General features: G+C 37.8%; 1 long non-coding RNA gene across 1 annotated transcript; it reads left to right on the forward strand.

Moving 5' to 3' along the window:
* The first annotated feature begins 139,780 nt into the window (after positions 1–139,780).
* On the forward strand, positions 139,781–141,798 carry LOC136297449 (uncharacterized). Its single transcript, XR_010723168.1, has 2 exons — positions 139,781–139,913; positions 140,668–141,798. It is a non-coding gene; the product is annotated as an uncharacterized lncRNA (long non-coding RNA).
* The last annotated feature ends 2,381 nt before the right edge of the window (positions 141,799–144,179 follow it).

The following is a 144,179-nucleotide window of genomic DNA, read 5'->3' on the forward strand; positions in this document are numbered from 1 at the left end:
GGATTCCCAAGGCGAGTTCTTAGCTTGTCTCATTTCCAAATTCAGCTTTCTCTGAATATGGTTTTTTAGTGGTTTAATTTTAACAGAAGGCCTCAGATCCAATCTCAGTCATATTCCACAAAGTAAATTTACTGTCAAGGCTGGAATGTAAAGAAGGAATGAGAAGTAAAATGAACTTTACATGAAATATAAATACAGCTGGACTAATCACTGCACTGATTGTAAGATTGTTGCAGGTGCAGGGCTTAAATACATAAAATACAAATGTAACAACATGTGAAATGCTGATAATGAAGCCTTTTCTGATTCAGCTGCTGAGGTCTTGCTTAGACATCTCCTATGAATTCCTTCCTTTGTTGAGGAAATGAAATGTTTCCTCCAATTAAACCCCTTATTGTTTAGAAGTCTATTTGTTTTCTGAGTCAAAGCCCAGTTTATTATTTCTTTAATGCTTATTCTGGAGATTGCACAGGTGTGTTTCTTATAAAGTTTTTGGGTTTGTTTTTTTTTTTTCATTTCTTCTTTTCATATTGGGTTACAAATAGATTGAGTTGTGTGGAATTAAAGATGTGCTTGTTCTGTTGCACCAGCTCCAGTTTGACTCTGAGGTACACACATTTTAACTTCCCTTCTGCATATATCTCAGTATATCCATATAAATAAACTGTTCTGTAGGAGACTGACTTAGCCTGAATTCTGGGAATCCACAGAAGAACCTGAAACGACATTTTCAGTGTTTTTATTCTCCGTGGGCATCAACTGCTCAAGTAGAAATATGTCCCTTTCATATATTCTAGGGGCATGGACTAAAGGATTTCTGTGAAGTACCACAAGAGGACATCTGTTTCATCTCTTTGACCTGCAGCTTTGCTGGTGATAGTCCTTTTTTGAAATTTTCCCCACAAGGAAAATCAGAACTATATGGGAATATGAAGTTCACAGTGTTGAATAAGAAAGTACAAAGTCTGAAAGAGGACGACAGATCTTGGTGTGCTTTTTCAGATCCATTTAGACTCTCTTGTTGATACAGTAAATCTGTGAGCTTGTGACCATTGAATAACATTTCACTTGAGTGGTTTTTAGTTTTCCAGAATTTTCAGGGAGAGGATGGAGATGTATATATATGAAGGATATGAGTTTATACACATATACACTCCTACATAAATATACAACCATGTTAAGAAAGCCAGTATAATCAGTACTATGCTGCTTTCAGACACAATGCTGAAGTTTTCACATAAGTCATGTAAGTGAAAAACTAAAACAGTTTAACATCATATTGTAATTTAGTTTTCAATTATATATTCATAAGTAATTTCACTTTGCAAGTAGTCCATTGAAAGCTGGCTTATGGAGTTATTTCAATTAGCTGTCTTCTTAAGTAATTGTAAAATGAAGTCATATATTTTAACAGTCATAAAAGTGCAGTTTTGCTCGTTGAAGGGTTTTGTTGTTCTATTAGATTTTCCCTTCATGAATTCAATTTTAGTTATGCCAGAAAACAGTCAAGCTGCTTCTAGTAGTTTGTCTTGGCTGTGCTGAGGTGGTAATTGCCATAAAGAAACAAGCTTTGTTTTACTCTTTGGAGGGAGCAAGGCAGAGGGAGACTATTAACTATCACTAGAAACTTGAGATGAAATCAATTAAATTATATGATCTGGATGTATTCTCATTATAATCTGGTCATGATTCACTTTCTTGGCAAGAGAAAAAAAACATCAGCAAAACCAAGTCCCTTTGTGGTCCTGGAGCTCCCACCCATTTAAGCCAGGCTGTCAGAATGAAGTGATCAGTGCTGTGGCCACTAATTTTGATAAGACTGGTTAATGATATGTGACTTTCTGTACAAGCTGGGTACAAACTCTTTGGCTGCATTAAAACTGTTCTAACAGCTTTTTTTAAAAAAAAATTTTTAATGACAGCTCCAACAAAAGAATGTGAGTTAATTATCCAGGGAGGGGTGGAGGGAAGAGGGGGAGATGACACACACATGCCAAGAAAATAACTTTCTGAAATGAGAGGAATTATATTAGGGTGGATGTGTCTTGTTCAGTTTCTTTTCACAGTTTTAGATATTTTGAAAAACTACTATAACTGTTGCTTAATTAAAATGTAGAGCAATTTTAAGCAACACTATTTAATCTGCTTTGACTCTTTCCTTGATTTCTCTGGAAGCTTGTATGATAATGAGTGATGCTTTGAAATATGTGAGAGTTGAATGATCTCTGGTAAAAGCAAGGATTAAAAAATAGGTGCAAACTCAACCAATTGTTTTTAGTGATATCAATCAGGGCATTTTTCCTTTGCTCCTGCATATATGGTGCTGTCTTTGTTCGTGAGCATTTTTGTAGGCATGCCAAGTGATTTATAGCATTGCTTTGCATATATTATGCATTTATATATTATGCATTTATATATTATGCATTTTATAGCATACCTTTGAGTTCAGCTTTGAAATGCCACTTGTACACAATTTGGATATGTCAGATGATGTTACTGTCTTCCAGAAGTACTTGGAAAAACGTGGTTGGGTTCCAGGTGATTTGTCTGAGGATGTCCTGATTACCAAAACCTCTCCTGGAAATCTGCCTGTACAAGTCCTTGAGATCAGAAGTGCAGCTGACCACGTACCTGGTGTTCAGTGAGGTAGACACTGTTGTTTCCCTCTTTTCTGGCATACCCCTGTGTATTGTGAGACAAAGCATACAGCTGTTTCATATACAAACACTGAGTCATGGTAGGGAAAAAAAAAAACCACCTCTGATTAGGAAACTACAATATCTGTTTGTTAAAAGAACTTGGCCACAGATATGCAGCTGTCAGTTGCAATTGATGCACTGGTTTTTGACCATGGATATGCAAAATGGCTTCAGATGCCAAACACTTCCTTGTGGAAATCTGTGCACCTCCCCAGGTTCCATGCAGAGTTCATCAGGAATGTTGACAGGATCTTTAATTTTGCATTGTTATTTCCCACATGAGTAAAACTGAGTTTATGTTTAAGTAATGAGATGCTGTCAAGAGTACAGGGAGCTTCTCTTTCCGTTTTGATTAGGGCAGCAGACGGGTGATGTAGCCTGGGGACAGCTTCCAAGGAGAAACCCTGACCATGAGGTCTCCAACTGTGCTTGATCAGGTCTTAATTCGGCCCCCTCTGCTTGCTGGCCTCTCAGCCCCATTTATATTCTTACTGTTCTCCTGGTAACTTTCCACTGCTCTTGGCTCACTGTACATGTTCTACTTTACTACTTTGTCTCAAATTTAGCCAGGCAGGAGTGTTCCTGTTCCAGGTCAGCAGGCTGGGTCACAGCAGATCCTGAGGTTCCCAGTGGGACATCCCAACAGGGGTTCCTGGTGCAGTGCAGGATGGGCAGGCTCAGGAGAAGCTGGGGAAACAGATAAGGGAAGATCCTTCTTATACCCCTGTGTGTTGGCTGAGGTTTAATGTGTAATTGACAATTGTGTGGAAGACATTTGGTTGGGAGAACATGGTTCATTTAAAACCTTTGTATGAATAAATTAATTCAACTTGGGAATTCTGTGTGCCTGCACTACGATTCTGATTTTTTTTTTCCCATATAGGTTTTTAAATTCAGTTTAGAAGTTACAGGTCATATGTCACAGTACAGCTAGTCTGTAGGAGGACAAGATAAATCAGGCCATAACAAATCCAATTCAGCTGACCTGGCTTGTTCTAGATAAGAGGTAGATCAGGTTCCTGGTGAACAATGATAGGACAGATATGAACTCAAACAGGGACACTCAGCCAATGCTGTTCAAGCCTAGATGCTGAAACACCACTGCCAGAGATCTGGGCAGAGAGAGATCCCAAGCAATCAGCTGTCTAGACCTGGGAAATTCAAACACACTATAAAAAGGGCACCCATAAAATCTCATTGCTGTTTGTGAGGGTGACCAGTGTGTTTGTGTCTCTCTGCCTCTGACCAATGACCCCACATAACAGTCACAGGGTTGCTTGGAAGACAAATGCTGTGTACTCTGAAGAACTTGAATTCTTGAATCCTGTTACTCTCTGAGTGGAGCTGTGGTGTTGTCATGTTTAGCCCTATAGCCCAGGAGGGTATTACAGCAACAGAGTCACTGACATGGAGGTTATGAACGTGGCACTGTTCAGTTCCTGAGCAGGAGCTTTTTGGCACCTGGCAGAGTCCCAGCAACCAGATGCTGACCAGGTGTGATCAGGGAAGTCCACTGCAGGGGCACTGGGAATAAAAGTCTGCAGTCATGGTGTCCCTGAGGAGTCTGGGCATGTTGGAGAAAAGGAGGAACTGGAACAATCTGTGTGTCTTTGTGGTGGCTGCGGGGCACAAACTAAAGGAGGGGAGGGAACATGGATTTTGGAGATTGGGGCAATAGCTTCACACAGGTCCTTTTGAGTCCTTATCTTAATGGGGACAAACATCCTCTTGCACGTCTTTAACTTCTTAGATGTCACTGGCATAAAAATAATGCATATTGGAGCAGTGTGATGCCTAAATAATGCGGACAAGAGAAAGGGGGAGCTGCTGATCCTGTCTACTGAAAACATGCTTAAAGGATATAGATCTTTGAGATTCCACAAAGAAATGTGTTGCGTTGTTATCACAAATGAAGTAGTGATCATAATGCAAAGGAACCAAACCATAACCTCACCAGCTGTTTTAGCATGACCTCCTGGAACCCAGCACACTGTTTCAATTTAACATCCTACTTTCATTATGTTAATCAACAGCCATTAAGTGCTGGTGATAATATCTGTCCTGATGTAGCAGCAAGACATTAGGCCATTTGGCCAAATACGGTATTTTATTTAACTGCATAATTACACAGTTGCACTATTATTCATATTGATATGTTGTAGACAGTTGGCATTGAGAGAAATGAAAGACATTGTGTAATCTATATAAATCAGGTTTTATGATCTGGAAAAAAGAAAAATAACCTTTACATACACATGAACTGTTATTTGCTAGTAGAAAGTACGTAGCATGTTGAATTAACTTACAATTATTTTTCTTAGCAAGTCAATAAACTAAGCCATTGTTCTTCAGTGCAGTAGCAAAACTAAATTGCTTCCCTATGATTCACTGCACTGAATATCAGGTATATGACTAGCCCCATCTTTTTTCCTACCTACTTGCAAATGCATTCACAATTGTGAAAAGATCACCTATTCAAGTGTTTTTATCCTGTTATGCCACAAATTGCTGTGTTTTCATCCCATTGCGAAAGTTGGGGTTTTTTTCTGCAACTTAGAATAGAATTTGCTTTGCTGCTTTTTTTTTTTTAAATTTTTCTTTTGTATCAGAAGTCTTGAATCCTAGCAACAAAGTCTGTCATCTACTGAAATTGCTAAAAAGTGATACATGTCAGCTTCTTACAGTGCACTGTTTCAGCTTGAAATGAGAATTTTATCAATCAATGGCTTTAAGTACTATTTGCCTTGCTCATAAGACTCTTAAAAATGAACAGTATTTCCAAGCATTTTTGCAGAACTTTATATCTATGGATTTTCAGCTGTGAATGGCAAAGGTGAGCCCTGCAGAGGTGTCTCAGGAGTCATTGGTAGTCAGTGACACAGGCAGATGAACCCACAGAGCATGTTTGTTTGTCTTTCGTAAATTAAAACTGACAGTAGCTTAAAAATCTGCAGCCAACACATAAAAGCAATAAATCTGTATTTACATAGAATGAAAGGAGATGGTGTTTGTTCGTAAATTCATAATCCGTGTAGGCTGTGTGCCTGATAGCCTGGAACTGGCTGAGTGCCTAAATAAATGAGTGGGAAGGACAATTTACCTTCCTGTGGAATATTCCACAGAAGTGAAAACCTGTCATTTTTGCAGTGTAAGACCAAAGGCACCAGATGGTTTTGATTTTTTTTTTGTTTCTTTCGTTGAGGAAACGACAGATCGCTGTGGTGTTGAATTTTTTTAAAAGCAGTATTTTTTTGTGACGTTCCTTATTTAAATTTTTTTTTTTTAATTGAGATAATCTGCAAGGTGAAGGGTAAAATATAGTGGGGTAATCTGTATGTTTTTCTCAAGCTGTAATAGATTTGACATCCATTAAAACTTATGACTGCTCTCAGCATGGGGAGTTTCAATGTACCCCTTCCTCCAGTCACTGCAGTGTGCCTGACAGTGCTGGGGAATACGGGGGCAGTTGCTCAGAAATGGTTACTGCACACTTTGTCTCACAAAGCTTCCCCATTGCCCATGATGAGGGGTCATTCGGTTTTGTCTCAAATTGCCCTGGGACAGCATCTCTGTATGCAGTAAACAAGATGAATTTCGGGGGAAGAGTCACATCCACTTCAACAGCTGGATAGGGACAAATAAAAAAGATGTGTTGCAGTGGCTGAACTTGGATGTTTTGCTTGGCTTTTTGCTCCCAAGTGCATTCCCTGGCTGCAGCCAGGATCTTGTATTAGAAACATCAAGACAGCTGTGACAGTCTGGAGGATCCTCTAGGATAAGGAAAATCACCTTTGGAAAGGCTGCTCATGTGTGTGTGCCAGCAGAAACAAAGCAGGCCTGATCATTGGGGTTTTGTTTTTCTTTTTTGGCTATGTGTGAAGACACATTGATTTGGCCAAACTGAAGAGATTTCCTGGAGCCTCTGCTCATCTAAAATTGGTTGTTGCCCCAGCAAACTACTGTTGAGGTCAATAAGGTTATGTCACCTTACTGAGAATTGATTTTTTGGGGGATAAAATTGTATCCTGTGTTAATGAATATGCTCAAATCATTTCCACTGGCACAAAGGTGTGCCTGTATGTGCCAAGTGAAATATCCTGAGTAAGTGTAAGCTGCTCAGAGCAAAATGATTCATCCTAAATTAGATAAAAACTGGCATACATCAGTAGTAAATTTAGTCTGCCAGATCAATGCAAAGATGCTCAGGTCATTGGGTCTGCTCTGGCCCCCAGGATCAGACACATTTCCCTGCTCACTGCTGGCTTGGCTGTGTGGGACAGAGCACTGAACATCTGCCTCACAAGATGCTGTCTATGAGGTGATGTTCACAATGACATTCTCTTTATTAGTTGTTGTATCTTTGGAGCCCGTTTCAGTTGACCTGGTGAAGTAAGTCACTGAGTCATTGGGAGGTCAGCTTTGAAATCTGAAATTATTATAATGATACTTCCCTCCTGGAACTAACATTCGAGTGATGGGGGAATGGAGGAAATAGGAATTAGTTAAGGTACAAGAGCAACCTTCCAGAAAGAAATAAGGTCCTTTCTTCTGCTTGCCACTTCGCAGTTTGTAGGAGTTGAGAAAGATATTGTATCTGTCAATGAAGCTGTTCTTAAGCATAGTACAGTTTAGAGATGGTATTTATAAAAACATTTGTGTGAACTCATAATGTAAGAAACAAAACATTGGTATGAAAAACAACTTCTGGTTGTTTGTTTGTTTGTTTTGTTGTTTTTTTTAATAGCATGTACTTAATTTCTGACAAGTTAGAAAAACAAATGATGTCAAAATAAGATATCCAGAAGATAAGAATGTACCTATATATATTGAAAGGAATGTGACCAAAACATGTTGCAAAACACACCTTCTCAATGGAGAGTACATCAGTTTTTGCATTATTGCAGGGACAGAAAATTGAATGTTTTATTTTGCATAATAAACTGTTATTTATCTGAAATTCCATATGTTCCCACAAGCCCCAAGACATCATGTACCCTTCACACCCTCTGTACCTGTGATGGATCAGCACATCACTGCTCACCCTGCACCTCACTCAAGGATTTATCCGTGGCTTTCAGGGCTGACAATAAGCACTCTCTCCTCTGGCAGGAAGAGGAGTTTTACATGGGGAGTTATTATACTGACGCGAAAATTCAGTTGTAATATTAAATATACAGGAGGAACATGCAGTGCAGAATTACCAGTCCCTGGTTTCTTGGTTTTCTAACTGATGGTTTTTGCTCTCGATCAAACTGAGAAGGAAGTTTTGTCATCTTTTTGTCAATGGCATCACCTCATTTCACTCATGCTGTACTCTTTTCCTAACTACTAGAAAAAGTAATCATTCAGCAGCTTCTGATAATGGTGATCAATCAAATAATTTATATTTTTGTCACTGCAGTTGAAGTGGTGCTTTTCACTTCATAAGAATGAACAAAAAACCCAAGCAAGGTTATACCATGGTCTTTTTATATTCCTAAAAAGCTGTTTGCCTATATTATTCATCTTGTTACATTATTTGCTGTTCAGTCCAGTCTCTCATACAAGTTGAAACTTAAAAAAAATAAATAAAAGAAAAAGAAAGAAAGACAATTTCCCTTCCAGTTCTGTGAGATACTTAGAAGATGTCTGGACAGTCAGATCTCACTGGACCTGGTTTGAGGAGGGAGGGAGTAAATGCTGCTGGAAAGAATGAAACATCTTGTCCATGATACAGTATAACGGGCTGTTTAATGTAAAAATATGTATTCCTTATGTTTCTTTACAAAGAGAAACTGCAGTTATTTTTCCTTATAGTGGCAACTTCCTCCTGTGGTGAGCAGAAGCTTCATGACAACTTTAGCTGGAATTTCTTTTCAAGGACTTTTAAATCCTCAGAGTTTGAAAATAATAGATCAGGCCAATTATTACTATAATTCAGTAAATAATAATGAGTGACTAATGAGGTGAAGTTTTTGTGTCTGAATACAGAAACATATGCATACGTGTATGGCAGTGTGTGCATGGGCTGTGTGCACATTATGTGCGTATATTTACATTTCTGGAGTAATACCTTCTAATTGAAAAAGCCAGTGCAAGAGCAGTCAATGGACTATTGTGTGGAAGTAGACAGGATTTACCTACCAAAATGTAATCAGTTTTTGTATTACTTCAGCATTTCCAAGGTGCAAGATGTGTAATAATCACTTCAGATGCTATGCATAATTAAATTATTCAAATGCATTCCATTTTCCAGGTTTCAAGGTCACAGTGATACATTAGATATTCTGTTTCTTTTGTTATCATGTAGGTAGTGTGGACCACTTATAGGAGAAAACTTCTATTAGAACAAATGAATATGTAACCAGGTGAACTTAAGAAATAGTAATTTTAAATAATTACAAAGTGAAGCAGAGCCTAATGTGAACAAGCCTTTTCCCTTGTTTGCTTTTTACAGGATGGTTAAAGGTGTTTTAAATGCATCATTTGTGCTGTATCCTTATGACATGGTAATAGTGAAATTAGCTTTGTAAACCTCATTTTAAAAAAGTGGTGCATTTTAAAAAAAGAATAATATTCAAGTGAAACAAAATGTCACCTTGACTAAGGCTGCTTAATGCAGCATATAGGTGAAGTGCTCATCTTATTCTCATTCTGACTAGAAACTTTTCTTTTTTTTCCCTTGGAAAGGGGACAAAACTCACACTGTCTCATGACTGCAATGCTGAAAAGAGCAAATTCACAAAACTCTGCAGGCTCCTTCATTTTCTTAGCTGTAGTTATGTTTATTGAGGTCATTTATTTCTGGGTAGATCTGTATTGCACTTTGACAAACAAGTTTGATATAATCTCTTCTAAAAATCCAATCACCCTTGTAAATGAAGAAGTCTGTCCTTACTGCTGTGCTAATATCTCTTCAAATTTGCTAATTTTGATCGTTAGTAAAATCTCTTACAATATGTGGTATTTTGAGACCGATATTGATAGACATTAGAAATTAGTAATGATGTTTGTGGCTGGAGATAAACAGTTATGCATTAATCAGGCAGCATTGCTTATGTACTACCAAGATCTGACTGATGCACTGGTGCTGCTTTACAGGAGGTTTGGGAAGTCTGTGCTTTGATTATTGACAATCACAGGTGTGTGTTTCTGTATTGGTTCCCAAGACACTGAGGATGTGAATCACAGACTATCAGAAGATGCCTCACAGGAGAGGACTGGCAGTGTGGTGTTAAGAGGGAAATAACTGAACATCAGCCACTCTGGGTAGTGCTGGTTACAGATAGCCCAAAGGAAGGCTGCACAATTTCATCTCCTTGTTCATTTTTTCTGGCTTTATTAAATAATGGGCTGCACCCTCTCCATCCAAGAACCATGAAAATGCAGGTTTCTCTGTCGGAGAACAAAAATCTCCAAGCAAAATTCTCCTTATTAATTCTGTTTTAAAATGTGAAACTTTTTAAATTGATGGCACTTCCAAGAGTAGAGTATAAAGCAAACTTTCACTTTTAAATGATAGTTACTACCCACTGTGGAAAACCAATCGCTTGTGAGAGTGAGTTCACTCGTTCACTCCACCTCGCGCTGTGTGGCTCTAAGTCTGTAGTGTAGACTCAGGTGTGGGACAGGTGTGATATTAATTCTGTGGTATTGAAAGTTAATTCTGGGAGTCAAAATAGTGAAATGTTCTCCTTTTTCCTGCATGCCTGCGGACACAATCTCTGTAGTGTTGGAGAGCTTTTAAAACATGAATTCTTTATATACTCAGCTCTTGGGTTGGGTATATTGTTGTAACAACTCCTTTTCCTTCACATCTCTATTTATTGAGGAGCTGAACATGTCAATGTAATTCATGTCCTCTGTAAGAGTTCAGACATCTGAGGGGTCTGGCAGTAGCAGCTGAGATGTGATCACTATCTTATTCAAAACACTCAGCTTCTTTGTAAAACACTCAATTTCTTTGTAATATTTATATTGATCTGTATCAATATATTAGTGCCCTGTTGTCATAAGGACAGTGTATCAAAATATTAATGGCAGATTAATTGATGGCCATGATGCTGGGCACCCAGGGGCAGTTCTCAGCCAGACTTTCTCCTTGAGGTCCAGACAGTTTTCACTCTTGATTTTCATGGCTCTTTCCCTGTCAGTCTCCAGAGGAGCAGTGCAGCCCGTTTCTTTTTCTCACTTTAAATATCTTCTTTTTCTGGGGTGATTAACTAAAATCTTTCCTGTACTAGATTCAAAGGAAATGTACTTGAATGTCAGGGACACTATTTAACACTTCTGAATTGAAGGAAGAAATGGTGTGAAAAGTAATAGTTTCCAAGAATTGTAAAAGAGCAAGTGGCTGTTCTGATAGATGTTCAAGCTTGCCAAAACGAAAGATGTTCAACCTGAGAATTAATATTTCACACTACAAGATAAGAAATAGTGTGTTTACATAAAGCTATTTATTTTATCTTTAAGCTTACCTTGTGTCTGGCATCTTCTCAGATATAATAATGAATATTTCTCTGACGGAAGAAAAAGGGCATGCTGCCTAATAAAATTGTTGCTGCTCATTTATGTTTTGATTAACGACTGCTTCAAAACGCGATTTTTAGTATTTGGTGTCGAGTAGAGTTAGAAGAAGGTTTCTGATGAGGAAAATCTTACGACCTGACCTCTATGGGTGTGTGAAGGGAAGGAAACATGAGCATAGGGAGGGCAGTTCAAGGTGAAAGGAAAAGACAACAAATGGCTATAAATTATCTGGGAATCCGTCTGGATTGGAGGTTAAAGATTAATGAGAGGTGAAAAGTTAAGCAGCAGCCCTCAGTAATTTATCTCATTATCTCAGATGATGCTGAAGAGTAATACTAAAACTTTTGAGAAGTTGTATAGCCCTTATATTTATTATTTTTAATGTTGTTTTTTTTCAATGTCTCATATGTAAGATGGCACGACTGGGTTCTTTCTAGCACAAAACTGGTTGTATTCTTTTGCTTCCCAGTGAAAGCTCACCTCACTAAACATCTCACACACTGCATCGATGGAAGTTCAGCAAGAGTTGGCTCAAGTTTCTATGCAGAACTGACACTTGCTTTAATCTGTTTAACTTGACATTGTGCATAGAAACATGCTGAATGTTGTCTCTTCTTAGTCAGGGCAGACAAGGTCTAGAAAGTCGATTGTTTCTTGCCATATTCTTCATACCAAAACACAATTCTTCACTACCTGTGATGTGAACGTATAATCTAAAAATTCAATTCTCTTTTCTAGAATAAATAGTCTGCAAATCCTTAAGCCATGTCCTATAGTGTTGAATTAACATTTTCCTGACACTTAAGTATAATCTTTTTCACTCCTTCCCAGTTCATAATTTAGTAAAATGTAAATAAAGTGGCTTGGTGGAAAAAGATATCACTGAGCTCTCTTAAACTTGACTGTTCAGCTGCTCAGAGATATCAAACACGCTACGTGAGCAGCTTCTTCAGTGGATCACAGGACTGTACAAAAATTCTTTGCCACTCTATAATAAAGCTATGTATTTAGATGAAATGAAGAATATTTTTCATTGAAGTTTCTCTCAAGTAATTGTGCTTTAATGCTAGGGTGTTGCTTCATGTAATTTTTCCATGAGTTTATTTAGTAGGATCATAAAATCACTTCCTTCATTTTAATGAGCACTACAGCTGAGAAGTTGAAACAGTTTAATATGAAATATTAGTTCAGGTTCTGCAAAGAAATGGTAGGGTATGTTTTGGAACAGGCTTTGTGATTTATTTCTTTTAATGCTAATAGTCTTGTTCAATAAATATTTATGTATCACTAGGAAGAAAAAGGAAATTGAAATAGTCTTGATAATAATAACAAATTGGGGCAAGAAAACAATAATAATCCAGAGGAAATTGTCATTAAGGAGAGTCACATGGAGAAGTTTTCTCACAAGAGCAAATTTAGCTGCAGGGACAATACTTCTGAACTGTTGTTCTGTAATATTGGATATTGTAGGACTGAGCAGAATCAAGCAAATAAAGCTCTTCACAGGTGATTAACTACTGGACATAAATTTGTGCAGCTGCCTCTCTGAACTCTAGCAAGTGTTTATTAAAGTTTCTGACTTTGGTGCACGATCAGACACTTTCTCAGTGTCAGTGAGAGGTGGTGGCAGCTGCAGGAGGAAGGGAGCAGGGCTGCAGAAATCCCAAGATTCTGACAAAGTGTAAACTATTTACAAAAACAACTTAGAAAGTGTGCAAAGAAGTGCAGAAAGAAATACTGAATCTGCCAATAAATATTTCAAAGGCAAATCTTTCATTTCTCTCTTGAGGCTTTCACATAGTCTTTGTATCCTTGTGCTTATGATTCCTCCCTGCCTTCTATTCTGTGTGTTTTCTGAGGATGGACCTTATTTATGGGGTCTGATTTCAGTTTTTGAAGAGCAAGTACAGTACTATGTTCTCTCTCTTTCTGAAGAACTCCAGAGGAAGAAGCTTCTGCCCACACAAGAAGGGAATGCTGAATCATATTCCTATTAGACACATCTTCGTGAGCATTTTTCAAACTGTTCATTTAGTCCAGAGCCTGGAGCAATGAGAGTTTATGAATTAAACTCCCAGGACCAGGATCTCCCCTGCCATATGTCACTGCTTCCCTGAAGAGAGATGGAGATTGATACATGAAAAGCTGTTTTTAAAAGAAACTAATTCTTGGTGTGTTGTGGTTTCGGCCCAGCCATAGTGTAGGCTGAGTAACTATTTTTCCGTTTAGGTAGGGCCTTAAAAATAAATCTGTATAAAAATGTATACATACAGATACACAGATATGTGAGGGCTATCAATAACTAACTTAAATGCAACAGGAAATTTATCTAGAAAGTAGCTTGACAGGAATTTCTGAAGTAAAGAAAAATTTTCAAGAGATTAACTATAGTCAGGGCTTATCCATTTTATTACCTCTCCATATTTTTCTATTCATGATTAACTAATTTTATTTTTTAATCTCTAAAAAGACTTTTATATTGCTAAAAGTAGTTGATTGTCATGGTGACTTTTGAAATGTTACTTGGTAAAAGATTTGAATGGATTTATTTTCTGATTTTACAAATGACAGCCATTAAACCATGCTGAGTACTCCAGATTAGAAGTGAGATGAAAATTCCTGGTCAGAACCTACAAATGAGAAGATCTTTCAAGTATTTCTAAGGGATTTGGTACGTAACACAGTTTTTGTATTAGAACGCAGAAATTCAATTAGTAATATTACTTATTTGGATAAATTATCATGAAGAGGCTTTGTATGAGATGCATGTATTCACACACACCCTGCCCTTTCATGTTGCAAGTCATACTGGGGAAGAAAGTGAACAAATAGAAAGGATAGATCCAGAGGCAATGGTGTCGAAATCTCCCATTTTCTGTTTCAATATGCTATTTCTTATCTCTTTTCCTGTGAATTCCTGAATTTCATCTTGGTAAGCAGAAGAGCTTCTCCTACTTATCCAGCTAAGAATCTAAATCTGTGCTTCTGGAAGAGTTCTGCAGCAGTAATGAATTATAATGAAATCCAGTGATATTGTGCTAATGAGTTGAGCCCTTGAAACCTGAGGTAAAATGTGCAAGGACCCATTTATGTTTTGAATAAAATTATTTTCAGGTCTTTCTGACTAACACATAATCAAACCATGTTTTGACTGTCTAATCTACCAAGTATTGCTGCAGCATGAAAGAAAGTATGTTACATTTTCAATTCACAAGGTAACAGAGGAATATTTGGTTTGGTTTGGATTTATCTCCTTCCTTAGTAGCAGTTTGAGGATAGTTCTCAAGTATTTGCATTATTTTTCTCCTAGGCAAGCAGTGACTTGCAACAGAGCTGTATTTGAATTAGCTTTTTCTAGCTCTGAGAGATGGAGATTAACTTGAAAATGGATTGTATTGAGATATTTGTCTTGCATATTGTTGCTATTACAGTAATGGACAGCCCAGCTTCAATTTATGCACTAACAGCAGCTCTTCTGAACAAGAAACACACACAAGGCTAAAACAGGCATGACAAGAATGCAAATGGCTGGGCACAAAGCACCATAATCAGTGATGAACAATCTGTGAAGCTGGTAGGGGCTGTGTTTTGGGTTTGTGCTGCAAACAGTGTTGCTGAGGCAGGATGGTGCTGAGCAGGGCTCACATACAGCCAGGGCCTTTTCTGCTCCTGGGGTTAAACCATGACACAGGTGAGGTGACAATTAATGCATTTTGGGAGATCTGCCTGCATTCTGAGGCTATTTCCATGACAGCTGTAATATGCAGAGCAAATATAGGGAAAGGATTTAAGGAAATAAATTAATTTTGAAGTGTAAATTCAGAGTCCTTTCAATAAACTTCCAAAGATTCAGAAAAATGTGAAGACTAAATCAAGCTGAATTCTGTGTATTTGGTTTATTTAAAAACAAGTAAAGATGTCTTTGTGTCTTTCAAAATCTGTCCGCTCAGGAAGCCTATAGAGAAGACTTGCCAAAAAAGGGAAGTTTTAAAAGCAAGCTTGTGCTGTGCAAAGTTGTGTTTAATTCCTGGTTGACTTGAAAGACACCAAATGTCAATCTGCACTGGGAAAGCCTCCATAAATAATTAGAGGCTCAGATTGGCTGCAAGGAGTCAGTGGTGTCATTTATTGCCAAAGAGAGTAATTTAATTACTGTCCATATACCCTGTTGGGTCTGACTGAAGCCTTGTGCTACTGGAATAAATCTGATTAGAGAAGTATTTCTATGAAACCATCATCACCTTCCTCAGCCACTCTTGGATGGGGCCTTATTCTCCTCTGCTTTTCATTTTCACAGTTGTATACCACAATGAGGCTTCTGAATAGTTTTGTTGAGGCAGTAATGACACAATAAATCAAAACTTACTTTTAATGATTGATTTTGTATCACAGTGAGCTTTTTCAAAGCTTTTTTTTGTTTTAGCTATTAAAAGTTTCTCATGTAACTTAAGTCTCATAAAATATTTCTGTCTGCCTGTATTGATTGATAGAGATTTTCAGCCGACATTTAGATGTTTCTCTTCTCAAACTGTTGACTGTGTTGTTATTCTTGTTCTACAGGTAAGGAATTGAGGCTCAAGAAAACTCCACAATTTGTGTGAGGTCACAGAAAAGGCTGAAGGGAGGGCTCTGACAGATGATCACAAACCTGTCCATCTCGTGTTTCAAGAGTCATTGCACACTCTGTGGAAGCATTAGCTTCTTGAGGCTGTAATTTTTATTTCTTAATCCTCAGTTCAGGTTTCTTCACTGTTCACAGTCCCTGCGTAGCAGCTTTCCCTGAGAAGTCTGGTGATGCTGTAGGGATGGTGTGAGGTGGGCAAAGGTGAGAGATTCTGTAGCTCCAGAACCAGCCCTTCTAATGTGCGTAACTTAAAAAAGTACAACTGGAAATGAATTATGACTGTTAGTGTTTACCTGTTGATCATTTATCTTAATATTTAAGTTTATACTTTTGCTCTGGAATACAATCTGTGGAGCTGTCCCTCCCCTAGAAAACTCAAGTCTTAGAGCATCTTTATTTCACAAGCAAAGAGTTACCTAAGAGCAGAAGTTATGTGAGACTCCAGTGAAGTTCTAATGTCCCACTCCATTCAATCTGGATGTTTTATCTTTGCTCTTATTCCTTGCAGACTAATAATGGGTCTCATACTATTCATTTAATTTAAATAATTTAATTTTTACATACTTTAAAATTCATCTATTTTAAAAAGAAATGTAAACAAAAATCTTGTTTTTATACTTTCTAGAGCGTAACATTTGGAACTCTCTTTGGGAATCTTGTGAACAGATCTTTCAAGCACTATTAACTGTGCAGAAAATAGAAATTTTGGCAGGCAGAGAACATAAAAAAAAAGCTGTAACAGATCCAGTGGCATTTTCAAAGTGATCTTTGATGAAGAGGTTAATAGAATTTATGAACTGTACTGCTTTAAATTCTTGTAACAATTCCCATCATAATTACAACAAATGTATCACAAAAGGTTCAGGGATTAATTTAGTTTGTGTGAGTATCCAAAAGTTTACAAGCTTATTCAGGGCATACACACATTTTGAAATGGCAGGCTTGGATTTCAAATCTTAGAAATGTTTCTCTTGAGGATTCTGGCAGTCTAGTTTGGGTCAATATTTCTGTCATACCACAACTGTACCCCTCCTGCTCCTGCCCGGAGTACAAAGAAGGGTATGTGTAGATTAAAAAAAAAGTAAAATAGAAAACCAAAACCCAGCAAAAGAAAACCATTTGAAATGCCTGAAAAAAAAATCTTCAGAATCTTAAATAAAAGTAATTTACTTTTGTCTGGAAGAGAAACTTCATAATGCACAAACAGCTCTCCTTTACTCTCCGGGTAATACAGCGTTTGTGCATGGGTATATATAAAATACACTGCAGCTGAGTTCTACAGCTTTCCATGTCCAGTGCTTGACACTGGGGTGGTTGATATTCCTGTGATTTATCTCCCATGTAGCCCTAGCTCCAAGTGCATGTAAGATGTAGTTCCAGGGAAATCATTTCTAGTCTGGCTTCCTAATGGAATTGTGCAAAAGCTGGGTGACAGCTTGTCATGCAGGAGTCCTCCTCCCTGCTCTGAAGCACTTCATAAAATGCAAACAGATGAAGCAGACACTGAGAATTGATTGGCTCTGCTGTGCTTCAGGGAGGTAGGGGAGGATTGCTTACTGAAGTGGAAAAAGTTAACTTTTATTCAGAGAAGATCCCAGGTATTGATCATGGCTTGTTATACTGTCAGAGAAGTGAGTGGTTTGAACTGGGAACAGCAGGTCAGGGCAGTCAGCCAGGGCTCTAATAAATAGCTTTCATAAATGCTGCTAGAAAAAATGACTTTGAGTTTCTATAAATGACTCCTTTCATGTCCAGACTAGCAGGAAATTATTATACTTTTACATTCTCACATGTGTTTTAAAGGCATAAAAGCTAATGGCATCGAGAAATGAAGAAGAAAACTTTATGCTTCTCTAGGCCGTGATGTGTGCACTTGCTAAGAAAAAAGTGATTGTGTTCATGTGCTTCTTCTGCTGTTATGGAATATCAGGTGACAGAATGGCTTGGGTGGGTTGGAAGGGCCTTTAAAGGTCATCTAATTAACCCCCTGCCATGGGCAGTGACACCTTCCACCAGCCCAGGTTTCTCCAAGCCCCACCCAACCTGGCCTTGGACACCTCTAGAGAGTGTTTTCTCCATGAGCTGCTCGCAATATGGACAGTTCAGCGCTCAGAACTTTAATTCTCTCTGTAAGGAGATACTTCAGAAATGCAGTACATCGACAGCTTCAGTGTATTGATCACATTTTGGGATATTGTACTTCCAACAGGGGTAGTTGTTTTTGTTGTGGATATTTTAGGATGTTCAAAGGTGAGAATGATTTCATTTCAGGACGTCGGAAGAAGATGGTGCCTGTGGGAATAAGGGAGAATGGTGCTGCTCAGGAGATGCCTCAAAGATGGTGTCAGAGCTCAGGAAAGGGACATGCAGAATAAAGGTAAAATACCTCTCTGTTCTGAAACTTTAAGGTGAACTTCAAATTCTGAAGTCTGTGTAGAAATTAGCTGGAAATTAACACCAAAGAAGCAAACCTTTATTGTTGAGTTTTCAGTGCAAACTGCTAAAGGATGATCATCCATCTCCGAAGTGAATATCTCTTCTGCAACAATTGCTTTCTCTAACATTTATATCTTGCTCAAGGCTAATCAGGGGAGGCTTATAAATTGCTGAAATCACTTTATAGCACATTTAGAGCTCATTTCACAGCAGTTTAAGGGGTTGCAATGAAGCTAATAGCCTTCTCCATTTCTTAACTGTTTGTGATTTAAAAAATGATATAACATTTATAGCACTTTAGGATTATTTCCAAAAGTAACATGGTAAATCTAATCATTATATAATCAGTACAGGATAAAAATCCCAGTGCTGTGAAGGCCTATTTTCAAGTATCTTTCATCATGCTGTCCAATGTTTCATACATTTGGCAGGGCGATTCTTGCAAAATAAAGAACATGACAAATACAACAGACCACAATGTTTATCAGGCCTAAAATCCTGATCAGGGGAAAAAGAACTTTACAGGTTTGTGACCATAGCCTTTTTTTTTTTTTTTCTGTTGTTGGTGGTGGTGTTTTGTTTGTTTGTTTGTTTGTTTGTTTGTTTGTGAGGTTGATAAATTGGAAGAGGTATAGATGATTCTGTCTTGCAGGAGCAATTAACCTGAAGAGACTGCTCCTTGCTCTGTAGCCATGTTTAATAGAACTTTCTATAGCTTTCTGTATTGAATGATCAGAACCAGTTAGAAATGAGAAGTTCTGGACACTACAAGTAATCAATTCACTAATAAAACAGTCACACAGTGGGTGGAGATGGAAATGTACTGGGCTTAGTTCCTTCTTCATATAATTTATTTTCAAATTCCCATTGGTAAAACTGAGAGGAAAATCTCATTTACTGATGTAAAACATTTTTATTGAAGAAGCAGAAGTTGAATGCGTGATATTATTTATGTACTGTCAGGTATTAACCGTTTATCCACTTGTCAAGGACATGATCACTGTGTGTCATGACTTCAATAACAGGAATGCTGTTATTGAAGAATAATACAGAGAACTGAGAACCACTCCTCTCATCTCTTTGTGTTGTGCAGGAGAAAACCAAGTCCAGGAGCCTGTAGGTTCAGTGATGCTACAGAAAATTCCTTTGGGCTTTTATGGATTGGGCTAATCTGTTTTAATCTTGATTGACCTATAAGTGCTCAAAAACCATTGCTAATTCAGATTTACTGAGATCTGGCTGATTGCCACAACTTCCCAATTCAAAACCTCAGATCCTGAAGTTCTTGATAACAAAACTGTGTCTCTGACATTTCCTTTAATTACCAAGTCAGTCACTGCAGTTATGTCTTTTAGTTAACCACAAGGTGCTGTGAGGATTCAAAGCATATAAACAGGGAGACCCTTTTAATAAGATCCAACAGCATAATGGCATCCAGATTGTCTTCTGTGCCTCTTCAGTCACCTTGAAAATTTAAGGGCTGCTGATTTCTGGATCCTGATTGGTGTTGCTTCACTTTTTCTTGTCATGTATTTGTGTATGCTGCTTTTGTCTTGAGGACAGGAAATAGCAGTTGTTTGTGAAATATTTATAATTCTTCCTTACAATATTTTAGGTTTTTATCTATCAAAGGCTATGAGTTTTCTTCATTTTCAGTGCTGCTTCTGTAGTCACCCTTGAGAACTACTTTGAACCTACACAGCAGGAACCTTTAGCATATCAAGGATATAAATCAAAACTGGTAGTTACTGGCCACTGAGTCAATGGTATTTAACATAAATATTGGCCTGATAATCTTGTGTATAAACCTGGACTTAAATCTGTACCTGCGTTTCTTATTTTTAACATTTTAATTGATGTAAGAATTGGAATTTGTATATGGTCTCAATGATTTTTTTATAATCATAAATGGCAATGGGCCTAATAGGTAGTGCTATGTTTTATTGAATAAATAGACTGAATAATATTGGGATAGTAAATACTACAGTTCTCCATGTCTGCAGTTTTTCCATTCTGCTATAGAGCCTATTAAGTTTTCTAATTAGATGCATTTCATAAACTATGCATGGGAATGGTGCATCCTAAGAAAACCATTGAGATTGAGAGTATTTAAAACTCTTTTTTGTCTTCATCAGCGTTAGTTCCCATTTCAGTAGCTCCACTGTAGTTACCCATATCAAACTGTTACTAAATGTGCATGAATTATTCCATGTACAGGCAGACATCTGTTAGTTCACTGCTTGCAGTTTATTAGACTAATATGTGTAAACTGCTTTCAGCTATAAATTACAAGATTAGGGCTTTTAATGTTTAGGGATATCATTAGGCATTGTATGCTGGAGGTAGATTTGACAAATGCTCTTTGCTAATGCAGTATATTTAAAGGAAAATCTGCATGAATTAATTTTAATTACTGTCATATTAAAGGGTATAAAACTAACTAATGTCAAAGGTGTACCAGTGCTGTTGATTCAGAGTATTATCACGTGTGTATAATTAGAGAACCCTGTTTGCATAAATATTTCTTCAAATAAACACACAGACTTTCCTTTGAAATTCCAACCATGTCGTGGCCTAAATTTTTCAGACATATCTTTTGAGCTAAAGTTCATTACAGAAGTATTTAAACTTTAAGAAGAAGCAACTAGTAGTGATCACTGAAGCTGCTGGATGATAAATAGAGGGAGAACTCACAGGCGAAGGTCTGACAAATCCATGTGTTACCTGTGTTTGGGAAAGGAAAATGTTTTGTCTGGTGTTTAGTTTTTAAAAAGTTAAGTTTTAGCATGGCACAAGCAGCCGTGTCTCAGGATCTCTCAGCCAGGTATAATACTGTTCTTGATTTTGTTTTTAGTTAATCCCCAAGGTGTCCATGGTTAGTAAGACCTAGAGAAGGAAATGGGTGAGCTTCAGACAGCCCTTCTTGCAGGATTCCATGAGCACTGTTAGATGCTAGCTTTGCAAATATGGAAGGAAAATAATAGCAGTGGAATAGTACAAGTAAGTTTGGACTTGGTGCAACCCAAAGAAGTTCTGATGAGCTATTACATAACAAACAGAACAACTTTCTGGCAACAACTTGCCTTTCCAAAAGATGAGCAGGAAGGAAAATTGTGGTTCATGCAAGTCTTTAATAGATTGCTATTCATAGTGGGAACTCTAATCTCTGTCTTGAGAAGCCGAATACAGGAACAATTTCTTTTACCAGTAAATACAGTTTGCTGTACAAATAAGTGGTTTTATTCATTGTATCTGCCAACTTCCTCTTTTAAAAGTTTCTGCTAAGGAACCTTGGTTAAGCTGTGTGCTGTAGTTAGTTTCTCTCTCTGAAGTTAGAGAAAAGAAAAGGAAAAAAAGAGAGGGTTCCCTTTATCTTACAGAACAGCAGGCTATCCATGGCTTAATGATCCAGCAGAACAGAGAGGTTTAGTAAGGGGCATGGCAGCCCGTGGCTCAGGAGAAATCTGTGAGTGACAGCTCAGCCAAAGCACACTCTGAGGCAGAATAACATGTGGGTGCTGCTCTACTCCTTTCCTCCGTCCCTTGTGGGCCGTGACTGCTCCTGCCCCACTGCTGCTGCTCTGGCAGGGTCTGCAATAGGTGGCAGCATAGAACTGACTTTTTTCTTCTTCTGTCGTTTTGCTTTGCTTAAGTTTTTGATTTGCCGCCCTCTGTGTTTTGAAGGTGCCTTGACTGCTGTGGGGAATGCATAATGGGATTGTGTCTGTGCTTACGAGTTTCAGTGCGTGAATGATGAGCTGTGTAGAGATGTTTTAAAGTGGATTTTACCCTACCTTTTTTTTTTTTTTTTTTTTTTTTTTTTTTTTTTTTTTTTGGGGGGGGGGGTGTTGTTTATTTGTTTGGTTTTAGTTTTGTTTCAGATATCTAACGTATTTCTTTCTAAACTCCATTTTCTGTCTGCTCTGTCTCCCTGAAGCTGGAAAATGTCTGGAATCAGATGCATACCAATGGGCATTAGCAAATGTCTGGCTCTGAAAGCTGCAGCATCTACCGAGGCAGGAGAAGCTCCAGCTCTGCTGTATTAACTGTTATACATGAATAGTTCCATCATAGGATGTCTGGGAGTAGTGACATATACACAAAAACTATTATTGCCCATCATTCATTTTCCGGTAGAATAATTCATAAACATTCATAAAAATTTAGCTATGCCAAGTGGCAAATGTCCCATCCTACAGCCCTGAAAAGCCTAAGATTTTTCATTTTCCATTGTAAACATTTTATTATGACATTTTCTGATTAGAATCACATAAATCTCTCAGCAGTGAATTCATTGCATATATTTCTTGCTGAGATTGTAGCTACAAGTAAGCATCCTCTGGTATTCTTTATATGTAATTTACTTAGAGAAGGTAGCAGAATAACAATAACACCTCAGAAGTATTGGATCAAAAATTATACAGAGAAGAGTATTTTCAAGGGGAAAGAGAACATAACACAAAAGGAGCAAATAAACTCTTATTTGCTGTGTGTTGTTTGCAAAATGTTTTGAACATTTTATTGAATATATCTTCCTTGTGAATTATGCATGTTCTCCAGTGCCTTGGGAAGATGTAAAACTTTATATATTACGAATGGAATACATGACCTCCTGATGTTTCCCAGATATTGCTTTAAGTCGAAAGCTGAACAATTTCATATCTACCAAGGGTTATTTTATTCCCTTTCAAGACAGTTAAGCAAGAATATTGTGGTGAAGGGAAGATTTCTGAATGTGTTCTCTCACTGGAGCCTGCTGCATGTCATTGCAGGAAGATTCTGTATATTGGTGCATTCTGTCTATTGGTGCACTAAAATGGAGGTTCTGTAGGCTAGAAATCCATCTTTACAGTAAGTTGCAACTGAAAATAGTGTGTTCTAATTCCTTTAATAATTCCAGTGAGGTCTCATAACTCTTTTAGTCTTTGCATGTTCAGGGTTGAAGCTGCAGATCCTTCTGGTGGGTGAGTTAGACTTGTCCTTTTGAGACAAGCCCGTGCCTTGCTGTAGGAGTGAGTAGCCAAGGCTGGTGTGGAGGTGGCTTTTCAAACGTGGTGGTTTCACTCCTGTGCTCAGTGCATTTTCCCTCACACCCTCTTACAGATTTTCAGCATTGGGTCTCAGTCTGAAACCTAGGTATCAACAGCACCTATTTTACTCTTGCTTTCAAGAAAATGCTTCCGTTTCTAGATGTATTCTCAGCTAAAGTTTCTTAGTAAGATATTCATCCACTCAGTGAACCTTTAAAAGATACTTCAAAGTATCAAATATTCTCTTTTGGAGTTTCTTTTAAGAAAAAACTGTGATGTAAGCACATAGTTTGCTTTGTTATTTATGTGAATTCTAAAAATTGAAATGTTTGAGCAAAATGGCATCAATGAATCACTGCAAATTAAATGAGTTCTGTGGAATGGAAATTAAGAGTACAATGAGAAGTGGCATCAACTAAAGTACATTGAGATACGGAATTCAGGATATGAGCAATTGGAATTCCATCTCTCACTGCTGGCTTCAGAACATGAAACTGAAGCAGTATGTATTATAAATCAGTTTTATGTATAAATGTCCTGAGTCTTTCTGTTTACAGTATGGTTCTGTCACATGATTCACCTTACCAAGAAAAAAATCCATACTGTTTAGTAGGGATTTCATTAATTACATTCTAGCCCTAGACTTTTCCAGAGATGATAATTAATCTGTTTTATAGAAAAGCTCTCTTTTTTGGGAGATAAAGTTCAACTCTTGAACCTGAGCCATGTTATAACATGGTTAAAAGTAGAACAAAAGGATAAGGGGAAACACCCCCCTCCCAAAAAAAAAGCCCAAAACAAACCCCAAAATCCCCAACAACAAAAAAAATCCAACGCAAAAAAGTGCACCACCACTACCACCACCAAAACAAGCAAAACCCCCCAAAAATCCAAAAAATCCAAAACCACCAAAACCTCCCCCCAAACCAAAAAACAAAGCAAACAAAACTAACCAAACATAAAACCCTGCTGAGCTGGGCCTCTGAAGGACTCCCTTGCACTGCAGTGGATTGGGTACCTGCCAGCACAGCTGGCAGAGGAAGCACAAAAAGTAAAAATGACCTGTGGTTTGATTCGGCCCATGGCAGAAAACCTGGTGTGATCAATGTTGCTATTTTTGTCCTGGGACAGGGAGAATGAGATTGCTGGGTAAAATTTTCTGTGTGTGAAGCAAAGCTGAGTCAAAACAGTCAAAATGGAGGAGCGAGGAGGTCAAAGCTGGCACAAGCCACCCCTTGTTGTTGGGACTGAAAATGGGGATGTAATTGTGATGGAAGGAGAGAGGTATGGATATGGATACAAGGATAGGGGTAACTATTTCTCAGGGGAGTGTAAAATGTGAAAAAAGGGAGAAAATACCTGGAACTCTGCTTACAAATTGCCTCTATTTTGCTGGCTAGAGCAGTTTCCTGAAACTTGTGTCCTGATTGTTCAAGGGGCAACACAGAGTAAGGAGGTAAATGTAGAGACAACAGCAAAACGCTGAACTCATTTTTCTGAGGCTGTTCTGTTGTGATTGTTCCTGTGCAGGTGCACTACCCAAAAAAATCCAAAGCAATTCTTGCTTCCTTACCATCTGAAGACACACAGCCTGATTTTTATGCTGGTCATGTTCATGATCTTGCATTCTTGAGTAAACAGCTTTCAGAGGGTGCTCTGTTTTCCCTCTTCTCCTGGCCTTTTGTTAGGGCAAAGGCTCTCTTCTATAATTCTTTGAAAAGTCTTGCTCTTCTGGGGCTTTAGCCTACATGAGGATCTACAAAACCAAATTATTAATAATAATAATGTCAGATCTTGAAAGATTTACAGGGTCTGTTTCTTAGATACTCATTTGACAGGTCTGTATATTAAAGAAAGTTATAGAAGATGATACATCTGTTCTTTAGAAAGTGACTGCATAGTAAAAAGTGAAAAGAAATGTTTGGATGGTAAATATAAAACACAACCTGAATTATTTTGCAAGTGGAAAATACTGGTTTTGTCATTCATCTCTCTTGAGTAGCCTGTTCAACTTAATTGAGAAGATGGACAGGCCTCTGAGATGCATTATATGATGAGTCAGCCAGAGACTTAGAGAAGTAGTCTAAAGGAAAAAAAAAAAATCCTGCAGGATCCAGATCAGAAAATGGGGTTGTTATTATTATGCAGTAGTTGGAAAAGGTAAGCAAAAATGAGTGTTCCTGCTGTCTGTACACTGCATAAAATATATCTAGTTCAAAATGTTCAGCATCACCACAAAAATAGTGTTTCATGTCCTGAACTCAGTTTTCTCTTAAACTTTTGAAAGGTCAAATAAGTACCAGACTAACTAAATAATCATTTTTCCTCCAGAAAGAGTAACAATAATAAAATAATCAGCTATGAAACCGGACAAGTTCTTGTGTTCAGACACCACTTGGGTAAGGGGGTTATGAATCATGTGTTGTTTGTGGCTTGTGCCTGGTAATGAAGGAAAGTTTGAAGGCAGCCCTTGCAGGTAATCAAAAATCATTTTGGCATATTATTGAGCCAGATCTTTCAGCCTTTATCATGGAGTTTATAATATAAAGAAAATATTGAAAAAAAAAAAAAGCCCCAGCTAAATGTGTCTTACCCACCATAAAGGCATGTGTGTGTATTTTGCACGTAGCACGCAGTATTTTCTTTTGTAAACTGTTCTGCCTTGTTTTCTATTTCCCAAAAATGACCTTGTCCTTCCTGGCTTATTAAACTCGTCCAATCCAGTGCTGTCGAATGTTATTGAATAATTTTGCATTGAAAGTGGCGAATAAAGTGGGTGTTATATCCATGTTACCCCTTTTTGTTTTTTTTCTAGGAATACTCGAGATCTAGAAGCAGCATTCTGACATTGATACCTAGAAACAAAGTTTACATCATGTGGCCTTTGGAAAATACCTATGTATAAACAGGTCTGAATTCGGTTCTTACGTGCTTTTGTTATTATTTTATTTACACATTACTCTTAGGTACCCATGTTTAATGTGGCTGCTTGGGTATTTGACTTTCAGATGAACAAAGAAATCACTGATTATGTCAGAGTCATACAACAGCCATGGCTGCTAAGTGCTGTGAAAGTTGTTTAAACAGTAGGCTAATAATAAATGAGTATTTGCTTTGCAGCATTTGTCACAAGCACAGATAAACTTCCTTCTATGATGATTATTCTGGTGACTGTGGATCTCTGAAGGAACTCACTCAACTGCAGGACTCCAGAAGAAACTGATGTACAGATCCTGAAAGCTGAACCCAAGTGCCAGCTTTTGCCTTATTGTTATGTTGTTCTTTCCACTTCAGCAGTGGAGTCAAAACAGATTTTGTATTTGGATTGATTTGGGTTGGATTTTCACTTTCATCTATACTTGCATTAAATGGTTCAGTATTTGCATTTTGGCAGAGAGCTTTGCTGGTGCTAAACAGTGTTAATATTCTTTTGTCCATGTACTAAACTCATTATCTTGAATTCTTATGCTGAATCCAGTTCCTTACAGTTATCTGTAATAATAGGAAATGTTAGTTAACACTCTGGCTGTGTTTTAAATAAAAATAGTCAATCCTGTCTAATCCTCATTTTCTCTCCTGTACAGGCTTGTAATTTCCTCTCTTCTTCTCATCCCCCCCCCCCATTAAATCCTACCTTGTATTTAATAAGATATTTTATTAATTTTATGCTTTCTCCTTTGTTTATAGGTAGAATTTTTAATGTTTCAACATAATTTTTAATGTTCAAACAGGAAATGTCCTTGTTTAAGGGCAATCTGCTTGGGGTGATTACTGAGATGATGTCTTGGCTGTATTGAAGTCTGTCTGCCCGTGGTGAGTATGGGATTTTTGCCCTAATTGAATGGACACTTTGGATATGAACTACGATGTATTTTCATTGACGTTATCTCTGTTATTGTTCTCCCAATGTAATATTCTATCAATAGGGCTATTAAATATGGTTTTGATTCAATGCTTTCAAAATGAAAAGCTTTACTCATCTTTTCAGGGGGTTTTCAACTGATTCATCTTCCTCATTCTGCTCACTTTTATTCTCTGTCTCTTTTCATTCCTTTGTGACCTTTTAAAGTTGATCTGAACTAAAGAGGAAATGCAAACCCAAAACATTCTATTGCTCTCTATTTTGTTTTTTTCAACACCTTGAAAACCAAATAAATCTGTGAGTTCACATATAAATATTATTTGCGTTCATCTCATTCTAAATTAGGAATTCTGGAAATGTAGGTTTAAAGCATGGCACTTTGGAAGCTGGGCTGGTATACCTTAACAAGTGGAACCCTTTTTAAGGTAGCTTTAATTCCATTTTACAAGAGTCAGCCCTAACTGCTTCTCTTTAAATAGCCCATTAGAGTCCCCTAATAGGAAAATTTATAGCTCTCAGCTGCTTCTGCATATGCATAATGCATACAGAAATCAGATATATCATGTGCCCTGTGGCTCAGAGACGCTTGCATTCAATTAATAAGCAGTGAAGTAGATGACAAGATTATTAAACAAGTTTATAATAGATGGAAGATTTTATAGACTTATGACGTGGACTACTGACAGAGCTAAAGATTTTTCTGAAATAATGTATCTTCGTTATTTATTGAGAGGTAGAAAGGATATTTTCTGTTGCAGCCAGAACTCCCACAGTCATACTCTTGCAGGTTTGCATATACATGTGCAGATTTAAGAAATTGTGGATACTTTGCTTTTTCTTTTAATCAGAATCTGTTCATTGGCACTCTGACTTCAGGTCTCCACCGTCAGTAGTGTGGCACAGTGCTCACTCAGTTTTGACTTGGAACTTGTTATTTTGGGCTGTCTGGTGGAGTTACTAATCCGTGGGAGGTAGACAGCAAGTAAAGGCTTCCTGAGTGCTGTTCTCATGTGACCAAAATAGGAGTCAGATGTTTAGTCACATTTAAATAGTGTCTCTCCAACGCAGTGATTGAAACTGTGATCTCTTTTAAATGAAATAGAAATTTAGAAAGTCTTACACATGATGATGCAGACAAGGCCCATTTTTTGTTTAACGTGTAAACTCAGGTTTTCAAGATTTTGAGTGCAGTTAGTGTTTTTTAGTGAGAGGTTAACTAATAAGGCAAGCATAAGGTCTCAACATCCACCTCTTCTAAAATTCTGTAATGGTGACTGGACTGAGAAGAATGGCAAGAAAACAGGAAATAGGTGGAGAGCCTAGAGCTGATATAAATGCCAAGGAAGCATGTGAAATGAACTGGAGAGCAGGAAGAGTTCTCTTACTGCTTTAGGACATGCAGCTCTAACTTCTCTGAGCTTAGTACAACTCTGTCTGAGAATCTGTGATACTGGGTGGACTTTTTAGAAAATATCTGTTTACTGGAAGTGTTCTTCCAGTAAACAGCATCTAATATGTGCTGCTTGACTGAAAATTTCTAATTGATGATCTTGCAAAAAAGTTGTCAGCAGGATTAATTTCTGTCATCCAGTGAAATAAAAAGCAATCAATAACAAAAAGCAAAATAAATTACTATAATAGGTGTATCTGATTGTTTAAATGAAGCATACCACATGCATTATTATGCCTAACGGCATGTGAAATACACTTCAGATATGACATTGGTGCTAGTTTACTAAATTACAAAGCATAGCAGAGTGAACAAGGTAACATTAGTGGACAACATTATTTAATCTAGAAATCTTTTTTTTTTAAAAAAAAAAAGCAAAATTACATTTGTTGCTTCCTGGTAATTGGGACTGCAGATTTCATAGTTTTTAAATTATCTTTTTCCCATCAGAGAACTTGTTGAGCTGCTGCTGACTAAAGTTGTGTTCACAGCACAGTGACAAAGCCAGGACTATTGATCTCTGTGCTTTGAGCCTGAGGGTGCTATCCTGAATTTAGTTTCGAAGTTACAAGAATATCCAGTTCCTGTTGACTCTTATCCAGGAAATAGTATTTACAAGACAGTAACTGATCTTTAATTGTCTTCTCCTTAATCTTTCCTGCCTGACAATTGGGTTTATTGGTTTCCCATGCCTGTCTGTATTGCCCACTGTTATTACACATTTTAAGGAGGAAATTATATCCCGCTAAAAGCTAATAACATGGCAATATAAAGAGAAATGAGAACCTGCCTAGATAATTCTCTTCAAACAAGGACTAGAGATTAAAACAGGTGTAAAAGGATTAAGTCAAGTGATCAATCAGAAACAAAAATGACTCATGGTGTGAGAATCCCAGCTGGATCCTACAAAGGGATTCCAACGCCTGGAAAAACTGGCACTTCTAACCTAGTCTAGAATTTTTTCTCAGTTCAGCACCCTTATTGAAGTCCTGCCAAACTCAGATTGGAGGAAGAGAATTCTCTTCTCATGAAGAGAATGTCCCTTGTCAGCTATTCTTGTGACAAATAGAGATGAACTTCTTTTAGTGTTCGTCTGATGTCTCTTGCTCTGCTCACATTTACCTTGTGATCCTTCTTTGCTCCAGTCCTCACTCTGGACCTACAGGTGGCCAAGTTTCCACAGAGAACATTGCTGCCACAGCTACAGAGAGCTTTGCTTCAGACTACATGGAACTTCTGTACCAAGAAATCGGTTGATTTAAATCATTACCTCTCTTGGAAACCTTAATGCAGTTGTGTAAGGAAGGACAGGATTTGAGAGTTGCCCTCTTCTCAGAAACACTTCACCTCCACTGGTCTTGCAGAGCATGTGGTTGTCAAAAAAACTTATCTTTTAAAAGAAAAGAAGTTGCCAGAAGCAGCATGAAAAAGAATGTTAGCAATGTTCTCCTCTGCTAGAATAAACCACACAAAATCATTTTCACTCTTGGGGAATCTAACTTTGAACACAAATGTGGGATAGTTCTAAAGCCTTTTTGTTACATTTCATAAAATATAATTTCATGGGCTGTTAAGATTCTAGTTCTGTGTCTTATGGTTGAGAACCTTCCATATTCTCAACCAGGAAGAAATTTGGGGTTCTTTTCCTTTTTTTTCCATTTTTTGGCTGTATATTTTGGTTGGTGTAGTGTTTTGTCAATACATTAAAAACAAACAAAAGTCAGTACCTATTTGAGTGCTGCTTGCATTTCAGCAGAATTGGCCAAATCATCCAGAATGAAAAGTGAAACTGAAACTTAAAGTGCTTTAAAGAGTCAGGAAAGATTAAGGAGAAGACAAAGATCAGTTACTGTCTTGTAAATACTATTTCCTGGATAAGAGTCAACAGGAATTGGATATTCTTGTGACTTCCAAGCTAAATTCAGGGTAGAACCCTCAGTTCCTTCTCTTTTTGTTCTTCAACATGGTCATAAATATTTATCTTCCCACATCAGTAAAATATTCTTAAGATACCCAAAGAGATTTGACCTCAGCCATGACTTTATTATTACTAATGTAAATTATTTGCATATGAACAGTACCCATAAGCTATAGGCATGGCCTATATTTTATACAGAATTAGAACTAGAAAAGGAGACATTTCATATAGCCTTTAGGTTGAAAAAGACGAGGAGAGTCAGCAGGTGGACAAAGGAAGATGGAGATATGGGAGACTGGTATAATTTTTATCAGTATGGTAAATGGTATTTTCAGCACACCACCTGCTCAGCCTGGTGTGTGTATTGTTTGTGGGGAGGCTAGAATAAAAAAGTAAAATCAGGGTGTCAGGTATTTGCAGGCAACTCCTTCAAACATAAAATGCAGGAAAAGACCATTCCATCCAAAATTAGTTCTTCTGGAAATTTAATAAATAGGAGATGGGGGTTGATGCCATTGGCTGCTCTGAGTCAGCATCTTGGCAGTGAGTCAGTTCATTAACCTCATCCAGCTGAGGGCAAAGGTCTTTCTGCCTTTCATGTAGAAATGAGTCTTTGTCACATTGGCATAGGTCTTGGTCACAGTAGTTTTACATTTTACCACCTTGAATTCCTCAACATTAGTTGAGAACAGGATGAGAAGAAAATCCGGTTGTTTGACACTAAAGTGACTTTATTATTAAGTCCTGACGCACACAAATAAATTCTTCTAACTTTATTTGAAGACCATATGGTTTTATACAATGTAAATTTGTGAGCATCATGCTATTTGCAGATTTGGAAGACAACGTAAGCCTCAATATCCTCAGTGCTTTAATTACCTAAGTAAGCATCATGCTTAGTGGCATTTCTGGTTAAAGTCCTAATTAATCTTCTCTATCTAATGAGAATGTGAAGATTTGGCTTGTGGCTTATTATCCTACTCATTATTATGAATGATAGGGCAACTGTATAAAGCCTCCAGTTTTACACTGCGACATAATTATTTATGAAAAGGCCTTGCCCCAGAAATGGAAATAATGATAATTACGTTTAATCTTTTCATGGTTTATTCAATTTTTTTGCAGTGAAACAGATTCCTATAGGACATTAGTTACTGAGAGAGGAAATGCAAGAAACTACCAGACTTATTGGAAATACACGAAACTGAGGTTACATTTTCCAATATCCTTGGTATTGTTACTTTTATTGTTCATATGTGTACTTTTCATGTGCTTGGCTTCATGTCACATGCATATTTTATAAGCTAATAATTCTATTTACTGCTCTGTTTTAGCAGCTTACAAAGATGGACAGGAGGACTACAAAAAGCTGTTGGTTTAAGCACCTCTAAGTGTGGCTGCTGTTGCTGTTTGTGCACTGACAAGGGCACAGAGAGTGCTCGATGCCAGGTGCCTCAGAAGGCTGAGTTTAGGGCTTGCACCGAGGGACATGGTGGGTTCACACCAGTTAGAGCCATTCTCAGTACTCTGACACATCCCATGCACTACCTGAGAATGTCCCCACTGGGTGCCTGGCTCTGCTTTCCTCGTGTTCTGCCAGCATGGTGTCCTTAGTGGGCATCAAAATGGGAATTTTCTTTTGCATTTTCATCGTCGGCTGATGTATCTATTGTTGAAATGGACTTGAAAAAGTATAACAATTTAGTGGAAAAATACTTTTTCCCTTTGGAAAAAAAGTATGTTTGTGTACAACTTCCTGATTTTTTAAAGTTCAAATAAAGCCTTAACAAACATGATACACATTATTTTTGTGTAAGAGTGGTGAAATGGCCTTGTTTTAGGCTAAGCTGGAGAGCTGACTGGTTTTACAGCATTTCTGTGTTCACTGTTTAAGAGTGGAGGGTTTTTGCAGCATTCTTAAATCTGAGTCACTGCTGATGGCTTCTTTCTATGCATGGGCAGTGACCCTGTGCTAAGGGAGGCTTGGCAGTGGGGCACAGGGCAGAGCCAAGAAGCAGCCACTAGTCTGTGAGTGAAGTCAGTGTTTCTGTCCTGTTCCCAGTGAGGCAGGGGGCTTGGCCCATCAATGTCTCCTGGATTTGTGGTGAAGAAAGAATTGTAGAATTGTAGAAGTATTTGAATGATGGCTGGGTACATGCCTTTGGAAATCGATGAATAATGCAGCATGGGTAGGATTTCATGGTTTCTCTTGTCAGCTGCCATCCTGTAGTTTAATATTTTGATAAGTGATTTTTATTTTGATTTCTGTATACATCTTTATGTCTGCCTAACTGCACTGCTGGCAAGACGAGGTAACAAAGAAATGGATGAGGAACTGTTCTGATTTAATCTTAGGTAACTCTTAGTGTCACTTCACCATTTTAGAACAGTGCTGATGAATCACTCTACGCTGGGAGTATGTAGATAATAAAATAGAGAGCAAGAGACCAAGAGAAGAGAACAAAAATATGCAGATTAAAATGTTGTTACCATATGCCACTATTTTTGTTGTTGGCACTTAGCTTTTCTAAGGAAATAGAGCAGAACTTAATGAAGGGAATCATTCTCCCAGTTGCTCTGGTTCCTCAAAAAGGGACCTTGGCAGCACCAGGCAAAATTGTCTCCCTGAGACTTTGAGCTGCTCTTATGTGAAATGCATTTGAAAGTATTAAATCAGATCTAGTGTATATTGTAGCATGGAAATGTAATTTTAGCACAGATGTCACAAGGAATTACACTGTCCCTGAACAGCGATGTTTTGATCACTCCCTTAAGGATAACATCTTGTACCTTATTACTGCTGCCCGCTGTCCTGATGCTCAGATAACCACAGATCTCTTGTTTTCAGGCAGTTACCCCAAGTGATGCACGCAGCAAGCTTCTGCTTCCTTTTTGCCACAGCACTCTACAGTATTCAAAATCTTGTACAATGTCTGTCTGCAGCTGCTGAATGCAGCACAATGTCACTTTGGTCACTAGAGCTACTCTTTTCATTTCCAACGGTGTTTAAAAATTTGATACAGAGAGGAGTTAATGAAAGGGATTATTAGACTTTTTATTCCTCAATAAACCCAAGTCACAGTAAAAGGAATGCTTTGGATATAACATTTTTATCCTTATCCATTAACAGTGTCACTAGTAGTGTTTTAACTCCTGGTTTTTATGAGTGGAGTATTATGAAGGAGAATGACTTCTTAAGTAAAGAAATCTACTTCATTATTTATGATCTTTCCCCTCACATTTCTCATTTGTGGTTTTCTTTCTTCAATTGGCTTTTTTATGTGTTCTGAATGTACTAGCTTAGTTCAGCAATTCTCTGTAGCAAGACAGGATACTGGGGAAGATGCTGAATGTGGGTACATTTGTCATGTAAAAAAGCCCACTCATGTCAAAGTGGAGTTGTGCTGACTGGTCTGGAAAGCTTAAATAGGTAACAGTAAATATGGATACCACTTCTTCAGTGTTCTGACAAAAATAGAAACTTCTCATGCCTCACAGTTTGTTTTTATTTTTTTGCTACTAATTGACATTTTTGGTTTTGTTAGTATTAGCGTAATAGAAGAAATTTTCTTAGTGGAAAGAAAATGAGGGCTCTGGGATTTTTTTTTTTTTTTTGAGCCTTAGCTTAGTTTGAAATAGCTGATAATTCCTGGCTTTCTATCTGAAGGTGCATAAGGTTGAATCAAATGTTTATTAGAGTGCTCACAGCCCAAGTTTGATCCTCAGCTGTTCAGAGCTACCTTAATGAGGAAAAAAAGGGGATATGATCTGAATGGTGTTACAACTGTGCAGAATTCAACCTGGAATTTTCCTTCTTGGATAATGTTTCTAAGTGGTTACAGTGGGTCATTTTTCTGCTGAAACATGTCACTGAACCTATATGCTGTGGAATAGTCCATTAAAGCACTATGTGAACTTGTGGGAACTTCATTGAACATAGCTTTGTAGTTTTCTACCGCTGACTATGCGAACTGAATAAAAATAGAATTCTTTTGTACTCTCCCAACCCTATGTGAGTTGTTGAAGGTGGTAATATACATTTTATTTGCAAGATAGTTAAATTAGTTTTTTAAAACTAGGTATAGTCTTTGTATTAATGTGTTAGATATTACAAATTGAAAGCAAGAACAACACAGCTCAGGAGGCATTGTTTTTACTTTAGGATTAATTCAGATCTGTATGGCATAATCTATTTGTATGGTTGCAGTCAAAATTCTGATGAAATCACTGGAAATAGATGTATATGGGATGGCTAAAGGAGATAAAAATATACAGTCAGAGTCTATATCATTAGGTAAGTATTAAGATGTAGGTTGTAATTGATTCTTACACTGAAAGATGCATAGATGTGCAAAACTGCTGTTAAGGCAGTTATGGTTTTCCAGAAAATTAGCCATCTTTCTGTGTTATTTATTTGTATGGAAAACTTGCCTGTTTATTACCTCTTCATTTCTGATCCATTTCTGTGGCCCTTGTTTGAGTTTGCATGAATGTACAAATACACATACAAAATTTCAACTCTTTCCCCATTTACTACTGGTAAACTTTTTAAGATTTCAAAAACTCCTTTATGGTGTTTCTGTGTGCTCGGCTGAAAATACATCTCTTTTTATTGTGCTTCAGTTCCCAATTACCTGTGGTTAAACTTCTTCCAAATATGTTGCTGTATAAAATCACATAATCTCCTAGAGAAACAGAAAGATATGATGCTAAATTGTTCTACCGTCATCACCATCTGGATAGAAAGATTATTATTTTTCTCATTTCTCTGAAAAACAAAGAACAAATGCATCCTTTGAAGAAACGTGAAATAAGGGACATCTATAGCTAGCACGCTCAGTAATGAGAGCACAGATGTCGTTTTCTGTGCTCTCCCTGTTAACTTAGCTCTGTTCTGTAGAAGATAATAAGATAGGAGATTTCATGGGAATTAAGACAGTTCAGGCACGATAATGTGTGTAGGACTGGACAAACAAAGCCAAGGAAAAAGGATAATTAATAGTCTCAGCTCACCCAGATCTGAAGAGCAGGGACACACATAAAAGATATAATGTTTATCCTGTGTGGTCCAGCCCCAGTTTTACTGGGTCCAGTACCATGTCTGTGCCAGTGACCAAACCCAAATATCTGTGGTGTAGGAAGGGAATGGAGCACTCTGTGGCTCCGAGGAAGGTGGGGGGACTGTACAGTTTGAAGTTTGATGTGTTTGCCTTCATTAAATCACTCTGTCCCCTCCTGGGCCTGTGTGAACTCTTGGAGTGCTGTGGCAGGACGTTTCACACATTGAGTGCCTGTGCATCAAGCACCCAGCACACTTCTGTTCTGTGCCCCTGCCTTGTGCTGGCCTCACTCCCTGCCAGCCAGTGGCACAGCAGAATATTCCTATTCAGGGTAATCATGGCTTACACATCTCCCCGTGGTTCTCCCTATTTGTTTGAGCTGACTGTCCTTTGCCCTTTTCCATGTCACACCCTGGAGTTATGTAATGGCATAAGATGTCTTGTTTCTGTATTCCTTCCTAATCTTCCCCTGCCCACTGTGATTTTTGGGCAGTCAGCTAATGCTTTTATCAGCTGATGTCTTTGTGATCAAAATTTCAAAACTCTTGTTCAGGCAAGAGTATGGACAGTCTGGATCATTAGGCATGAGAAATTTGAGGTTTTATATATTTTTAATCTCTTTAAATTGCCAATGAATTAAATCAGTATTCCCCAAATTGAATGTTTTTCTGGCAGTTGTTAAGTGACCCCCCGTCCACAAGTTTTTCATTCTTGCTCCCTCTGTCCCATTGAGGAGGGGCAGTGACGAGTGGCCAGGGTCAGCTGGCCAGAGTCATCACCTATTTGCTGATGGGCAGAACAGTGTGGTAATAATTTTAATTGTGAAACTTCACTGTTGACTTCTTTGTACTGCAAAAACTGTTTACTTCTGTTTCCAATCTGTGTATACATATCCCAGGGTAAATACCTTGTGTCTTACCTCAGGGCTACTTAATATCCTGCAGAGCCGTGGTGCAGAAACTTGCATCTCCCTTCTTTATTCATTCCTGTTTGTTGATTTTTTTTGAAGAACACTGAGTTTTGTGAGATAAGGTTTCCCCTTGTCATTACATAAAGGCATATGGCTGTCTCTCCAGTGTACTCTTGGTCTGTGTATCTGTGCCTCCTGAATGGTTATCTGGATTGTGTCAAACTGTGCAGCTGATGAGTTTTCCCAGCCTTCCTTCCTTCAGAGCATTAGTTTTGCTTTCTCCTGTATTCCTGGCAATTGATTATCAGAGGAAACAAATTTTCTTTGGTGTTTTTGGGCTCTATCAAATGCCAATGAATTCTAAAATTATTGAAGAGATAGGAAAGTGGAAAGGGAATAATAAAGGCCTCTTTTTTTTTTTTTTTGAAAAATGAACAAGAACAAGAGCATTGTGATGTATCATTGATTTTTTTCTCCCTTCCTTAGGTAAGCTTTTCCTATAATGAATACAGCCTGGAAATAGACAGTTCTGTGGGTTTTGTATAAAGCCAGTGCAGTAAACAGCTCTGATGTAGCACTGTGCAAAAGATGATGACCACTTCTGTTTATCCAGTTTGGTGACAATTATGTCTTTCTTCAGAGAAAAAAAAAAATTATAATAGGAAGTATCTATGACCTATTAATTATGTAAGATGGAACAAAAAAGGGCCACAAACAGAATAATGGTACCTATATTAAAAAAGTCAAGAAAAAAATCCCGCCCAGAATGTATGAAAAGAGCAGTCTTAAGGAGAGATGACTGCTGTTAACTGACAGTTACATGTGTGAGTATGTGATGTTTTCGCATATTTTGCCTGGTGAACTTGACTACTCATTTGTCCAAACAAATGAGTTAAAGGCAGTTAAAAATCACTGCAGTTAATCTTCCTAAAAAATGGCAACTGATCCATAGATTTCCTTAAGTGGGGGAGAAACAGGAAGAAAATCTATAGGTGGGTGAGAATTTTTTTTGTGATTTGTTTTTCCACATACAAAAACCAGATTGCAGACACTTATTTAAAAAACCCAAGCAAAACCAAGACAAGTAACAATCAAACAACTAAAAAGAAGTTGAAAATTCTTCCATAAGGATCAATGACTGGTTGCCTACAGTTTCATGTCTTGCAACCTCCCTTAAAATCTGTCTGGTCTCTCACTAATCCCCTAAATGCTTTTCTTTGTGCTTTTGGCTGTCAGCAAGCAGCACATGCCGTGGTAGCTTTGGAACTACTCATGGTTGACTGATCATCTGATTATTGCCCTTTAGCTGATGAGTGAAATGAGCAGGGCAGCTAGAATTTGAATTCTCCCTGCTCTCCTCTGTCAGGGCCCTAATTGGATGCAGTTCTCTAGTCAGTCATTAGAGTTCACAAAGTTGAAAGTTAAATTTGCGAAACCTCAACCTCATCAAATTTGGTTGAAATGGTCCAGTGAATTGAAAAGTGATTGCAGGGAGACTGAAGGACTGACAAATGAAGATGGAAAAACAGGGAGTGTGATATATTCTGTTTGCTTTTTTAGGAAAATGAGAAAAAGCAAGGATAAAACATAGGCACTTTCTAATCTGTTACGTCATCTCTGAAATAGCTTAACTGTAATGGAAATAATTACCTTAAAATTGGATGTTGGTTTGAAATATTCAAATGCTTGTATCTTTAACTACACAGTTACCTTTTGCTCCTTTGGGTCACTTTTTGAGTTTCATTACATTTAATTTAGAAGTGTTTTTGACCAGCACAGTCTTGAAACAGTTAAAGTTTATCTTACTGCTGTATTTCTGTGCCTTAAACAACAATATTTGTTTTGGGAATACAATCTGTCTGCATCTCTCCTGCTGAGTACATTGAAGCTGCATGGAAGTTGCTTGGAAAACACTGCAGATCTTCAACTCTTGCATGTTTGATCCAAATACAATATTGTAGTTAAGGTAGAGTGAGGATGAAGGGGATGGCTCTCTCTGGGTTGGTCATAGGGGGGCAAATTCCCAGTACGATAACTGCAGGACAAGAACTGAGTAACTGGTCATGTTTGGGTTGGGGTTGGAACTAGCTCAGCAGGGGTAAAGAACAAATCTGTCTACACAAGTAATACAAGAGAGCACAACTCACAGAAACCCTGGGATATACAAAGTTAACATTTAGAAGTGTCAACTGCAAAAGTGCTGCAACACTGATGGTCCTCTCACCTGAGCACAGCCTGTTGTGGAGGGCAGCATCACCATGGGCAGCCCAGATGTGCCAGGCAAAACCCTGCTGGAGCCCTGTGCAGGGAGTGTGGATTGCATGGGCCAACAGAGGAGCCAAAACCTTGGTGAGCTGGGAGAATCAGGGGTTCAGGGGCATTTGTCATGATTATAATGCTTTGTCAGTCACTGGCATTATACCTGTCTACTGTTGAGTTTATCTTAGTCATGCAGAACTGAGGTTAGGCAAACACAGCTGACAGATCTGAGTGCTCCTGCTTGGTGTGAGCAACCCCAAATACCTGGTGTAGGGTGTATGGAAGCTTTGCTACATGAGGCAGCCACAGCCTCTGTCCTTACCGGGTAATGCTGCTCACATCTTTGCTTTCCCACTAATAGCACAGAAAGTGATTAGGAGGAATTCAGGAGAAGCAATTGAAAAAATAACTGACTTGTGAAAGATTTAATGTACTGAATTTATTTGCATAGCCAAGTGAAAATGAATTTTAGTTAAGGATAACACATACAAGGGGAATAATATTCTAGTAGTTGATGGCTTTTCAATCTAGTTGAAAAAAGGATCATAAAATGTTCTGGCAATCAACGTGACAACAGACATACCGGGAATGAAATCCAGGAACACATTCATAGCTCTGTCCACAGTTTACTTAGCCATGGGAACAACCTGCTTAAGGATGTGGTGAGTAACCTGCAATTATCCAAAATCAGGGGAAAAAAATCTATTTAATCCTGCATTTTTAAAATGGATCCTTAAAAATATTGGGGTCAAGGCCATGCAGAAAGTGAATTATAAAAACCATTTCAAAGTAAAATGTAGTTGTGATACACATGGGTTACTGCTTGTCTCTGAAGTACAGTAGCATTGCATGTTTTTTGTTTTCCCCTGGAGTCAGCTCAGTTAATAATTATTGTTGCTAAATCTGACATGTATTCTACATTGCTAGGGAAAATTTAAAGATCTTGTAGAATTGTGATGAATACTGCACTTGTCAGATTTTTCTATTTCTTCTGGTAAGTGGTAGGTGTTTATATTTCATCATATCTGTTTTTGGGGCTACACTTACTAGATTGCTCCTCAGTTCAAGAAAAGAGGGTCCTGTCCACCATTTTATAATGCCACCAGATAATGTAGACAAGACAGAACAAGTCTGATGAGATGAGATGAGATGAGATGAGATGAGATGAGATGAGATGAGATACTGTTTTGCGCTTTCCAAAAAGGACTGTGCTTGCTTCTAATTTTATCTTTGTCTAGACTGTGCTTCCAATGGCAACAGCTCAGCACTGAGCACTGTGCAGCAGGTGCTGGGCTGAAATTACTTTCAGGAATGGAGTTACCAAACACAGAGCATTATTATGGTCCACAAATGGAGGAAAAGACTGGCAGGTGTTTTCTTGGGATCCTCACTGAAACTGACAGTTTCAAGTTTACTGTCTAAGAAGGACAAAAATGTCTTAGATTGTAAAAATTCAGGCTTTTGAAGTGCCCTTCTTTCGCCCAGCAGTTCACCTTGACTTGTTTTGGAATTTGCACCTTTGATAGGTGAAAATAAAAATTTTGGAGGCACTTGTGCAAAATATTGCTAAAGAAAGGCTTAGTTGCTTCCCTGTTTCCCTTTTGATTTTTCTTTTGGCTATGGAGCTCAGGAAAAACTCTTGTTTCATAGGACAAGCCCAATTTCTTGTGTCATCCACATCGCCAGTTTTTATGAATAAAGAACAATAGATAATCTGTTAAAGTGAAGATGGCACAAAGCCAGTAACCAGTACAACTGGTGAGAGAGATCACCAGAGATGCTGGCGATGGGATCTTCTGCTTGAGCAATGGGAATATCTGAACAGAGCAGGTGTTTCCAGTACCTCCCTCTGCATTAGAGATGTCAGGCAGAACAACTGATGCTGCGTTCCAACTATATCTAAAGAGCAGATCGCTAACTTCTTGACAGAAACTTGTAAAATTCTAAAACACAGAAGGAAGGAAATGCCAGCCATAATGAAGTCTGGACCACAGAACCTACGACCAGTGTTTTCTCTATAGGTTTTCAAGAACCATCTTTTTACAAGACTGCATGTGACCTTCCCTTTTTCTTACTTTCAGAAGTATAAACTTGTATTTCTGCTGATGTCAAATAGATTATTAGTTTGTATGTACAACCTGGGCAGAGGAGCACTTCAATGACTACAAAAGGCTTCCAGAGAAGTAGGACAAATTAAATTTCACTCCCATTACATAAACTCAGGTGATGTTGCTAAAATTAAACATGCTTTTGGGCAGGTTTGACCCACCGATGCAGGAAGACTAAACCTGGATATCCAGCATGAAAGTGTGTGTGCCCTTTGCATGCTGTAAAAATGTTTCTCCCCTCATTTCGCTACTACATTAATGAAGCAGAAGCAGTAAAAGGAAAGTTCTACATCTGGGATATGAGTCTATAAGTTTTCCCATATCTTCATACACACTTTAGATCATGTGTATGGATTGTGTATGCTATTGTAGGATGCCTCCTTTTTTAAGGGATTTTATTTTTTTTTAATAGAAGTTTTTTTAGCTAATCCTTCTTTATCAAAAGAAAACAACCTTTGATCACAACTCATTTAAGCTTTCATCTCTCAAGATGTTCTGAAATACACAAAATCAATATGTAATATGTGGAAGATTTGACTGTGGTGAAAGGTCAAGAAAAAGAATTTTTCTCCTCACGATTGACATAAACACCTGGAGGTGAAATATTTTTCAAGGTATTTTGTGTCACACTTGAAGTCACATTGTGTGATATAACAATCAATAAAGACCACGATGATAATAATAATTTCATTCTGTCTGTATCAATGTTTATGAACAGTTTATGAACTGATAAATCTCCCTTTGGCTGCTGCAGGGTTGGTTAGCCATCGTTATGAAACAGAATGATTTATTCTGCAAGCATTTTCTTTTTCAATCTAAAATTATAATGATGAAAGCACTTCTTAATTTAAAGTAAAAAGAGAAAGATATAATGCATTTGTTCCAACTGATAAGACTCAGTGCAGAAATACGTAAATTGCAAAGTTTGCTCTGAGCAAAAATAATCTCACAGGTATTTTTTTTTCACCTGTGAGAGAGCGAATGTCAAGTATTCACAGTGCTTGAGAAACTTTGCTTCTCTGAAGTATGTGATGAGATCAGAAATACATGCTAATTGTGGAATAAATCTTAAAAAGGGTTACTGAAGTGAAGAGAACTCCAAAGAGCTTTGAAAAGGAGTGAGGGTTTTAGAAGTGCTGGTGGGTGAATGTACTGGCAAAGTATTCACATTTGTGGAGACACTGAGGGAGTCTGCAAAAAGCTTTGCTGAGTTCAGCAGAAAAGGATCTCAAAAAATACCCCCCAATGTTATGGTGTGATGACTTCATTCTGAGACTTGCATGCTTTTTACGTACTGGAAATCAAATTAACTAAACTGGTATGAATTTTTATCTATTTCTTAAAAACTGCAGGGAACTGTGCAGTGCTCTACACTGCAAGGGTTACTATGACGCTGTTAGTCTGACATTGCCTCTTAAAGCCATAAAAATCTGGTTGTTCTCCTTTGAGTACAGCGAGGTGCATGCATTAGGGATTGACTTGATGTTGTTTCCTTATTGAAAATCATGTAATGAAAAATTACTGATGAAGAGTCCACTGAGAAAGCCTGTATTTTTTCTTCATAATATCTTGAGCTTTCTAATATAATTGAATTTAATCTTTTACTTTAGGATGTCATTTCTGTAGAGCAATTTATCTTTGCAAATCATTCAAGGCAGTTGTCATAGAATCTTGCAATAATTTGGGTTTGAAGGGACCTTTGAAAGTCTCTAAACTGGAAAAGAAAAAGCAAAGATATAAATCAAGTGGAAAATTATGTTTGAAATGTACAATTTTAATGCAAAAAGAATTATAGATGTATTACTCATGTATTTTGATATCTGCATGATAGGAAATGCGGTTATTTATTGTGCTTTATTTTGTAGATATTTCTGAAAAACAAGCTGAGAACTAAGCTCATGGTGCTGCCTGCAGCCATTTTGCTAAGGATTGAAAAGACCTCTGGAAACCCACTTGGAATGTCTTGGCTAGTCAAGGTAGAGAACTGAAGTTTGTTTTTTTTTAATCCTTTTTATATGTTTAGCTGATGCCAAAGAATAAAAGCATGATGGGATAAAGGCCATAGACACTCCACAGGAGAAGGGTGGTGCAGTCTCACTCAGTGGTGATTTACAGAGGGTGAATGGGTATAACAAAAATTTGGTCTTTGTTGCCCCAGCAGCAGTTCACACTTGTAAATGTAGATAGGTCTGGAAAGCCAGGAAATGGCCCAGCTCCAACACAGGGATTTTGTTTGTGCTTATGACTTAAGCTGAGAGGAAAATCTCTGTTTTATTTAAGGCTGAAATGGGACTTGAACCTCCATCAGTGCACTCTTACAGAAGGCAGCATGGATTCACTGGAATAGCAAGCTTTCTTTTTAGACTTTTATGCAGTTCTGTATAAAATCATTGTGCCTACCTGAAGCCCATTAAGTAACCAAACCATTAAAATATTCCTACCTTTACCAGATGAAACTTCTCATGACAAATTTATTGTAACAGTTAGTGAATGACCACATGGGAGGTATTCTAAAACATCTAGGTTTTTTTTGGAATATAGAATGCGATTTTGTGAGAAAATGGCCTGCAGGCAACTGGAAGAGATCATTTTATGAAAAAGAAAGCATAAGGTAACTTTTCAATAAATCTGGAGTTTTTTACTGTGTTTCCATAACAGCATCAGAAGTATCTATTTGAAACTAGAAATTATTGTTATAATGACATCAATTCATTAAAAATGAAAGAAATACCATATTATGTCACATCAGATTGCTGTAAACCTGTTGCATTTTTACCCTTATATTTTCTATCTCCATTGCAAAATGCACTTTAGAAATAGGTATTTAATGGTAGCAAAAATCAATCATTGTGATGTATGAAGTCAGACATAGTTTCAGCCCTCCACATTTTCTTCTTGTAGACTTTATTTACATAATAAAAGATCTATGTTTTTACATGGACCTGTGAATAGAGATGTTGGAAAAAAAGACAGCTATGCAATAAGAATTTTATGAAGATCTCAAACAATATCACGGGAGAAAAATTTTTCCTTTCAGTTAAATACACAACTTGGGGAGTTGTCTGTAAATGCATGTACCAAATCAGGGCCATGAAATATATATATATGTAGAAATAGGAAAGAAAAATTAAAATGTCGGAAAGGCTCTAATACAGAATCTCAGCAACTTGTACTCCCCAAGAGCAGAGAGTCAGTTCTGATATAAACTGAACCACTGTCCCTTTTGCTGGGCTTGGAGGTTGCTCCCATTACGTTTCAGCAGTGCAGACCTGAAAGTTCAGATGTACGTAGAAGCACAAAGATGAAACTCCCAAGGTCTGCAGAAGGCACAGCTCAGCACAGAACATAGGAGGCTGCACTTCAAATCCTCCAGCCCCTCAGAGCAGTGGAATAACAGGTCAGCATTCAGTCCTGAAGACTGCTGGGAGCTTGAGTGCAAGGAGAAAATTGCTTCTTATCTACAGGCTGAGATTCAATCTCCTCCATCTTCTGCCATACAGATATCTGTATCTTAGCTAGGTTTCTTTTGAACATGATGAAGAGAAAGGGACTCTTCTAGAGGGTGATTCATCCATTTTGTGGGTTTTTTAAGGAAAAGATTGGGTAACTTTTGTAACATTCTGAGCTGGGTGAAATGACAGATTTTGCTCCCTAGGAAGTACAGATATTTCATGCTGTTTCCTGTGGGAATTGTTTGATGAACAAGTTGAGTTAAAGCAACCTGCTGCTCTCTTGTTGTTTGAACTAGAACTTCCCAAGTGGGCTGACTGTTGGAACATGTGGTGGCATCTTTAATGAATAACTCATATTGGAGTATTTTGTGGTCAAAATTTATGAGCATGAAATACCATGATACTGTTTTTATTTCTATGGATCCATTGGAACAATCCAAGGTAATATCTTTGGGTGTTTCCTCTTCGTATTTGGAAACAACTTCAGTATTAGTTCTGAATTATTCACTTCAGTAAATTTTGTATGAGCTTAAGGAGTAAAAAGTTATCAAGAACAATGTATCAGTTTCAGTTTAGTGTATTGCTAACTATTTGTTTAAGATAATAGGACTGGACAAAAAGTAGTGGCATGAATATATCCACAATATCCCTAAAGAAATACCTGGAAACATTTCGTGAACTTCAAAACACATTGGCATATGAAACACAAAGTCACATGAACGAAGAAAGATGGTTCTGTATTGTGCTGCTCTGGCAGTGGTAACCCATGCACACTCATGCAGCACTCCAGCTTCCCTCCAGGTTCAGAGGTCTGTGTGCCAGGTGCACGGACCAAAGTGAAGCTGCTGCAAGAAGGAACATCAGGGGATGCCTGAGTGACCTTCGTCAGACACAGCATCCCCTGCTCTGGGTCCAAGCCTGGGAAGAGGGAGCACTGCTCAGTGCAGCTGCACAGCTCTGCTACTCCTGCTAAGTCTGTATCCCTTCCTGCAGTGGAGAAGCCATTGAAATTTTATGAAAGGTAGCCTTAACTCCTCCAGTCGGCTCTTGCAATATCAGCTCTCGTTTTTGTTCACTCTGAGCTTTTTCCCACACCTTTGTTTAAATGTTATCTCATTATTCATATTTGTCTATTTTGGCCATGGCTCAAGGCCAGGATTGAGGCTTACTTTTGCCTCTCTGCAGTATGTTGTGTGGTATATAAACATCAACTGGGATAACACTGCGATCTCCTTAGAACTTTTTTTTTCCCAGCTGAATATATTAGGAAAGAATTCCTAAATGTTCCTGTATCAGACTAATTTCTGATTCTTTTTTGTGGCATGAGAGCTAGAAAGTTATTTCTTGGTGAGCAGACCACCAAATACAGAGTAGAGAGGAGTTTAATTAACTAGTGTGGAGAAACTGCAGGAGGAGAAAATATATCTTGTGGTAGATAGAAAGTGAGCAAGATCGATTTGTTTGTACTGGCAGTATCACCCTCAGAGCATCTCTGCTAACAGGGAAAAGGGCCTCACTCACAGATCCATAAGAGAGGCCAGAAGACATGGATAGCACAAAGAGCAATGTTCACTTCGGACTGAGATGTTTCTGTGACCTTTAACAAAATCTCAAACCATTCTGAAATTTTTATATCCCATGTGATTGTTCTAGGATGGTTAAAAAAAAAAATAGTAGGAGCCAAAAAAAAGCCCTCGGAATAGAATGTCTTGTTCATATGAAAATTTAGAAAATCAGTAAAAAAGAGAGTGCTGGGAAGTCTGAATAATAATAAAAAAAGAACAATAATGCACTAAATAAATTCAGGAAAAAAGGTAATGGTTATCATTTCACAAAGTGATGCTGTGCTGCAAAATTCAGCTGCTTAAGTAATTTTTTGATAGGAGACTTAGTTCTGTTTATCAGTATTCTCATAAAATGTGCACGGGAGATCTTCATCCAGTGCAAAATTGCATTGTTTCTGGGGTTTTTTTTCCCAGTTTCTGGTAGTTCTGGAGCAGAGTACCTCTTTACTCACTAGCATTAATATTAAAGATCTGAAACGTATTAGGCTGTCTGTGTAGTGTTTTTAACTCGGTAGGTAATTGCTTAAAGTCTGACCAGAGAAGGCTTTTATTTGGGGAACTTACTGAGCTGTCCTCCATTCCCTGTTCAATAGCTAAGCTCTATGACTAGTAATAAGAGCCACAGTTTAAGTATTTTGAGGAAGGGAAGAAAAATCCAAAACGTTTTTAGCTTTTTCAGCCAGTTCCTAGCAGCCAGTAGATGTCATTCTATGTCTATTTTAATGCCCGTTTCTACTGTTCTCATTATATTTTTCTAAATAACAAATTGCAGACAGGATGGGGGGGGGGAACATTTATGTTTAACTTTTTTTCTGATTAATGCAAAAGTCTGTATCTTTCTCTTAGTAATGTAAGGTGTCAGAGTGTGAAATTGGCACTTGATGCAACTGAGGCTGATAAGCTGTTGTAGTTCCGTCACTCATCCATTAGTACTATTTAATTTATTTATGTGTTTGTACAAGGGATTAGTCAGCTTTGCACTGTGCATGGTTCTTCTTTCTTTTCTTTCTTTTCTTCTTTACAAATTCCTCTTCCTTTCTGAGCAGGTTTGCTTGATGCTGCTCCTGTAGCTTTTCTCCTCTCACTTCTCAAGATGTCAAGGCCAAGCACAAGAAGAGTTTTGTAACCATTGGGTCACAAAACACAGACTGCTGCCCAGAGTCACACAGAAGAAAGGTCTGAAACCAAATGGGAAGAGAGGTTTGGCATTTCTTTTCTGAATAACCTTATTGTTAGTTAAAACCCAAATTCAGAGCCCTGCCGGCAATCGTAGCAAATAAATAGACTTCTGTCTTCAGTAAGGATTTTGCAGTCTTGCTAAGATAAGCAATTTGTAATTAGTCATTTCATTTCTGTCCAAAGATACATAGTGACTGTCTTGAGAATAGTGTGGGCAGAGGGCCAGAACCCTGAGACTGCGAGGAGACTGCATTGCATGTGCTGCCTTTGTTCTGCTCACACCAGCCTCTGCCAGTGAGAGCAGGAGGAAACTGGACGGCCATTCATTCTGTGGCTGGAGTAGCTCAGGTGCTCAGGTGCCAAGATGACAGTTTTTAAAATACTGAATTCTTATTTTTGCTTTTTGGCAGTCATTGTTTCACCTGGTCCTGCTCTGTCACATAGGGACCTCATGTGTTTTGTTAGCCACTGAGCTGAGGCAGATGCTCTCCAAGGTACATTTACTCTGCTCCAGCACAGAATTTGCAATCCATGGTCCTAGAGAAGCCCTTGCTGTGCCAGAGCAAAAATATCCCATTTTCTGCAGAATAATTACAAACATAGGAACACAGGAAAGACAGACCTAACATGAATTTTAAGATGGGAGAACCTTACCTGGCTTTACAAAAGTAAGGTTTTAAATGAGACTGGAAGAATAAAAAAAGGATTACAAAAATGACATTCTATAAAGCCTTTCTGTGATACCTCTTCTTAAAAGGTTTACAGTATACATTCCCTTTGAACCCACAAGGGTTAGGCGGAATGGCAAACGTGGTATCTTGGTTTGGGTCTCACCAATGCCGCTGCAGTTTCTCTCCATGCGGTCACTGAAGTGTAATCAGGTGGGCAATGGTGGCACAAACTGGTCTTCAGATGCTCCAAAGGAACGTAATCCTCTGTGTGTGCTGGGTAACACATGCAGGGAATTAGTTACAAACTGCTGATCAGGGTCAGGCTGGTCCTGCTGTTCCTGTTGCATTTGGGGCTGTGGGACAACTCAAGCTAGTTTCCCATATAACCGCACTAATATCACACCAGTGCCACACTGTTACTGGAAAGAATTTGACATGGGAGCATTGCATTTCCTCTGGATCTTGGAGCTGTGATCTTAGATTGTTTTTTTACCATAGAGAGCTACCATCTCAAGCAAATCAGGAATTAAAGCTAATAGGAATAGTTACACAAAGTGTTCATGGTACCCTGGGTCTTACTAGCATATCAATATTCATGCCAAAAAATCACAGTAATGAGCTACTGCAGTCGCAAAAGGAAAAAGAGTAACAAATCTGTCAGCAAGTGATACAAAAACAAGGAGAAGAGAGACTGAAAGTGTCTTTATAGACACTGACTGGCAAAATGTCTGTCTGCTGAAGGATTTCACAATCTTGGTACTGTTTGCATAGCTGAGGAAATCAGTTATATAAGCAAGCAAAATAACCACTACTGCCTGTGTAAAGAGGAAAAAACAAATAAAGGAAATAAGTGTGATGGGGAGCTAAAGGAACTGAAGAATATAATGACACTATGAATAGAGGGGATCAAGTGCCAGTCAGTTTAAATGTCTTGTACCGCTTCAAAGAAGAGCATGGAAACAAATCACTCTCAACTGGACAAGGAAATAAGAAAAAGGCTTGGGAAATGAGTTGTGGCAGAGGGACTAAAAGACCAAAGATGTTAAAGCTCAGTTGGTTGGACAGAGGACAAACAAAGCTTTTGTTGACTTGCAGTGTGCATCTGAATACCTTTTGCTGAATCCTGCGCATTTTTACTCACATCACCAAAAATAATGAAATTGCATTGTACCTTTTAAGCTGTGAGTCACTTTGCTGAAGGGTCATTGCCCAGACAGTCTGAATGTGCCCGGCAGACAGAGAATACCAAAAGGGAGTTGAAATTTACATCATGTCTGTGTCGTGACAAAGGAAAATGTAAAGATAGCAACTTCTCAGGGGGTTGTTATTAGGCTCCTTTCAATCTGTGCCAAAAGAACATTATTCAGAATTCATACTGGGATGTGACTTGTGACTGACAAAATCTTTAGTCCTGAGTGTGTCTACTCATCATCTGGAAGAAGCTGTATCCCATTACTGCATGCCTTAATAAAAAGGCTGAAAGAGGAAAAAGTTGAGAAGAGCATGGAAAGGTCTGCGAAGTGCAAAGGAGAGATGGGAAGCCTCTAATAATTTCCACACTTCTTCCTATTTTCACCCACATGAATCATGCCACGCAACGCTGAGTTTGTGTGCACTCGGGGGAAGGGAAGGGAGGACATGCAGGAATTTCTGCTTTAATCTGTCACCTAGCCCCATTAAAAAGGCAGGATAAATTGCCTTCAGAAATTGGCACAGTCTGACTAGGATGGCATCAGAGCAATGAAAAATAGGTGCTTGGAGAGAGGTGAAAAATAGGTGCTTTGACTGTTCAGCTGTTTTTTCATGAAATTGTGAGCTTGGCACACAATCCTTCTCACATTCCACCTCTTGCATTCCCCTGTTCTTGAAAGGACCATCAGGATATCAGCATTAAAGGTGTGTTGCTCCAAATACCCGTGGGTCAGCACAGTGACAAACTGGAAAGAGAAAAAGCCCTGCAGTAGGTTTCCTCAGAAAGCTGTTTCCCTGCAGGATCTGATGTACAAGGAGTTGTTTTGCTTCTTAGGACAGGCCATAGCTGTGGAAGGAGGCTGATAGAGGGGCTGCTGCTCCTCTTACCCCTTTCTTTGCATTTTGTTTGAGCTTACACTGAAATGGACCTCACAGGATTTCAGATATGCCCAATTTGTTCTCTTCTGTACCTGTGGGCGAGTATGCAATATATTATCATCCAGAGACGATAACAACCTATTAATGTATCCCACTATGTACTTCAGTAATTGTATCCAGTGATTCTGCTGAAGGAAGAAATTGAGTTAGTGCCTTCATTTGTGCTGTGAATATGATCCATCTTTTCTCCTGTGTCCAGGGCTCTAACTGCAATAATTAGTTGGCACAGGCAATTTGCAAATTTGAAATGACTATATTATGTGATTCTTTCTTTGCTTTATCTTTCTGCCTATTTAGACAGGAAACATATGTCATCAGCTGTGGATGCAGCTTTTACAAATAGATGACCCTGTCTTTCTGTGCACTGTGGTGCAGAGATATCCCAGTTACAGATGCTTTGAGGCTTGCAGGGCCTACTCTTCCAAAACTGGTGCTTTCTAAAAGCAGATAATTAACCTTTGCTTATCACTATTCTCTTTCTGACTGTGGTTTTTATATATAAATGCCTTGACATAGAAATTTAATAATTTTATGTACATCTGGAAGTCAAAGCAAGCCTTCCATTCACATCACCTTCCTCCTTTCCACTTCTCTCTTTTTTTGTGATACAACTGATGTGATCAGGTTAATGTTACAGAAACATTAAAGTGATCTTTTTCTTTTTAAGTGTTTGTTTTCTGTTCTAGATAGAAGTGATATGCTGTACTTCTTCATGTGAAAATTTCTTGTTCACATCAATAAGCCTGAATCCCTGTTGTATGTCTCCAGTGGTACATTGGTGTTAATTACTCCTGGATTGGACTGTTTCTTTCTTTCTTTTGCTTTTCAAAAGTGATGTTTTTGGAATGAGTATCTGCCCAATGCCAGCTGGTCTGATGCAGCTCTTTACCAAACACACATAATAAAAAAAAAAAAAAAGGATCAACTAATATTTTAATATTTTACTATTTGCATTATTATTCATTCATTCAGTAATCAAGGAAATTATTTATGTTTTTCTTTGGTTTTTTTTTTTTTACCTTTTTATGATGCACTAGAACTACAGTTTAAATAGGCAGAAATTATATTCTTTTAGGGGTAAATAGCTTACCATTATCCTAGGTAGAGTTTAAAAGATTTGAAATAAGTAATTTTGAAATACTTCTAAAATTGTACCCCATTTATTAAGGATATATGAAGAATAAGCATTTGAGACTCTGATTTTGTTTGTTTCCTAAATTTCAAAGCTAAATGGCTGTCTACTAGTTCTACTGTACAGAATTTATACCTAAAATGTCAACTGTAATAATTAGGCTTTGTTTTCCCCCATTTCTTTTATGGGGAGAAATACAGTAGCCTTCTGAGGTTCTTGAATGTTTCTTTCTACTTCATATAGGTAACCTGAAGAAATAATACTCTTTACCTGCTCAGTTAAAAAAAAAAATACAAAGAAAAGACCTTTAAATTTAGCTGTCTTCTAGCTTTGGTCACAGGCTAGTTGTAGATATAAGAATATTCTATATATAATGAAATACCTGGAAAGTACCAGCAGCTATTCAAAATGACACTGTCTGAAATAAGCAACATAAAGGTCACACTTAAGATAATAAATATTCATGTAATTAGGTTATATGTAGCTACACAGAATACAATAGCACCAATCATCACAAGTGATTGAAATATTTTCATCAAATTCAGTGATGATTGAGAGAGGAAGAACACTGCCAAGTGGAACAGGTTCTTGGAATACTCCATGGTAGTTAAGAGTTCAACTGTTCGAACCGTTGGGATCATTTCAATGTCTTTGCCAAACCCCTGCTTTTTTTCTCTTTTGTATGGTGCAGTGTTCCTTGGCAAAGTGTTGGTCAAGTTCCCATTCAGCAGCTTTTTGCATCCTTTTCGTGTCAGAAAAATTATCTGTACATGACACAATGAAATGTAGAACTATTCTGCTCTTACAGTTTTCATTAGAGAAACAATACATAAATTAGTCACAACTTTCCTTATACACAGTGACACTACCCGTGTTCCTCCCTTTCCCTGTTTTTAAAAGTTAAGGCATTAGTGTGAGTATCTTTTCTAAGTTCTGTTTAAAATTATTACTTCCTGCTTCAGAATTCCTTCTGAAATTTGAGCAGGATTCTGCACTCATCACCTCTAGTCTTAAACCATTTTATCCTGTGTAACAGTGTGTACAGCAACATCTGTCCAAAAGATCTCTGGTCGGTAGCAGTGCTCGTTTCTAACCCGTAAGTTACAAAACACAACATTATTATTCCCCACATGTATTCATTTATCCTGCACTGCACTACAGCAGTGGGAGCTGCAGGAGAAGCTCTGCACAAGGAACCACGCAGGGAGACGGACAGTCCCATGGGTTTCTCCCTGCATTTGCATGGAGGCAGAGCCTGATGATCAGCACTTGGAGTAACAGAAGGTTTGCCTAACCCAGATAATTTGCTTATCAGCTTGCAGTGCAAAATGGCAAGTATTTTATGGAAGGACAAATTGTAAGCGAGAAGGAATAGGGCTCTCGGCAGTGTGTGTTCCCCTTCCCTCTGGAAGTGGCCTCACCCAGGCAGTTGAAGGCTGTTTCCAGTGCTCAAGAAGATAAAAAAATCCTCAAGGGTCTGAGTGGCACAAAGGAAGTTTATATATAAATTTTCAGACATGTTACAACTGAAATATGGCACTTTTTCCACGAAGCACAGAGGGCTGAGGGCTGACATGATGCAAGTAGCAGGGTGAAGGAATTGGTGAGAGATGCAGTGGTTCAGCTCCTGTCCCTGCTCAGGCAGAGCTGCCATCATAGCAGGGAGTAGGGGGATCAAAGGGAACCTTGGAAATACTCAAAGAGAGAAGATCTGTGACTGGTTGTGATGGTCCTAACATATGGCATTAATTTAAAAAATTTTGTTATATAGGACATTAATAAGCTTAATTGAATAGGTTTCTTATCAGAGACAATGAAAACCATTAACTGAGAGAGAAAATTTTCATATTTACCCTCCTAGAGGCTGTAATGTCTTTCAATTTCATGTTGTTCAACAGTGTTGAAATGTGAAAAAATTCTAGGTGAGAGACTTCCAAGATGAGAGACTGTTGACTTGGATGAAATGGTGAGCTACTCTTACAGAGAAATGTCCATCTGTAACTGTGTTGGATTGCATTTAAAATCAGTTTATAGTTAATTTCATCATTTTCTGCTATCAGAAGTGTGATCCAGTGATTATTTCTTCTTGTCTAGTCCTTGTTTATTTTCTTAAAAGCAAAACAAAATAAGAAACCATCCAGTACATCAATGTGTATATTTAATTCAAAGACTGCTCCTGCTCGGCCAAAGCTACTAGAGCACAAAATATACTAAGAAAAGAGGTATTTCTGTATTGTTCTCATGTTGAATCTTCATTAAGATTTCATCAGAAATCCATTAGAATTTTCCCTGCTAGAAACTGCCCAGAAAGTCCCAGGTTCTTGAGGAGCTCAGATTCAATCTACTAAGAAAAAGCTGATCTGTGTTTACTCTCCTTTTTCTTTTTTTTCCAATTTTTCTTAAATGACCTGACAAGCTACTTCTGTTACATTTTAGCTTGTACTTTGTTTGCAATATATATGTGCAATTATTTTTTTAGGCTCTCTTGGAAATGAGGAAACTGAGGTCTCAGGCAAGGAGTTTGATTTTGTGATGGAAACCTAACTATCAGTTTTTACTTGATGATATTTCATAATTATGGAATGCAGTTCACAGAGAAAAGCAGGAGGTTGAGTGTTTGGAAATATTTCTTATATATGGTAACCTTTACAGTAGTAAATGGAGTTAGTAAAACCCAGCAAGACATGCGGAGTAAGCACCATAAAATTTAGTTAGATAATGAATAAAACACAAATAATTAAGGTGAATATATTGGGCATTTTCATCTCCATGGCAGGTATGAAACAAATGTCTTTCCAAAGCCAGAAAATAGTAGATATATTTGAGAACTGAAATATGGTATGGTTGAGATCTCAGGTTCTTCATCCTGTCTGTGTTGTGGTATCCCAACGTTCTGGTCTCTAACTGGAGGTCTGAGAATAAGAAGTTTGGGCCTTTAATGCAGCAGCTAAAAATCCTGGCTGCTTTTGAGAGCTATTAGTAATCCTCTGGGCTATTTTGAAGCTATATTCTTTATGCCAGTTTGAAAATTGTTCATCTGTATCTAACTTATCTCACTTATCTGCCAGGCTGTCATGATGTCTTAATATAGACCAATAATTTAAAATGCACATAGGTGAATGACAGCAGTGTGTAAACAAGCAAGAGCTTAGGTTGTTAAGAAAGGACAGTGTCGTTGGAAACAATATAATGATGTCAAATGGAATGAAGAGGTGGTTTGTCCGTGAATAGAGAAATCTTTCAGCACTGTTTCCGACTAGATATGCACATCTCTTTCAAAAGGAATTAAATCATGATAATCTACTGTTTTAATGCACTGTTTGTTTTCTAAAGAAAACATCGAGAAGGCAAACATTTGCAGAAACCAAAAAATATTTTACCTCTACTACAAGGAAGAAGTGTTTGTGATCTGAAAAGGGGTGTTTAGTTCAGACAGAAGGCACCATCTAATATCACAAATAATTAAAGAAGGTGTAGGTGTTCAGTTAACCGGTCTACGGAAGTCCTTTTAAGTAAATCTCTGCTTTGTTGAAAACTTTGAGAGCTTTTGGTTTTGATGGTGGTGGTGTGCTAATGAGAGCGAGCTGTAGGGAAGTGTTCTGAGGGAAGGAAGGGTATTGTGGAACACACAGTTTATACTGTGTGCAGCAATTAAAACTGCTTTAGTCCACAGGTTAACAAGAAGGAAAAATCCCCCAAAACCTTCAACTTGCCATCATATTTCAAGGGGTCCAAGAGAAAAAAAAAAAGGCTCCTCCTATTTCACATGCAGGTTCTAAATCCTGTCCTTTGAGGTTTGTACAGTCTGAGCTGTTATGAAGTCAAAACCCAATGCTTTTACTGCAGAAGAGGTAAACAATATTGGGACAGATATTAATATCCTGTGACTCGAGTGCTAAATGACTTCTGGTTTTGGCATGTTTAGATACGGCAGACACATTTAACAAATAAGCACTGCCAAGGTCTAATTATTGCAAACTAATTACAGCTGTTGAAGTTGAAGCTCAGGAAGTGTGAAGTGCCTTCAAGAATTGCAATTCCCTGGAGATGTGATTAGCTCACAATCGCCACCCTGCTAGTTCTGTTTGGAGCTTTCTTGTGTAAGAAAAGCAGACAGAATTGACAGATAAACCTTGGTTTTATCCGAGTTTCAAATTTTCACAGGCTGATTCACCTGAGTAGAAAACTGATGAACCAGTACAAGAATAGGGTCTTGTGTAGAAAGTTGTAGAGAAATTTTCGGTCTTTACCTGGAAAGTGGGATACAGTATTCTGCAGTGCTGTGTACAGAAATGTACATCAGTGATTGTGTTCACTCCTTGGCTGATAGAACACAAGGGCAGTAGCCTCTTGGTGCAAGCCTGTGCTTCTACCTGTGTGAACTAAGTATTGACCCATCTCTTTGTGCATAACACTCTTGTGTATATTCTCATCATGCCTGTGGATTGGTGCAAGCACTTTCCCTGGGGTTTTATATTTGTGTGTGGGTTTTTGGTCTGGTTTTTAAGTGGCAGTCTTTTGGCACACAGTAAAAGAACCTTCAGGGTGAGGACAGAATAGAGCTATGCTTTTTAACCTGTCAAACTTACTCTTCAAACAGTTACAGAGACAGGAAGCTTCTGAGCTGAAGGCCTCCTCACATGGGGCACTGATTGCCTGTTTGAATTACTGATGATAAAGCCTCTGCATACTGATAAGAATTCACCCCAGCACAGTTACTAAGCATGTGCAGACTCTTTAGAAGAAGGAGATATTTGCAATGAAACAAATTACTAGTATTCCATGTAGAAGGAATAAAAATGAAGCATGAGAGGGAGCTAGGGGATTTCAGAGATGATAGGAGACTGGAATTTCACTTTGAGTCATTGCACCAGGAGCTCATTGAATTTTTTTCTCCTTGTTGCCAGCCTTGCAAGTAGGTGGGTTTTAACATGAGCTTAGAAAAGCTTGAGAACAATTCTTTTACCGTAGGGGAAAGGAATATAGGTGACCTCACCGCTTATAGGTAACAGCCCCCTTAATTACCCAATGTAGCCTTGCTCCTGGTGAGTCACAGCTATAGCCAGTAAAGATTAGTGTGACAAAAGGGAGTGGGTTAGTGGGTAAGGGGAAATCATGAAGGAGGAGGAACCTTGAGGAAGAGGGCATGAGAGGATCATTAAGAAGAAGGATCCTGAGGAGAGGGAATCACTGCTGTGAGCTCAGTCTGGGTCTGCAGTCAGAGCCTGTTGTTGGAACCTGCAGCCACAGTCTGTCTGGGTAAAAGCTGCAGTCAGAGTCTGCAAACTGATCCCTGCAGTCAGAGGCTGCAAGGGAGACCTCCAGCAGGAGCTTGCTGCAGCCAGAGGCAGTGAATGGTTGGAGTCAGGATGGCTGAGCTGTAAAGAGGAATAAACCGGGGCCTTTTTCATGCTGTGATAAATAAGAAGTCTGTGTCTCAGCCCATTTCTACCCTCTATCAAGAGGGCTGCTGCAACATTTTACTCTCCTGGAATGTAGACTATTTGGTGGCTGATTTGGATGACACAGTGTGGGAACAGATTGGGTCTGTGGTTAGAGGAAAATAAAGAAGACTGTGGCAGGGATAAAGATAACTATCTCCCTTATCTGGCTTTGCATTTTTTCAAGATGCTTTCTATTGGTTATGCAAGACAATCTATCAGACTTCAAAGCTTATTAGAAAAATCCTTCAGGGCTTTTTGCTTGCTGCATCGTGCTAATGTGTTTTAGAGCTGTTAACTATCTTGGTCTTGAGTTATACTGGGGCTCCTGTAGTAGCCTGCATTCCATATGTGCAAGAAGGTAAATAAATCCTTGTGCAAATCAAGAGTTTATAGATAAGGTGACTCAGGATTAGGTTCTACCCTAAGCTTTCTGTTCTGGGTCAAAGTTAGTGCTAAGCACACCATGAAGCTGGTAGTAAGGGACATATCTGGCCATTTAGCTGAATACAAAAATGAAAACACAGAAGGATTGTGTTAATACCAAGAGCTGAATCAAGGTTTGACTGCTCTTTTAACTATGTCTGAGGATAAGAATAAGACCAATTGCTGGATATACTAGTTTGCTAACACAGGCTCAGCCCTTTTTGAGTCTACAGAAACACCATCTTAGTCTGAGTACAGAAAATAATTATATCTATAACTTTCTATAAGTAGTATCTAAAATCTAGCCTAGTCTAAAAAGGCCGTTTTCAGCTTGCTGAGCTCAATAAAATATATGAAACAAAATATTGACTGTAATATGAATATGATAGGGAAAACTGGACTATCAATTTTTTTTTTTGTTTGTTTGTTTTGTTTTGTTTTGTTTTTGTTTAGGTGATAGAGGTCTGAACCCAGAAGCTGCAGCAATGTTTGATTTGTATTGGCAGTGTTATTTCCACATGAAAGAGGTGGCTGTTTTCTCTAGGGACTGAAATTCTGTGTTTGTGATGCAACAGATACATGCGAGGTATTAAGCCTCCTAGCTCTGTATCTGTCCTTCTGGAAAAAGCATATTAGGAAACAAGGACTGAAAAAAGCTTTGTGGATCAAAAAATCATGCTGGTATTGCTGTTTTATAAACTTCAAATTAAACTTTAAATTAGTTAGGATTTTTGTCTAAGCTGCTGTTCTTGAAAAACTACTCAGGAATGTAATTATTCTGAAGGCTAGAAACCTACTTTCCAGTCTGAGAGAATTCAGTGTATATGCATTTCTTCATCTACCTACTTTAACCTTTAGCTTAAATTATTCTTTTAAATACCTGATCTTTACCCTGAAGTGCATTTATAGAGAGCAGTCATATCCTCTGATGAGCTGTTCTTTCTTCTCATGTAATAGTCTCTTAATTCTTCTGCCAGTATCTTTTTTCTTTTGCATGTTTCAGTCTCACTTAACTTTTAAAAGTGTGAATAACATAATAATGACAAAGATTAATGTTTTTCAGTCCCTCTTGGAAATGCCTGTTTTGATTCTCTTTAGCTGCTCATTTACTTTATTTTACACTTTTATCCCATTGGTGGCTCATCCTGTGACTGGTGACTAATATGCCCGGGTTTCTTTGTGACATCTGCAATTGATGAGCTTACAGCTTCTAGCAAAATTCCCTGTTATTAGTCCTCTGGTGAGCTGAAAGATATTGAGAGCTGAATGTATAAGAGTTGGCCCTGTCATAATGTTCCTAATTTTGCTCGCAGCAACTTCACAGGACTTCTCAGTCACTTTATTTGTAAATCTGGGGGGAAGAGAAGGATCACAGTTGTCTGTTAGAGAACTGCATTGTAAAGAAGTAAATCACAAAGTCAGGACCTCCAGAGCTGCAGCATCTTTAAAGTGAATTACTGCAGAAGTGTCACACCTCCATATGCCTGATGATTTGTATGAGGTGTGTGGCTCAAAAGAACCTTAGAGGTGCTACAAAGGAGGAATTGAAGGCATCTGAGGCCTCCTGCTGGGGTGGCCGCTTTGACTCTCCTTTACAACCAAGTCTGAGCATCTTCTAAGCTTCAAGGAAATTCAAAGGGTTTAATTACCACAGTTTAGGAAGGTTTGTGACCGAAGAAGAAGTATTATTCCTTTTGTGTCTATCTCTCAATGAAACATGAAGATAGAGATATTAGCTTCTGGGTATAGCCCTCAGTTTCAGTACCCTTTGAACTTGGGAAGAACAGGAGAAAATGTGAACTGATAAATACTAATGAGTTTGGCCTATGTTCCTCTTGAATACTGGAAGGCACTGGAATTGGAGTAGGAAAAAAGAGGCTGCTTGGGCAAGAAAAATTATAAAGATGTTGAAAAAATGAGTTCTGTGAAAAAGTCCCTGTATGTTTAAATTAGTTTTTCAGTGATGCATTAGCAGGCCCTTACCTATATAACCTTCAGCTGGGGCAGCAGTGCAAATTCAGTCATGTTTCCACAAACATCACCTAAGGCCTTTGTGAATTTTTATAAGCTGAGAATTCCCTGTGCTGTGCTGCACTAATGGCTGTATCTGCCCTACAACTTAGGAACACGAGGGACAACAATGACTGAACACTGTTTGTTTAACTTATTATTGGTAGCTACCTAAATTCCCCAGAATATTACATCCCACTGCTTAGCAGGCATTTGTACACTGCTGCGTATTTAACAGACCTTCAGGTTATAATTTCAACAATAAGATGCACAGCTGGGCGGCAGAGGGAAGTGATTGCCAACCAGAGTATGAGTCAAGTGTTTGTTGGTTTGGTTTTTAATAAAATATTCAAGGTAAGAACCATTTTATTTTTTAAAAGAGTAGCAGAGTATATAAGGACACCAGGTTCTGTAGGGACAAAGATGTAGAACATGAAGATCAGGCATTTCTAAAGACTGAAGCTGGTGAAATTAACCATTTCTTGTGCTAATGCCATCTGTTTCAGTTTAGAGACAAGTTTAGGAGAAGCACACTCTGGAATAAGTGTTTCCTCTACCAAAAAAAAAAAAAAAAAAAAAAAAAAGAGTTCCAGCAATCCCTTTCTGCCAATGAGGAAATGAATACTAGTGGATGAAAGTGAAAAAAAATCCAGCTGTTTATTGACAAAGCACCCACATGGCACAGGAAAAAAAAATGAATAAATGCTAGGTATTGAATTGTCTGAACCTCATCCCACCACCAGAAAAATAAAACAAACCCAAAAAACAGAAACAATAACAAAACCCCCCCCAAAAAAAAAAAAAAAAAAAAAGAAAGAAAAAAAAAAACAAAACAAAAGAAACCAACGATAAACCCACAAAAAACCCAAAACAAACAAACAAACAAAAAAACAAGATGCCAGGGGAAGGAAAAAAAAAAAAACAACGGCTGACAATGTGGTGGGGAGGAGGGGAAAAAAGAGAAATGGTGAGGGTTTTTGTCTCAGGGAATTAAAAAGCAAAGGTTCACCTAGCAGCTTGGGAAAAAGCCAGATGGGAACCTCGTGAATCTCTGATGTAGATCTCCTCTTCACAGGAGATGAAGATGGTGGGTTTAGGGTCCTTTGTTTTGCTGGGTCAAGGTCTGGGGCCAGGACAGAGCAGCTGCTTGGCTCCCCACTGGTCCCACTCTTCTCCCATCGATGGTCCTCTCTGGCCTTGGACTGGCCCAAACCAAACATTGCAGGAAAAAAACAAAGGCCTTTAAGGATTGTTGCCACAGAATCCAAGGCCAGGGAAAGGGGAAAACAACTTCTTGCCTAAGGTAACAAAAAACCAAGCTAGCTAAGCAACAGAGAGCCCAGTCTGCCCAGCACCATGGACACCACAGAGTGGGATTTGAAACAGTCCCCCCAGACCCACTCCAAAACTACAGCAACCCTCTCTGGGCACAGAGCAAACCATAAGGGAATAGGAAACCATCCCAAATTCAGTGTTCCTTTATGTGTCCACACCCTGGCAGACTTCTAATTGGCCTGGTACCTTGGATCTGGCGGGAGGCTACTTTGCCTACAACTTTTTATACATGTTCTAGAAACGCTTCCCCTCATTTCTGCAGTGTAGCCAACCCTCAAGCAAATGAAGTTGCGGTTCAAAGAATGATGTTTGAGAATAATCTTTCTCGCAAGTTGTTTACATTGCTCAAGGTTAGCACAATTAAACTCTGGTTGCAAGAAACCCATCATAAAAACCTTTTTCCAGCTCTGTTTTATTTGCTTTCAGAATTTTATATATAAAACAGCTACTCCAGTTGGTGTCAGCTGAGCCACTGAATTCTTTCCATTTTATGTGATTATTTTGAAATTGAACGACAGGAACACTGTTTTGGGTGGTTTTGGACAAAGTGTGGGGTTTGGAACACTCAAACAAAAGAATTCTTTATTCCTTTGATGAAAACAGTATCATGGAGAAGTTCTTGGCAATATGAATGGGGTTTTCCCTCTTCTGTGTGAAATAGGCACAAATAGGGAAGTCCAATTTTTCCAGTGCTGTGGACAGATGCTAGTTTTGGATAACCTCCAATAAACCACTCTCAGGAGTCACATATGTAATTCTTGAAACAGGCAATTATAGCAAGTAAGCCACAGTCTATCAATTAATGCTTGAAGAGCTGTTCAAGAAAATCCTTCATACAGAATGTTCTTTTGGTTGTTAACTGAAAGGATAACTTTTCTGTGTTTAATTAATCCAAATACATGTGTTACTTAGGAATAATGCTAAGTATTAATTTATTTTCCTTTCTAATTTTAATTATAGTGTGTACAGAAGCTTATTAAAAAAAATACTTGACAATTTTTTCCCTTTCCCTGCTCTCAGGTCCTAAGAACAGAGGAAAATAGTAGACACTTCTGGTGGAGAATAACTGGTAAGTTATTTGAAATGATACTGTCCTAAGGTGTGGGCTGGCACTTTTGGACTGAGAGGGGAACCTTGTTTAAGGTCTGTCTGTACAACAGGATAATAGAAAAGAATAAGTTGGAAAGGATACTTTTTTTCTGCATCCACCTGAATTAACTCAATTAACTGCTTAAACTGCTTTATTCACTTAATTTGACTTGAGGCAGATGAGTATCACTGACTACCTTTGAGAAGCGGTAACAGACTTGCAGGCGGACCACACTACTTGGTAGGAATATGAGTTTTTACCCATCGCTTTTCCCCCTAAATTTTGTCATCAAGCTGCTCAAGAACAGTTAAATGTAGAGGCATCTGCACCGCTATTGGGAAAATGCTATAGCAGCTGTCACTGCACCAGAGACTTTCTGAGATTAGAAGTCAGTTTGTTGTTCCATGGCACTCATCAATTTGGATAAAATAAAAAAGGAATACAAATGTTTTGTTAAAGTGGACAGGTGTTTAAAAAATTATTAGCTTTAAAACAGCTGTCTGTTCTTCACTGGATTTAGAGGAAGGCTTCCATTAGTTTTATTACATGTGCACCTTAGTAAGAAACACCAAAAGAGCCTTTATTTATCAGCAAAGCCAAATATTCCATTCCCTTGCTGAGCTCTGTGAAGTCAGGATGTGAAAAATTCTTTTAACATTGACACATTCAAAAGATCCTGCATATCTGCAAGGAGTTACCTTCCCCTTCTACATGTCCATCTCTGCACCTCACCACACCTGTCTTATAGCTCAAGACTATAAGAGTCCACTGACCAGTGCTTCTCTTGCTATGCACCTCCATTGATGCCTTTGGCCAAGTTTGAGCATTATTTATGATTTAAAATACACCCTCCACACAGTATTTGTAGGATTTGGGGGTGATATTAACAATCATGAACACTCTGCTTTGTTAGTCACTAAGCGATTTTAGGATTATGCACTTTAATAATCTTTGCACAGTGGATTTTGACAAATACCAGACTGTAAAGCTTCTTTCTTCAGAAGTTGCCTAATGTAATAGATTATTTACAGGTCACCGTTCTTTCTTGCTCTGTATTTTTCTGCTTGCCTCAACAATTCAGTATAATCAATTCATTCAACTCTTCACGAAAACAGGGTTGAAAATGCTTCAAAACACAACTCTTGCCTTCTCCAGCTACCTCTCTTTACACAATGCACGGTTTCTGTCAGTACATGTTAATCAATACCGACTGTAAATCTAAATGGAGGTTACTCAAGATGTTCCACAAGCTTGCTGAAGTCTCACTGATCCATGTGGTGTTTTAAAAACTAGGATTCATCTTTCTGTCAACAATCTCTCTGTTTTGATGGGGAGACCCTTTTTACCCATGTATAACTAGGAAGCTATGCATGTGTTGATATTAGTGGTTGAAAATCTGATCTGATGTTAAGTGAATGGAAAGTGATGGAAGCTTCTCTTCCAGTGATTGGTTTTATATGTGAACAGGAGGTATTTAAAATTTGGTATGGTTAAAACTGTGTTTTAAGATTGTGTTTTCCATTGCAGTCCTGATATGTGAACTGTGGGAAATGCTACAATGATTTCTACAGTGTGTGAAAACCCAGTAAAAGAGAAATGTCTGGGAATATCCATCAAAAAGAAATCTGACATGGAAATGGGTACTTGACCACTTCCATAATTTAATGCAAGTCTTGCAGACTTTTTGGATTTATTGGTAAGGTGATTTCATCATCCCAGTGTTCACGAATCTCACCTGTCTATGGATGTTGTGTGAACTTCAGGAGTCCTTTAACAGAAAGGGTGCCTTTTATGAGAATTGTTTAATGTGCCATCTCATGAGAATGGACCAGGATTCAATTAAACCTGCATTACATCTGTGGAGGCAGCGTATGCACTGGCAATGCCTCACTTTATGGCCTAAGATCAGATTTAAATCACAGTGGAAGACTTTTTTTTGTTGTTAGACAATTATTTAGTGGCTGTCACAATTTCAACAACATGAGATTCTGTAAACTGCATTGCAAAGGGCAGTGATGCTTAAGCCAAAAGAGGAAAAATCAGTTTGAATCCAGTTTTGTATTTTCTGACCCCACAGGAAATTGGCACATAGCTAATGTGAAATCCTTATTTCCTTTGCTTGCTTAATTATAATTTTAGGAAAATAGATACTTATTACTGTTAAGGCAAGAAATTTAAACTCTGGGTTTTTTTTAAAAAAATGTATAAAAATGAAATCTAGTCATAGGGCAAACAGAGAGAAAAAGTTGCTGCAAAGACAGTAGGGTTGCTGGTTTTGGTGGGGTTTTTTTTTAAATAATCGAGAAATAAGATAATTGTATTTGCAGTTGACGAAGTGCAAATATTTCAGATCTGTAAAACGCACCTTTGAATCGCAGTGTGGATAGATGGACTCTTCCATTTCATTAGTATTCTGGGTTTGGGATGTGCTAGCTAAATGCAGCCTTCCTCTGGGAGCTTGCTGTAGCCATGGCAACTGGGCTGCAGCTCCGAAGATCTGTGCAGGTCTGGCATCTCTGAGGCACGAGGTGCTGGCTCGTTAATCAATGCGCTGCTTAACGACCGCGGCACAGATCGCTCCGTGAGCAGGCTGAGGGAACCCGGGGATGGTTTGCAGTCAGTTTTATCTGGCTGGAAAATTTGCTGGTGGTTTGGAGAGATCAAGTCTTGCCTCCTGTGGTGCCTCCTGAGCTGCCAGAGCTGGAGCCCGTCCTGGGCAGGAGAGTGGTGCCAGCCCTGTCAGTGAGGGCTGCAGCACTGGGGGCACACTCTCCAGCCTCTCATGGCTGACTGAAACCTCTGAAAATCTTTACTGAGTGTGGACTTGATATTTTCTGAGGTAGCTCTTCTCAAGGGAAACTTTTCAACAGTTTTCTTTTTCCCAAAACAACCTGTGTAAACAATATTCCTTTCCCATAACAGCAGGTGTTGTTTGCTATTTCTGTTATTCAGCCAGTGGGAGAGGTGTCAGTCCCATGGACAATAACGTGTCTTCTTAGCACAGCGTGTTATAAAAGGGCTGAATGAATTGTAAATAAAACCTTCTGATTTCTACTGCCTTCTGGCTGGAGTCAGGCATCTTTATTTCGAGTCCTATTGTGACAACAGTGCATCTGAATGTGATCTGGGCAAAGCTCAAAGTACTGAGAGTGATAACATACTGTGGTGACAAGCAACTCATAAAATTGAGTAATATTTGAGTACCTAATTCCTTTGAATTTGTCTGGAAGTCCCAGCTGAAATGCAGTTCATTTTCTCATTGTTTATGATGAAGTCCAAAATTTAATCAAAAGTAGCTCACTGGAATTAACTATGTAGGATTTTCACTCTCAGTTGGATGTCAACACCAGTGCTTATAAAGAAAGAAAAATGAAATGGCATCATGAAGAAGACAAAATGGTTATGGCCTACCAAAGAATGATGGATGAAGAATTAGAATCATTGCGAAAAATCTTCATCTCTTAGTAAAAAATAATGTCTTCTATCAATGAAAGTCAGTATGTATCAGAATTCTGTACTGATGCAAATACAAAGCCATGAAAATAATTTGCATTTAGTGGAATGATGTGAAAAAAGTATTCTGGAAGCTGAAAAAATATCTCAAGTAATAATGACAAATATGCCAAATAAAGATAATATGATTAAAAAAGGATAAATAATTCCAAATTCAGCTATGACAAATGCACCGCTGTTTAAAAATTAAAGGAAAATATGGAAATGGAAATGTAATTCATCCATCAAAGGAAAATGTATTTCATCCAAACATATTTATTTTGATGTGAAAACTTGATATATTCTGAAAAATGTGATCAAGAGCACTGACAATTTGAATGTTTTGTTTTTCCAGGCCAAATGTCCTTTTTTAAAAATCCAAATCACTTAAAAAGTTGCGTGTATAGAGATAGATAAAATTATTTGCATGGGTATATATATACATACCCATATACATATATATGTATGTAGTTGTGTATGTCTGTTAGAGGCTTACTCTTTAAATCCAGTTGTTGTCAAATATCTTGAACCTAATTAGGCAGAAACTGTAGTTTTCAGAAAGAATTGAAAAACGAACTACAGAGTGGAAAACACATTTTCTATCAACATATTTTATATGTCCTCCCTCAAAAGACAACAATGTCATTTCCTTAAATATTTGCAAGACACTTAAATAAGAGGATTAATTGAATTCTGAATAATTTGTCCTTCCCCACAAAAGAATTTGTACTGCCCTTCTTAAAGTTCTGATCAAGAAAAAATAAATCAATTTATATCAGGTTTAAATCACAGAAGCATTATTAAAACAAGCATACAAATCTGAGAACTTTCCTTTCTTATGCCTTTTGGTTGGCATAATATGACTGGCTGAAGTTCGAAGAGATTTGTGTAAGTTCCAAGAGTTGTGTCAAAATGTGTTTCTTTGAGATTTAGTCTCCCCTAGACCAGGTGAAAATGATTCACAGCAATAGTGTGGCTTTGCAGCCCAGTTTCTCCCAATGTCTTCTTGCAAACTGTAAGGCTGCATTTATATCTGATTTAATCTTCTGGTGTAATCTACCTTGTGTCTTTCTCCTGTGGCTGAAAGCTGACTTAATAAACGCTGTGAAAGTCTTATATGAGATTTCACTGGAAGAAGTGTCATTTTACTAATTCCAAACTTTACTTGGCATAATAAATTATGTTGGCATTTAAAAAAAATATCTCTATTTTCACTAAAATCAGTTTTCTAATAAACTACCCTAATTACCTTTTCTATCTTTGTTTTAATATGGTGTGCTGAGTAAACTGAAGTGTCATTGTTAACAGCTGTTAAGTGGTTCATTTCATTAGAATATAAGGCCTGCACAGTTTTACTGAAACCACAGTGAAATGATCAATTAAGTTGCAATCACATTTTTTATTTGAGTTTGACTAGATAAAGTATTGTAAATAGTTTGGTTTTGGTTTTATTTCTGAAGGCAGATGCATTCTGTTGTTTTCAATATGGTTATTTCAGTGCCTGAGACAGATGTTGTGTAGGCACAAAAAGCTACGCTTGCTGTTCCAGTGTCAGCGTAATTATCCTCCAAGACATTGTAGTTCTTTTAAAATAATTTCCATATATCTGCAGTAATCTGCAGAACTTCCCCTGTCCTTCAGATTTGTAAGAATAATCTTATTTCAAAGTAAATCTTCCTGCTTATCTTTCTTTGGGTTAGTCTATTTTTTTTTTTTTTTTAAATAGAAAAAGTCTGCTTTTCTAATGCAATTGTTCATGAATGAACTGCTTTTCAGCAAGTTCTGTTTTGCAGCTTTGGTTGTTTTCATATGTAGTAGATGTCTGAGACTTTTTGAACACAATTCTTTCAAACCAACGAGGAGCAGAATTCCAGGTCTGAAACTGACTTTAATCAATACTTGACTGAATCTTAACAAGCATTTAAAAACATGAGCAATGGTGTTTGTTTGGATGGCTGGTGTGAGAAAAGGTAATGTATAAAAACCACTTCTTCAGAATCTGGAGGCCCAAGGCATCCATAAAAATGATCTGCAGGCCTTGAGTCAGAAAATCTTTGAATATAAGCCTAAGTCTACCCCAGTGACTTTAATTGCATCCTCTGAGCTCAAGTGAAGCAAATCCTTTGCATTTATCCCAAAAAAATTTTTACAGCACTTAGTTTTATGCAATGATTGATCGGTAAATGCTTTACCACTCCTTGTTGTACCTGCTCATTGGTGTAAGCAACAATACCACTCCTCCTTGGTCCTTCATCCCCATCTCCACACAGGACGATCAATTAAACAAACTTGCACAGTGCAAGCTTTCATCTGTCTAATTTACACATTAGGGTGATTTCTGAGGATGGCAGCTGAATGAGGGCAGGAGCTGTTGCTAGTGTTGTCAGCAGCCAGACAATTTTGATTTAAATCTGAGTTATCAGTAATGCTATTTCCCATCTATTACTCACTGAACGATTGCTTGGGTAGGATACATGTTAATCGTATTTTTCCCACAAGATGTGTCCTGGAAACCCCATTTTCAGCTTTTGTCACAATCAGAACGTATCTCTCATAGTGCCTGTCTTCAAGATAAAAATTAAGCATGTGTATTACAAATATTCTGTGCAATAATATGAAATTTTTATTAGACAAATTTTTACTCTCTGCACCTTAATAAGAAAAGGTAAAAATAAAAGACCCTCAAGTGCAGAAATGTCTTGATATTATAAATTCTTACATTAAGCACTAAAAGTAAAAATATATAAATTAAGAAAATGTAGTGCCATTCTGTATTTTAAGACTATTACTCCTGTTATTTCATTATCTTAGCTATCAGGTTAAATTACCAGAATATTACCTTTGCTATTTGGAAGTCCCATAGGTTTTAGATTACCTTCAGAGATGAGGGTCATATTCTCTTAACTTCCAATGGAAGTTATTTAAACAGCTACAAAATATTGCTTTGAATTCTCAATAAGTTTCTTCTTTCTGGTTTTGCTTGCTGATTATGCTTTGCTGTTGCATTTTTTTTTCCTGAGGATTCGTAATCTAAACTGAATTCTGACATTCTTTCACTAGCATAGACATGTTTACAACTGTTGCCTAATGAAATCTAGGACAAAATATGAAGAAAATTAATTATCCACTAATGTGAACTATCTGCAGCTAATTCAAATTACTTCTTTTATCCATTCCCTTCTAGACCTTCTGAAGAACAAATACTAATTTTTCTAGACATCAGGTGTCTAGCGCGAAAGGCTTTCTAATTAATTAGTCCTTTCTTTAATGTTTACATCTGAGATAATTAAAGAATAATGTCATAAAGAATATCTATGAATAGCTTTTCTAAAGCAGTATTTTTGCAGACAGTAACACAAATCGAAGAGTTTTCTGCACACGTTTGCTTGAAATGATGCCCTTTTGTTTTTATGTAAAGGAACTCACAGCCGTGAGGTGTTAAAATGCTGATCAGAGGTGTGCCACTACAGCAAATAAAACCTTTCTCTTTGTGTTAATGTTGTAAGATATATTCATATTCTTTTATTTATAACTTCAAAGACTGTTGGAGTAGCATTTCTGTTGGAAACACGATGCTACTTACCTGGGCCAGAAAACACCACGAGGAATTTCGGTGTCTGGTGCGACCTCCTGAGGAAGGTCCTGCCAGTCTGGTTTGGCTTCCGTACCTCTCCACAGGTGCTCTGTGTGCAGGGATGGAAGATGAGTGAGCAGAGGCAAGCTGGAATGATGACATTTTACCATATTTGCACCATGGAGATGTACACAGGCATAACGCCAGAGCCTGGAGAACATTGCTGCTGTCACAGTGCTGCTGTTGCCACTGCCTGTGTCCTGGTCTCAGGGCATAGCTGAGTCCTTGTCACTGATCAGGGAAAGCAGTGAATTGTGGCAGTAAAATGCTTTTGGAGCTAAAAAAGTAATATAACTAAGGAAGAATAAAATGTTTAAGAACCCAGAGATGTGAAGAGAAATAAAAAAGTGTTTCTGCTTAAGGGAAATTTTGGAAGAATTCTTGGAGAATGGATTGTAAAAGAAGAGAGATAGTGCAGCAGGAAATCTCGCCCCTGGTAAGTTGCAGCTGTGTCAGAGAGAGGTGACCAGCACTGAAGGAAAAAGAAGCATGGAATGTTGATGTCTATTGACCAGTCACAAAAGGGTAAAAGAGCACACAGGTCTTATGTGTGTCAGAAGGGCATTAAAGGTCGTACTGGGGAAAAATAAAGTGCTGAAACTTGAAACCATTCTTGCTGCCCATTGTGACTCCTCTGTCAAAGAATAATCTGAAAAATCATAATCAACTCTTACGGCTGAAGCTAATGAAACCACAAAAAAGTAATCTTTGCCTAGGGAGGCAAAATTATGCTGTGGGAAATCAAACTGGGGTATTTCTAATTGTCTTTGCATTGCATGCCTGCATAAATTACATATTTTCTATATTATATGATTTTCCATTATCAAATTTTAGATAAAAACACAAAGCATATAATTTAAAATTCTGATTGTATATATGGTGAAAAGAGATACCCAATTAATTAAGATGCCAGTCTGAGTTACGTGTATTGTAAAATAACATTCTTTCTGCTGGCTGCTGCTATTTACAGCATATATAGATGACAGCATATTTGTAAGATTAATCAGTAAGGAATTTGAAAACTACCTCAAGTTTCTATGATTGTTTTCATCACAATATGAACTATGAAAAAATAATCCTGTAATGGCTTTACAATGTTTGTAGTTCTACAGAAGAAGGGAATTTTACTTTGTTTAATATTTTCAAAGAGATTGTCCTATGTCTTAGTTATATTTAGAAATTTATCTCAGGACTGATTGAGCTGCAGAACCATTCTTTCAAGACTCATTAATTTTCTGACTTAGACTGCCAAACACAGAACCTCAAGATAAAGTTATGTTTGTGTTCATATTTGAATCTGTCCACATTCTCCTTTAAAAAATCACTTTTAAAGAATTAGTGTATTCACTTAATGATTTTCTCATGTAGAATTACTATGCTCAAATTCTATAGTACAGGGTTTTTAGTGCATTGATGTTTGGTGTTCCCATATTACCACTGACCTGCCACTGCCACGAGTGGTTCCCTTCATCATTCCTTACTAAACCCCCGCACAGGCAGTGATCACATTTTAGTGATTTCGTTAGCATCAGCCACTTCATGTGCTGGATTTGTCTTTCCTCATCACTTTGGAATAATCTCATTCTCCTCCCTCTATCAGCCTCCATATCCTGTCCCTCAGCAAGCCTGCTTGTGGCGTCCACTTGGCAGCAGGGGAGAGGAGCAGCCTGTTCTGGGAATTGCAGCTCAGGAGTTCATCTGCAGGATCCAGATTTCTGCAGAGCAGTAAGGCCTGGCCTGAACACAGCAAACATTACACAGCTTGCAATGCTGTCATTCCCAGAGAACCTAAAATAATGGGAGCCTCTAAGCTGTTCCCCTTCAAAGCCATGTGCTCTTAGCTAAGGGGTGGAATGACATTGCTAGGTATGCTCAGAATGTGGTGATCAGGGAAAAGTTTTACATCACATTAATAATAGAGGAGGCTTGTTTGAAGTAATGAGGGGTTTGGGGTTAGGGTTTTTTTTCTTTCTTTCTTTCTTTTTTTATCTGCTTTATTGCCTTGAGAGCACAAAGTGAAATTATGATATTTTGGAGTTTGGATTGAAATCATATTACTTGGGAAAAGACTGCATTAAACCTCAAAGGAGCTTATGCCTTTAAAAGCATTGCTGAACTTTGCAGTTTGGCAAAATGTGCTTACTCACACACTTCATATAAAAAAGACAGCTAAAAATAGTTAATACAATCAGAATATGCATAAAATAACTTTAAGGTGTCAAGCTATCATCTCTGTTGGATGAGAGCTGAAATGGAAGCTAAAAATGTTAAAGGTCAGACTGTGACACTTCTAATTTTGCAAGGTAACATAGGTAAGCAGTTTTTGAATTTGGGGATTTGTCCCACCTATGTGTAGCTATATCAAAGTTAGTGTGTAAAGTCCAAGAAAATTGGCTAAACTCTGGACATACCAACTGAGATGTTTGCCCCATCCCAAGAGATTCAAATGAATGCAGGAAGCTGCATAAAGTCAAGTAGGAAAAAAATCACAGCCTAAATAGTTTTAACTGTGGAAAAAATTCATTAACTACAAGAATGTACAAAACATTCTTGTACAACAAGAACTGCAAAATTCATATCAGTCCATTGTCTTTTAGCTACAGAAATTTCCTGTGGGTAAGCAAATGAGAGAACATCTGAGATTCCCAGTGCAATGGTAATTCAGGAGTTGGAGCATCTGTGTCAGATGAGATGATCAGCATTCAAGTCAGGGGCCAAAGCGCTTGTTAAATATTTACTTGTCTAGGTAGGAGCAGGAACTTAATACCAGAACACCTTTATTTTGTGTACCTTATCTGTTAGATTAATGACTATTCTGGATGGCAGAATCTTGGAAAAGGAAATCAGGAAGACCCTCAAGGCAGAATAAATTACAGCTGTGTACCTCCTGACAAATGTTTGTATAATTGTTTATAAAATCCTCCGGTGATAACTATGCCATGGCTACCCCAGGCAATTAATTTCACTGTTTCTTCCTTAGTACCAGAGATTTTTCTCAGTCTCTAAACTGGTGTGTTAGTGTAGTTTAAGCCCTTTGATCTTTCACTTATCTACTGTAACTATCAAATTGAAGCATTCTCTGCTCTTTTGCTCTTTCTTTTGTTATGCTTCCTAAATCTCTGATTATCTACCTCAGTTTGTCCATGTCTTTGCTAAAGCTCAGTTGACAGCTTCATTTGTTTCACAGAGGCAATACGTGCTGAAGCCTTGCCCAAGGTGACTAGAGAACTCTTGTGACAGGGATTTTTTCTCTTTATTTATTGGGTGTATGCATGTTTTTATGCATATGCACCGTGGTTTGTATGTTTTTATGTCATATTTGTTTACTAAATGGTCACAAGCATTTATAACATTAATTTGGTTATGTTTGTAATGGTGTGACATTCCTGCCTCCTGCTTCACTTAGGAAAGAATTTAAATCTGTTTTTATTCTTTACTAATTTAGTGCCAGATTTTTTTCATCGGTTTGTCAAGACCACTGTGAATTCTTGACCTCTGCCCCAATGTACATGGGACATGTCTTATTTTGGTGGGAGGTGCATATTTAGTAAATGTTCACTCTCTTCCTTTCTTGAGGTTAATAATGAAAACACTGAATAGAACACACCTATGAATCAGCCTCTGTAACTTTGGTGAGTAACTTTTACCATTTCATAGTGAACCACTAATAATGATTCCATAAGACTGGTTATCTCAAACATTTTTGTACCTATTCTTCATTACTCTTCTGATGATTGTTCTTCCCTGGTTCACCTAATAGAATGTTGTGTCAAAAGCTCTACAAGAATTGATACACAGTTATTTCTTCCTCCTTGAAATGACCTGTTGCCCTATTGGAGAAGAAAATTGGAAAATTAGTTTGATATTATATGTCCTGGACCAGGACATACCAGCTCTTGGGCGTAACCATGGTTTTCAGATTCTTTGTTTTTTGTGACCTGTTTGGGGGTGAAGGGAAATTTAATAATTCATGTATGCTTCCAAACCTCTGGTTTATGGTTCCTATATTCCTTTTAATGACAGATACTACAAATTACATTTTTGGCTTTGCAGTTCTTCACAGATACCTAATGAGTTTTAGTATGTCTGATTTGTTGCAGCTAGTTTAGTGAGTTCATCAGTCAGTATGAGTCGCATGTTTTAATCTGGTTTTCTTTATTCCAGACTCTTTTCTCTGGTGTTCATTGTTCTTTCTACCCTGCTTGCAGTTAACATTTTGAAGGAAGGATACCTTTCACCATGTGAGCTGTCCTGGCAATCCTGATAGCTTTCCTTCTACAGTCAGTACTAGACTGCCACATAATTCTCTTACTCCTGACACCAGAAATGATTTCTTGTTGTCTTTGAATTCTTTGCTGGCTTCTTTCCATCTTATGCTTTGACATTTCTAATTTTCTTTTACATACTCCTCCTATATTTTTAGTATAACCTATTTCCACTTTCTTTGTGCTTCCTGCTTTGGCTTGACACTGGTGAGGAGCTTCTGATGTAGATATTTTCAACTTCTATATTGGGATAGGTAATTTTTGTGGAACTGCCACTCTTATTTTTTTCCAGTCATTGCTTGCTTTCCCAAATAATCTATTGAACTTTCTTTTCTTTAAATCTATCGGTTCCAATTCTGATATCCAGCCCCCTTTCTTTCCCAAGTTTCATTAGCTCTTACCATACCATGGTCATTTTCATCCAAACTGTGTTCTTCTTCTTCTTTTTTTATTGATTAAGTATACAACAGTCTTTGCACAGACTTTTTTTCTGCCTTCTGAATGTTCATGTGCATCTCTAAAACTTATCAGCACCATATTGTACAGATTAATCCATATTGTACTGAATTCATTCTGGTTTAAAAGGTTTTCTGGGTAATGTAAATTAATGCCTTGTATTGTGCCTTGGTAGTTGTGGTATTTGTTCACGAAAGTTCTTTCCACTGCATTTTCATGATTTAGTCATCTGCAATGCACATTAGCATGTTTTCAGACTTTCAGCAATGGTAGTTTCCCAAATTTGGATTTCAAGTGTCATGCATGAACATGGTGCCCTTTTCTAATGCAGTGATATGTCTAATTTACTAAGGTTCTGTACTGCTAGTCATTAAATGCTTATTTTTAAATATTCCTCTTCAGCTTCTCTTGTTTATTCCCCACACTTCTTGCATTAATGTATAGGTTTCCCCAGCATTGGGTAGGTTGAGCCATCATTTCACTCATTTCCTTCATACAGCATGTCCAAGCTGTTGGATTTTATGCTTGTATGTGTTTTTCTCTTCATTATTGCAATCTAGAACTGGCAACCAAATCTGATTTGAGAAAACTTGCAGAACTTGTAAGAAGCTACTGATCCCCATGTAAAAAATATTGTCATAAATCTTCTATTTGCTGTCTTCACTTCTGGCTGCAATAGCAATGGGCAGTGTTCAGAAGCATGTTCAGTATGGAACAAAAAAGAGGGAGAGACTGTTCATGCATTACATGATGTGAGACTACACCTTGTACTAACTGAATTTAAGTGGTAGTGGTGGGAGGGAAGAGGAAGCTTTTAGTCATGGTTTTTAGATTGCTGCATTAAGTTTGTTCCTGCCTCCTTGGTCTTTCAGAACAGCACTGCTTTTAGTACTGTTTTTAGTTACATTATGTTATCATTGAAAGTCAAGAAGACATTTTCCAAAGGAAAGGAAATATGTCCCTAGACTTACACAGTGCTCAAATTATCTTCACAGATACATACAAGAATTTTGATTTTGTGTATAATTTTCATTTACCGTATGTGCAAGCTTATTTAATCATCAGTTATACTATGTGTTGTCATAAACAGGCCTCTATTAACATGCTTTTTATATTGCAAATATGTGCTTTTCTTTTCTGTTCCAGTTCAGAAGAAGTAGTCATCTTAGCTCTTTCTGCAGTGAACATCACCGATTTAAAATAGTTACTCAGTGCACGGCAGTGTGAGAAATGCAATATTGCTTGACTTCAACAAAGACATTAATCATCTTAGAAAATACGGGGTTTGAACAGCAAGGCAAATTCTGTAATTTTGAAGACACAAGGTAGACCTCAGCTGAGCTATGTCCCTAAATATTTATGCTCCAAGGAAGTATGAGAGCCAAAAGACTGGTGGAGTTGCAAAGATGAGATAAACACTTAGGACCATGGAATCCAATAGGGCTGAGTCATATGGAGTTTCCCTCATGGAGCACAGGGACGCTCGTGTCAAAAACTCTTTCCAGGTAACAGCTGCTGTGACTGGTATAAGTGAAAGAAGAGAGAAAAGGGGAAAGAGTGTTCCGAAAGAGAGTGTTCTTTGTCATAAACTTGAATTGAGAAATGAACTTATTTTCTTGTGAAATTAAAACCAGAAAAATACAGACTAACAAGCTGATACGATTGGTAGATTACAGACAGCCTTTCCTTCTATCATGTTTAAGCACTGAACATATCTAAACAGTATTGAGAAAACTGAATTAGAGAGTGTGCACACAGAATTTACCTACCATGATGATTGCACTTCTGCTTAAATGGGAGTTTTAGCTAACAGGAATAGTTTTCCCATTTATTCACATGTGCATGAAGAAAAAGACATCTAGAATTAAATCTGAAGGAAAACCCATGAGCTCCTGTCTTGAGCCTTTAACTTCATTGAGAGTACTGGCCTGTCTGAATTTCCTGCCTGCTTATGGTCCTGGTTTATTCTGACCATTAAATCAAGAGAATTCTTTGTGGCTTTTCATGATACAGCTAGAAATAGAAGCCTTGGTAACTCAGACTTATTAGGATTGTGTTTGTGTTTTGTTCTAGGTGAGCAATATTTTCATTTACATTAGATTTTTGACAGCTGCTTTAACAGCAACCCTTTGACATATATTTTAAGTTAAATGAATACTTGAAATAATAGCTGTAAAGCATGAAGGTTTTATAATTTTTAAGTACATATAGAAGACAAAATTGTCATTATCGAACAATTAAGTTGCATGAATAATTAATTTTTTAATAAAAAATAAACTATTTGCTCTCTAATTAACTCTGCAATCAAGATTGTTCCAGTATACCATTATATCTCTTAAGATTTCAAATCCTAACTGTGTTTCAATTGGCATCATATTGAAAGTTGTGAGTTGGTTTTTTTTTTCCTCTGTAATGTATAATTAATAAATGTGCAGGTTGTTATCATGATTGTTTTCCATTAGCTAACTATACAAAAAGAGTATGCCAAGGTATATGAAAAGCTGATTTTATTATATTTTTAAATTTGTAGAGCTGTCTCTAGTGCTTACTGAAAACCAGACCCTATATCACGCTTTAGCCCCATTGGTATGCATGAGCTGCTGTGGAATTTTGAAGAGATTTACCCCTTGGCCAAGACATTATTAAGTTCTCCACTGGGATTTCTTTAGAAGAGCAGCCTTGTATGAATCCTGGCAGAGGGATTTTTCCATGGAGCTTGATGGACTTAATCCCCTAAACTCCAATGAATGTCAAGTGAGTACAATGGATGCATAATTCCAAAGGTGTTTTTGGAAACTTTCTCAAATAAACTCTAAATAATGTAAGAGTAATAAAAAAAAAAAAAACCTATGACGAATTCACAGGTTCATGTTCACATTGATTCTTTCCCATTTCCATTACATTTTGCCTGTAGATCATACCATCTACCGGCAAAATTGATCATAGCTCCCTATATATACATACATACATATATTTCCTCTGTTTTCATGGATAGTAAAATTTATTTAATGAAGGTAAAGGTGATGAAGAATCTGGCACTTGGAAGAAAGAGACATAATATAGAGCTTTATTTTTCAAACACATACTGTTATACTGTTTTCCCTGGAGTTGTTTTTTTGCATGAATGTTTTGTCCTGAAGTCAGTGTCTGCTGTTTGCCAAGGGGGTAGTATAAATCTGGTATCCTGAAGGCTGGTTTCTACATGGGCAGGAAATCAGTGACGTGAAATCTCTGTGTGCTTCAAGTATAAATTACTTAATTAATATCTTTTGAGAGAAGACCCTCAAAAATATCTAAGGTATTTTCTTCGGAAAGCTCAGTCTCAAAGGAGTGATACTCCCTATAAGAGATTCTTTATTAAGCTGTGAATAAAGGAATGCAAAGCAGTAGTTGCAAAGTTGAGTATTTGGCCCCAATGAAGTAGTGTGTAAAGATATGTGCAGCAGCACTTTACTGTGACACCAGTGGTACAGCTGTATCTCGTAGCAAGAAACATATGAAGTGTGGTTTGGAATGAACTTTGGGCTTTGCAAAGGGAACAACCCCTGAACAGTTCTCACTGTCTGGGGCAAACCTACTTTTCCTTTTTGACAGAAAAAAACAACAAAAACCCATACGGGTGAATGCATATGCTAGGACTTCTCCAGGGTCTATGTGAAAAGGACATTTTTTTAGGGAAAGTGAGGCTAAGCAAAAAGACTAGACATTCTTATTCTTAGATAATGCTAGTTAGGTAAGATTTAACACGTCTCTCAGAAATGCAAAGTCTTCCTTTACTCTGCTTTTATGATTAACTCCGAGATTTTAGTCTTGCTAGTGGCTGATTTTCCACAGGTTTGTGTTCTCTTTTGCTTTGAACTTTTTAACATCTTTTCCACTAACAGGGTGAAAAGCTTCCTCAAAGTTCTTTAGCAGTCAGCATGTTTTGACCTTTTAACCCAAGATGAGTCAGTGCTAAAGGAAACCAACACAAAGCAGTAAGCTGACATGGTAACTTATGCTTTATCTCAGATTTTGATTGACTATGTTAATTCAAGGTCAGTATAGACTATTAGTGCTTTCAAGTCAACAAAACTTGACCTGTTTGACATGTACATAAATGATTTTCCACTATAGTGAAAATTCAAAGTGTCTGTATGAATCAGTGGTTTCTAGCAGCTTTTAAACAACCCACACTGATACTGATCTAACTGAAAGTTAGTTGGAGTGGAATTTTTAAAGTCTCAGGGAACATGAGATCTGCATGCGTAAACTGAGTGTTTATTGTTAACTTTTTTGAAGACATTCAATCACCAATACCACATGCCAAACATATTGAAAGCCCTGCTAAGATTTAGGACCTCTATAAGATGTTTCATGTGTTGACTTGTGCATGTTCTATGTGTATAACTCTGGTGACAAGTGGTAAAGGACTGTTCAGTTTGCAAATTCTATTACCTTCTCATGGGAAGCAGAGTCAGTGCAGTTTATTCCAGATATATCTATATAAGGACCCCACCATATAATACTAAACCTGTGATATCAATGTAATAAAAAAAATTTGAAAGTTCTAACTCTCTGGTGCTCACGTACATCTTCCTTTAACATTTCTTTCTGTCAGCTCTCTTTTTTCACTCTGAGAAGGTTCTCTCTCCCACTCTGGATTATTCCCCAGTCTCTGTAGCTGTGCTCCTCACTTGGACTCTCGTTACCTGCTAGAATTTGGACGCAGCAAGTCCACTTAGATTAAGTCAGCACTCTGTGAACACAAGGGTAACCACTATCTTTGAAAGAATGGATGATTCTCTTAATATAAGGGTCAAGACAACACAGAGCAATTAAAAGGACATATTCATTATATGAGTCATTGAGAATGTAATGAACTGCAAAGTCATGGTGCCTTGGAAGACTAATTTCTCAAATTCATGTCTGGTAATTAGAGAACAAGTCCCTTCTTCTATTATTATTACCAGGCAGCATTTCTGATTCCACAAGATCTTTTCATAGTGCTTAAATTCCCTGAGTAATACTCAAAACTCACACCAGATTAGCATTCTGTGTTTTGTTCTTCATAACATTTGTCTCAGCAGGGTAATGAATAACCAAAATAATTAGTGACTCCTTTTGCCTTTGCAGTAAAAGCAACACCATCTCTTCCCCGTGTACAAGGAACATCCATCAAAATGAATGCAACAGCCTTGACAGGAAGAAAGGCCAACTGCAGCCCAGCCTGTCCTGCCTTCCTGCCCCTGTCAGCTGCATAGCAAAGTGACTATTTCTGGAAATGATCCACAGGAGAGAGAATTGTGGCCCCCCCGCCTTCAAGTGCAGGAAAAGGCCTTGTTAAAGAGGTGTCTGGGCTCTCCAGAGTGACACAGTTGATGCCAGTCACCGGGTGGGACAGGTACCCCCATAAACAGAACAAAGCTCTGTCTCTGAAGCATTTGAAAATGAAAAAGACATTCTGGCCTAAGTATATTAGATGGTGATATGCAAGGAGTAATTCCTATGTTAAAACAGTATCTAAAAATAAACCAGGGGAAACTAAAACCCCAGACCTGGGGCTGTTCTGTTAGAGTTTTTTTCCCAAGAACCTCCATCTTGGAGCAGACCATTCAAAGAATCTAACTGATATAAATTAAGTACAAGATAAAGTACCATTGGGCAGTAATCTATGATACGATTAATACTTAATGGGAGGTGTGTTAGGATTAATGCTTAGAAACTGGGAGAGCTGCCTGGATCATTTGGAAAATTTGGAATGCCTCATTTTGTGGAAGTGCATGACAAGATAAATTTAAAGAGAGTTCAGGTGACAGGTTGCTTTATTCTCATTATGCTTTTCTTTTTGTCTTAACATCTTCCTGTGTAATATTTATGCTAGTATTTATGGATTTTGGAGCAAATCTAAGGATAGGCAATTAACTGATGGTTTGATTAACTAGCAGCTAGTGCTAGGGATGAGAAGTTCTTGGCATGGTAAGAGACTTTCAGGTTCTTCTAGGTTCATAGGTAAATGTATTCTTGCATGAACTAACACTTTCTCAGAAAGAGTCTAATGCTCTGTGTCCACCTGGACCAGTTTTTGGTTTTTTTAATATTAATCACTGAATATCAAATTACTTCAAAAGCTGTAAAACTTGCTCTGGAAGTACCTGTTTTCTCCCTACAGTTTGGTTTGGGCATTTGGGGGGATTATTCTTTCATTGCATCCATCTCCTCAAGGTCATTCTTTAAGGAATCTGTGTACCAGAAAGTAAAAGCCTTCATGAAAGGTTGCTGAGAAGAGAAATAGAGGCAGATGTTTTGCAGCATGAGATTTGGGAATCAAATATATGTGAACAGTCAGGCCATAGTATGCCCCATGCAGATGTCTCCTTAATGGAGAGCTGTTTTCCTGGGATATGATGAATAATTCGAGATATAGATTAATTCAGTGGCCAGTGAAAATATTTCCCTCTTGAACTGCCAGATTAGTGGACCACTGCCTCTGAAACAGTGCTCTTAATACTTTTTGATCTGAAAAAATGTGCTTATTATTTGTGTTTTTCAGGTGGAAGAGGACTCTCCATCACTGCTGACAATGTATTCATGCGTTATTTCATTCACTACTGCTCCTGCCTACTTTATTCACTATGGCTCCTGCCATGTTGTCCTTCTGTCCTAAATTCTTGCCTGATCACTCAGGGCTGGGCTGGCAACCAAAGATCTGTGTATGTGTCTCTCCCAAGCCTTTGGCTTGAGTGTCGCAGAAATCGGTATTATTATGCACAATGAGTACTGCTACAGTTTGTATGTATAGGTTCTGAAAGAGAACCTAACAGACAAAATAACATCTTGGGCAAAGTGCAGTTGAGTGGCTCAAGTATTTTCAGTATCAATGGTAACAGATCTGTGTAACATCTCTTACTGAGGCAGGGCATAATGAACAGTCAAACAGGAATTAACCTGTTTGAAGAGGTCTGATGGACAGTGGTGGCTAAAATCAAGTGAACATATCATTATGGTTAAATGGTGCTTCTGAGATATTCCTTGTGCTGAGGTGGGAAGGTTGGAAGGTTCCTTATACCTTTTGCATAAACTTGAGATTTTTTGTGTTGGCATTCTTGTTGTGAAGCTGAGAAGGAAGAGAGTAGAGTATCTGCAGCAGTGGGATGCAGATGGATGAATATCCGTAAAGACTGGTGGCTCCAGCCCTCTGCCTCTGATGCTCTGTGGAACTGGTGGCTGAAAAGGTGGCAGTCCACCACCCACTTCTTTTACCCACCATCATAAATGTATCAAGAAGTCTTTAGTCAAACAACAGCTAACAGAATTTTTGAGAAACAGTTATGAATTCTGATAGGAGACATGTGTTCATCTGAATGAATAAGTAAATAAATGGCAGATTCCAGAGAAATGGGCTCAGAGTATTGCAGATCACAACAGGACAATAACCAGACTTCCTGAGAATGTATGGACAAATGAATGGGAGCCACCACTTCTGCAGCAGGGAGTTTGTTTCTGTTAACACTGAAAATACTATTGAATGACAGTTCTTTTAATAACAATTTGTATCTCTTTTGTGATTTATTTATATGCTTACATTTTTTAGCTGATAATTCTATTTTTTTTCTTTTGTGATTCTTTCTGACTACAAATATACTGTATAAGGTACTTACTTCAGACTGGTAAAAAGCAGGGTTGGCACTGTGTAAAAGGTGCAAAAATTTGCTTAGGAGTATCATGAAGTGTGAGAAAGTCTCCAACAGGAAAAATAATACCTATGAAACATATGTTTGTGCTTGATAAGTAAAAAGGAATTATTTCCTCAGTGAGTCACTCTTCTTCACAAGCATGTGGGTGACAGAAGTTTCACAGCTATGATGTAAAATCCAGAAGCTTTCGAACTATTTGCTACAAAAGAGAAAATTCTGCAATTTAGTCTAGGGTTTTTTTTCCAGTGTAGTTATCAGCAGCACACAGTTCAATTATCATGGGCATTATATAAAACAATTACTTTCTCGGAACTATTTTGAGTACAAATGTAATAATTTCTCTGGAAAGAAATGACACATTCTCAGGATCAAATCATTCCATTTTCTGAATGAGAAGCAACTTGTGAAGTAAAAACACCTCTGAAAGAGCTGGTCTCAAATCTATTCATAGGCTTGGTCCAACCCCTAGTGAAGTCAGTGAGAAGTCTCTGGTTGAGAGTCTCAGAGAACTGGATACAACAATCTACATCTCAACTCAGTGTGAAGAAAAAGGAGAATGGGTACTATAGAAGGAGGACAATGAGTTGATAAAGAGCATAATGCAATACGACAATGAAATACCAAAATAATTCCAGCATTTCAGGCTATGGAGCAGGACACTGCATCCTGTCTATTCCTTTCAGGATGCTTGGCATTAGCTAGGCATCTGTTCCATTTAACTTGGTGGCACATGGCATTAGTTCTCTCATTTGGTCACTTTCTCTGTTTCACAATATCCGAGCAATTTTTCTTAAGGGTTGATGGGATATTTTGGAGGTGTTGTGCCAAGCACAATGTGACTACCTATCCTTGGAGCAGGTATGGATACTCTCCCCAGCACACACTGCAAAATTCCTAGGGGACATTGTAGACATTGCATGTTGTGGATGGAAAGGAAATTTGGCCTCAGACACAGTCTAAAGGATGTATTAATCAAAGGATACAAAAATGTGATGTAAATTCTGTGTTGGCAAAGTGATTTGAGTGACCTGTATGTTGCCCACTTTTTTACTGTGTGAATTGGCCACCTACCTGAGGCTAATCCTGCCTTCTTTGAACAGCAGCTTCTATTTAGGCATCACAATGGTTTTATTTCCTGATGTTCCTGGGAAAGATTATTAACTCACATCCCTGAGTGGGAGTCTTTGGACAGTTCAGACCATTGTGCTTTCCTAATTGTTGATCTGGCTGAATGACAGGCAGTAAAAAGGTTTAAACTGTCCTGCCCTTATTTCGTACATTTTAACAAACCTGAAAATTGAGATGTTTTCTAAGTTCAGCTTCGAAGATCAAACTACCTGTTCAATAACTTGAAGTTCTGCCATCTCTTTTTGCTCTTTTGCCTCGAAGGTAATCAATTCTCATTTCAGGAGGCCCAGTCTTAGTGCGATGATTGACACTGTAAAATTGTTTAGCAAAATTACTGAACTGAACAGGCTCTATTTCTGTTGTCCTTTACACAGGAAAAATGCTGTTGTCCCACTAATCTGGACATGCTCAGGAAAGGGAAAGCTTCTTCACCTTCCTGAATACATGTCCTGTGCAATCATTTAATGGAGATTTTTACCTGCTTTCCTGGTGGTTACATATGAAAACTATTGCTTTATCATTTCTTTGCTGTATCATTTCTTCGCTGCCACAAAATACATCTTTAATTAGGATTTTAAGATACAATGCTAAACATTTGAGGTTAGTAAAAAAAAAGTTTTGGGACATGTTGATGAACTAGAAAATTGAGATAAATGGTGTCACCTTTAACAAATGCATTCCAAAATGTAAAGGTTTCCAAAATGTAAAGGATAGCTACACAGTTGATGCAATCAAGCTTTTCCAATGTAATAGTGTTTTTAATAAGATTTGGGGCCTAAAATTGACATAGCTGTAATTAAAGTTCTGCAGGCTCATCTACCATGGCATGCACACATCTGTTAAGTCAGCTCTACCAACAAGCTGAAGAAATACACTCTGAAATGCATTTATTTTTAAAGTCAAATATATTTATTCAAAGGAAGGGAATATCAGACAGCTCCTGCAGGGAATGTGACTGGAATTGGCAAATTAAACCATGTCCCTAAAACTTTATTTCATTTGTTAGCTACTGGTGATCATTCACCTGTATGGCTTGTTCTGTTGCATTTATAAAACTGTGATTAATATGATATGAAATCTTATTCTGCTTATGGTATCTGCATATAGTTTGAATGTGTTTCTGTATGCAATCTTTCTGTAACTTTGTACTCTCTTACTTCATTCCCTCATTTGCAGAAATGTATTTTCTGTCCTGTTCCCTTCCATTTCATTTTGCTATGCCTGCTTTCTTATTCAACATAAATAACCATTATTCTCTGCAGTCATCTAACTTCATTTATATTAGGAATTAATACAATATACCTCCAGGCTGTCTTCTCACTAGCCAGAACAAAAAAAGGAGCCTGGCTACAGCTCCTAATGAATCATTCCTTTTTGGGGGAAATGCAAAGTGCAGTTCACTGAAATTCCATTAAAATCTTAGATGTCCATTAAAAGTGCAAGTGCAAGTGTAATACATTTAAATGCAGAATGGAAGACAGACTGGGCGTATGAAAAATGAATGAGCACTTACAGAAATGATTGTGCTCATTTTAAAAGCTCTGAAGGTTACTCTGGAAGAACTCCAAATGTTGTGACCACAACCACCTCTCAGTTTTCAATACTCTGCCCTGTCACAGCCATGAACTGGAAATGGGGAAACTCACTTTTAAAATGGCCCCATTGTAGTCAAAATATTGCATCACCCCAGGTCCTTCTGCATGGTCATCTTTGCTCTGAGCTGGTCCCTTTAGTGTTACCTCTACTCCTTCTTTGTACTGGAGATGCTATCTTAATATAGTTTAAAGATTTCAAGATTATTTTTAGCTAAAAAAAAAATAATCTGAAATATAATTTCTATTTTCTTCCCCATCTGTAAGCATCAGACCAGTTATATTTCTCTGCATTCATTTCTGGTTTTCCCCCTTTATAAAGGTGCTACAGTTATGTAAGTGCTCTAGTAGAAACTCTCTAGGATATACCAGTAAGATTTCAGCTTCCCCTTCCATATGGTTAATAAATTTGTTTTTACAACTGGAATTTTAGTCTTTTTTTCAAAGTGGAGCTTTCAATATTCTAATGTACTAGTTTAAACAATAATAAACTCTGCTACCGTCTCTCCTAGTCTTTTACACCTGGTAAGGAAATTTTTGATGACTATGAGGCAGAGAATGTGAAGGGACAGAATGCTGATGATTAAATGATCATTTAATCATGCAAAAATTATGCCCCAAAGAACAGATTTTGATGAATTTCTCACCTGAAAAAAAAAAAAAAAAAAAAAAAAAAGAGAGAGAGAAAGAAAAAGATTTTTTTCTTCTTTCAATTTTGAAACATTTGGACCAAAAATATCCGATTTATTTCTGTCCTGTCAATGGCAAGTGTCTGGAAGTGACTGGAGGTTGGCAGTCATTATATCTACAGAAGTTTCTACTATATACATATGTATATAAATAGAGAGAGAGAGAGAGAGCTGTATGCAATATGTTCTTCAACATTCATTTGTATAATTTTAAGTTGCAAGGTGAAATACTCTTATTTGTAAAAATAAAGGCCCCTCTGTGGTGCTGAAGTACAAAAGCAAACCAGTGTTTCTAGGCCTGGATTTATCCCATCCTGGCATGGAAATCTAAAATAGTTCAGATGAATCAGGAGAACCAGAGCATAGAGCACATGAATCCCTCATGGAATCTTTCAGTAGCAGATTGCATACAACTAAATTTAGGTGTCTAAATGTAGGAAAGCAATTCAACCGCCTTGCCATGTCTTCAGCCTGTCTCTCCTTTGCTGCAGAGAGGCAGGAATTTGCTGCTGCAGCATACAGATGGTGTTTTCTGTGCCCACTGCCCAGGGACAGGACCTGAGGGGATGCCTGAGGCTGTGCCAGGGGAGGAATAGCCTGGATAACAGGAAAAGGCTCTTCACCCAGAGGGTGGCTGGGCACTGAACAGGGTCCCAGGGAGGAAGTTACAGCACCAACCTGACAGAGCTCAGGGAGTGTTTGGACAAGGCTCTGGGGCACAGATCTCAGTGCGACCCTTGGGAATGGTGCTGTGCAGGGCCAGCAGTTGGACTTGAGGATCCAACTCAGCTTGTTCTGTGAATACCTGAGAAGGAAAGAAACATTACACAGAAGCTCCTCCCCAGTTCAAAGTCACTTCAAAGAAATTACCACCTATAACTGACACACTAGAACAGAAAGTAATGAAATAAACCTCTCCTTATTCTTTGTTCTGGAGACAAGCTTTGGTTGTAATATTGAAATAGTGCTTTATTTAATACAGGACTTTGTTATTTTATGTGACATTTTAATCAAACATGTTAAGATGGAAAAGGAAAGATTTTAAATAATTATGTTTAATTACCTAATCATCATTTAATCAAAATCATCTTCAATGGTAATCATTATCATTGTCAGTCCTTTTCTCACATATACTTACATATATCATATTAGTATGAACCTTGATTACTATGCTCATTGAAAACCACATTCTAATTTTCTCTTTTAAATCAGCACTATACCCCCAGTAAGTGAAGAAGCATCTCAAATCCTTTATTAACTAGTTATATCATCAACAAACGTTATAAACAATCATAAACCCTCTAGCTTTATACATCCATTTTGTGTATTAACCTGTTGTTAATGATCTAATGGCTATTCATTAATACATTCATGTATAAACATCAATCTCTAGCACGTACTGCCTTTTCAGTTAGAAGTATTTAAACCCAACAAAATCCATGTGAAAGGCTTCAAGGGGTTTGAGTCCCCTTTGAAATGCTGTCTGAGTCCCCACGCTCAGGCTGTGTCTGTGTTGCAGCTGCTGGAGCAATGCTGTCTGAGCAGCTGGAAGCCAGCCAGCTGCTGGGTGCTGCTGGTTGGTTTGGGGTAAGAGAAGCTGCTAAGTGAGAAGTTGGTCCCTGCAGAATTCTGTGCTATCTCAGTTTAACTACCCTAGGAGCCTGAGTGGGGCAGTTTAAGTTACCTTAGCTAGAGGGGTGCAATAATAATGTATCTCGCTAATTCCAAGTCTGGAACAATTCCTCAAGAATTAGCGGAGCTTTTTTTAGGTATAAAAAAAGACAAAAGAAACAATGGCACTGATGAACCCCTTCAGTTTTGCTCAGTGTTTTGGGGATGATTGTTGAAAAATCTCTTAGGCAGCACAGCTGACACTGAGCTTCAAAACAGAAGCAATGTTTGGGTCATGACACTTCCTACATTTCCTGCTTCGACCCCATTCTGAGCCCTATACCTGAAGTGGCTCTGAGACCTTCAAAAAAGTGCCCCAGTGCCCCTTGGTAGCACAAACACAAAATGGAATTCTCATTTCCATAATATTGATACAAATCATTATTAAGATGGCACAAAGACACAAGTTATCATGGTTAAAAGTTTGGCGTACCAACAAACAAAACTTGATTTTATACTTTTCTAACATGGAAAAAACCTTAGTGCAAGCATGGATGGCCTCAGAGTGAAAACAGGATGGCAGGAAGAGGAAGGCAGACTGATAGGGAAACAGCAATTGTCATTTGCTGGAATTGTCAGTGATTGCATAACCGTGGAAAAAGTTTCTGAGGTTGTTGAAGCTGAAATTCTTATGCTTATTCAACAGCATAAACAGATTTGGGGAACAGAAAATCTTGGATGCCACCAAGATGCCTCAGGAGCAAGAACCACTGACTTGGAGACATGGAGGGACACCAGGGGAGGCAGCTGTCATCTGCCTTGGTACAGAAGCACCTGGTCCTGTTAGTTCTTGACCTACCTGCTGTAGCACATAGCCTTCCATCCCTCTCCTTCTGAGGAGGTCCAAGTCCCCACCATCTCCATTTCTTCTCACTATTCCACACTTACTCAATATTTGAACCAGTACTAAATATTGGGGCAGGGGGACAGGTTAAGCCTGCATTATGTTGTTTCCTAGCAGCTTTGCCAGGTTGGTACTTGATTTCAGAAAGTTCTCATAAAAATATCACAATATAAGGTTGTAGTCATTCAGCAGGGAAAGAAAAATGTACGTTCAATTCCTTGGAGCAGTTTTTTATATTAGTGCTGTCAGGATTCATTGGCATGAATGGAATTTCGGAGGTTCAGGCCTCCACTAGAAGAGAATAAGTAATAGCAGCAGCAGAAAAAGTTATACCTCTCTTTACCTTTGTGTGTATTTTAAAGAAAAGGGAAGTGAAAACAATGCAAAAATCCTGAAATGGTCCACACCTGGATGCTTTTTACCTCTTCCCAGCCTGTATTTATGATCAACAAATCCATAACAATATTAGTTCAGAGAAAACAAATACCTGGTGTCATCTCCCTATCAGTTCCATGACTATATTTTCTGGATTATTCTTCTGTGTAGATTTTGTGCTGTTGGTATTCTAGTCGATAGAAAGAAGGAAATGGAAAGATTTAAAAAAGAATAATAAATATCACACCCAAGAGATTCCTTCCAGTACCAAAAATCCTTGACAATTCCAGTCACGAGTCACGTTGGGTCCATTTTAGAGCTGCAAGGGCTGTCACTCATTCTGTGCTGTAACCTGACATTTGAAAGCTTCCACCGTCCCTCTTGACATCTCCCACTCTGTTTAACTTGTTCAGCTGTACTTCTTTCACAATAATGTATGGCCCTGAGGAACTATTCTTTTTATACCTGTATTTAACTTAAACCATTGAGGTTCTGGTTTTCTGTGAAATTTGATGCATTTTTTTTCTCTGTGATCAAACATTATTTAATTAATGCTAAAAGTCTTAAAACATGTTAGTAAAATTCAGTGGGATTCTTTCAATTTTCATTGCAATGCCATATTAAATGGGAAGAGGTCTTATTATACATCCTTATTTAAAATATGCTAATGAAGATGACTTTTCCACTAAAATATGCATTTTCCAAATTATCAGGCAGAAGCATTTTGTATGAAATAGTTTGTTTTCTTTCACATTTTAAATTAAAATATAATTGGAGCTTGGTTAGAATTGGCTGAAACTGAAAACTCTCTGCCCAGCAATAACTTAATTAAAAGTAAAGTGGGACAATATGTAAGATGCAGAAATGGAAGATGTTCCGTCCTCCAGGAAGAAAAGAAAAACAGTCAGGTACAGTAGGAAGGAGAGGAAAAGAAAATACAGTGGGTGCTGCTGTTTGGATATATTTCCTTTTCTGCTTTTTGATACAAGCTTTGACTTGCTTAAGAAACACTTTGTATTTCTGTTGGTGGCCTCTTTTCCTCATCCTTTGGAGGTTAAGTACTTTTGGGCTGTAGTTTAGACAAGTGTTGACATGTGATGGACAAGGGCCCCTCAAAGCAGCAGCTACAGTGGACTCCAGCCAAGGAGGGCAGCAGGACATAAAAATGGTGTGAGCTGAGCAGATCAGGACAGAAAGGAAAGCAGACAGTGGATTATGTTGACTGATCTGATGCCTCTTGCCTCCCAAGAAGGGAAAGGTTGGAATGGGTGACAAGGAACCTTACGGGGCGTCATGGGCAGCCAATTAGAAAAATTAGAAGCATAGCTGCCTGCACATCTCTGGTATTCCATGAATACAGACGCTTTTTCAGAGAACAGCTCACAGCAGGGAACTTTTTTTTTTTCTTTCTGTGTCATATATAAAGAATTCATAAAGACTCAGAGTCTGAGATTAGGTCGGTAGGATGGAGAGTTCCTGTAATCTCAGCATAGCTGTTGGTGCTTTGCTTTTCTGACCATCTCTATGAATTTTGGTGTTGTTCTATCCTTGTGAACACACGGCGGTAATCATCACATTGGTAAACACAGACTGCAGTTATCAATTAGCACAGGGTTTGTTGAGCTTACCAGAATTTAATAAGTCAGAGAAGAAAAGTGAATTGGTAGTCAGGCAATTAGGAAATAAATTCTTCTAGGTAGTTGACAGCAGAGTTGTGCTCTACAGATGCAGAGCCTACAGAAAGCCTTATGAACAAGATTTATATTTGAGTGTGAAGTCAAATAAAGTAATATAAAGCTATTCGGCTGCTTAACAGATCAGCACAGATAGCTACTGTATATATTTATGCAGCCTGTTACCCTTTCCATTTGAACAGAGGGATTTAAGTTCCTCTTTTGATCACTTAAGGAGAAGTGGTTTCCCAGGAGGTCTCATTAAACTGGATTGTTTCAGCATTAGTCACATATTTCTTTAGCAGGTCTTTTGCTGGTTGTAGAAATCTCAGTGATGATAGACAGAGCAAACCAGAGGAGATTTCAGCAATATTGTGCCTACTTAATTAATCTTGGTGGTGTGCTGGAACTGCATAGCTGCTAGGGTAATAATAAAAATAAGCAGGAAGTGTTTGTGTAGAAAATGCCCATCCAGAAATATCTCAGGATATCTGATGCAATATAATTAGACTCTGAAAAGGTTATGAATAGTGTGGTAATTGAGCAACTAGGAAAATAAAAAGGAAGAAAATTAGACCAAAAGATAATGATTTTGTGCCATCGATTGCAACATTTTGACACAAAATAGAACTCTGCTTTATAAAGTTCTGTTTCCAAGGAAAATGCCAGAGCCTGCAAAGATGCAGATGTGTGTGATAGCTTGAAGTCTTTGTATGGCACCCGTGCCTAGAAGGCCCAAATGAGACAGATGCTGTGCTCTGCCAGGCACTGCATGAACAAAACAAAAGACCTATTTCTTTACAGAAGATGATGACCCCGGTTCTTTGAAATTTTCATCAAGAATTTATATTATTGTGTAAAGGCAGCAATCCTGTAACAGTTCAAAAACAAATAATTGAAGAAGGAGGATCTGAAGGCACTCTTCTTCCCACAAGCAATAGAGTACAAACCTCACTCATTCATAAATGCTGTGCCTGTCTGAACAAGATTTCTGCCTTTCTGTGATTGGGGTAGTACTACTTTTACTCACAGCTGGTAAGCTACCAAAAGCAATTTGAATCAATTAGTCTGCCTTTCTGTATGAGATATTTAAATTTCATGTGCTAGTTTCTGAACCAAAGCCAATCTATAATTTATTTGAATTAAATCACTGTTCCCTCAACTTCCTTTGTAGGCCGTTGAATAATTTCCAGAGTAGCTGGTGACTCTTAAGTCGGAATTTAAGCTATGTAAATAAATCTTTCCTAGTTTAGAATGAATTTGTTTCTGTACCTCGACAAGCAGGGCGGTGAAGGCCTAAGGATCAAAAGTGTTTTGTTTTTTTTTTGTTGTCGTTGTGGGGTTTTTTTGTTTTTTTTTGTTTGTTTGTTTTTCTGTCAAGAATAGAATGAACTTTGTTGGTAGTACTCAAGATGTTTTGGGGGAATATCTCCATTTTGCTTCTGAATGACACTGGCAAAACATTGATTTGCTTTGAGACAGAAGAGAGACCTTCAGGTTTTATTGTCACTGGAAATTGCTGGGAACATTTGTCAGGATATGTTTGACAGAACCTGGTCTGTGTTGCTGAGTTAAAGGCCAGAAGAGTTTAGGGAATGGTAAGTGAGTCTACTGAAGACTGAGTAAGTGTTTCCAGCTGAGAGTTAATATTAGGTGAGGATCTTGTGCCATGAAATACTAGAAAAATATAGCACTCAGAGCAACAAAAGATAACACTTGAATTCAGTGAGGTGAATTCAGGCATCATCTGATCTGGAAGCTTAAGAACATAAACCATTAGAGAGCGATGGAGCACTCCTGGAAAAGCAGGAAATCATAAGGCACATGGCAGGAAGAAAAGTCTGGTTATGCTTCATCTAGCACTGAACCAGCTGCAATAACGAGAAAAGGTGAACTCACTGAAGAAACCTGCAGGAAACATGTCTGTCTTCTTTTATATGTGCATGCATTACATATTTTAAAAGATACAGTATGTAGTATAAAAGATATATGTTGTGTCTGTGTATGCTCTCACCTTTGCAGATGGCAAACTATACTGCAAGTATGGCTGCTAATACAATATTTCTCTTTCTAAAAGAGATACAACCTTTTCTAAGAACAGGAACTATGATCCTGAGCACAAGCTTTCCTTTGCCTGAAGATAGCAGTGTTGGTGGCTTTATTAGCAATAAATAAAAACTATATTACCTTTTCATTTGCACAGAATCATAAAATATTATTTATCTCACTCTGGGTATGGTAGGGAACAGCACATGGGCCAAGTCATGAAACTCAGATTTAAAATGTTATCCACTGACATATTTAATAGCACAGTTTTATTTCTTATATGCCAAGTCCTTGTTTGCCTAAGAAACAGTGCAATCAGCCTCCATTCTGTTGTTAATTTGGAGGAAAATAACACCTTCAGAAATGTCAAGTAGATTCTAGTCAACATGCATTGTTAATGGCTAAAAAAGTTTGAAAATAACCAAGTGAAAGAGGTCCTCAAAGGGCTTTTCTAAGAATGTGACAACATTCTTGTTCAAAATGGGGATGCAAATATGTTTTTATTTCCCCTGGTCAGGGAGGTTTGAGAGGGAACTGGAACTGCAGTTGTGACTAACATGGCAAAATGTTTGATTTTGTGACCATGTCTTTCCATGGCCATGATTTTAATCTGACACCATCAAAAGATATCAGCAGGGTATCCTTACAAAAGCTTTGGCAGTATCAGTCAGAATTTTCTGTAATGAGCTATAAGAACTTCTAATAAGAATTTCTGCTCATCCTTCCAGCCTGACAGTGAGCTGTTCTAAGATTTTATTCCTATTTGCTACCATCGAAGGGTTTGTGTCTAATGTAAAAAGGAAAATGAATACTTTTTCACCTCATGGTCCAAAGCATTTTCTATCAATGATTCCAACTGTAATGATCTGCCCGATGTTAGATTATCAGTTTTCTCCAGTGTACTTGTCTCAGTTTTTTCTGAGAAGAACAAAATATTCTTAAGAGTAAACCAACTAAGAAATACTACTACAGTTATAGTTTAGAGAAATGCTCTCAAGACAGCTGAGAAATGGGAGATTAAAAATATAATGCAGTTTTTAAAGTTATTATGAGAAACTTGAGATTTTAAAAAGTAGTGGACAGGAGCGTGCAGTTTTCCCTTTTTCAGCCAGGCAGTTCAATTCCACAAGGACTCACTGAGTGCCAGATGATGCTACTGTGATTTCACAGCATCTGAGGACTTGTCCCTTTGGTTCACATTCATTGTTTCAGTGGCAGCTCTCAGCCTGAACTCTTATATACTCATTAATTAAGAAAGATTTTGAGAGTTCCCTCTTCATTGTGACCACTCAACTGGCCAGAGAAGGATTCTCTCTTCTGACATATCTTCAGAAAGACAGGATGAAAACAAGTTTAGACTAAAAGTGCTTTTGTTTTCTTCCTCTTCCTTCAGAACCCAAAGGGATAACCAGCTCTGATTACTGGGTGGGACTGGTTATGTAGAGAGCCCTGGAGCAGGAACATGCACCTAGGTGCTTTTGTCAGATTATTTAAGTCTTTTTCATCTCAGCTTGTCCCCCTCTAAAACAGCAGGGTAAGGATCAGGAATGTATCCTTCTTCATTAGGCTTATCATTAAATTACCATAAATGTTCACAGCGAGCATATGTGTGCCCTGAGTTTTTCAAGATGGTTTTTTGGTTTGGGCTTCTTTTTTTTTTTTTTTTTTTTTTTTTTTTTTTTTTAAATTTTCTTCTGTGTTAGTAAAGAATCACATGCATAGGAAATGGCTCAAAAAGACTGTTGAGTAGTGATTGGCTCTGGAGGAATCCCCAGGTAGTGGGAAAAGCTGCTGAACAGCAGTTCTCAAGGAACAGGCTGGAAATTAAGCAGGCAAATAGCATCCCAACCATGGACCCCTGGCAGAGAAAGGGTCAGACCTCAAATAGTATTGAAATTCAATAAGGACGTAAAACATGCATCATTTTTCCTGCTCTATCTATCAAGACTGCTTTCTTACTCATTTGCATTAAATGGGTACAGCCTTAGAAATATTGCAACATAAAAACCAAGACACCTTCAGTCCCATGGCAATTAAATGTTCATTAACAAATCTCTATCTTCTCTTAATTCACTGTTGCCATGCATGAGCAGCAGGTGAATGTATCATCTGGCTTGTTATGATAGTGTTTAGAAGAAATGTCACATCTACTTTTCAACTAATTTTTCTCGTTAGGTTTTGAATACAAACGAAGCATTGAGCTTGGCTGCAACACTTTGTGGGGCTGAGCAGTGGAAGAAATCAGGTGAATTTTCAAGCCAGTTTAAATTTCCTGCAGGTTTAAAGGTGAAGAGAGGAGGGAAATAAATAAAACTCGTTTATTTTGTCAAGTTCCTCAGTTTAACTGGTGAAGATCACTGGGCCCACTTGGTCTTCAAACAATGTCCGTATGAAATTGCACAGGGGAATGAATATTGGAAACTGCTGTGGAAAACCCAAGCACTTAATTGTGTTTGTTTAAGGAATCACAAACTACTGCAGAAGAAGTGAATGTGAATATAAATGTAAATATGAATCTGTGGCTACAATTCAGCATTATTGTATCATGTAGATGTTCTGTTGGCCTAGAATGTCGAATATACAATGCCTGACAACTTTGATCCAAAAGATAGTGTGATACATAAAATAAGACATCACCCGAGAAATGAAACAATCTTAAAGATACAGACTGAGTGGAGGACAGGTTAAAAACCTGCTATAGGTTTTTTAGATACAGTTCATTGCCAGTCAGACGCATCAGTCACAGCTTGCCAGCTGTGTTTAAAACGAACTCTTTTAACTTTACAGTCTATATGCTGCTACTGCTGGGAAGTGGTACATGAAGTAGACAAACCTGCAATTTTTTTCTTTCAATTGAAAGTTGATATTTTAATATCAATTCTTACTATGCTCATGTTATTGTTACTGGTATGAATGAACAAAAGAACAAATCCTAATTGGTTTAAAATCACATTAGTCTGACAGCCTTGATCGTTGGAGAGCTGCAAATTAATGATTTACAAGCAGTTAATTTATTCCTTCTGGGAAGATGTGAAAACTATTGTTTTCTAGATTGCAATCTATTACAATTTAGCTAAGATTAAAATCTAAAATGAATGACTTTGCTGTAGAGATGAATTTGGTGTGATTATGGATACACTTACAAATCAAAGGAGAGGTGACGTTGCAAGATATTAATATTCTAATTCTTCTTCCTGAAAGGGAAAATTGTAGATGTCTGTAACAAGTGAGAGCTTCTGCTGCAGGGACAGAGAGCCACAGTGGCAGTGGCACAGAGAGCATGGCTGGAATGGAGAGAAATTCCCATTGTGTTCTTCCTGGGGGTAAAATTCAGGGGGGTGAGATGGAGTACTTGCACTTGGGGCTTTAATTATTTGATGTTGCTGCTGATTTGTCTGGGAAGGTTAGACAGCAAGGAACAGTGTGAGTTTCCTGCTCCTCCAATGCCATGAGAAGTCGATTTCTCAGCCCCTCTTAAAACCATGGAGGGTAAGTCCTCTGAGGATGGGATAGAATCAAAGAAAGGCCTCGGTAGGACAGTTATTTAACTCAAATTGTGTTATAATGGACCATTTCAAGAAAATCTATTCTGGACAGAGGATAAACAGCTGCAAGTGTCTGCAAGATTTTTTTTTTTTTAAATGTGTTCATCAAGCCATAACTGAAAGGGCTGGAGTGTGCAGCAAACAAGCTTCACAACTCACATCCTTGTCCCTTTATTTCATTGCTCTCTCTACCAAATTGTAACAGCTTTGTTAAATCATCAAAAATTCAAGAATCCTAAAGTAAGGAAGCAAAACCTTAGAGAAGGAAATTTTTCTATGTTCTTTGTGTTAGGCTTCAGCAGGCATCCAAATAAAATCCCCAAGGTCCTTAAAAGACATTAGACAGACTAACAAGAATCTTGCCCTTACCTCCTTGTGCTCATAACATTGTTGCCGACAACAAAGATCATTGCTTCACTTTTTCTGCTCATATTCACATTTCTGGCATAATTAAATTCTTGAGTCTCTGTTTTTTCATGGAGCCATGGTAATTGCCTTTAGCTTGTATTATGTTATGACTACATATAAGACAAGTAATGGAGGATGAGGCAGCACAGAGATTCCAATATCACCATCATAAAATATGAACAGCACCAAGGTGGTTTATAATCCTCAGTTTGCAAGATGCCTCAAAGAAATAAATATGTTGCATAAGTACGGAAATGAACAGGAAAGAAAGATTTTGAAAATGAGGTAAACATGGAATGATAGTGGAGTATAAGATTCTTTTAAATAAATGTTAATCCGTGTAAATTTGTGTGGCAAAACCCCCACTAGATAACAAAAAAAAAAAAAGAAAACCACAAACAGCAGCAGATCAAAACCAAATCCCTAGTGTTCCTTGCTATGCATAAATTATTATTTCAGACTTCTGAGCAGACACTGGCATATATAGAATTGACTTCTGAGAATATTGACTTGGCTTAATTTACTTGTGTTATATCTATAATTGAAATGGGGAGGAAGAACTTCTCATACTGATTCCCCACAGGGCCCATAACAAATGCAGGTTCTCAGATTCAAAGTTATATGTTTATGTATGACTTTAGCACTCTTTTCAGATGTCATTGGTTGTTAATTATTTGTCTGGTAAGATCCAGGTGTAAAGTATAACTCCAGTCGAAATGATCAGTATTTTTCCACTCATGTTTTCATAATTTCCTAGATAAAATATTTTAACAGGATCATCTGAAACTTAAAAGACACTTAAAATTACTTTTCAGAGATCCTAGATTTACCCTGAAGTTTTGGAACCATATGACAGATAGTTATGATCCTGACGCTTGCAAAATGATTCAGAAATAGAACAGGAAAGTTCTTTAGACTTTTGATTTAATTATTACATGTGGGAAGAGTTATTTTACAAATTGTTTCATTTTAATTTATTTGTTTTAAGTGGAAAGTTTGGACTTCTGCGGGTTTTTATATAGTCTATATGGCTTGATTTGCAAACAGGTATTGTTGCTAAGATACAAAGCAATGAGCAATCTCTGTTAATGTGCTGATAGACTTATAAAATCTGTATTTTTTACTCTAGGTTACCACTTAGAATAATAGCTAACCCTAAAAACAAATTCTAATTAGTTTTCTCTTTGTGGGTGTTTTATGAAAAATATACTTAATGGAAGTATATCAGAAGTAAACGTGGAAATGCAGAAGAATCTGAACTTCTCAGTTCCAAGTGGTAGGGCATGGAGGCAACCCTTGTTGTCTGAGCACCTGCCTTCACAAACTCAAATTAAACTCATCTCTGTGTATGTCAGAAATAGCGCACATCTTGCTTTCTTCTCAGCAGGGAGCAGCTCCTTGCCTGTATTCTCCTTTTGCAAAGCTCCTGCAGGGAGCTGGGAGAGGTGGGAGGCTGTGCCGGGGTGGACGGGGCAGCGCAGTGGTCACGGTGCCCTGGCAGGAGCAGGTGGCACCAGCACAGCCTCACTGCTCTGGCCCTAGCAGAGAAGGGGAAACTAGAAATCGATATTTGTGTGCTATGAGGCTGAATCTAAACAGACTACTCCTGCATTTGTGATATCGTATCTACTGCAGCACTTAACAATCCATTCCTGTCACCTGTCACAACACAGTGACGGGGCGATCCAGGTGTTCTGTCCAGGGACTCAGAGCTACCAAGTTGAATACTGGAAGGACATAGAAATCATTCTTTAAATACTCTGAAATGCTGTCATTTTGTCAGCTTGTTTGTCACAAGTTTATGTGCCGTCAGCACCCACGGAGAAGATGGAAATTGAACTCTGCCACACAATTTAACACGTTGTGTCTGAAAACAGTGTGCCTCCCCAAAGCCCTGAACAGGCAATCTTGTCTCATCTTTTACTTCTGTTGATGTCCTAGTGGTGGAGCTAGTTCTTTGTGAATTTTTAAACAGAGGCTTTAAGGAATTTCCAAGTGATGATAATGTGAACATTTTTCACTGAAGCCTTGTGGGCACAAAGTTTGTGGTGATTGAGAACAGGGCTGCAGCCAAGCGCCATCCCTACAGCTGTGTAGGACCGGTGAACAGTATTGAAGGCAAAGGAACATGGTCTGCTGGGATGGACTGACTGATCACAGAGGGTTGAGAGGGCACACAGGTGTATTGCACGTAAGGTGAAGGGTGTAAAATGTTGTACTGAAGAACTATGGAGTGCTCATGCTGGAAGCCTTCTTTGATGTCAGTTGTACCTCCTCTGTCAAAGCCTCCTCTTCCACTGAAGCATTTTTGTATGAGTTTTTTGGGGGTTTTTTTGGTTTTTGGGGGGTTTTTTGTGTGTTTGGGTTTTTTTGGGGTTTTTTTTTGTGTGTGTTTTTTTTTTGTTGTTGTTGTTTTTTGTTTTTTGTTTTCTTTTTAACAGGTGAATTTCTGTGAAATGATTCCACTTCTGTGGAATTCTCTGTTTCACTAGAGAACATTATTATATTCTCATGATTCTCATAATAACTTAATTTCACTGGTTTCTGTAAAGTTCCTGTAGGCATCTAATAAAGCTTGTACTTCCAGGTCTTGTAAGATTCAGATTTCCCTTGAAGGGCCATTTATATATCTGTATATGGCATGTTTATATTCTCTTATGGCTGAAATTCTGTAGGAGGTCATGGCAATTGTACTGTAACTAGCGTATCCAATCTAGGGTGAGAGAGGACTAACAATAGCAAAAGTTAAATTCCCACAGATTCATATCCTGTAACTTTCCTTTTAGGAACAAAAAAAAAAAAATTAATTTATGTGGACATGAATGATTTTTAAAGATTTTCAGAGCAGCAGAAGAAAATGGATCTGTCATCTTTGTTCCATGGAATGGAATGGAATGGAATGGAATGGAATGGAATGGAATGGAATGGAATGGAATGGAATGAAGAGATGCTTCTGAACATATTATAAACTCAGTATTTTGTGACCTTGTCTGAAAAAGTCTTTATCTGGATTTCTTACAAGTATAAAACCAAAGCTCTTCTTCCTGATGTTCAGAACATCATTTACTGTCATTTTCTGCTGGGTGTGTTCTGTTGTAGAGCTGACAACCAGCATTTGACAGAACAGGGGCAGTGTGCATATACCACATCAAGCGTTTGTTCTTCACTTTTCATCAACCAAATTACATCCACACTTGTCTAAAATACAGCAAATTACTGGGGACTTGAGTTTCCAGTTCTGTCCAGTCTCTGTTTTCTATGTTGACTGTCAAAATAAATAACAGTATCAGATTTCATTAAGATATTCTCTGGTTAAATCTCCCTCTCAAAAATATTTCCTTTTCTAAGATGAAATGAGATAAGATAGGAGCATATCAAGGCATTTTTAGGTTATTTGTGTGTTAAATCAAAGCCAGACAGAGTAATTCATTTGGTTTGTTTCAAGGGTGTTTGCTTTTTATACTAGTACAGCATTAGTTGTTATCTTTAAATACTTCTCATAATCGCTCCTTGCCTAATAATCCCTGATTGCACTTAAGTTTACCCTTCCTGATTAGAAAGCCAGCTTCATCAAGCCAAAAACAGGAGTCAGGAACAAAATTATCATAATGTTAATTGATTTAGGGGAAGGAAAAAGGGTGTAGGGTGGTGATGTGTGGAAGAGAGGAGAACCTAAGACAGTCTTTAACGGATGCTGGCAACAAGAGCTCCATTTTACTGGTGCCTGATACTTCTCAGGTGCAGGCAGTGGGGAGGAAAATTTTTCTGCCTTGGACTCTGAGCTTGTGCATGAAAAATGTAAATCTACTTTTCTAGTCCTTTTCATATTAAATTTCTGTCAGATATTCATGTAACTCCTTGAAAGAATTTAGGAAATTAATTAAAATCGATTCAATGCATTTTCAAGATGAAGATACTAAGGGAAAGTCTGCCAACTGTGAGAAGTCTTTAAAGAAAAAAATCTTTAAAAACCCGACTCATCCTTTATTTTTTCCTTGAACTTTCAAAAGCTGTTTTTTAACAACTCCTTTTAGCAGTTGCTGTAATATTCAGATGAAACTTGTTCATATAAAGTGAATAGTTACTTAACTATAATATATTGACTGTTCATTTGCCATTCTCCAGCAATTGTCTAAAATAAATATACCTGCCTTCCACTCTTCACTAAACATCTTTGTCTCCTACTGGAGAGAGACTTAATGAAACAGAATAAATTAGTTCGGGGGGAAAAGCAGAACACAGCAGCATTTGTTATGGCGCCCAAAAGTCAGCAGTGCATACTATTTTTTCTGAAAGTTAATGAAACATATAATTAGAATTCTCCTTCTGATGTATTTTGGGGTTTTAACTATGAAGTGTTTGCACTGGACAAGCAGAACAGTTAAGCAGAATTGCTCAGATTCAGAACAATTTGTATGCTAAGAAACACACCTACTTTTAGGTCATTTCTGTTTCAAAGTGCTTGGATCCAAAGCTGTCTTCTTTGAAGATAAACAGTGCTTTTGTTTGAAACGATATGAACTTCAGGATGGATAGGATTGGCATTTTCATTTTCCTGTATTTCTTATTCTCCTCTCGCTAAAGAGGGGAAAAACCGGAATGTTTTCTAAGTAGACTGAATATAATTTTTCCTGCTTCTTCCTGTGACTAAAACTTTAATTTTTGAAACTTATTATGCAAAACTTCTCTCTAATGGAATTACTATAAGGATATTGATGTCAACGAACATGTTAGAGTAGTGCAGACTTTGAGAGACAGAAGAAATAAATCCCATCCTACAGAATCTCCTTAAAAGTATGGCAGATGAGTGAAAACAAAAACGTCCACAGAGATCTTCATTTTGTGGTAACAGTACAATGATTTCCAAAGATAGTTCAAAACTGTCTCTGTTAAAATCCAGATATTTTAGAAAGCAGAATCATTTCACAAAAAAAAAAGACAGTTAAAAGCACTTAAATAATTACGTCTGCTTTGTCAAGGTTTTGCGAGTTGTATGAGTTCACAAACCCCCTGAGCCTGCCTTGATCAGCATAATTCAGGGATCAGTTCAAGAGAAACTGAAGGCAGTAATCTGTCACCTATTGCTTCTTTTTGGCTGTTCATCCTGTTATGACTCCTAATAAATAAATAAGAGTGCCAGACGGCAATCTGCTTTCATTGTTGCTCATTTCTTGTCCACATTGAGTTTCAGCTTCTTATACAAACTGAAAATTTGGCAAAGCTTTTGTTCTTGTCCTCAGAACTGCTCTTTTTAATTTTAAAATGCGGTTTGTACCAGTCTATTTGATTCTAAGTTGTGTGACTTCTGGCTGTAATATCATGTTTCAGGTTGCATTAAACTTGCTGGCATGAAGGCATTGAACCTAGCAGATGTTTTTGGACGTGATGCCCTTTTCAGTGTTTATACCAGCAGAGCCTATGCCAAACCATGGAAAAGAGGAATCTGGAAGGGCTTCCTTCACTGTCTTGCCCCATGCCCCATTTCCCTTTCAGAAATACTTGTAACATTGAAAATGTGTATGGCTGGGCTTGATTAACCCTAAGGAACTCTGAATTTGTTTAAATTTCAAATAAATTTATGTGTTTGTCAGCTGATGCTGTTCCCCAAGTAAGCCACAACCCTTTATTTCTATCATGGGAAAAAGCATAAATGGAAAAAAGTGCTCCTTACCATGTAATGTGTCGGGTTATTAAAAGCCTATCAAAAGGTCATTATTATGTGAATTCTTCATATGCACTCTCTACTCGTGGATTATCAGGATTTTATACAAGTGTTGAAGTAAAACCTCCTCTATCAGCCTCATGTAAGGAGAAAGTTTAGCCCCTGGGCAGGAACAGAAGAGGGGATGCTTCAAAGTCCTCAGGAGCCCCTCTCTGGACTCCCCTCAGAAGGGAGGGGCTGCTTGAGGGCAGGGTTACTCCTCGGTGAGCTCTTGCTAGCAAATTTTAGCTACTAGGTTATGAGCAGGTTAAGAGTGTGTTTAGACTTGTCAAGATGGGTCTCTGAACTAAAAAAAAATTACTTGGATATCTGATGAAAACCCATATCCATCAACTCTCAAAATATTCTTGGCTCTTATGTTGATTTTAACTACGCCAAAATTGCTATTCTGTGAGATGAGAATTTCATGGGAATTACGTTGTTTGACTTTCCCTAGAGGATCAAAAATCATCCAGCTAAAAACAACACACAGTCATAATCCATTATTGAAATTTCTTTGAAGAAATAATCCAAATTTGTTATGTAATATATTGGCATCTTTAATATCTCAAATGGTAGTATTTTTTTTTTTCTTTTCTTGGTGCAGAAAATGTGGCATATGTAGCTCCTTCTTGAAATAGTTTTTTTTTAAATTGCTATCTATTGCAGGTTATCATAGAGATGTTGAAAGGACTATTGAGAATTTGACAGAAAATTCAGGATTTAGGATGTTCTTGAGGAACAGCTGTGCTGGAGGTTTATGTTGCAGAGACTAAGACTGTTGGGACATAACTCAGTAGTGATTACTTGCCAGCTGGGACAAAGAAGCCTCTCCAAAATGGTGACCTGCAAGTCAGCCTGTAAATAAACAGAAAATCTTCATTTCCCAAGAAAGCAAATATTTGGTCAGAAATCCTCAGGGCTGCTCTATATTTTTCATGCTAAAATTCTGCTTTTTGCAATTATATTCATTTGATGCAAAATAGCGCATTGCATCTTACTTTGTAGAACAGTAAATTCAACTTCTAATCAAGAAATCAACACTCTATACAAAATTTAAGTTTCCTACCCCAGTTCTAATCTAGGTACCAGTCAGTAAACAGAGGCAAAGATCAGTCTTGTGGTACTCATTGCCCTTGTGTGTGTAAGAGATTCTAATTTCTGCAGTTAATGTTTTCTAAATGATCCCAGCACCAGAAAAAGATTTTACTGGGTTAGCAGTGAGGCTGTGCTCCTTGAAATGTCGCTTTGCATTAGAATTACCATTTCTCACGACTCTAATGAAAAACAAAGCAAACCCTCAAATCATTAATGCATTTCCAATCATTGATTTTGTTCTTGCTTTTACTTTTTCCCTGCTAAAGTATTTTATCATCCTTAATATTTTATCCATACTCTTTAATAGAAACCATCTAAAAATTACATACCTCTTCTGATTATTTTGTTTTGTTTTGTTTGTCAGTTTTTTTAGTTAGTTTGGGGATTTTTTTCATACAGAAAAAGAGTACGAGCCTACATGGCTCCCCAGTAACAGTCAATTACTGTTAAAAGTTAGCATTTAACTGGATATTTACCAAAATCTCTCTGTCCTTCAGCTGCTGTTTCAAATGCCTCAGCTAATTTTGTAGCCATCTACACTGAATGCCAACAAACACTCAGTAATTTTCAATGGCTAAGTCCCTCCTAATCCTTCCTGTGTCATCTTAAATTATTTGAATTGCTGCTTAGCATTGTGTTGTCAGCAGTTTTGTAACTCTTTTCCTTGATTCTATCAGCTAAATTGTTCCTACAGAGAGCATCAGGACATAAAATGGACTAGAAATACAAACCAGCTTAAGAGTGCTGTCTAAACACTCATCCCTGAAGAGTTGCATACAGGTTTCATAATGCCTTTGGCATAGACTAACTGCAGATCTTTATAGTGTTTCCCAGTAAATGTTTGAAGGACAGGAGCAACTCAAGCACCCTTCTGAAATGTGTCATTATTCTGTAGCAGTAATTAGACAATAGTCACTGTTGCAGTCTGCCTGCAGTATACAGCAATGTCATTCCTGTAAGGTCTAGGTTAATACATTTGAGCAACTGCCCAGTGTGAACAATATTCAGAATTACTTTATGATTTTCCTGTTCAAAATTTCCTTGGGAAATGATTCTAATTTTCCTGATTTTTCATACTCAATACAGTATGAAGCACAACTGGTTGTTTTCAAGTGTATATTTTGGATAGAAGAAGACTGATAGCAATGCTTTTAAAAAAAAGCTGAAGTCCTCTCTCTCCCAAAATGAAAATAGTCATGGACATTCTCAAAATATTCCGTTTTTAAGAAACGCAAGAAAATTTCCATTGCAAGCTCTTGGTGTGCGGGGGTTGCGGCAATGACTATACTGGACTTTCACAGAGTTGAGACACATGACAAACTCCTTGTGGGCAACCTGCCACAGAGAAAACCTTACAGATGTTACGGGATTGTTTGCAAACACTCTCATTCAGTATCCAGCCATCTCAAAAACAAGACATGCTTTGACATTCTCTGATAGGAACTACTTATCTTTTTCTTTAAAAAATGGCTATATTGCAAATGAAGCTGAGGTATAAAAATTGTCCAAAGGCATAACCACATGACCAGTTAATCTGTAACAGATTTTAGCTATTATATTTTGGTTACTTTTTTTTTTTTTTTCTCTCGCAGACGTGTACTGTAGTAGGGATTTGGACATCCTTCTTATCAGATGCCTGTGATCACATGCACTTTGACTTGAAAATAATTCACACCATCTCCAATTTAAGGTCTCTAGCTCCAATTTCTAGTCAGAGGAATACCACTTTACCAAATGTAGCAACAGGTCTTAACTACAATGAACATTACATCCAAGAGCAAGGTCTACTGAGACTATAATACATATAATACCAACTTTATTAAGGAACTGCCATGGTAAGATGTTTCTGAGAGTTTCAAATATTTCTTAGTGTTTTAATACAGTATAAAAGATGTCTGCAGTCTTCAAACTTATTGAATGTGTCTAACAGTGCAGTGAAATGGGAAAATAGGTCAGTATATTTCTGGGAGAAAATTTGGTGGAAATCAGTGATGTTATTTTCTATATTGTCTCTTTACCTAAATTAATTTCCAGTGGTTATTGGCAAATACAGCTTAAAATAGTGTTAACTTCCGGGCTATTGTTTATCATAATAATGAATGACAAACAAAAGGCAAAACCAAAATATTTTCCCTTCTTACCTTAGAGCAACTAAACCATTTCCCTTTCACATGTTGACCTTTTGACTCCAATAGACAAATACATGACTAAATGTGTGAAGGATCTGAGTTTCAAAGAAACACCACAGCTAAGTGTTTCATTGCTCATTCATCCCTTGACCTCTGGGTTGAAATAGTCAATGAGCGCGCAAGTTACTGTCAATGATATCTGGTTGTTTTCCACTATGAAAAAAAATCTCTTTCATACTTCAGTTTTCTCTCAGTGCAGTTTATTGACCTTCTCAAGTAAACACCATTTAATATTGACCAAGGAAAATAGCTTTTAGCTATAAACCATCATACTAGTGTTAAGAATTAACTGCCAGTTCCTAAACTGAGAAACAGAAGGTAGGAAAAGCCTAGCTCAGATATATGTGTTTAATCTCTTGAGACATTACATGCAGTTACATTTTCCCATTGTTTTGTTTCAGATGGAGAGTTTATTTTTTAGTATTACTGTTTACAATAGGGGTTTTTTTCGGTTGCATTTCTGCTTGTATTCTTCATACCAAACTCAGACTAAGCTCAGGTTGAGACTTTGATTGTTCTTTTTCCTACTGTTTCAACAGATGCTTGGCTTTGTTCTGCTGCATCCAAATCTTATTCCTTTGTGTTGGGTAGATCCTTCAGACACAATTTATACATATGTAGGCTGTGTTAGCATCTCAGGGAGCATGGTTTGATAGTGATGTTGAGGACCCATGTGGCATTGCGAGTGTTTGGGGATCTTCTCTTGACCTGAGTCTCCTCTATGCCATGAGCTGCATGTGTGCTAGAATCTGTTTGAGTTCCTCAAGGCTTCTCTCCAATTTTGTTTTCTTCCAAAGAAATCTGGTTAGTGCTGATAGCACTCTGCAATGCACACCAAAGCATGCTGGGTTGCAGGAACCAGGAGTTTTTGGTTTAGAAGTGCATTCTTGAGTCAAACTAAAAAAGCAGTGTGGATGCAGCAATGGATTTTGTGTATATGTGGTGGTGCTTGTGCTCTGAAGTTGTTCTTTCTTTTTTTGCTCCACTAAGATTAACCTTTCTCCTAACATTTCTGCTATGTTCTTTATGTTGCTTACATAACAATACAGCTCTATCTGAGAAGATAATACTTCATGCTCTTGATTCTAAAGGTCTTTGCTCAAATTCTCCTGTGTCTCATTGGTTTGACAAAATTCAGTTCATTGCCTACAGTCCAAAGTGTGTCATCAGTCACAGGATGGTAACCCAACCAGATGGGAGATGCTACATGCTTTAGGCAGTCTTCCTTATTTTCTGCTCTGCTCTTTAAATGTTATTCTCCTGTGCTGGGTGAACTCTTAAGTACATATTTAAGATGCTCCTTTGATTAATCACTTAGTTTTGATAGAGTTCATTTCAATCAGTGTGAGGTTTTTAATTGATTTTTGGTGGGATTTGATCAGAATCTCAGATTCCTCTAGCTTCTGAATCTCACCCATTGTTTGTCTGTTTCTGAGCAAAGTTATGTATTCAGCATCTGCAACCCCGTGTTCTGATAACTTTCCTATGAATGTTCTCTTACCCATTAATGCTGTCTGGGTCAGTCTAGTTAAACTAAATTATCAGTTAACATGACTTGAGACAGCAAAACGACCTGATGACAGTTGCTTTTCTTGGGTAGTGCCTTTTCTATGTTCTTTTGTCTTTTTGTAGTATTTTATAGCTCCATCTCCAGATAGTCTTCTGAAAAGTGACTCTTTTGAATTTGTTTTCATTTCAAATCCCACAGTTTTTATGCAGCTCACAGAATAGCCCTTCGGTCTGTAAGTGCTTTGATATGGAATGAGAGTTTTTATTCTTAGATAATGATCTGTCACATAGAATCCCAGCACAGATTTTGTTGCGTGCTCCTGTCCAATTCACCTTTTTTCATCCGACTGTTGCCATTGAGTCACTGTCAGTTTCTGGTTGTCTTGTCTCCGTTTCTTATTCATGAAATCATTTGACAGACTATTAGTTCACTTCCTTAGATTTACTTGCTATGTTATCATCTTTAGAGCACCAGTTAAGAAAAAATGTTTTCCTCCTTGCTGCAGTATAGCTTGGTTTGGAATACCAAAAGCACATAGAGAAATGTTGGCATTTCAGCAGTTCATGCATTTTATAAAAAAAAAAAATTACCAATTTCATATTGGCTAGAATAAACATAATTTTTTCTACCTTAATACATGTTAAAAACTACTTGTGTGTTCAAACAATCAAATTGGCCATGGCTGAGTCAGTCAATGGAGAAATAGCCGAATAATGAAGATTCTGAATTTTATAATACTAGTTGGGTTTTTTTGATGAGGGGAGAGTCAGTGAGTTATTTACATGAATATCTGTGCTTAATTGAAGCAGTTGCCTCACAAGGACTTAGTAGTCAAACTGCATGTCTTATCCTGGTTCATTACATTAATTAACTTTCTAAGCACTGTAAACTTACCTACCTCAAAATATGTTTAGACTGAAAGCTGTGAGTTTTTGATTCACAGGTTTTATTTTAGGAGGGGATTTTACAAAGCAAGTGGGATTTGACATCAGTTTTGTTACAATTTTTGGGACTACTCTTCATTTTAAATATCAGCTCTGGGTGAAGAGGCATCTCTGGCTGATTACCCTCAGCCTATTCTGCCACAGAAATTTTGGAGGTGAGTTGGCTTCTCCTGTCTGCTGCATATGTGTTCACTTGTGAGAAGCAGAAAATACATAATTTTCATGCTGGTGCAGAAGCTGGATGAGAGAAGAGACCTTTGGCTCTCGTTGCAGCTGAGTGGCTCAAACAGTCCAAGCATATTTCCTTCTGAGGGCACAGCCGACAATCAGAGGGAGCAGTAACAGCTCAGTTACCAAGTGCTGTCAGCTCCATCTAAGGGACCCCAGCAGCCTAGCAGTGGAAATAGCTTATTTTACTGTCTTGTTCCAAGAGATGTCATGCCATCATATATTTATCCTATAGGCTGGGAATTCTATACAGCTTAAGGAAAGAAAGTGTTTTCTGGATATTCTTTTTCTACAGTACTTAGTACACAAGCATCCTACCCCATTCCTGGGACCCCAAGAATTATCTTAGTAAAAGTAAGAATATAATAATGTATCTATTAGAATATAATAATACACCTGTTTTCCAGGCTTGCTGAAATGGCTTTATCACCAAACTCATCTGCCTTGCATGAGAAGGAAGTGCATGGTTGCCTCTTTCAACACTGAGGAATAATTGCTTTTTGTTGTTGTGGAAAGTAACTTGTCTCTATGTTCGTGTAAGAAACATAACTGATATAATGGCTTAGAAGTTTTTCTGCCTTGTTAGAACTGATAATATGCTTTATAATACAAATTGAATTTAAGAATAATATCCCTGTAGTATTGAACTAGGAGAGAACTATTAATTTCTTTGTGTTTTTCCTATCTGCAGCTGTTGTCTCTGTATGGGCTCCTCTGTCTGTTTCTGTTACTCTAGAAAATATGACACTAACTATGGGTCCGGTAGACAGGAACATTTGCCAGTGCTATATTGTGTTCATGTCTGAGCTTCCTGGCTCATGTTTACTTCTTTTGACCATAACATTGTGTGGTTTGGTTCCCTCTACCACAGAAGGCTCCCTACTCCAGGATACCATCCCTGTATGATAACACAGTATGTTCGCATCCTTGGCAGGGGTTGTGAGGAAGCAGATTGAGCGCTTTTTGAATGTGTGGAACTGATTTAAGGAACATTATCTTTTTAGGTACCATGACACTAATTCATACTGTTAATGATTCAATACAGGGAAATAAGTTTCCCAGATTGTAGTTGGAAAGCAAGAGGAAATCTTCTCCTCAAGATCTTTTAATAGCCCAGTTATCAGATTAGCAATCTGTTAGCAGGCCGGACTGTCATGAACAGGAACCTACGCACAATATGAGCTGTCATTTATTCTTAGAAACAGAAAGAAAATGCAGAAAAAAGAGAAAAATTTTGGTCTCAAATAGTATTAAAGTTACTTTGTAATACTGAAACTATGCTCCATCATCACCAGAATCCAGGAAGGCCATAGATAACTGCACTGCAAGAGGAAAGCTGAAATAAAAGGAGGCTAAAAACAATCCAAACCTAAGATCCTAACAAGAAAAAGGAATCTTCTGACATATCCTTGAGCACTTGTAGAGAAAACAAAAGAAGAAACATTTGCTGTGCTCTCTGAGACTTAGTGTCCCCAGTACTATCAGAGTGAACAGACCGGAGAAGTAGCATGGAATTTTTTTAAACTTTATTTACCTGAGAGTATTTGAAATGCAAGAACCTTGCTACTAGCACAATCCTGTTTTTCAAGATTGTATCTCACTTTTTAGGGGGTTTTGTTTGTTTGGTTGTTGTTGTTGTTGTGTTTTGTTGTGTTGTGGGTTTTTTAATGTTGCCAGAATCCCTGACATGTGATTTTTGTCACATCATGGTGTGACTTGAGTACAATGTGAGGTTTACTGGTTAACTCTGGGGGAAATCATTCAAACTCTGCCTTCAGCACGTGAGCCCTGCTGGAATATTGCCAAATAGCTGAAATGCTTCCTACAGCAGCTGAGAAGAGGTTGGAATTGGAGACTGTCAGCAGAGTCTTCTGTATTGTTTATTTATTTCTATCTCAAAATTATCTCTATAAAATGAACAGAAGTTTGGTAATAACTTCTGCCTCTGTCAAAAGTTGGCTTTGACTCCTGTTTCTAGAAACTCCATTGCACAAGCTCTTTTGTGTTTCATTTAAACTAGTCAGTCTCGGCTGCTCCCTGCAGATCAAAAAAATAAATGAGTTGATGAAATACTTATTTTCTACTCCTACATATTCAGTGTGAACAATTAGTTTATTAAACACTTTCAGAGGTAATATGAAAGCCTTTTACAGAGTCCACAGTTTGAAATAAGACATTTTCAGAGTGACTCTTATCTGCTGGAAAAACTGTATTAGGTCTATGTTTTTGTTTGCAACCAGAAGTATTCCATAGGCTGTGCAACTGATCCTTCTTCCCACTTCTTTAGATGATAACTGAGACTGTTTTATTTCAGAATTGCCTTGTGGTAAAATAAACTCAGTGAGAAGCATAAAAGCTGTAAGAACCTTTGAAGAACTTCTACAAAAAAAAGTTTTCTTTATCAAAATCTTTGTTGTCTCTATGCTGTCAGTCCATGTGGCTGGCACAGCAGAAGGAATTTTCCTAAAATATTATGGTGTTGCATTTTAGCTGTGGTGAGATTTGGTGTGCACTGACAGGTGATTGTACACAGCTCTGTGAGCAGTGCCTAGAAAGTCAATTTGCTCTGCTAGTTTACAGCTGGATGATTTTCCTGTATCTCTGGAAACAACTGATATGACAGAATGGGACTGAAATGAAGCAGTGTATATTAATTCTTAAATCTTCTTCATTTCCTCAGCCTCCCATGAGAGGTTTCATATTAGCTCTGTGGTTTTCTAAGCTGTACTTTCACAGCTCTCTATACTACAAACAACTGTTTGAGATGGATTGCTGTGGACTGGGAATGATCTGGACACCTCACTGTCCTTTTACAGACAAATGTGACTAAGACACGTAATTGAAAATCAAGGCAGATGGAAAATTTAATGACTCTTTTATTTCATGAGGGACAGAGCTCAGATTTTTTTGTCATTATTAAATTACATTTAAGGTGAATATTGCAAGACAAAGTTTCTGGGCTGAAAATTACATGATTCATCTTCAATTTTTGTCATCCATTGAGCATATTTAAGCTTTCAATATAAATTTGCATGAGCGAATATTTTCAAAGGGATGGAGGACTTTGTATTATGGAAAAGTATTGAAATGGGCTGCTCTAAGTTGCCATGCCTGGGATGCCTCTAACAGGGAAACAGGAGCAAACAGCTGACATTCTGGGATGCAGAATGGTTTGAGTTGGTGCCCAGTGTATTCACCCCTCTCAAGTGCTCAGTAACATTTTATTTCCTAGTGTAAAAGCAAAAATAATCTCCCTTGGATGCTTCCATGCAGAAGTCGTTTGATAGTCTGTTCATTTCCTGTGTAGCTGTTAGATAACTAAGAAAAATCTCCTGGTAGTTATTTTCCAAACTTCTATGGTATTACAATTCAGTCACCCAGTGACTGAAAAATTCTGGCAGAAGACTCATTTCATTACCGTAGGCTTAGAAGAAATTAAATGAAAGATGTCAGGCTTTCATTGAAACATGTAAAATATGCATGAGCCTACTGAATTTAGTAAGTATGGAAATTTACCCAAGTCAAACAGAAATAGCCTGTTTGGGTATTTGTGTCTGTGGTCTTTAAGTACATTCACTAGGGCACTGCATTCCTGGTAGCCAGACTCTTGTACGCATGTTAAACATAGAGGTCAGGATTATTTGCTTGTAAAAAGTGACTCAGTTAAATTTCCTCTCATAATACATTTTTGGTTTGGCGTTATGAAGTTCTATTCAATATCGGGAAAGCTGCTTTGTTCTCCTGATACTATCATGATGTCTAATTTTATTTATCTATAAGCATTTGTCTTATTTTGGGAGGTATCTGGCAAAAATTTAACCCTTCTTTATTGCATTTTAAACGTCAGTGAGGCAGAGACTGAGGTAAAGATTGTGTTTGACAACGTGACTGTGTAAGGATCTATCTCCACCCAGATTGCAAACCGTTACTTATATTCAGGGACTCTGAAAAAGGGTGCAGTGACTACAGTCAGTGGGGAAATAAAGAAGAATAAAGTCCCAACAAACAACTCAGAAGCCATTAGGTGCATTATAGTTAAAAACTCTACTTCTTTAAGAAAGGGTGTTTGGTCTACAGCAATAGGAGAAGAAAGGCTGCCAGGAAGAGCCTGCTGTTATCTCCTGCTTAATAGCAATGAATGATAATTTTTTTCACCCACTGTAGTTTGCAGTAACCAGCTATGACCAGTGTTTAGTTTACCAGTTTATCCAGAGCATCTCCCAGGGTAGCATTTGAACAAAGCAGTACTGTCCCACTCTGAGGCAGATGAATTGAATGTTACATACCTCAGAATGTCAACTATATTGTATTTATGAGCGATGGTGTAGATGACAGAAAGTTGGTGCTGTCACAAGGTCATTCAGCTGCAAACCATACAAATAATAAGTGATCAGACCAGACAATTCTACCAGACAACTGCGATTTTATCTACTGATTGGATGTTCATTAAAATGTTTTAAAGTGTTTTTTCTCCAAGTGGATGAGCAAGAAAATAAATGAAGACTGAAATACAGATGTTCAAATATATATGGCTTATTAATTAGGTGTATTGCAACAGCTTTCAGTGGGTCTCAAATGCGCAAATAACAATTTTAAATGAGGATTGTATTTTAAAACAAAATTTCCTGTTCTTTAAACATGACAGTTTTCTGTTCTGCATCATTTAATTCAGTAATCAAAAATCTACATTTTAAAAATCATTGCTCTTCTCACTTCCCATGAGCAGAATGCGAGATTTTCTTTTCCCATTTAAATTATTTAATAAGCTTCACTGAAAAATGTAACATTGCTCTTTGATTCCAAATGAATGGATCCCTATATTATTTCAACTTTAATGAGAAGGTACTCTGTGATTTTGACAAGAAAATTTCAGTATGCATGTGCGCTTGAAGAAAAAGGAAAAAAGATTAAATGGGAAGGTCGGAGGAATCTCAATAAGTTTGTCATTACATCTTGGAAAGTGAAACACTGACTAGATTCCAGCTGCGGGTTTGGCCATGAATGTACCCACCCAGGGTGTCAAAATGTCCTTTCAAGGCTGGAGGAGGCTGCAGTTTCTGAGCACGGGCAGTGGGTGAGTTCTGTGCCACATACCTTCCACTTCTGTCCAGAGTCAGAAGGAAGGAAAACAGGAGCCCACTGCACTCGACTTGCATAGGGCTGGTGCCTCACCACAGACACTGAGAGGATTTAATAATGTCACTATCAACAGTATTCATGTTTGTCCAGTGAATGTATTCCCAGAAACAGCACAGACTTCCCAACACCTCTGTCACATTTTCTATTCCAAGGGAGGTTCCTGCCTTCCTTGGCAGACATCTGTCTTTCAAACCAAGACATTTATAAAAAAATACATATATATATGTATATATACATATAAATAAATTGTAGAAAAAGCAAAAATAGAAAGAGAAAATAAAATCCCTACTGTATAAGCAGCTAACCATATCAAAATTAACTGCACTAAAACAACCACATAAAAAAAACACGGTGCTGAAAGCCAACTGTATTGAAAATAACCATTAAAAAACCCCAGCTGTAATGTAAACCAGAGTTTAAAAAAGAATTTATATAAAACATGACCAGGTAAAAAGTCCATTCTGTAAGGTCCAGTCATATAAAAGCACAACCCTATCAAAGCTAATGGCATGAAAATCCAACCATGTAAAGACCCAAGTGTAATATAAAACCAAGGCATAAATCCCCAACACTATAAAAAACTAACCATACCAAATAGCACCCATATTATGTAAAAAAACCACTGTAGAAACACCTATAAAAAATAACTGTGTAAAAGCCAAACACATTTTAACCAACTGTGCAAAAACCAATAGTGGGGAGAAAAAAAAAGTGCAAAAACCTGAGGGCAAAAAAATAAGCTAAAACCACCCATGTAAAAATCCAGCTATGCCAACTCCAACTGTATTAAACTAGCCTTATAAAACAGCTTGTAAAAAACGACTTTCTTAAAACCAAATGTGGAAAAGCAGCTGGGTAGAAAACCAACTATAGTAAAAACAGCTGTGTAAAAAACAATTGCGCAAACCCCAAACATCAAAACCTGGCAATACAGGAGCCCAACCATATGAAAAACAGCTGTATGATAAACTAACAGTGTTAAAACTAAGTGTATTACAATATGAAAGCATAAATAATCAAGCACAATTACCAGCCAAAGTATAATGAACCAACTGTATAAAGAAGAAAAACCAAAAACCAATTGCATAAACTCCGAAAGTATAGAACACACTAGTGGCAGAAATACGACTGGAAATACAACTGGATGCAAAAACCCAGTTATGTTACAACCTGACTGCATCAAAAGCCATCCAAATCAACTACCAACTGTGTAAAAGCAATCAGCAGCCACAGACAAGCAAGGTAGAAATGTCCAGCTGTATTTAAAAGCCAAAATGTAGTAAACAAAGTGTTTAAAACCCCAACCTGTTAAAATAAACCATGCCAAAAGATCAACCATCACAACAACCAGTAAAAAATATAAATGTTTGAAAAATCTGCCGTATATAGAACCCCCACCAAATTACAACCAAGTGTGCAAGTGTAGAAAAAAAGGAACTGTTTAATAAACAAAAGTTTTAAAATAAGCCACATAAAAAATACAAAAGTCTAACAATATTCAACCAAAAATATAAAAAAACTGTATAGAAAATATAAAAGAAAATATAAAACCAGTACAAAATACTTACTCTGAAAAAATCAAAGTTTTATAAAAACAAATCATATAAAGGATTCAGTGTATAAACATCCAACTTTTTGTATAAGACAGTATTTGAAGAAATATATAAAACCAACTGTCTCTAAATTGAACCATTAAAATCCCAACTGCATAGAATCCAAAAGTATTAAATTTATCAAACCCTAAAACCTAAACCTTATTAGCTATCCCAAAACAATAAAACCCCACCACCAACAAAGAAAATATTAATTTACTGGTGTTCTCCTTTTCTCTCCGATTTCTCCAGGTCAGAAATTAAATTAAAGGTGTGTTAATTTGACATTCACCTCATGGTTTTCAGTATGCTTACAAATCCATCGACAGCCCATTGGATTCTTTAAATAGTGTTGGACCTGTCAGGGCTCGTTCTGCTGTTAGATTATTGTTTAATCAATTACAAACTGATCTCCTGTGTGCAACAAAGAAATGGAAAAGCTTGTGTAGAAAAGCAGTTGCATACATCAATTAATCTATAGCCTAGACTTCATTTAGTTATGGGACTTGACAAGGTCAAATATTTATTTAGACTAATAATATGGTGACATATTTGTGGTAGGCTGTCAAAACTGACATGGAGGTTGTGAGGGCTTTTTGGCTGACTGCTTTATTGGTCTGACACTGTTTTAACCCTTTGAATTCAGCTGAGTTTTATTGATTTACAGAGATCAGAGTGAAATCTGAAGCAGACATTATTAATAAAAACAATTCCAGTTTTAGAATTGCATGCAGCTGTATCTTCTGAGAGAAGTGTACTGTCAGGCTGTGATCCCATTCTGAGTCACGGCACATAGGCAACTGTCAGAGCTATAATTTTAGTGCTGAAAATACTGATCCAATTCCTCTGTGGGATCATAACAGAATCTGAGTGTATTCCTGCTACTGGTATATGGATACACTCATGACCTGAAGTGGTGTATGATCTTAATCTCTAAAAATATTCTAATTCGTAGCATTTAACAAAATATTTCCATGTGCACATTCATAACATCTGAATGTCCACAGGCTTAACATAGAGGCTGTTTCTGGCTTGGGAATTACCAACAGAAATGGGAATTACCTGACAGAAATTAGGTAGCTGAGTTTGAAAAACCTTTTCTTTCTAAAATGCAACTTTCTCAAATTACTTCCAGCTTTCTTACTGACCAAAGAGGAGTAATAGTCTGTGGAGCTGTGAATTAAAACAGAAACCTTTACTGAAACATGCAGTGAGGGTTAATATGGTGTTTGGTTGATTACAAAGGAAGATTCATGGCCTCAGTAGGCTGGTTTGTTTATAAATAAGTTTCTAAATTGCTGTTAAATTGCTCCTGTTCAGCCTCAGTTATTCAAGCTGTAGCTGTGGACCAGCAGCAAGGGCCTGCCTGGCTGAGCGGTGGTGGACGTGTGGTGAGGGGTAAGGGTTGGACAGATCTGCCTGACTGTCATCGTTCATGAAAAAAATCTGTACTTTCAGCTAAAATCAAGGTGGAAGTTGAGGGGAAAAAATTATCTGTAGCTTGAAAAATATGACACAAGTCAGTCCTCACAATGTCACGTGGCAACCTGATACCAGTTTTATAAAGTAACTTCTCAGCAGAGCCATATTCTACAAAATAAGTGACTTTTAAGACAGAAGCAGGACGTGTCATTTCAGCTGGTATAATGCATTGTAACTTTTAATTTAACATTTAAAACCCATGTAGTATCATTGTCTTGTGTCAGGACACTAACCCTTCATATTAATGGACTTGAGAAAGAGAAGTAAAGGTACCTCCACCAGCAAGTCCTGAATGTGTGGGGAATAAATTCTGTAGTGACCTGTCATGCAACTCAGTAGTGTCAAATATATAATTTTCCTTAGCAGACTGCGTCAGTGGTTTAGGAGTAGAGTATCAGAAATAAACAGTCAACTGTCCCTACCTTAGCCCGGCTTCCAGAGTGCTGACATAATGGGAATGATTGGACTTGTGTGGGGATTATGTGTTGGGACATAGGCAAAGGTACACAAAACACATTTTATGTTATGCCATGTCACTTTCTTTAAAAACAGTCATGTTTATTTCATTTCTGCATAATTACATTCAGTGAGAGAAACATCTGATTTCCTTCCCAGAGCAGGAAAATTTGTTTTCTTCAAGTCTCAGGCAGACTGTTCCCTGATTACATAAATAGATAAAATGTCTCTTGGGAGGGAAAAGTCACTTTGTCAGACAATAACCTGATGGTGTGTATGTGTGTATGTACTCTCCCTCTATCATTTCCATACTACCTTTTCTCTCTTTGTTAATCACAAAAGTTAAGCTAGTCATCTTCATGCTATAATATCCTCTTATTTTCTATAATTTTCCCTACATGTAACTGAGGACAATGGGAGCTCTGACCAGGTTGGCCTGGAGAGGTTGCAGAGTCTCAATCCATGGAGATATTGAAACCCAGCTGGAACCTCCCTGGTGTGGTGCTGCTCCTGCTTGAGCAGGCGGTGTAGGGCATCTCCAGAGGTCACACAAACCTCAACCACTATGTGATTCTGTTTTTGCATCATGATTTTGTCAGCTTGGGCTCCTCTCAAAGCCTCATGAACTCAACCAGAGATCAAATCTAGTATGCAACTGTAGTTGGGAGACCTTGTTGAAATCTTTTGTATGGGTTTGTTTTATTTTGGTTTTTTTTTTCAGCCTGACCAGCATCCAGTTACCTGTTCAAAGGCTGGAAGCAAGAGAATTTTTCTTGGGGTTTGTTAATTTTTAAATGTGATTTCACAGAGGTGTGTTCAGGTTTCTTAAGTGGTTTAACAGAGTGTCAATATTCAAAACTAGCCAGCTGATTGGTTTTGTCAGGTCTGAAGGAAGCTGTCGGGTCCTTACAGGGAATGACTTTCATATCTCATGGAGTTTTGGGTTTTTTCTTAACTAAAAACTAAACTACATTAAACCACGACACCTGTATTTCTGCTTGACTCAGGAAGATCACTGACATTTTTCCCATACTATAAGCCAAGGTGTATCTATTTTCCAAATGAAGTCGTTCTTCTAAACCCATTTTAATGAACTGAAAAGGAGGGACTGGGTCTGCTTAGGGGTGAAGTGTAATTACTGAAGGAAATTAAAGGCATTGAGCAGTTTTATCACCTTTCCCCAAAGAACAGGTTCTAGTTCAGAACAATATGTTTTTCTTTCTATTTTGCACCTGACTAAAGTGGGCATATAGTAGTGGTGCATCATAATGAGAGACAATTTACTTTCTTTTTTCCCATCGACATGTAATGTAATGAGCCACTTCTTCTACCCTCAAAAAAGCAGTAATTGAGGCACAGAGAGCTGACACACTTTTTCTTCACCTGGGGGTGGTAGTAGAGCAAATCAAGAGGAGAGCTGTTCAGCACATACAAGATTGTAGCAATTGTCCAGGTTAGAAAAAATACTATCACTGCCTGCATATGAAAATAAATATTTTTCCCTGTGGAAGACGTATGATGCCTTTAATCTTTATGTGGTTAATGGTTTGCTTTGTATAAAAATGAAAATTATTATAATGTGGAATATGAAATTTTGCTAAAGTAACATTTTGCTGTGCACTTTAAATGTAGTATTTTAAGCAAGTCCAATGCTCTTGGATGCAGTTTGAAGTACAGTATAGGAGTTCTACTCTGCAGAAGGCATGCTTTAGCAAGATGTGGGCAATGCTTGCTTCCAAAGAGATTGCTCCAGAATTAAATTAAATATGATAAAAACTCAATTTACCGTGATACAGTTTGTCAGTGACTCAGTGATAAGGGCAGCAGCTGCAAGAAGGTAGGAGATGAGCTTTCAGGGAGTGCTGTGTGGGTGTGTGAGGCTGTGTTAGGCGACTGGCTTTATGCACTGAAGCTGCAAGATGAAACAGAAGGGTGGTTCTGTGCTTTGAAAATGCTGATAATGAGTTGCAGTGAAAAATTTTTAAAAGTTTATTCATTAGAGACTGTCCTGATTTATCCAGAGCGTAGTTCTTGTCTGGATTATTAAAAATCAACAGTATTGTTGAGACAGTGAAGAAAAACGCTTCAGAAATCTTGTTGAGAATGTTGGGATTTTGTTTTAAATTTAATTTATGCAAAAGCCTACATAGTGGGTGTTTTTTACCTTTAGATAAAGGTGATGAAGGCTTCTAGTATTTTGTGTTGATTTGGCATGGCCTGATTTTTTGGTAGCAGGGGAGGGGCACAGAGGTAACTTCTGTGAGAAGCTGCTGGAAGCTTTCACCAGGTCTGACAGAGCCAATCCCTGATGGTTCTGAAGATGGACACACTGCTGGTCCAATTAGAGAGGTTGCTAACACTTCTGTGATGACATATTAAAGAAGAAAATCAAAACAGTACACACACAGTTTTATCCCCACAAGTGGGGAGGCACCTCCACGGCTGCTACAGCCACAACCATGTCAGAGTGGCCTGTGGTGACACGTGGCCGTGGCTGCCGCCATCTCGGCACGGCCTGCAGTGAGCCTTGGGTGCCTGGCCTGGCCTGGCCTGGCCTTGTCTTGCCTTGCCTGGCCTTGCCTGCCTTGCCTTGCCTGGCCTGGCCACACCTTGCCTTTCCTGGCCACACCTTGGGACCCACGCTGTGGGTGGAAGGGCAGGGGCAGTGGTTGCTTCTCCTTCCCAGCACCCCACACGAAGAGAGGCATTAAATAGTGCCAGTGCCAGGGAGGCCACCACTGCTGGATGGATGGTGGCAGGGCCGCCTGGCCAGTGGTGGAAACAGGGCAAGTGACTCCCCCAATGCAGAACCTAGATGAGGTCAACCTCTTGGCGTTGTGGGATCTTGCAAGGATCTTTGAATTCATGGAGTTTGTTGGCAATGGTACCTATGAGCAGCAGTTTTTCTTCTAGTCATAGAAGAGGAAGAAGTGAGGAGGACATGTGAGGGAAAACAACACGGCGGCACCAAGGTCGGCGGAAAAGAAAAAGGTGGAGGAGGTGCTCCAAACGTTGGAGCCAAGATTCCTCTGCAGGCTGTGGTGAGGACTGTGGGGAAACAAACTGTCCCCCTGTAACGCATGAAGTCCACGGGGATGCAGAGATCCACTCACAGCCCATGGGAAAAGTGCTCACGCTGGAGCAGGTGGATGCCAGGGAGAGCTGTGATCTAGTGGGAGACCCAAATGGAGAGAGGGCCCCTTGTTCCAGAGACAGAGAGAGGGGCCTTGCTTCCAAACTAGAGCAGCCTGTCCTTAGAGGACTGCACCCCATGGACGAGTGACCCACACCACAGCAGTTTTGGGGACCCTGTTTGCTTGTGGGAGGGACTCAGGGCACAGCAGAGAACAGACTCCTCTCCCTGAGCCAACAGAAGATCCCAAATGACGAACCGACCAAAACCCCCACACCTTGTCTCTCAATGCTGTCAGTGGGAAGGAGGAAGGGGCTGGGGAAAAAAAGTGTTTTAAAGGCTTATTTTACTTCTTATTATCCTCTTCTGACTCTGTTAATAATAAATTTACTTTATACCTATAAATTTAAACCTGTTTGGCCCTTAGAGTGTTTTCTCCCAGTCCTTACCTCAACTCATGAGCCCTTTGTTAATTCTTTTTTTTTCCCTCTCCACTGCCCAACTGTAGTAGAAGAGGGTAAGTGAATGACTCTTGTGGGTGCCTGGCATTTGACCAGTGTTAAACTACGACATATTTCCAGTATAACACCATCACAAGATGTGATTAATTTAATAATTAAATGGTAATAAAAAGTAATAAAAAGTATACTCCAGAAGAACAGTAAGTAGCTTTTGTATTTGGAACTGTTTCTTTAAGGAGATCAAGGAGAAATTTCAGCAAGAGCCACCTTGAGTCATATGCTGAAACCTGACTGAATTAAGGAGAGAGGAGGATAGCTTTCAAATTAGACGTATGCTGAAGTGCTACTCTGATTCTTAAAAGATTCTTTTCAAAATCAGGCCTAAAGCTGACCATCCAACAGCAATTGTCACAAAATTGCATTCACAAATAATTCAGATTGTGAGTACAATCTATCAGCTCCTGAGTGGCATTTAGAGGAAAAAGCAAAAGCGTTTATTTCAGCTCTCACTTGGTAAATTTGATAACTGAATCAGGGAACCAGAAGAAATGTGCATCTCCAGTGACGTGTTCACGAAGTCTTTTTCGGAGTAAAATAAGCCTTTTTGAAAGATTGAATGTCATTTTTCCTGAATATAAGTATTCACTGAGCTACTTGAAGACATTCAAAAAGAGGGATATATTAATACTCAAAAATTCATTTATTGTAGTGAATATGGAGCTGTCATGTCTGGCCACTGATTCGCTGCCAGTCCGAGTCAGTTTTGCCTGGGCTTTTTGAGAATTCTGATACCTCTGATACACTTTCTAAATAAGTGAATTAATCTAGTTTCAGTGGACAAATAGCCATCATAGAAATTATCTGGTTTAAGGGTAATTACTATTCACACAACAGATTTTCTGCACAGGATAAAAAAAAAAACAAACCCCAAATGAGTAGAAATAGAGACTGAAGTGTTCCTTCAGCTGGGAAGAGGTTAGGTACAGGTTATCCTTCAGGTATGCTGAAACCAGTCCCAGGATAAACACTTTGCAAAGCTGTTCACAGGGGCTGTGAATTCACTCTGGCAGATGAGTTACATGAGGGGAAGGGGGACAGTGCACACAAACTGCACCACGTACAGTCTAGGCTGATGGGAGCTGAGGTTCATACTTTCCTTGAGGAACTCTCTGTGGAAGGAGGGAGAAATATCATGTAAAACAGTGAAACTCAGCTCTGGACTGAATTCAGATTTTTTTTTCTCTCCCTTTAGGAATAAGGTAAAAAAAAAGTCATAAGTGGGTAAAATCTCCTGGGGGTATTTGAATCTTCAGCAACAAAGTAAAAGCCTGCATGGAATAGAAACCAGTACAATATTTGGACTATTTTCTAACTTGCAATAAAAAGGACAAAATTAAAGAATTCAATTAGTTTTATATTGGATTAGAATATGCTATAATGTGATTTATTGTTCTCTAGATGGTATTTCTATTGAGAATGACTGTAAATGTTCTTTCTCCGGCCATCTCTTTAGTCTTCCAATAGTCCAAGTAACCATAGTGAGGACTGGAGAAGGGCATGATGGAAGGTGCTGCACAGGTACCAGAAGTTTCCTAAACTCCAGTGATTGTGACAGAGCCTGTTATGGACCAGGCAGGCCCCAGAATATTTTGCCAACAGCACTGATGGCAGAGGAACTGAAGTCCTTGTGCGTAATCAGGGTGCTAGAGGCAGAAATACTTGTCACACCTAAAAGTAGAGTGTGGCTGGGTCCCCTGTGGGGCTGTGGCCAGGACACCCTGCAGCAGTGCTGCTGAGCATCATCAGTGCTCTCCCTCCCCCTCTCTCTCTGCCTCCGAGGCACTGGTAATGAAAATAATCTTCTGGTTCAATCTGTGCCAAGCTTTGCAGCCCAAAGGCACTGGAGTAGCTTTTAAACCCCACTTAACTCTTTGGGGGATCTCTTAATTGCACACATGGTCCTCCTTAAAAATGGCATTTATTTACAGGTCTTACTGTTTTCTTCTGAATGATCACAAACCATATGTTGCAAAACAAGTATTAGGAAATGTTTTAGGAGGCTAGGACTTCTCCTGGGAATATGTCTGAAACTAGATCACACAAAAGTGTATTTCTCCACTTTCCCTTAGTGCCAAGCCCGTCGATTTGCAAATGTACCTGGCAGATAATTGCCTACTAACTGGTAGATCTTCTTCATTGCTGGAACTTTGCACTGTGAATTCATCTTTTGGATCAGTAAAAATCTTTGCAGTTTCTTGAAAGAGTGGTAACTTTTGATAAAAAGGGTGACAAAGGGAACAGAAATTTATTGTAAGAACAGTTCTCATTGTACTATATTCTTATTAATGCTGCTGGTGCAATTTTGTGCCAGTTTGTTTTGATGGTTCTAAAATCCTCTTGATCTGGGCAAGTATATAAAATATAAGAGAGAGATATTCTGAAGAACAATAAGAGACTCAATTTTTGTCTAGCACAACAGCTACTGTCTTCATAAATAATATCAATAATTGGTCTATTAGAATCCCCTGTAAAATTCTAATTAAATTTTGCTTCTGAAGGACCAAGGGTGGTCCTGAAAAGACTATATATTATATCAAAAGAGTATCATTTGCATTTTCAACTGTAATATAAAATTAATTTAATTCCACTCCATTTCTTCATATAATTTTTTGTGACATATAAACTTGCTCTTAATTACAAAGGAAAAATATCTAGTAAAAGCACACAAGGCAGTTAATCTCATGCCATCATACGGCTGTTTGTCAAAGTTTTCGTTAGCTTAATCAATATTTGATGATGCAAAATGATTTTCCTCTAGCTGGTTGGTTTTGCAGCCTTGTGATTGTACAGAAATATCCACAGTATGTTTGCAAGACTAATTTCTTGGCCCAGGAAATTAATTTCTTTACCAAATTAATGAGTAAATGGAGACTTTTCCTTGAGGATAAGAGGCAGTAGGGAGATTAATATGTTTCCCTCATGTGAAAAATAAGGGAAAACATAACAAACCAGTTACAGAAATACTAAAAGAAGGTCAAATGGATTTAAAAGCCTGTGACTTAGTTTTGCTTTCAAGAACTTGGAAAGTGAGAAGGTCCCTCCTCAAACTTTTTATTTAGAATGAGTTAAGATGGGTAAAACTGTATTTTTTAGAGCACCTGCACTGAGTATACAATTCCTGGCCCTTCCTTGATAAACCTTTGAAAAGAGAGGGCAGTTGTTACCTACCAGGGATACCTGTCACCTTTCGGGTAAAAATTATTTTGGTGATAGCAAATGTAATCTCAGATTTTACTAAATTGCAAGCTGGTAGGCACTGATTTCCTCCTGCCAACTCTGAAATAACAGCTCAATGCACAAAGCTCTTACAGCTCTTACACGTGAAGGCAAAGGACACATGAGCTCAAATACTGCAGCTCTGGAAAATGCGTAGAAGGAAATTTTTTCTCCCTGAAAATTATACTCAGTCATTAAAATGTGACCCCATAATGTCCTTCAATCAGGTTTTCAGATCTGCAGCTAATCCTGTAGATTCCATGAGAAACAAGTGCAGCTCTAAGATAATTGCCAACGAGTCTCTTCAAGTACCATCATGTGGATTTTGTAAAATGCTTTTATGTATTTAGCTTGACATATGCTAAACACATCCCGATGGCTTAGAGAAGACATGACAACAATCAATACCTTTTCCTGAGGCTCCCATTTGTGGTTCCATAATAATACTTTCCAAGCAATACATACATTACACTCCAGAGGGTTTTCCTGAGTCAGGGCAGGCAGTATATTAAACTTCATACAAACATGAACTTGCAAGAAGACCCTGGCTATTGAAGAGTTTCCAATCTCAGTCTGTGAAAAAGGAGATATCCTTGTGTTTTCAACTGAGTGGTTAATTTTTTTTTTCTCACAGTATTTAGAAAATCTGTAAGAGGCAGGATCTGCGTTCAGTTGTGCTTTACTGTCATGATCTGAAGCCTCAGTGCTGGTGTATGTTTGCACATATTGAATATGGTCTGCAGGAGGATCCCTTGTACAAAGTGAAATTCAGCGTAAATAAAAGCCTACACTTTGTGAGATTCAATATTGCAGCTGATTACACCCCCATGTTGTATCTGCTTTGTGGACTCTTAAGCTTTATAAAAATTCTAAAAATTGCACAAATAATGTTCACTTTGAGAAAAAGCCTTTCTTTCAATTTCAAACCTCCTATCCTACATTAGAGAACACAGTGTATTCTTATAAAAGTAAATATATTTGTACATTTAATGCCAACTGGGGTTTTTTTTCTTGGTTCTGTTAGTATTTTCCCCTACTTTTTTTCTTTTTTTTTTTTTTTCTTTATTTGGCAAGGCACCAAAATGTGGGGATTTTTCTCAATGAGGCAGAAATAGAATGAGACAGATGCACTGACCATGTGAGTGCAAAGGGGATGATTTTGCTAATGAAAGATAATGTACTTGGGAAAAAAGAATATTTGAAAAATGGGAATAGCAAATGTTTTGGCAGTGTTCCCTTGCAGGCATACCTGTGTCTGTTCAGATATTACTTCCCAGGAAACAACATTACCAGCTGGCCAGACAGTTATGAAAATAGCATTTGAGATCCTGGGCAACTGGCACATGGAGCCACGTGGTGTGTGGGTTTATGCGCGGACCTATCCCCAATGCTGTAAGAAAAGCTGACAAGTTTTTGGTTTCTCCAAAGCTGAGAGGTATATAATCCTGATTTCAGTGAACCTTTTAGCTTCAGCACAACCCAACTGGAGAAGTCATGCACAGTTTAGAACAGTTTTGTGAGAAAAATTATCATTAAGGTCCAGTGATTTTCAGACTGTAGGGCGTGAACCTCTGATGGTCCAAAGTGTAAATATGAACCTTGTAAGTTTGTTACCACTTAACCAATCTAGTCAGTTCACTATCAGTTAGGAGTTAGTAAAGTCTAGGTTTGCTTTGAAGCAGCAGCATAATAACAGCAATATAAGCCAGATTATTAGTCTCTTTTAATAGAGCTAGTGAATTGTTTCAGATATATTAGTATTTGTACTAATAGCAGCAGTTTTATATCTTGATGTGTAAGAAAAGTGTGATATTTCATAGAAAGTCTGACAACTGAGAACTTGCCATTCACTTGAAAGTCATATCACTCTTTTATTTGCTTATTTGTGGTCATTTTTGTGTAAAAGAATGAGCAATGAATAAATATTATTGAGACAGGCTAAAATTTTTCAAATATTTATGAATCTGCTAAATATAGCAGATATTCCCCCTTTTAATGGGGAAGGGATTTACCATACCCTTCCTGAGAAAGCAAGTGCTCTTCTATCTTGCATAAATTTACAGGATGCTGAGCACTGGAAGGCAGCAGGGAAACCTCAGCCCCTTCCCCTTCTAGCAGAAGAGCAGCTTTGGTAGCTTTTTTTTTTTTTTCCGCTGACAGGAGATGATTTTAAACTTCTTGATTTTGTCTCTGATATGTATAAATACATCTCTGCTTGCCTGCATTTACATAACTCTGTTTATGGTATTATCACCACTTGTGAATTGCTTTCAAATTGTGCATGTGAGCAATATCCGAGAATGTCTCCAGGTATAAGCACATAAGCACATTTGCAAATTTACATGATGGACACACTTATTCTAATATAATGGGACAAGGAGATGGAAAAGGGACATAAGGTGTTTTCAATAAAAGTCAGCAGGACAGATTAGTGAGCATAAAGCTGAAGCAAGAATCAATAAATATCTGGCAAGATCTGTTTTAGGTAAGAGATGGAACTTTTTATGAAAGTATTTTCTTTCTGCATTTTCTAGAGCATATTATAATTTTGCAATGCTAAAGGAAAGGTAATAGGCTTATTGACCCTGAGTGCAGGATAGTCCATGCAAAAACATTGATGGTAAATGAGAATAATTTAAAAAAGAAAAAACCAAACATGCAAACTCTCAAGGGATCTCTCTCACACATCTATTTTGATTTTCATTTAAAGACAAGATGTGCAGCAATTCCAGATTTTGCATTTTTCACTCTTTCCCTGCCTGCCTTTTGTATCCCCTTTTTCAAAGCATGCAGTTCCCACTGCAGAATGTGACCCTCCTGGAGTCACTGAGCAAAGCAACGATCATCAAAATCCTGTTAAACCTTGGAATCCTGCTGTTGTAAAGAGAGTTTGAAGAAACTTGGCCAGAACAGTCAAAAATCGGTGGAGATTTGGAACAGTTTGCAGGGTTATAAATAAATAGCAAAATCAAGCAGAAAAGACTGTACAAGTGACAGGAGTAAAACAGATGACAAAAATCAAGTCTTTTTCACAAGTATTGAAGTTACTCCTTGTTGAAGTTTGGCAATAAAATACTGCACCATCTTCCGTCCTGCTGTGACAGTGCTATGGTGAAGGCTCCAGTGAAGACAGCCATCTGAATAAATGCATCACTGCCATATTTCACTGTTTGTCAAGCATGTTTCCAGTAATGTTTTAGAGACTTAGATTCAGCTCATACCTGGATGCAATTAAGAGCTCCTTCTCTTATAGGTGCTACAAGCCTCCTCTTTTTCTAGTCATCAAAATACCTCCCTTTCCCATATTCCATTCAATTAACAAAAGTCAGTCCAAGAGCTCTCTTTTATTCAATACTCAAAGAAACCTCATTGTTTAATGTAATTCTTGAACTGCTTGTTCTACTGTTCGTGCTGTTCTAACAAGAGATTTATTGTTTATGTCAGTCTTGTGAGGTTTTCATTAGATCAGCTCAAGCTTCTTTGCACGCAGACCTTTCTCATATTTCTGTCATTCTCATTTTTGTTATCATCTGTGGAGAGGAAGGGAAAATGGGGCCACATTCCAGAACATCATTTGTTTTAAATCAGAAGTTTCTGCATATAAACAGGATCCAGCTTCCCTACAGACAAGCTTGGGGTCTGGATAACTAACACCCTTCTTGAAGCATGATGTATAAGTCTGTCTTTTCTGTCGTTTTGCTGTAATACTCCCAGATAGCAAAGCACCTTTTCTCTTTCTAAAGTAGGTCTTGACTCTCTTTTTCCTACCCTGCAGAGTTATTCTCCTGTCATTACCCCTGACAAGCTGCTCCCAGCTCCCTTGGTTCGAGGCACATCTCTTCCAGAATGTGTTAGCAGCAGCAGCAGCAGCAGAGCAAGTGTGTTTGAACCTCCAGCTCATGTTGAGCTGCTCCCTTCACCCCATACCCCGCCCTGTGCTCACTTCTCTGTGTGGGGGCAGGATTTATCTCCAGTGCACACCAAAGGTCATCTCCACACAACTCAGAGTTTGCTGTCTGCCCAGTTTGAGAATATCAGCATCTCCCAGACACATAGAGTGGTTTTGATGGATAGTGCACTCACACATTTCTGTTGGATCTTTAGATTATGATTTGACTGTGAGAATTCTTGTGAAATGTTAGATTTATTGGAACTTTTTGGGTTACCTTAATCCATCTAAAAAGATCAACATTCTTATAAGATGTATTTTCCTGTGTCACTAACTTACTGGAAAATATGTCAAGTTTGTTCTCAAAAATGATCACAGAAAAGAAAATGTTAAGATTTTATTTTTAGTGTGTATTTAGATATTTTTACAGCATTTTTGCTTTTATATCAGTCTAAATCATAAATAGAAAAATAAAACCTGTTGATATAAAAATAGAATGTCAACACTACTAAAGTCTTTCAAATGAATAACCACATATTGCTTTCTTCTTTCTCAAGTAACTTTTTGAAGCCAAGGAAATTATTCACCAGACAGAAACTAAGAAAAATAGTCAGTTGCAAATATGTTTGAAATTTCAGGAAAAAATATACTGGAATACAGTGTCAGCTTCAGTACTATAAAAGAGCAATTTCTACTTCAAAACAGACACTTGAAATTTTTCTGCCTATTCCTAAATAATGCATTTTGTGAACATGAACCTTAGCCAAGTGCTCAGATTACTGCTGAAACTTTCTTCAGTCTTATAAACAAGAAGATGGAGCTTTCAGTTTCCTCTTTCTTTCATTTCTTCCTATGATTCTGCCTTTGTAGTTCTACAGAAGAGCTTCCTGTTCACAGGCTTCCTATAGAAAATGAGACAATAAAATAAATGAAAAATAATCAGTCCCTTCATTTCAGTTCCACATCACTTCCAGCTCACAGAGTGAAAGGGACCCCAATAATGAAAGAACACACCTGGGTGAGTACTGCCTGCAGCAGTCCAATCCTTGGCACGTGTTCTGAGGGAAAAGTTATGGTCAGCAGGAAACTACAAATTCTCCTGTCTTCAAATTACCTGGACTTGAATGAATTTTCAGATAGATGGAAAAGGCCACAAAGGTCAAAAGTGCACATTGAAACACTTTGACATAAGAAGGCCGGCGGCATACTGGAATCCTTGTCACTATCAATATGAGAATGAATCAATAAGAAAATCACAGGGATGACTTTATTTTGAAATGTAGATTTCCAAAGGTTTGCTGCTGTAGATTTTATTACAGAATATTGCACATTCTGGTGTTTCAGTTATTCCAGTAATTTCCTGGTTTACTTATTCTTGCACAATAAGCAATTAAAAGAATCACTGTCTCTAGTCCTTCTAATCTAATTTCATTTTTAATGCAGATAATCAAAGGTGCTCCACCGTGCCCCTCTCTGGCTTCTCAGGCATAGGTACTCTTTTCCAAACCCTTTCTTTCTCAAGATGAGTTACATTTCAGAAGGCAGTTAACAAAAACTGCAGCCTGAGATGCTAAAAGTGACACAAGTTTAGCACTGATGTTTTTGCAAAGGAGTCAGCAGAGTTGAGGCTGCTCCCTTTTGTAGGATTGTCATTTCCAGTCCGTCTGGTGCCCAAAAATGACACATTTAAAACTAATGAAGTTGGTAAAAGTTTGTGAGATTTTTTTGAAGATTGCTGAAAAATTGAGTCTATCTCCATAGAAAACTTGCAGCCTATCCCAGTCACTGACGGATGTGAAAATGAACAGAAGTTATTCACTGAAAACATAGGATGGAATGTTGCAAACACAAAGGCATCTCAAGTTAGTCCTGGAGGTATCTGGTATTCTGATATTTCTTTTTAATTACAATGATGGCTGACCTACTACTGCTTTTAATGTTTGTAAAGTATTAGAACTTTATTGACATCTGTTCCTGGTGTTCTCTTGATTTTCCACCCTCTGCAGCTGTGGTGCTTCATTTCTGCCTTGTTTCCATGCTGAGCTGAGTTCTTGCTGAAGCTTGACTCACTGGAATGATACAACAAGCCCTGATCAACTTCAATGAATTGTACAGGTTGATTGAACAGTTCCTTGGGGAAGACACACGCTGTGTTTCAACCTCATTTAAGGAAAATATTTTGGTTTTCACATCCTTTTTCAAAACCAGATTGTTCTGCGAAATGAAACCTGCTTTTCAATGCCTCTGTGACCTTGTCTTTGTATCTTACATCACTCTCTGATGTCTAATAAAATGAAAGCTTCTGTTGTAATGTTTCACTGTATCAGACACTCTCCTTGCTTGATGTCAATGCAGATCCTTTTGTGCTTGGGAAGGAGTTTTCTTGAGTTTCAGCCTTTGGAAGGGGAATTTGAGCATTTTCTCTCCTCTACATGGCTACCTATTTTAGTAAAACATGAGGAAGTTATTAGCTTTAGGACTTATATTGCTATTTGAAAACAGCTAACAGGATCAGAAGAAGGCAACTAATAGACATACACAAAGGCATTATGATGACATAAGCCTTCTTGACTTGGAAAAGTAGGTAGAAAATCTTTTCAGAGGGAGGAAAATTTCTAATGCCTGGTGTCTCAGATATCGACAGAGAATTTATCCACACAATACTGTTAATACCAGCCAAAGGGGGAACCAAGAATTATTTCAAAAGACGGAGCTGAGAAGTGACAGCAAATCTATAAACTATGATTTTACATATTGAAGTTTTCTGGAGCTAAAGCTACTGTGTGGGTGGACTCAGTTTGTGGGGAAGTCTGTGAGCAGGAATTGTAGAGATGAAGTTTTTTTGAGTCTTCCAGTGCAGTGATTTTTACAGATGAGTACTTCTGAAAGTGCTTTGTAGGAAAAAGGAGTTGCATTAAAGACAAAAAAAGTGTATGATCTATATATAAATATTTGTGTTCAGAAGGAGAAAGGGTGTACCTAGAGTGTTTGGGGACTTTTGGTTCTGAAAGGGTCTCGGATGCTATTTTAAATCTTGAACAGCCTTTGGGGGGATCTCAGTGACGTAGTCTTTTCTTTCCCTTGTGTGGTTAACAAAAGGAGGAAAAAGATTTAAAAAGTGAAGAAATTATGGACAGGAGTTGGGCTCTAAAACGTTAGACTTTTCTTCCATGTCTTCCTTTCAGGTAGTTTGCTCAGGTAGAATAAGTATTGTCATTTGCATTTCAAAGGCAAAAAACTGACTTATAGGGTAAATCAGCAGCAGAGCCGGGGACAATACAAAGATCTGTTTTGTCTAATGTCCTATCCATTAGCTATCACTATGCACACAATATCTGACCACCACATGGTATTCAATGTAAGAAAAAAAGATGTTTCAAAGAGGCATGTCAGGAATTGCTAATAGAATTTTTCTGAAATTTGAAGACTTCTAGAAAGGATGGCTGAAACCAAAGACAGATTGACAGTAGAGAATACAAACTTTTTTTTCTTGTTTTCTTTCCTCTGTAAAGTTCTGAAGGTTCTGTGTGATGATACTATCATTCTTCTCCGGAGTAGCTGCTTTCCATCACCATCAATTTCCTTTTCTGTCCTACAAACCAGCTCTATCACATACTGTGTCCTTTTATTACGAATGCAGATCCTGATAAAACAACCATTATTGATGTTGTAGAGCAAGCATTGGCTATTTATTCTTTTGCTTCTTATGTATTTTCTGATTGTCCCAATTACTGTCTCCAATTTATGCTATTAAAATGATACTTAAAATTTTCTTGCACCAGTAATACTGAGTTTCAGAAGTAGCTTTTAAAAACATTAAAAATACTCAAGTAATGAATATAGTCATGATGCCCTAGGGAACAAGAAAAAAAAATTATTAGAGCAAGAACAATCAAAAGAAAAAATATTAGCAAGAGTAGGATTTTTTAGAGAGAATAATAACAAAACAATTATAGCATCAGCATGAAGGCAGGACACAGCCTGTGCTTCCATGCTATCAGCTCTGTGAACCAAATTGTCACAAATATTGACAAATAAAATGTTCTGGTCATTCAGTCCAGAAACTTTGTGAAGACATCAACTAAATAGTTATTCTGTGTTTTCTGGGTTTCTGAGGGTTTTTTTTTTTTTATAAAAAGCCTAAGTAATCCTTTGCTAATACTTCCATGGCTCTAGAACAATTCAAAATTTACTTGGTTTTTAAGTGTTTTGGGTTTAATTTAGCTGAGCATTCAAGAGAGACTTTTCAATCCTTAAATAATTCATGAGTAGTTATAAAATGTTAATTGATCCAGTTGAAAGCAGAAGAGGAAATATTCAAAATTACTTAGTGGATAATTCTAGGAGTATTGTTTTCCTTAAGAAAGAAAGAAAAAAAAAAAGGCATGGCATGTTACTTAAGTTATAGTTGCAATACCCCTTGCAATGTCTCTGTGTTCGTGCTGGGTACATTCCAGACCCATAGGAAAACCATTCTGTGTTCACACAGCTGTTGTCAAACCCAGTAAGCACCATTCTGCCTCAAATTGTTTTGGAGAAAAAGGGAAGATAGCATTCATGAAGAACGGATAAAATACAATGAATTGTGGCACTGTTCAGAACAGCACAAGCAGACACAGGCTGCACAGTCAGTCCACATTTGCCTTGTAATATCAGCTCTTCACAGCTCTGGTCTATAAAGCTTTAATTGAGCGAGCTGCTGCCTATTGGAGGTGGAGGAAGGTCTTTGCATAGGATGGAAAAGCTGCTGAATCCAGAAATACCCTTACAACCAGGCATTGCATCCTCCTAATTCAGAGTAAACCTGCAGCAAGTTCCCAAACTTTTATCTCCAACCTTTATTAATCCAGAGCTTTCTTAATTAAATAAACTCTCTTTTAGTCATCCATAGACAACCTTTAGCAGGCTCCAAGGCAGAATTTACTGAACTGCACCAGGCAGTAAAATGGAAGGCAGTGTGAACCCAGGATGTTTTAAGAATGAAAAAACTTTGAATTGCTGGTGTGAACAGTGAAAACAACAGTGCCTTCCAATGAGGTTTGAAGAGCCATTTTTCTAAAAATAATGAAAGTAAAAGTGAAGAATTGATTGTGTTGCATTAGGGGATGCCTTACATTGTTTAGATAGCTCAGAAGCCCTGGGAAAAGCCACTGCAAAAAGGCCAAACAGAAAGATGGGGGCACAGAGAGAAGAACATAGGAAGATGTAAAACATAGATGCAAACAGGGCCTTCCTCAGATTGGCTGCTTGGCTCCTTATGACTGATAGGAATTGTAGTTTAAGTACAGCAGAACCAATCCTGCTGTAATAATGGTTACTCTCATAGAGCCCTCCACTGAACCTGAGAAGAAAACTTGGCTCTGCCTGTTTTGATGGCTGCCTTCCATGCCCCCCGACACACATGTGGTGAACAACTGAATATTCTCGAGTACGAATAATTTAGTGGGGTTTCCTCCTTTTCCCTTCAAATGTAGCTGGATGACTTTATTTTTCACAAAATCCCTCTAAGGATCTCTGGCAGAGGTTGTAACCTTCTCTAGCCAGTACCTCCACGCTGATTGTCTTTGTTTCCAACAATGCTAGCTAAGAGCACTGGCAGTATCTGTTATACACTGCTGCAGCCAAGTGAAATAACTCTTCCCATTTGGCCAGTGGGCACGTTTTAGTTGTGTTTTGCTCAGACTGTTATTTTGCAGTCTGGTGACATATTGCAGGGGTCAGCGTGAAGAAAAACAGACATAGATCTTTCGCATTTAGCCTTATCAAGTGCTCAGTTTTCAGCAACCTCTTCTCAAGAAAACTGTGCCACTTGGCAGCTTTGGTTGGTTTGCTCTATGTTGTGAATGGAAATAGCCACAGCATCACCCCTGCTTTGAAATTCCTTGGAGTGCTCATTGTTTTATGTTACAGGGCTCCAAGAGTTAGGTGTAATCTCAGAACTCAATGCTACAGGGTGACAATTTGCACCTCAAATCTTTTTCTCTGGGAGCAGAAAGGTTTTGAACAGCCAAATGCCATGGTTGTGTGGAGTTGCAAGTGTGGGAGGATGATGGCAGTTTCTGCTCTAGCAGTCCTCCAGTGTCATATGGCATTCAGCACCACAGTCTTTGTTAAGCCTTTCACTGGTTGCTTTCTGCATATTTGTATAAACACTTCAAAATTGTGAAACAGACCTGTTTGCCTTATTTCTATCCACATTTTTCTCTTATATCTGCGTGTCCATTTTCTATTCATCGTTTTGGCCTTAAGAATTTTCCGTTTTCATGTCTAAGTTTATCAAAATCACTAAAAACCATTCAAGAGCAGTATTACATCAGCTTTTATTTTATGTCAGTTATCGTTGTTAATTTGAGATGATGTTACTCCTGAACAACTTCCATTTTGTCAGGAGAAAGTCAGGAGACAGTCCAGGGGGTCAGTGCAGCCTTCATCTCTAGGCAGCTTTACACTGCTCTCCATCCCACTAATTTCCATTCTCTTCCACTCATTACTCAGACAAACTCATTACTCTGCTGGACCTCTCTCTGCTCCCTCAGGAGAATTAATTGCAGGCAGTGGGTCAGTGTCTGTGCTGTTAACAGTCAGTATTAGGTGAAAGGGAACTGCTTGATAAGGATCCTGCATTACTGAGAGTGAGGAATGCCTACGTGACTGACATGGAGATACAACAACATCCTGCCTCTAGACCTGCAAGCTCTGTGGAAACGGATCCTGGCAGAACAAATGGACCCAACCCTTTTCCTCATGTTGTTAATTCACATATTTGCAATGGTTTTGTGCCTTACCTCTGAAACCTGCTGGTCTCAAATACTTTTTGTAGAAGATAAAGGAGTTTGCTGATAATTTTCTATTATGAAATCAGGGTGGATCCCCTTCTCATAGAGGAATGATTTTATGGTTCTAGCTTTTAGGGAAGGGCAATGCAATCTAACTTTAATGATGAAATACTTCCAAAGAACATAGTACTGAATTAAAAGCTCCTTCAGGGTTTATGGGGATAATTGGGATAATATGTGGCAGGCAGAATCAAGCATAATACTAAAATAGCAAGGCAAAGATATTGGGAACCCAAATAAATGTTAACACCAAACCATTAACAATTCTAGTTAGCTGCAATAAGTGTGCTAATTAATTCACCCACTATTTTTCTGTACTGTGGTTGGAGGGTCTACCCTGACAGATAATTCTGGACTAATCTCACAGGCTGATTTGTTCATAAAATTAATTATCTAATTATCTAGACAATAAGATCAGATTTAGATGGACCCCTGCATTAGGTCACCCAGAGAGTTTGGGGATTAACACCAGTATTAGTGAGATGGATGCAGAACTCACTTCACCAAGCACTGCATCAAAAAGAAAACCCAAAGCTGAGCTCCTGGACCTGTTCAGGAATCAACCTGGCAACCATTAAACAGAATGAATGAGAGTTTTCTCATGACAGAAAAACAATGTTGTTAAAAATCTAAAAATGAATGTAAAATTCCACCTCAAAATTGTCTCTAGTTTTGGAGTGGATTTTCATTCATCCTCTCTGTTCCATGTGTTATGGTACATATACTAATTTATCTTTCTGGTTTCATTTTACATCAACCTATAACAAGAGAGTAATTTACTCTTCTTTAGTCCAGAGTTTGATATCAGTCAGAGCAAAAGAGAGGAGGAGACAAAGAATGAGCAGGAGAATGAGTGAGAGAGACTGCCTAAGTTAAACAGAAATAACTGAAATAAGAAATGCAACTGCACTGCATGCATAATCCAATTACTTAATGTAACCAGTTATGGTTTCCTTTTCTGCATTTTAAACCCATCACTGTTATTTGGTGCTAAGAATGCTACTTCATTCTGATTGCAAATCAATGTATGTATGGGTAAAAAAATTACGTGTTCACGTCTGAAGTAAATAAGTGACATAAGCATATTGGTTAACCACAATTCATCTTGTGGTTAATTTCTGATTTCTTAATTTACTTTCCCAGTTCATTCTTCTTTAAAATATACCACCTGGGGCAGATCCAGCTTTCTAGATCTCCAGAATGACATATAGCATATGTTTTATAACATGAAGCATATAAAGGTCAGACATTTCCCATGCTGAAGTTCTGTGGTTGTGTTCAATTTTAGTAAGTAACTTAACCAAAAGTTTTAGAAATCAGCCTGCATCCTATTCAACATCCTGTGTAAAATAGAGCCCATTGAGCTGAAAATGAGCAACAAATTCATAGCTATTCCTCTGTCTTCACATATTTTACCTAATCTTCTCAGACTTCAGTTCAATTTCCAGCAATAATGTTTTCTCTATGTGCTTGTACTTACTAATATTGGATTTTTTTTTCTATCAGAATTCCAGTCTGCCATATCTTGATCCATGTGTTGAGGTTATTTATATTCATTTGCTGTACCTTTTTGGGTCTGACTAGGTTGGCTTGATTTTCTTATGATATATATTTTGAAATGCACAAGTAATTTATTCATTAGCAAACTGCAAATTATTTCAGTAGAGCAGTTCTTGAGAACAGCGTGTATAGAAATACAGTGGAATAAAAAAAATACACATTTTATGGTTTTAACTGTACAATGGATGCAGGTCATCTGCTTTTGACATTGAAAATCAATGCTTGGCAGTTATTCTTGAAAAGGATTCATGTATTTTAATGAAAAAAGATCTGTAGTCTTTCTAACACATTGTGAAAGTTTAATAATTCTTACTCTCATTGTTGATTTCCGGGTATTATAACATTAATCTTTAAGCTATAGAACACCTCTATTTTTATTTTACACATCTTCAAATGTCTGGCTGATGTCACTGAAAAACCTTGGATTTAAACCTTGGCATACTCAGAGGCAGAGGTGGCTTCTTTGCCCATCGAACATCAGTGTTAAGAAACCAAAGCTTACAGTAATCTTGTTATGGGGCTAAAAAGGCATTTCTGAAGACTGGGAGTCTGGGCATGCTTTTAAGAATTCATCAGTTAGGTTTTTGGACGTCTTGGACCTCACGCATGAAAGCGATTCTGTGCAGGCAGATAAAGATAGAGCAGCAGGGGTCACCCAAACTTTAAGATATGGTTTTGATAAAAGCTTTAAACTATAGAAAGGAATGGATGAGAAAGAGAAAGCACTTCTTGGGGGGAAAAATATTGGCAAAAAAATAAATTGTTTCGAAAAAGTCAGCCTCATCCTTGAGGTATTCTGTAGACCTTGTTGTCGTTTTCTGTAGACATTGCTCTTTTCCTTAAATTGGATAGTGGCAGTTCTGGTTTTCTCTCTTCCTCTCCCTTTGAGGCTCTGCAAAATTCCCCTGCACTGACAGACTTTGGAATGAACAGTGTTCAGGAGACAGCTGAAAGCAGTGGCAGATATTTTTCAATACTATATCACTATAATACTTCTGGTTTCCTGTTTGCTTCCTGCTTTCAGCACCCTTTTACAATGTGAGGACCTCCTAGCCCATCCCTCAATGTTTATTTCCCCTCTGTCTTGAGCAGTGGCTTTCTTGGCTACATAAACAATTTCACTTCAACCTTCACCTGATTTGAAACAGTGGTATGCACCCTGCACTTTTAAACTGCTTGATGTCTGTATAATGGAAACACCTTCCACTAAAATAAATGACCAGTCCTGGGGGATTATTAAAATGCTGCAGTAAAATTTAGCACTTAGGTATAGTTTACCCCTATGTTCATAATACACCGGAAAACTGTCCTAACAGAATTACAGTTCCTTGTAGTCAAAAAGATCTTTTGGTAATAAAAATGATAATAACTCTGCAAAGCAACAGGACTTGTGCTGCAAAAGAACTACAGAAATATATAGCAGAAATTCTGGTGACAGAATTATTCTGGTGACTCAATTAGTAGTAGTAAATAATTTTTTTGCTATGCAAAAAAATGTTATGTCACTAAAATTTTCTGAAGTGGAGCACAGTACTGTATTTCTATAATGGCATTACACACCTACTCCAGTGTAAGCAGTTTTATTTCGTTCAAGGAAACCCTCAGAAAAATGAGTAGCATGGCTCTTCTTTCTGACATTTAATTTATGGGAGATAGCATGGAGCCTGACAGTACAAAATGAGCTTACAGTACAGGAATGTTCAGATTCTGGATGACCTTCATTTGCAGAAGCAATCATTCCCTTACTTGTGTTATTCATTGTTTTCCCCTGGGTGTGGAAGCTTAGTGGACGATCTCAAATGTTAACTGGATGTAACCTGCTGCTTTGGAGACTCGTAGTGTTTGCTGAACATCAAACAAACCCTCATGGATTTCTTTAACTGTATCAAAAAATCACTTTGTATTCCTGTCCATTTCAGCATCTGCAAATTGCTCAGTGGAAAACATTTTGTTAGAAATTACTTATAATATGACCTGCTGTTTCTCTTTTCCCATGTATTTATACCCTGAATTTTAGTTTCATGGAGGGTCAGTGACTTTCTGAAGCTTGTTGTGAACAGCCCCTGTGGAAGGCAGAGCTCTGAGCTTCTGCCCATCTAAAGACCTCTGTGAGAACAGGAATTTATTGTTTATAAAATGTTCCTGGTTTCCAAAATACTCTACCAGCTGGTAGAATAGCATTAATAATAGGCACACCTCCTTTCCTCTGCCCTTTCACTCCCGCACAAAAGGACAGGTCATTCAGGGAGGCACAGGCTGCTCCTCCCTGCAGAGACAGCTCCGTGTCTCAGCCACAAAACTGCAACTCTGCAGTGAGGGTGGGAACACTTCCTGCAGGGAGAAGTTTTCCTCCAGCCTGCATTCTGAAAATGTGTCACACATGCATTTAATCTCTCTGCTGCATATTCTGGGCACAGTAGCTGTATGGTCTTAAAAATACATTTTGTGACATTTAAAATGTTGATGTAAAATTCAGAGTGCTTGCATTGTTTCTATTATATTATATTCTGCCATCTGTCCAAAATGTTATAAAAATATGGGCCTAGGAGCCATCTCAAAAGGAATGCACACTCCTGAACCCTGCCCTGAGTGAAAGTGGTGCATTCAGGTCAGAATCCATCGTATAGTGAGTTCTTCTGGACTTTTTTTACTAATATTCTTATTATATTTTTTAGACTGTGCTTATTTTCATACAAACATATGAAACATCTAACTTCTCCCTTTTTCAGTAGACCAGTGACCCCACAGATAATTGAATCTATTTAATATAGTTTATCTTTGTCAAATTCATGTCAGCTGCATTTTTTTTTTTATTTCCTCACTGTTTCTCTTTGCCTTAGAAGTTGTTATTATATTTGTTAGCACATTTCAGGTATTGCAGCTGAGATAACTGATCACTAATATTTAGGAGCCTGTTCTTTTTCTCTTCAGGATAAACATTATATATGACATTCTGTGGCCTTCTGAGCCATCTCGCATTCCACATGCATCATCTTGGAAGGTGCAGAGATTGTTTTGATAGTCCCTTATGTACTCTATACTAAAATTCATGTTATGCTGGTAAGGTGAATATTTCTACATTTTATAAATATTCTTTAGCTGATTCTTTCCCTGTTCTAACGTCTTAAAATTAAAGTTAGCTTGGTCTCTTCAATAAGGAGTTATGAATGCAAACAGCAAAATTAAGCAACTTTTATGTTAAAAATTAGTGGGCTGGTAGGAAAAACATCACATTTTTCTCTTTTTTTTTTTAAGGCACGCAAGATACAAAATATTTTATGTCTGTATATAAAATAAAATAAATAAAAACATACTCTGTTGCAAAACAGGTTAACACTCATTAGCACTTTGGAGCAATCAAAATTTGGTGAACAAGACTTTGGCCCACAAATATTCAGAAATACTCTGGTTGCCAGAAATTGTATTAGATGAACTAATCAACATTCCAAGATTCCTTCATGGTGAAGAATGAAGGCACTGTCACCTCTCTGAGATCAGGGAGGAATGCTCAGGTAGACCTTCACGTGCTGCATTGCACTGACATGGTTCAGGAATTAAAACATTTTAGTATTACTGAGTAGTCAGTGATAGTTAGTTAAAGTTCCTAGATCCAGCCTCTGAATTACAGATCCTTTCTGCTTCACGTTTTAGTTTAGTTAAGCATTTGGCATATTGTAAATGTGTGTTATTTACTGAGCAGCAGTTGCTGTGTCTTGGCATTGTGACATTCCCATGCAAATGTCCCTGCTTCTCCTGCCCTGCTCCATTGCCACTGCCAGTGACCACTTCTGCCAGAAACTCTTGTTGGTGAACAACTCAGAAAGGTAGAGGGAAGAGATTGCACTGATGACATGCAATTAAAAGGAAAAAGTACTATTTCTAGATCTCCCACAATTAGGAGTTTGTGTGCTATCTACAGCAGCTGCATTGTGAGAGGTCTCAGAGCATTTTGCATATATTTTCTGACAGTTTATGCATATTTCAAGACATAAAAATCACTGAACATTGACTCCTTAGCATAACAGACATTTAGCAGACACATTTTTTCTACAAATTTGTTTTCTGCAATGCAGTGTATTTTGGAGTTGATGTATGAAGCGTTTAGGAAGACAGATTATTTCTTCTGAATTTTACTGTCTCGACAGTGCCAAAAAGAGATGAAAATGAGCCTTTTGTTCCGCAAATAAGCTGAACACATATGTCATCGATGCCATAAAGAGAATAAGTGAACTCAGAACATCATAGATCTTTGGTTTTTTTACTTAAAATACTAATTTAGAACTTCTAAGTTAAAGAGGGTTTTTTGCAACTCTTTTCTAGTTTAATGTTTTAAGATTTTGTGTATAGGTTGATAGAATTCAGGGGTTTTTAAATTTCTTTTTTTAATTCTATTTTCACATATTTTAGTTAACACAAACTGTATTATCACTGTATTATCGCAGGTTCTCCTTCTTTATTTTTGGTTTGTTTGGTTGGTTGTTGTTGTTTTTTATTTTTATGATATCAAGGCTCTAGAAGTACTTTGATCAAATTTCCCCAGCTATTTTTGAGTTCCAAGAAGGTTAAAACATTTTCTTTCTTTAGAAGATTATTTTCCACTTTTTACTCTGAGATGACTCCTGAATGCTTCAATTTCCATGGAATGTGTGATCCAGCCCTTGACTGATAAAGCTGGGAGTATTTGTAGTTGGCTCTACACATGCTGTGGATGTTGCCAAGAAAGCCAATTTGCTTCTGAGAACATCTAATGCCTTTGAAATTCAAGTTTGCTCGGGCTTTCTTTTTTATGGTGCATTGAGTGCACACGAGATATTGAGTGTACATTTTTTCATGCAGGTATTGTAGTCAAGAGTATATTGTAAGAAAAATATGGGGAATTTCTACCATCCCCTTTGGGTTCTGGGATCACGCAGGAAGCGTGGGGGTGATGTTGGATGGGAAATACAGGCTAGTGAGGGCCACGTGAATATAATAATTTTCTGTTATAAATTAGATCTGAGGTGCACATGGGTTGTCCCATGAGATACCAGTGTGGATGTGCACAGTCAGCTGTGTGCTGGGCTTTTCTCACAGCAGGCACACCCAGCTGTGTCTGAGAATGGGATGGGAGTTAGGACTTTACAGGCAGATTCAGGTCTGCTGGAATAAATGCGTGTTGTTGGTAGATTTTCCTTTACCATGTGCAATGTTGGGATTTCTTTTTTCCTTGTGCAGCTGCCATTGTTCAGTTTGGTTGGAGATTTTTGCCCCTGTGCTTTCAAGGATTGTCTTGCAGTTGCTACGGGATCTGCTGCAAAGAGGTTTAAGTGCTTTGGCTGCAGTAAGGCCCAGATTTGCATCTCTCTCACTTTTGAGCAAGCAAGTTCCAGAAAAGTAGGTGGAATAATATATGAAAATAGTTATAGAAAGCAGAATCAGCATTAATCAGCTGAGGTGCATTAAAAGATTATGGGTCAGTACTCCAAGGGTGGATCAGTGGCATTTCATTAAAGATAATGAATCTACTGTGAGTTGGACTGGCTGAAGTTTTGGCTCTAGGTCACACAAAAATTTGACACATAGGTATTCTGCCTGAAGAACTTACACTGCTTTGAAGCTTTATACTGTGAAGGATTTTGGCTGGTTTATCAGTAAGTACTTTTTAACCATGAATATCTGCAGTGGTATGAAAGTCCATGACTCTTCTAGTATCTAAAGTTTCTTTAATATGCTCCACATTTCAGAAAATTCATTTTACTTCTTTTTTTTTTTTAAGTGTTCTTTTTTGAAAGCAGAAGAATGTGAGTGAGAGAAAACTTGTCAAGATTATGAAAATCTTGACATGTCTTTATTCAGGAAGTTAACAAGTCAAGGTTTCAATAGTGGTGGTATTTGGCAGTATTCACAATATTCTTGTCTATTCTTGCTTTTCTTCTCAGTTGTGACACTAACATGAAAGATACTATGTAAGTCATGCTATACAAACATAAATAGCAGTTAATAGCATAATTTGGTTAATAATTCCTTTATTCAAGAAAAAAAAAATATGGGAGAATTCTATTAAACCTCATAATTTACTGATTTCATAGCTATAGCAGGATTTTAAATACCACCATACTAATCCCTATGTGTTTGTTTTAGGAAAGCATAGATTCACCAGATCATTAAAGCATATAATTTACTATAATTAGGCAAAGTATTTTGTGAGTATATTTCAAAAGAGAATTTAGACCACTTTATAAGCAGCCAGTCTTGATAGTGTTGTGTTTTTATGGTTGTCTCCCAAAATGATAGAAATCAGTATAGTCACAGTGGGGCCAGTGCAAGGTTTTGAAAAACTGTGGGATCTGCTTAACATTGACGGCTTTTAGTGGAGGCTATATTTATATTATTTTTCATTTACAGCTTGATCTACTAGTCTACTAAACCTCTATGCAAAGTGTGAGCAGAAGAGAGGGGCAGAGCAGGCTGGACTCCCTTCATCTTCACCAGTGAAAATCATTTCCTAAACAAGATCTGACAGCCATAAAATCTGAGATGGAGAAGGTACAGACAAATGGTGGTTTGAATATTATGTAAGGAATGATTCCTCTTTCTATCCCCAGTGTTTATCAATATATTTCCTGGAGTACTGTCTGTTGAAGCCAGTATTTACAGACCAAAAAGGAAAGTGGGTACAAACGAGTGCACACCAACAAATGAATCATGAGTGAATTCAAGCTTCAGTACATCCAGTGCAGCATAAGGGGAGGATTTGACTCAGCCCAGGAGACTGAGAGGAACCTGCATGGAACATGTGCCAGGAGACAGAGCGATATGTATGGAACATGTGCTTCATGAAGGGAGCTGGTGACAGCCCTTCCCTGTGCCAGGGGGTCTCGGGAGCTTCCAGTGCTTTCAGCCAGGGTCAGCCATGTGAAGTTGTCATTAGATGGAACACAGACCCATTGTCGTTGTGTGTCTTTCTGTTCTCTAAGATGGTCTCTTCTGTCTCTTTCTGACTCCAGCTTCTGTTTTTGTGGCAGCAGAGGTTCCTGGGTCACTCCAACAGATTCATTCCAGAGATGTTCTGGTTGGGAGTGAAGATTGAATATTAGCACAGAACTCAGTTCCTGCTTGCTCCTGCCTTGCTTAACTTAGGCAGCTTTTACTCCAGGGGACTCTAGCAGTCTATAAAGCAGAGCACTTTATGGAGGGTCATTAATAATAACTGCTCATATTTTATTTTAATCTTGCATGGAACCATTTTCTTGTGATAGAACTTGGGCTAGAATTTAAATCTCTTAACTGAAGAACTACTAGCTTTCAATTTCACAACTAAACCCTACAATGCAGTGTGTATCAGAAGGCTACTTGAAATGAAATATATGAATCTGTGTTTCACAGAGAGTATTATGGACCAGTTCCTCCATTGTGCAAAGAGAACAGATTTCTGCATTCTTGCTTGATAAATCTTTCTAATTATATTCATTTCAGTGGAATGAATATTAATTGTTTTAATGTATTTAATAAAGTTTGCTCTCTATTTCTTTTTTCCACTTCAAATTAATTTCTCTTTTCATTTCATTAATTTAAAGAGATTTTACTTCTTGTAAGTTAATTACATTTTTTCCTTTTAGAAGGAAAACATTTCAGATGATAAGTACTATTATTTTAACAAGTATAATGAGGGCATACAGCATCCTGAAGATAAGTTTCTTTATCCTTTTCTCTAAGTGTTGTGGGCAAGACTCATTTATATTGTAATATTCCAAATAGCCAAGGTGCGAGCTATTATTAACATCTCTGATAAATTTGCATATCCTGATCTGATATGCCATGCACAGCTAATGCAGTAATGTGTGCATTAGAGACAGATACAACTTCTTTTTTAGGCTAAGATTTTTTCAGTTATTAAGGTAAATGTAAAAATGTTTGAAATACTAAGATAAATATAATCACTCTGAATGTCATGGGTATAAGCAGTAATAAATTTCTTCCATGACATATTTTTTCATATGTAAGATATAGCTAAAAATTTCATAAATATATTTCAGCAACCACTTACATGAGTTTATAATCCCTCAGAGGTTAAACTGAATTTTTTAACAGTTCCAACCACTGATACAGAAATAATAAATTCACACTAATGGAGTGGATGGTGACTTCTTGAAAGACATTTCTGTTTATCACAGGAATACTATGGACATATGAAACAACAATATATTAATACTAATGACGTAAGTAGATACTTAGAAAGTCTCTTGAAATCATCTTAAAAAGTTCTGCTCAAGAAAAAAAGGGCTCTGTGAAAAACAGTCTTTTCCATTTCTGTATTACATGATTGCTGACATCTTTTCAAAGTATTTTGCTCTTCCTTCAAATATTTATATTACCAAGAAGGACAAAATCAATAGCTTGAACTGGCAAAACTTCAGAATTGTGAAAATCTTAGAAATGGTTGTTCTCTGATTTACAGCAGTGCAAATCTACTGTTACTGAGGCTGCACTTAATTTTATATAACTTCAGAATTATTTACAGAAAAATGCCGGAGTTTTTGCTGCATAGTAAGGAGAAATCTTATGCAGTTATTTTACCTGCATACAGTTGTTCAAAATACAAAGAGATGTGGACAGGAGGGAAGGTGGCTGTATCAAGGCGAATTCAAGTGTAGAGAGGGATGATTTGTTAGTTCTCATAGGACAGACCTCAGCTGAGGGTGAGGGTAAGTTCTCCAAATGTGAATAATAGCATTTTTCTTGAAGATTAGAATATTGTGAACAATCAGAGTATCCCTCAAAACAAATAAAATGCAGAACACAGAAGCTGGGTGTTTTTTAAGAGAAAATATAGTGATCTAGGTGTTCCCTTCTTTTTCCTATGGAATTGAGACACAAACATTTTCTCCTTTAAGAGGCTGATTCTTCCTTAGCTTTATAATGCACCTCATCTTATATTGTTGCTGTTACTTTTCTCCCCCTTTTCCAAAATCTGTAGGATTTTTTTTTAATTAAATAGCTGCTTTGTAGCTGCACACTGCAATAGGATTTTTATATTGAAAGAACTACAAAGCAGTTGAAGCAAATATTCTTTCTCCCCTTAGTTTCACCCTGCTGATGGCTCTATTCATGCTATAAAAGATGATGTCTGGGTAGCTGTTTTTTGCAATTACCCGTTAACTTGGAAACCAAAATCCACTTTTTTAGCAGCAAATACCTTTCTTCTTTATTTACACACATTAGTTTACTTGTTAAACACAATGTGAAGACTGCATTAATGGCTGCAGAATTAAAAAGGACCAAAGATTTTGCCTTATCCATAAATCAAGGGAATTGGTCATTGCTAAGTTCCCAGATTCTGCTGGAATTTCTGAAGGGAACTTTTGCAACATCAGCAGTTAGTGAATACCGTCAGTCTCAATATTTTTGTTTGGTTTTTTTTGGTTTTTTTTTTTATGTTCTTTTAAAAGTTATTGCATTTTCCTACATGGTTTGTTCACATATTTAGATGTATGAGTGATGCAATCAGATAAACTGCATGCTAAGATGTGTAAGAAGTAAAGGCAAGATAATTAAGGCCACTTGCTCACAGGAGGGCTGTGTTAGAAGAGAAATCGAAGCCCAGCCCAGCCTGAAAAGGGTTCCTGGCACTGTGACTGAGCTCTGTGCTGGGTCTGAACCCTGGTGTGCACATTCCTGTTTCCTGGCACAGAGGGTGGGAAACACCATGTGTGTCCCTGACTGCTAAATCCCAACCCCAGCACAGTCATTGGGGCAGTGCCTAAAATCAGCGTGGAGAACAGCTTAACATGTTTTGGGGAGTTCGGTACAAGCAAGTTTTGTGAACTCCCCAGCAAGGCTCTGGCTCCCCTGGTTCCCACCCCAGCCAGCTGCAGGGAAGGGCTGGGTTCAAAGGTATGGTTCAAATCCAACCCTCA

The sequence above is a fragment of the Chamaea fasciata genome, unplaced genomic scaffold, assembly GCF_029207755.1.
Source record: "Chamaea fasciata isolate MVZ Bird 193981 ecotype frontalis unplaced genomic scaffold, bChaFas1.0.hap1 SCAF_15, whole genome shotgun sequence".
NCBI lineage: Eukaryota > Metazoa > Chordata > Aves > Passeriformes > Sylviidae > Chamaea > Chamaea fasciata.